This window comes from Mus musculus, chromosome 5, assembly GCF_000001635.26.
Source record: "Mus musculus strain C57BL/6J chromosome 5, GRCm38.p6 C57BL/6J".
Taxonomy (NCBI): Eukaryota; Metazoa; Chordata; class Mammalia; order Rodentia; family Muridae; genus Mus; species Mus musculus.
The window spans coordinates 119,793,634-119,935,308 of NC_000071.6; the positions used below are offsets into that span (position 1 = coordinate 119,793,634).

General features: G+C 47.7%; 1 protein-coding gene and 1 long non-coding RNA gene across 10 annotated transcripts; one reads left to right on the forward strand and one right to left on the reverse strand.

Moving 5' to 3' along the window:
* The first annotated feature begins 2,880 nt into the window (after positions 1-2,880).
* Positions 2,881-91,587, forward strand: Tbx5 (T-box 5). 7 transcript variants are annotated; one of them, XM_006530281.3, is made up of 10 exons: positions 38,543-38,650; positions 38,847-39,013; positions 43,243-43,427; positions 45,063-45,157; positions 47,134-47,253; positions 48,120-48,267; positions 51,332-51,484; positions 59,896-59,987; positions 77,550-77,776; positions 89,280-91,587. In XM_006530281.3, exons 3-10 carry the CDS (start codon positions 43,281-43,283, stop codon positions 89,852-89,854), a joined length of 1,557 nt encoding a protein of 518 aa, XP_006530344.1. In that variant the 5' UTR covers positions 38,543-38,650; positions 38,847-39,013; positions 43,243-43,280; the 3' UTR covers positions 89,855-91,587. The 7 variants fall into 7 exon arrangements, with proteins under 7 accessions (XP_006530346.1, XP_006530345.1, XP_006530344.1 ...); XM_006530283.2 differs by lacking the exons at positions 38,543-38,650; positions 38,847-39,013 and adding an exon at positions 2,881-2,966; XM_006530282.4 differs by lacking the exons at positions 38,543-38,650; positions 38,847-39,013 and adding an exon at positions 3,014-3,239.
* Positions 11,694-38,353, reverse strand: Gm5563 (predicted gene 5563). 3 transcript variants are annotated; one of them, NR_169213.1, is made up of 3 exons: positions 38,106-38,353; positions 35,613-35,686; positions 34,815-34,896 (listed from the first exon to the last, which is right to left on the reverse strand). It is a non-coding gene; the product is annotated as a predicted gene 5563 (long non-coding RNA). The 3 variants fall into 3 exon arrangements; NR_169214.1 differs by lacking the exons at positions 34,815-34,896; positions 35,613-35,686; positions 38,106-38,353 and adding exons at positions 11,694-11,979; positions 13,955-14,023; NR_169050.1 differs by lacking the exons at positions 34,815-34,896; positions 35,613-35,686 and adding an exon at positions 37,294-37,994.
* Positions 91,588-141,675: the final 50,088 nt, after the last annotated feature.

A 141,675-nucleotide genomic window follows, 5' to 3' on the forward strand; every position in this document is an offset into this window, starting at 1 on the left:
AGAGACAGATGGACAGACAGACAGAGGGAGGGAGGGAAGGGGAGATGGGGAGGGGGACAGAAGAAGGCAGAAAGAAATGCAGGTGATCTGCATGATGGGAAATGGGCAATCACTGAGGGGAGTTGTTCTTCCTGCTGGAATCTGGGCAGCGGGGCACCGAGAGCCTCTCTGAAGGGGCTTAGGTTTCTGAAGGTCACAGTGGTTTCCTCCTCCTTGAACCCACAGGTTTTGCCATTCTGTTCCATCCACTCCAATTGCTCCACAGTGATTCTGAAGTTCCCCTGAAAAGCCCCCATGCCACCTGCACAGCCCCGGGGGACGGGGGATGGGGGGGAGCTTCTACCTGGTACCTGGAGCATCCCAGATTTAAAAAAAACATCCTGTTTAGCATTTGAGAAAAAAATTTCTCCACCATTGTTGGAAGTAAAACACCTCAGAGGGAACCACTCAGAACTGTGAAGTCACAAGGTGTGGGGGGCAAGGAGGGACGTGCACAGGGGTGAGGCACGCTCTCTGACACTCTCCTGTATCCTGGCAAAGGAGCACACACAAGGACCAAAATAGGCAAGGCTGTCTGTGTCCTGTCCTGCTGTTGAGGGCCCAAAGGCTTTCCTGCCCCTCCATGCTAAACTCACAGTGAATTTGGCTCTGCCCCTCACCGAGGGAGACCATTTAAGGCTTTAAAAGTGTGCCCTGAAATACAAGCTGGTGTCACCCGTGCCAAGAGAAGATGAGCCACTCTGTCCCTGGAACATCCACTATCTCCCATAGGAATGCGACAGATGTCTGGGTTCTCTGATATCTCTGCGCCTCTCTCCCTCTTTCTCTCCCTCTCTCTCTCCCCCACTCTCTCTCCCACCCTCCTCCCCTCCTTCCTCCCCTCCCTACGTCCTCGCTGTTCTCACCTTCTGTTGCTAAGCCCCTACTATGTGCAAACCTGCCCCTCCCCGCACTGTCCCCAGCAAAACAGCTTTACCAAGCCCCTTGCTTCTCTGTACATTTTCAAAAAACACCTATCCTGCCGAGTGTCCGAAATAAAAACGCAAAGAACAGGGTTCCTCCTGGGTTCCTTTGTAAATGAGAAGAACACAGACTCACAAACCCCATACACTGTTGGTTATGGGGACTTGTGAGGGCAGTAGAGATTGGGGGTCACTGCAGCTTCCCTTGCCTGCTCCATCTCTCCTGTTTTGGGGGACAGGGCTTCTGCCTGTAGCCGAAGCTGGCCTTAGAGTGGTGGCTCCCTGGGGTTCCAGGCCTATGCCACCTCGCTTAGCTTTCTGGGTTTTGTTTGTTTAATTGTTTGTTTGTTTTTTTAACCAATCATGTACATTAAAATTTTGTTTTCAATCCGATTATAGTATTGTTTTAAAAGCCTGGTGGATCTGGGTCAGAACTCACTTTACCATAACTAGCTCCAAAGGTATAGATATTTGACTTTAGCCGTGCTTGGTCTTAAAAGGAGGTTGCCAAATGGTTGCCCCATCCCTGGACTTTGCAAAGAAGGGGTGAATTCGTGCCTATAAAGCTCCCTAGCTTAGAACCTGACAACTGGTGTTAAAAAAAGAATAACACCATCATCATTACCATCATCAGCATCACCATAACCACCACCACCATCATCACTACAATCACCATAGTCACCTCTAACCCCCCCTCCCCACTACCAGCATCAGCATCATCAGTATTATCATCATCACCACCATCACCAACACCATCATCATCATCATCATTAGTGCGATTGTCTGTGGTTGTTATCATCTAAATAACCGGGCTGATTGCTTGTTTGTTTCCTGCAAGCCAGGAAGCCCTGAATGGCACCAACCCTCTGTGCTTTGAAGTCCGTCTGCCTGGCGACCTGAGGAGGGGGGCAGCCATGTGTTAGGGCCCTGAAGCATATAGATCTTCCCCTACGGATCATTAGGCTCACGTCTGTCACATTTATTTAAGGAAACTGGTAAGGAGAGGGTGGGTGAGGTTAATTGCTCTGAAGATCCTGGGCCCTGCTCTCCAGATGAGGGGAGGACCCACACAGCCTCCATGACCCCAGAGCCCGGCTCCAGCCCAGGGCTCCTGAGAGGGAAATAGACTCACTTAGAGAGAGAGAGAGAGAGAGAGAGAGAGAGAGAGAGAGAGAGAGAGAGAGAGAGAGAGAAGGAGGAACAAGGTGACCCCTCTGGGTCTCCAGGCCGGCAGAGAAATACAGTCTGATAGCAGTTACTGCAGAATATTTTGGGTATCATCATAGCTAGAGCCTCCCTCCAGGGCCAGACAAGAAAATGCCTTTCCAGGGTTGCATTTGCAGTTCTTGCTTGGCACAAAGCTTGCCCCAAACACGGAGGAAATGAGGTCATTTGAAGAGGGTCCAGTGTGTGTTACCCTCTGGGTGACAGACTACTTGCCAGGACAAGCTAGTGGGGGCTCCCCACCCTCTCTGATCAGGGTCAGACTTCTGCTCACCTTTTACCACAGACCCACCTTGAACCTGGGTAAAAATATAGAGTCCCACTTAAGACAAGTGTCGCACCAACTATTGACCAAGAACAGGACACAAATCTGTGACTATTTGTGTGTAAAATAAGGCACCACCTCCAAAGACTTTGAAAAAAAATGATTAAAACTCCCAGTTCTGAAACTTTTAATGCAATGGGTAAAAAATTTCCAAACAGATGAAATTAACCTTTTTTCTTCCTCTTAATTACATCTAAGAGAGAAAAGCCCTTGTGGAAAATAATGAAAAACACAACCGTCCCCGTTAATTGAGCAGAAAAATTAATTCCTGGTCGATAAGGGAGGGGCAGTGGACCTACTCAAGATTGGTGGGTGTTACCCCCACCCCACCCCCATCAAAAATATTCCTTTGTAGGGACCTGCCTGCGCGCTGCGGATTAACAACCTCGCCTTCACTCATCGCCCCCAAGCCGGCGAAGCTCCACGGCCTGAGAAGGTGTGACTTCAGACTCTGGGTAAGGATGGGGTGGGGGCGGAATGCTGCGGTGTGTGAGGTGATTGTAACCAGAACGGCCTGGCCAGGCATCTCGTCGCTGTCCTGAGCACCGCTGGCAGGCAGCCGGCCCCCGGGAGCTCGGACCAACTGGCCCCAGCTGCCCAGGCAGGCCGCTGCCCTCCCCTCCTGCTTATCAGCCGAAGTCGGTCTGATGGAGGGGTTCGAGCCCCGGTGCGTGCTCGTCAACGCTTAGGCTCTGAGCGCAGTCCAGTGTTCATCCGGTCACCACCAGGTAAGTCGCCAGGTGGGTGGGGAGCCTTGGACAGCCCGGGTCAATTTGTTCCTTTCTTACCCACGCTGGCAGGCACACATCTATTATTTCAGGGACACCCTAGGGCAGGGAGGTGGGAGTGGGAGCAACGACAGGTATACCCAGAATGGGTACCATTCCACAGGGACTTCATAGGGTGGGAGGATGCTCTCTCAGTTTCAGAGAAGAGGGCACCGGCTTGTGCACTCTAAGTTGCAAGAAAGGAGAAACGGTATGAGATGCAGGCACCTCACCTGTCAGGAGCTTATGTGTCTCAGCCTCTGCGCTGACATGGTGTGCACTCCTGTCTCACCGTGAAACTACAGTGTTTATCGGGGTGTCTCCTGTCCAAAGGGGTGCTCTTGTAAAGACCTGCTCTGTGGTGCAGCAGTCCCGTGATAAGAGTTTTGAATCTAATGCCCGTGGATTGGGGTTCGTGGTTTCTCCTTCTAGCTACTGGGTAGATTGCCTTAAGTCTCTGGTCCTAGCCTCCTCGACAGGGAGACTGGAATTTTCAGAGAAAATAGATTGTCATTAGTTTAATGTGATGCGAAATTGAGTGATCATTATGAAATAGAGCCTTCTTTTGGGTGACTAATTATCTTTAAAGAAAGCGTTGATACTGTCTAGAGAGACTGAACAGAGTGCGTGCATGTTTCCCTGGGAGGAATCCCAGGTAGGTTCCAACTGGTGAGTGACGCGGCTGGCTCAGGCTCTGAGCAGGTGTCCTGACAGTGGGAGGGGGGCGCGGTGGGGGGGGGGAGACATTCAGGAAGCTGGAGCTTGTGGGTTCGCAGAAGTCCCCAAACACTCCCCTCCCGCGAGGCCTTTCATAGTTTCATCCTACTTGAGGCTTGAACGGACCAAGACCTCCGCCAGGTCCCGCCAGAGAGTGGCCGGCACTGCATTCCCGTGCCTGAGCCCTGGGGTCTGCTTTCTGCTTTGCGTTGGGCCCCCGCACAGAGTTCACTGGGGGCAGAGGGACCCGGGAGCAGATGCGCAGACAGACAGACGCCACGGAGCCGGACAGTCTGTGCCCACAATCAAAGGGAACTCTCCTCTCTCGCCCTCTCACCCCGCTCTGCTCACGGGGGAAACACCAGGCGGCCCTGACCAGTGTGACTGCCAAGACAGCCTCCTGGCTCGCTGGGGTCCTTTTCTGGGACACTCAGAGCCCAGAGTTTAAGCTCCGTCTGTTTGCTTTAAACCGGATGCCTTCACCTGTCCAGGACCTCCAGGTTGCTGCAAAAATCACCTTAGAATTTAAATTGTTTTTCAAGGAAAATCATTTAAAAAAAGAAAAAAGAAAAGAAAAAGGCATCCATCCGATGCAAAGAGGAATCATTATGGACAGTGTACAGGTCCCTGGGCACTCCAAGGCAGTCATCTGTGACAGCCATCTATGTGACCTTAAACACATCCTTCTAAGAGTTTGCTGGTGTCATCTCCCATGTTCCAAACGCTCCCGCTAATGCAGAAAGATGTCAAGTTGGAGGCCACTGTGAACTCCTAAGATGACACCCCGTCTCCAAACAAAGGTCTGAAGGAAACTGAGTCCCTGAGAGATCCATCCAAGGGTTCAAGATCAGAAGGCCAGCCCCAGACTCAAAGTCACATCACGGCCCTTTGCTTCTTGAGTGGGTATCCCTGATAACCCTCTCACTTGAGTCTAAAATGTGTCCAGAACTGGTTACAGAGAGCTCTAGAGTGCAGGACTGGAGTGTCAGACCCAGCAAAAGGTCAAAAGCTTAGGTGAGTGTATACCCCTCTCCAAAGATTTGGGTCAGCCAAAGGAGCCAGTTTTACATTTCGTTCCATTAGTGGGCTCCATGGGAAACTGTGGATTTTGTTTACAGGAACAAACCAATGTAAACAATTTGTGCACATAGTGTGTCTACACCCACCCTCCACTTGGCCCAAAGATCATAGTCAGTTGGGGAGGGGGAGGTTATATCAGTCCCTGGCTCCCGGACATTGAAGAGGCTTGTCCTCTGGTATACACACACACACACACACACACACACACACCATCGACAGTCCCACACAGCACATTTTGGCTTAGTCCCTCCGACTCTTGGCCCAGCCAAGCATAACCAAGAGAAAAGTTCAAACCCTCAGCAGGAATCTTGAACAGCACCCCAAAACCAAGCCCTCTGAGCCACTAAGTTCCTTCCCTTCCTTGACTCATTCCCACCCCCCACCTTTAGAAGGTCAGCTATAAAAATAAACCATTTTTCCTTGTTAATAAATCTCTGCACTGTGCCCTCTTTAAAGACCCCCCCCTCCAGAAAAAAAAATCACTGCCCCCAGAGCAATCGAGCAGGGAGATTAATCTGGAAGCAGGATTTATGTGGCCCAGACCCCCTCAAACAATTGCAGTTCTGATGCAAAATGAGTTGGAGAAGGGGTGGGGGAGGGGAAGGGTCCCCGGGAACCACAAACACTTTTGTGTAGCTAAACAATGTGGAAACTCTTAAAGACCCTTTTCCAATGACTCTTGCAGCCCTGATGCTTCCCTGTCAGCCTTCTGGAAAGGGAGAGAGATATATTAACTGAAGACAGGATCTAAAATTACTTAGGGGTTTTAAACAGGCATGCAGCGAGGGCTGGGGGTGCAGATAAACTGTCCTGTTTCCTCCTCTTGGTGTATTATTTCCAAGATATTTTACCCTCACCCCAAGTTCTTTCTTTACACCCCCCCCTTCTTTTCTCTCTCTATTTGTTACATTGACTGGTGGTGTAGTGGCCAAAGGCTGGCGGGGAACCAGATATCATCCTTCTAAGATCCCAGTTTGCAGCCTAACCAAGGGCAATTGTCTCTCTGTAATGACACCAAAGCTATGACTTGTCTGGCATGGTTTCTGCCTCTGGTGTGGCCTTTCTTCGGTGTTTTTACATCCCACCTAACTTCTTAGTGATGCTAAGGTCTTAAGTAGGATTACAAGCAAATCCCTTTCCCCCAGGTCCCAGAGTAAACTGACATGGGTGCGGGATGCCCCAGTGGGTGCCAATTACCTGCCTGGGTGCAAATATTCCTATTGGTCTCGCTTTAGATTCCTGACTAGGGAGGAGATGAGGGGACTAACTTCTTCTGGCTGTTGGGAGAACACAGATCTTGGTGAAATTGGGGCCTTGCACGCAGCAGGCATCCTGCTCCACAACAGCTCCATTCAGCCCATCCCAGCATGCACTAGTGCAGTTCCCAAAGCCATATCTGTAAACCGGGTGGGTGGGGGTTGGTACAATGTCAAGCTCAGGAACCTAAGGATTTCGGAGATGTTAGATGTCTCCTGGTTATCATTTAGGGCTGAGTTGAGACACCTGGCAGGTACTGAAAGATTGGCCTGGCCGGCCAGGAAAGAAAGCACCGCTAAAGACTAATTCTTTGGTTGTAAAATTTCAGGTCCTGCCAGGGGCCCTGCAGACCCAGGAGTGACTGGGACAACTCTCTACTACCGGGAGTCCCCAGGATTGGTGGGAGAGACCCCTGGTGACTCTTCCTGCCAGATTCTTGATTTTTCGCCCTGCGCAGTTCTTTAACTTGTCTGTGGTCACAGCTGCAGGCTGGCTCCTGTCCCCAGGAGTCACACAAACTGCTGTTGGGAAGAAAAGCAAAAACAAGGCCAAGCAGGGAGGGGTGGGGGTGGGGGGCTCTGTGGCCAGTCTCTCAGCTTCGCCAAGGCTGCTGTCGCCATCACGGGGAGGGCGCTCAGTAAAACATTTCTGAAGGTGTCTGGGCCTGACTCGGAGCGTGTGAGGCATTCCCTGCGGCCCACGCTGCCGGGCGGACCCCTTGATGGAGTGGGCAGCTTTCATCAGCGCCACTTACGTCACCTTGCAGGGTGCTTACCGCCCCATTTGCGCTCCCCAGACCCTCTCCCTTCCACTGTGGGGACCCCGCTGAACACCCAGGGATTTGCTTCTGGGGACTTGGCTGAGACAAGGGACCACCAGCGCCCACTGGAAATTCCATCTTAAACTCACCGCATTTTTGAATTAAAACAAAAGGAAAAATCCAACTTCTTTAGAATCAACTCCTTTAGAATGGCATGAACTGGCCTCAAGGGCAGGATGGTTTCCCCCTCAGGTATCACTTGAACTCTCTGCCTGAATTTGCCAATTAGCCAATTATCTATAAGTAACGAGGAATTTTCTAAATATTCTGGATTTGCCCCATAGTAAAAATCTAATCTTATGGAAACCTGGGTCTAGATTCTGTTAAGTAGCTCCTTCCTTCAAGACCTTAAAAGTTCCACTCTCTCTTGAAATTTCCAGTTACTTTTTGGTCCTCTGCTCTTTCATCCCAACCCTGGAGCTGGAATGAAGCAGAGATGAGAGGGGAGAAGATGTAGGATGGTGGTACTGGTGGTGGTGAGCATGAAGGTCCTCGGTCACCTTGGTCTCTTCTCAGAACTCTGCAGGATTCAGGGTCCTTTGGTGGCCTGGGGTAGAGACTCTAAGATCACCTAGTGAGAGTTCCCAAGTGGAATTGTCCACAATAGCCCCCAAGATCCAGCGGCTGATCTGTAAATTTAGCTTGGTCCACCCCAACTAAGCCAGGAGGCCTAGGATGATGGAGTGAAGAACCTTCTTGGGTGACACCCTTGCCATCCTCTGATGACAAGTCTAATGCGTACTTTTTCTCTGGAAAGGCCAAAAAAAATTTCTTAAAGAAAAAAAATAAAAGAAAGGTTTAAAAAGCATAAAGGAAGAAGAAATCTCTTCACCCACACTTAGCCATTGTAGGAACCCCAGGCCCAGCTTGACAAACCTGCAATAGCTGAACAAGGGACTGTGGGGATGGGGTTGTTCATTCCTCCCAGTTGAGGGTAGGATTGGATGCTTTTATCTCCAGAGATGCGATTTGTAACCTTTGGGGCCGGGTTATTATTTTTATATTTTTTTATATTATTTTTATTTTTTCTCTTGGACTTTTGGGTCTGTGGTACACTTGTGACACAGACACAAAGTACATTTGTTTGGGGAGTTCCCCCACAAATTGGATACATGGACAGAAAATCTTCAAGCGTCCAGGATAAGGGCTGAAAATACCCCCCACAGGGCTGAGCACTGGTTCTGCTCCCTGTTTTCTGCTGTAAAGCTCTTTTTGGAAATGGGAGAGCTGGAGGGAAGGTTCCAAATCTTCCCTGAAACCACTGGGAACGTTTGAGGCTGGTGGTTTGCATAGGGCATCCTCTGAGGGCAACCGTGACCCCTGGCTTCTGCAGCTGAAGAGCTGATTAAACAAGGGTCCTGGGGTAGCATCTGAGGGTACCACCCTCTGCCTCCTTTAAGATATACAAAGATGGGATGAGGTCAGGAGAGAGGTGAAGGACCCAGTCCTGGGCTCTGTAGCTGTTACAGTTGGGAACCTGGAATACAGTCCAAGTGGCACAAGCTGCATTTATTTGTATGAGCCCTTCTCCTTGGGAAAAGAGATACAGGGCTTTATTGCACCCCAAGGATGCTCCTAACTTTCCAAAGATGAGTCCCTTATTTAGAACCTGTTGCTCAGACATGGATGGAACCTTAGAATTCCTAACTGATCAGATCGGGGCTCTGGAGTCTGAATGTTGGATCTGAACCCTTTGCTTGTTGAGTGACTTTGGGTAAGCAATTTAACACAGTGGTTCTCAGACTGTGGGTCGCAACCCTGTGGGGGGAGGTTTCGAATGACCCTTTCACAGGGTTCACCTAAGACTGTCGGAAAACGCAGATATTTACGATTCATAACAGTAGCAAAATTACAGTTATGAAGTACCAATGAAAATAATTTTATGGAGGGGGTGCTGGTCACCACAACGTGAGGGACTGTATTCAGGGGGCGCAGCCTTAGGAAGGTTGAGAACCACTGCTTTAACCTCTCTGTTCCTATCCAGTGAAGGTGACTTTTAGGAGAAGCTGTGGGGGAGGGCAGGAGGAGTGGAAGGCAGACCAGTTGAATCTTTTCCCTGAGAGCTGGAGATCGGTCCAGGCTGATTTCCCAGCCAGACAGTTGTAGAATGCCGGCTGGCTCTCTCTCTCTTCAACCAGATGGTGAGAATGTAATAAAATAAATCTATATTGCAAGGCGATTCCAGAGCCTGCGGTGTGTGGTACAGGGATATATTCCCCTCTGGGCTGTGTGGGTGGACACCTCCCTTTTATTCGTAGGCTAGTCTCTAGGCTATGAGTTCTAATCCAAGCTATGCCCCATGTTTCTTGCTGGGCGACTTTAGGAAAGAGCCTCCCCATCTCTGTGCACAGCTTAAGAAATGGATACTGCCGCTTGCTTGTTCTTTCGTTGTTAGACTTGAGGTCGACTAAGCGCATAGGTGCGGGGCACATGGGCCAGGGAATGCTATATCGTCCCAGCACGTCGTAACAAACACATAAGCACACCCTAACACAACATACAAATCCTAAAGGAAGGTAAACGCGGTGCGTATAATACCCGATATTACGACGTGTTATATTGTATTATAATTCTGGGCGCACGTGCGCGCTGAGAGACCTGCGGTAGCCAGGATTTGCTTTGCCTCTGTAAGGCCACTCTCTTCCCCAGAGCCTGCGGACTGGAGTGCCCCAGCTTGAGGTTCCCCGCGGTCGAACTTTCTCTTTCACGGGGGGCGGTGGCTCTGCCTCAGGTCTGTTAAAGCCATCGAGGGGAGGTATTTGAAGGCTCTAAACTTTGGAGACGCCCGCCGGGTCCTACCACTTTGGAGAGACTGCTCACAGCCGACCGGACAAGGAAGAAGGCCGTGCATCGTGTGGGAATAAGCTATTTAGCGCGGCTGGCTGACGCGGTGGCAGCCACAATGTGTTGATCTTAACCAAGAGGAAGCTAGAAGGGGCAGAAGATGGGGACCTTAAAGCAACGCTCTTCCACCCTTCCCTTTCGGTTCCGCGTGGAGGGACTGGGATGCCTTCCGCCCGGGAACCTCACAGAGGCTTTGTTTGTTCAGTAAGCGACCGGCAGCGAATAAAAGACTCAGAGCACTTTTCAACGCATCTACCCGTTTGGTAGCAGCGTGGGAGATGCGCGCCGCACCGAATTCAGCGTATGCTGCAAGCAATTCGCCCCGAAGGTCGTGCTCACTGAGGGACTCGCAAACCCCGGAGCCTGGGGCGCACGAGCACGGGATCTTTCCCACGCAGATCACCTCTGGCGCGTGCTGTTTGTACTTTCCAGGCTGTGGATAATTCACACGTGATTGTCTGCGGACAGATCCTTGTTTGCGCGCGCACAGCGATTCGCATGGGTCTCGTCGCTTTCCTATGGGAAGCGCGGTAAAGGCGCCCTTGCGGTTAATGAGTCGGCTCACACCTACTCGCGAGGATCTAGGCTGTGAAAAGCGTTGGGTCTCTACTCGGGAACTCTCTGTAGTTTAAAAGTTCGCCTTTGCTTTTTGCTGTTATTAGGGATTGGGATCTCTCTCTCTCTCTCTCTCTCTCTCTCACACACACACACACACACACACATACACACACTTTTTCTTGCTAGAAAAGAGAGCAGGGCCCCAAGGCAAGCAGCCCACCGTGTTTTGAGCCCTGGGTGCGTGCAGAGTACAGCAAGCGGATTTTCCGCGGTGCGGCATCCCGTTGTCCCTTGGCTCGGGAGGGACTGGTGATTGGGAAGGCAAGAGTGCTGTGTTTGGTTTCTAATTCTTGGCGGCTTTCCACACAGTTATTTGTAGCAGATAAGGAACTTCGGGAGACCCGGAGCCTCGGGGGGCATGAAGTGGGGGGTCCCTCTGCCAGACCCCATGGGTTTTACGGCCTAGGACCTCGGAGGACCGAATCACAGGCAGAATCAAAAATGTGTAAATTATAGATTTGCCTTATAAAACAAACCCTATGTCCGGCGGCTAGAGAACTGATGGCGGGCGTGGAGGGTTGGGGTTTGGAGCTGCCGACCACGAGTTGGTGCGCGGCTGGTTCCCCGGGCTTGGGAAGCTGCCGAACTATAGTGCAGGGAAGCCCAGGCCTGGGGCTCCGTCCCTGACCCGGTGGGCTTGGCGGCTAGACAAAAAGAGGACCTAGCCAAGCGTATCGGCCTAAGACACCCGGACCCTTGGCCCCCAGCCTGCAGCCAAGCCGGCCTTTTAGCTCCGGCTGGCTAATTAAATTTAATCGAAAAATATTGTTTATAAGGATAGCCGGGAGCAAAAATGGTGTTTAAGAGGTCGGGTGTGCGCGCCTCCGATGCCAGGGTTCCCTGAGAAGAATTTAACCAAGGGTTCGGAATGCTTTTCTGATTACCTCTCTCTTTAGCCTTTTGGGAGCCTCTGGTTTTCTGCTGCTGGTTTTGCTCCTGGATCTTTCTCTCTTTCTCTTTTCTTTACCCCCCACCCCAGCCTCCATTTTCTTTCTCATCCCCTTCCTTTCGTGTTTTTTTTTTCTCTCCCCCTTCCCACCCTGCTCGGTTCTTTCCCAGTCTGTGCTCGCTTTTATTTCTTCCTTGTACATACATATTTTAATTTAAACTTCTCCAGTACTGGGAATTAAACCTCACAAATACCAGGCATTTCTGGACTGTCGAGCTGGTATTCTCATTTTTTTCTTTCTTTCCTTGCTCCTTGCTCGTTGTTCGAAGGCACTTCCTCTGCCTCATTTTTTCTTGTCTCCTGTAGGATAGTTCACACTCCTTTTCATTTTCCCATTCAACTGTCTGGTCTTCACTTTGTTGAGCTTAAACTTTCTTGGTTGTGGCAAACCGGACTAGAAGACAGATCCCATTGGCCTGGTGAAATTCAAAAAGAGGAGAAGGCTTTGTAAACTATATCAAGGAGTCTTGTTTTGGGATTACTTCCGTTCTCCCCAGGACAGGAAGTACAAGAGAAAAGAGGGGTACAAAAGTTGACTAAGCAGGCTTTTCCCCCCACCTTTCCCTGCTCCCTGCTTTCCACAGTCGTCTTGGTTGCCCACTTGGAGCCAGGGAAGCTGCCCTTATCAGCTTTGGTCCACCCTGTGAGTGTGCATACCAGCATCCTCGGATACCATCTATCTGCTCCGAGTCCGGGGTTTGCATGAGAAGTTTCAAAGTCAACAAACCACTCAGGATTAAGCTCCTTCTCAGACTGCCTAGTTCCCTTCCTGGATGACAGATTTCTATAATTTTTTTTTTGCCTTTGAATCCAGGGTCTCCCCTTCTCAACAGCTGTCCATCTATTGTCATATTTATTAGGCAAATATAAACCCATAAATACCCGTGAATGAAAAGCCCCGTGATCCGTAATGCGCTGCCGACATTTGTCTAACAGCCTCACTCCTTTAAATTTTGACAAAGAACGTGGGAATGCCACACTGTTGGCCTTTCCCTGTAAGTGATGAGAATATTAACATTTGACCACCGTGCCCCCCAGGAGTAGCCTCCGCCCCATCACCTTTCCTAACCTTCTGTCTTTTACCGGACTCCTTTTCTTCCCAGGGCTCTAATCGCAGCCAGCCATTCAAATGATACTGGGAGAAAAATCTAGGCATATCTGTGGCACGGTGACCCTTCAAAGCACACTCATTGAGGGTGAACGTCAGTGTGCAGAAGCTTCCTGGAGATCCTTAGGGTACTATGCTTTCATTTATGGGGGAGGGGGTTGTGTTTCACCAGGTGCTCCTGTATATGACCATCCAGGGGTAAATTAAGGAGAGAATTCTTGGTAGCAGCCCCAAGGCTCAGTTTCAAGCTTCCAGGAAAAGCTTACAGCCACAAGCTACTGAGCCCTGTTTCAACCCATGGTCACCCAGTGCTTTTGAAGTATGCATCTGGTAAGAAGATTGGTGTAGAGGGTATTTGAAGTTCACATTCAGTGCTGTTGAGGGTGTAGAGGGAAGGTGGTTCTGGGTAATGGTTACAGCCACTATTGGGGGCAAGTAGGATTCAGCCATCCAGACTTTATCCTGCTGGTGTTTATCCTGCTATGGCCTCTCATTTGTAAGTGACTCATGTTAATCCAGAAAGTTTGGATTAACAGGAGACTGACTAACCTAATTATGCAAACTAGGCAGTGGCATATTATTATGCAGATAGAAGAATACTTAAGAACATCCTCAATGTGAGGATGTGGCCAGAAGGAGTAAAAAATAATATTGGACTGAAGGCAAGGGAGCAGAATGGTTTTGGATATCATGAAGCAGTCAGTGTATGTGTGTGTATGTGTGTGTGTGTGTGTGTGTGTGTGTGTGTGTGTGTGTGTGTTGTGATGGAGACCTCCAAGAAGATGTTCAAGACACACAGCTACCACTATGATCCCCCCCTCTAAATGGTCTGGGAGGGAAGCTCATATTTGGAGGATTGCTTGCTTTGTTTGTTTCATGCTTGTCTTACCTACACTGTAAATAATTGTGTGTGTATGTGGGTGTGTATATATGCATACATACATACATACATATATACATACACATATATAATAGCAGCAAGTGGTTGCTGCTGCCCTCTTGGCCTTTCCTTGGCCTTCCTGTATCTTCACCTTCCATCCCTTTTCCTCTCCCTTTCAAAATAATAGCCACAGACTCAGGGACACTCATCATGAACCCAGGCTGTATCAATTGCTTAAAAGACAATTCATCCATCCTCATACGGGCACCCGCAAGCAAGATGTCCTTAGCCCCATCTTACAGGTGTGCACACGGAGGCCCTTTGGGCAAGTCTCCTGACCATGTTCACGTACTTAGTACAGACGTTTTAAAACTCAAATTATATGTTCAAACCAAATAATTACAAGCGAAGTCTCTTCATGTCCCCCATTGCTTCTTTTCCGCCCACTGCTCCAACCCCTCCGCCAGCCGTTAATCTCCACCCCATCTCCCGCCACTCACAACTGAAGCAACGGAAGAAAATTCTGGAAACAGAAAAGCTAAGCCCAGTTCGATGTGGGCCAACGGCCCCCCTAGAAAGCCAAAGGCAAAAAGTGCAGAGACACACGGTGGATTGAAAGGTGGGATTGATGGAGTCAAACACATCCGTCCCTCGATTGTTCACAGGAAGCCCTCCTGTGGACCCCACGAGTTCCCAGTCCTGTCTCTTTCTCCAGTTTCCCTAACAGTTCCCATAAATCCTGGCGGGTCTTCCTTCTCAGCTCAGCCAGCGCTAAACCTTGATTGGGGTGAGAGAGTTTGGCTTTGGAAAACTTCTTGCTTAAGATCCGGGTGTGGAGCCAAGATTCCTGCAGGGAGCCCTGAGGCACGGGCTCGCAGCTCTCACCAAATTTCCCCTTATCTCAGGATTTCTCTTCTGTGGGTGATACCTCCAAACTTCAAATGCATTCCTTTGCTGCCTCACCAACACCCCAGGAAAATGCTAGCAATCTTGGTTTTGTATTTTGCAGAGGGAAGCCGAGTAACCCATGGCGCTGAGAATCCAGGGTACCCAGTGTGCGTTAGTTTCCTACGCATTTCTTTATTGCCAAATTAAAATTATTTTCTAAAGCTCTGTTCGATGAACTCATTTCTAGCCCAGCTCCCCGCCCCCAGCCCCCAGTTTACTTCTTCCAAGATCATTTCCATGATAGCTCCGTTGGGGTGCGTTTTCCAGATCTGATCAGGGTTAACCTCATCTTCTTTGAACCCCGAGCCTTCAGCTTCATTGTGCAGTCACGGCAGTGTGAGTACCAACAGCCAGCCCCCAAGCCCGCACCCATCCCCTCTAGTTTAGTTCTATGATCCTGGTGAAGACTTCAACCTTTTTTTTTTAATCTGTAAAATGGGCTTTCTTTCTTGGTACTCACCTTAAAGTTTTACTTTGAAGAGTGTCAAGCAAGCAGGGTTTTACCTAGCCCAGAGAAGGACACCCGATGACCCTTAGCTGCTTTAAGAGTCTAGTCTCTGTATGTTGCTTTTCAGCCTCCTTGATATAAAGTAGGTACCAGTGTTACTGAAAATTAACCAAAGAAGCAGGCTTCCTTTATCAGCAGAGGTGTCTCAGAGTGTGCACTGTTGGAAAACCGGTTAGGTTTCTGCTCTCTCACCCTGTCTCCCCACAAACAGAAAAGTTGGGGGTGGCACTGTGCTGGACGATAGACCTCAAATCGCTGCTAGTGCTCCATTCTGTATGTGTCACCTGAGCGGCTAGAAGCAGTATCCGAACCTGACTACCTTGTATGTGGGTAAACTTCAGTATAGAAGGAGAGGCTGCAGAGACAACTCAGTGGCCCAGGGCACCCACTGCCTTTGCAGAATTCATTTTCCAGGACCCACACGACAGATCCCAACTGCCTGTAATTCCAGTTCTGGGGGATTCCATGCTTCCTTCTGGCCTCCCTGGTGCCAGGCACTCACACACATTAAAAAAAAATACATATTTTACTTTTTTTTTTTATAAAAAGACGTGAAGTTCATATTAAGCTCGAGAATGTGTGTGGTCACATTTAAAAAGTTGATGATATTCATCTGCAAATGTAATGCTGCCCCATGGACTATAATCAATCGACATCTTAAATGAGTATTTGGGCATAGAAGTGTCTTCCCAGGGAGTCTGGAGAGATGGCTTAGCAGTTAAGAGCACTAGGTGCTTTTCCAAAGGACCAGAGTTCAATTCCCAGCACCCACATAGCAGCTTACAACTGCCTATAACTCCAGTTCCAGGGGATCTGACACCCTTGCACAGATAGACATGGGGCAAAACACCAATTTATAAAAATAAATCATTAGAAAAGGAAGTAGTGTATTCACTTTTTTCTAGCACCATGTACTTAGCTAGATTTTGTTAACACTGCATAGAACAAAGATAAGGCCATTGAGTGATAAGCCTTCCTGGAATTCTTCCCTGATTTGGTTGGTGTGTTCTCCTGGCTGACTCCCTTGGTCTGCAGGGTGGGGTGGGGCTCCTCTCTCCAGGTAGACCAGATGGACGGAGCAAATGACTAAGTAGTTCTTTGTAAGTCACCACACAGTTGGATAGAACACAACACTCTTTTGTATGTGATAATTAGCAACTAAAATTGCTCCTTCCTCTAAAATTAAGAAATGAAGAGACCACAAGTATGCCTCTCGTAGCAACATTAACACAAACTCTGTGGACTCTTTTTTTTTAATTGCCAAAAAAATGTTTAAATACAGAAAAGTACACAGATATCACATACCTACATTCTTGCACCTAGATAGAAAAAAAAAGCACAATGTATGTTCAAATATGGTTTTTTACACCTATTCATTTATTTAGTGTGTGTGTGTGTGTGTGTGTGTGGAGAGAGAGAGAGATAGATAGATAGATAGAGAGAGAGAGAGAGAGAGCGCATGTGTATGGAGGTCAAAAGAGAACTCAAAGAAATCTGGTCTCTCTCTACCACGTAGGTCCCAGGGATTGAACTCAGAATGTCAGGGTTGGTGACAAGCATGTTTACTGGCTGACCGTCCCCTGTATTTCCAATGCTAGTATTGGCATGTGTGCACTTGAGCAGTCCCCACCTTGCTGGGTCTCAGTGTTTTCCCCTACAGAATGGGAGCAGTCGGGGTTAAGCTGGTAATGACCAAAATAGAGGGAGGAGGCTTCCCTTCACCCTGAGAGATTCTATGGAGTACAGAGAGAGACCATTTCTGGTGCTTTATGCTGGGACACCATGAACTGGCCTTAGTCAATGGTAACACACCCCAGCCTTTTGTACTGAGAGGAGTGACTCTTGGCTATTGCCCCATTTCTCAGACTCAAAACCAGCAATGGGCCCTTTGGTTATTTCTCCTATCGAAGCCCCGGTCAGCTCAGAAGAGACAAAAAAGAACAGAGACTTGAATGGCATGACTGGACTGTTCTGGAGTTGATATGGCAGCTGGCTACAGGTGCCTCAGAAGTTTTGGCTATCTCAGGAAATCCTAAAGGAAAAATATCAATAGTTCCTGCCTTGCAAAAGCAGTCTGTAAGGAAAAAACACACAGGACATAGGTGGAGGCAAGAGTCTGGGTGAATCCCTCCCAAATTACTTAAAAGACAAGACCTTGGGACCAATGGCTGGTGGTGTGGTTCAGTGGTCAAGCCCATACACACACACACACACACACACACACACACACACACACACACAAATAATGATTTATATTTTAAAAAAGTAAAATAAAATTCCAGTTTCAAGGCATTGTTTTCTGAATGTTTAACTTCCCCAGACATGCAGTCGCTATTTTCCTGTCACAGATGTACCCAAAGCAGCTCAGAGGGCTTTATCTTAACTTTCCAAACCAGTTTACTTAACTTGGGGGCGGGGGACATACTCTGCTCCTGTTAATGGGATTTTATTCCTTGCTGTGCCAACTTCTGGGGGTGTGAAGCCCTGAAAATTGGAGGGCTTTGTTCCCGTCTATAAACGGATGTGGTTCGAAGAAAGAAAGAAACGAAGAAAAGAAACACTATGCAGACAGTTGTTTTCGAAAACAGCTGGCTCCAACCTCCGAAGCAATTAGCTGTTTTCTGAATAATTCGCTCGGACTGGCTTCGGTGTCTTTCTTTGTCTATTGGCCACTAAGGCCAAGATAGTAAAACCTCAACTAGCTGTGTTTAAAGTCTCTTTAATCAGTTATCAGCGTCTTTTTATGTCAAAAATAGCTTGCTTGGTAGCTCCAGTCAAGCCAACTGGCTTCTCTTCAAACTGGTTTGTCTGAGGCTGGGGTTCCACAGGAAATGCTTGGCTCTTACTCCTAGATGGGACCCCATTGATGTCAGCTGGAGTCCAGCCATTTCCTTGGGCTAATAAAGCCCCCAGAATCCATGCTGAAGACCTGATGAAAGATGCTGGCTGCTTTTCGGTGGCAATGGAACAATACAACATGTCCTGGGTGTGTGTGTTGGGGGGGGGGGGGGGAGAGGGCTAGTGATTCAAACTTGCTTCCAGACAAGTCCTAAGGGTATAATGGGTGGTTTGCATTTCCAGAGCTGGGGTGATGGGGTGATGGGGGCAGGGGGAGGATAAATGAGAAAATCTGGGGAATGATAAAGGCAGGAGGAATGGGTATATTTTTCACTATAAATGATAGAAGTATACTTTGGGTAGAAGTGTGACTTTTTTTTTTTCGATGGGATTTCTCTATGTAACAGCCCTGGCTGTCTCAGAGCTTGCTCCATAGACCATGCTGACCTCGAACTCATAGAGATCTGCCTCTGCCTCTGAGTGCTGGGATGAAAGGCTTGCACCTAGCTGTTCATGTCTCTTTTACCTTTTTTTTATTCTTTCGGTTTGTAAGGGACAGTGTCTTCCTGCCTCGGCCTTCTGAGTGCTGGGGTCACAGAGGGATACCACCACCATACCTGGTTCTATTACTGACTTTATTGAGGTGAAGATTAAGTAAAGGGTGAGACTCAGGAGCTGGCTCAGTGGTGAAGAGCACTCTTGCTACTTTTGCAGAGAATCTGTGTTTGGTTCCCAGCACCTACATGGGATGGCTCATGTCTTCCTATAACTCCAGCCCCAGGAGATCAACTCCCTCTTCCGGCCTCCTAGGGCACTGCGAGCACGTGGTGCACAGACATACACTCAGGCACACAGCCATATACAGATAAAATACAGGGAGGGGTACTCTGAAGCTAAGGTGTCCCAAGACAAACTGTGATGGTTTCCTTGAGCATTCGTGAGCATTTCTATGTCAGAGAAACCACTGTTCTTCAGAACCCCCATCAATGGTTCTTTTCTTTTTCTTTCTTTTTTTCTTTTTTTCAGATAGGACCTCTTTTAGCCCAGGCTAACTTTGAGCTTTGTATGTAGCCTAGGTTAACCTTGAATTCTTGCTTCTACTTCCTAAGTGCTGAAGTGTCGATGTTACAGGTGTGTGTCATGACACCTACACCTCACTCTGTCTTAGTTTTTATTCTTTATTTTTTTTTCTGAAACTGAACATCCTCTTGGAATTCTTCTGAGGTCATGTTTCACTTGGCAGCTCAATGCCCCCGCCACCGTGCTTGTGTGTATAATTATGTATATGTGTGTGTGTGTGTGTATATATATATATATATATATATATATATACATTATATACATATAATGTATAATATACACACACATATATATATACACACATATATATAATTTCTAATGAAATAGATACAAAGTAAATATACTGTTAACATCTTCTCTGAACAGTTATCTGATTATTGCTGAAATCCTATGTGACCACCTGAAGGCCATGATTTAAAAGCACAGGGCTGACTCTGATGAGACCTGACTGAGACCTTGGTCTCCATAACAACAGTGTGACTGTCTCCAGGTGATCTCATTAACCTGAGTGAGCTTTAGAAAGTAGGGGTTGATACCTCCGAAATGGAACTGTAAGATTTAAAAGAAGTCTGGCCATGTCAAGATCTGTAAGGTCCCTGGAAGGTAAGGAATGCTTCTGGGCTGGGTGTTGGGTGGCTCAGCTGTAGAGTCTGCCTGAAATCTCCCCAGTGAGGGGCTGGGAGCACAGGCTCAGTGCGAGCAAAGCCCTGGTCTCTATCCCCAGTGCTTCTAATGATAAATAAACAGACCCTGAGGGTTGTAAGGAAACACGTAGGGCGAGCATCCCCAGGAGGCCTGACCCCGGCGCACGTACATGGTGGTCAGTCCCATACACATAAGGGGTCAGTGTAAACCTAGATCTAAGTTTCAGACTGTGACAGAGACCATGGAGGTGACAGCAGGGCCTGAGCAAGAGCAGCGCCAGAGTCATACGGGTGAGCTTACAGAAATTCTGTCACCCAGGACTACGAACACACCTCCCACCGTCATCGTGCTAACCCTCAGCCCACATGCAGTCAGATTTTCATAAAACGAAAAGTGTTCTAAGGAGTTTCTGGCCCGTGTTCATGGGGTGGTGGATGCTGTCAGACGGTTATAATGAGAATCGAGTGCTCATCTATGATTCTGTTCTCAGCCACTCTCTCTTGGAAAATGTCATTATTCCCCCACATGGCCATCGAGTGCCCACCCACAACTTTCATTATGTCGCTAGGAGGCTATTTATAAGGTTTAATGAGCCCCATGCACATGTCTCAATGATCATCATTTCACAGCAGCCTTTGCACACAGCTTCCCCCAAAGCGATGGAGGTTGCCGACAGGGTACGGGAGATGGAGCCACTCCGTGTTCTTTGTGTCAAAAGAGGAATAACTGTCCTCTTACTGTGGAAACGTCACTTCCTAATAGCCATGATGCTACCACTCCCCAAGGGAGGGGAGTTTGCAGAGGCTGGGAAGACAGGCAACTTCAGAGCCAGAGAGCCTGGTCTTGTGTTAGTGGGATCATCAAGAGGACCAGGCTTGGGGCTGGTGAGATGGCTCAGTGGGTAAGAGCACCCGACTGCTCTTCCAAAGGTCCGGAGTTCAAATCCCAGCAACCACATGGTGGCTCACAACCATCCGTAATGAGATCTGACTCCCTCTTCTGGAGTGTCTGAAGACAGCTACAGTGTACTTACATATAAATAAATAAATCTTAAAAAAAAAAAAAAGAGGACCAGGCTTTACTGATCTTTGCACACCGACTTCCTGAAGCAAGTAGTGGTCATTTGGTATCACACTGGTAGTTTTCAGCAAGACTCTGCTTCGTTCAGCTCTCAGAACTCCATCTGATTTACATTTTAAAAGGGCAACATATTGGGGCAGGGCTTGTAGTTCAGTGGGTAGAGTACCCGCCTGGTATGAGCAAAACCCAGAGAGATATAAACTGGGTGTGGGGGAGCACGCCTGTGATTCCTCCACTGAGGAGTCAGAGGAAGGGGGATCAGGAGTTCAAGGCCACTCTTGGCTATGTAGTGAGTCCAAAGTCAGCCTAGAGTACATGGGAACTTGCCTGAATATAAAGGAGAGAGAGAGAAAGACAGAGAGACAGAGAGAGACAGAGACAGACAGAGATAGACAGAGACAGACAGAGACAGACAGAGATAGACAGAGACAGACCACACACACACACACAGGGGTGGGGGGAGACACACAGAGAGAGACAGAGAGACAGAGAGAGAGAGCGCCAGGTGCTGGTTCAGTTGGTAAAAGCAGGGGGTTCACACTTCTCACTGCCTGAGTTCAGTTTCCAGAACTAGAATGGAGAAGAAGATAATGGAGTCCTAAGGGTTGTCCATATGCTAGCTAAGACACAAGGACACACACACACACAGTACACAATAATAATAAAATTAAAATTAAAAAAGAAAAAGAAAGACAATGAATGAAAGAGAAGCCCCCATCGGATCACGAAATTGAGGAATCTTACAAGGTGCTGGCTTCAGGCATATTTAGAGTCAAAGATACTTAACAATGCCTCTATACCGCACACTATAAGATTTATGTAATAGACCAACACAGAAGCTGATACTGTCCCTCGGTGAGTGCCGTCTGAAGGCATAAGCCTAAAAACCTGAGTTCAATCCTTAGAACCCACTTAAAAATAGATGGTGAGGACCAAAGCTGTCTCCTGGCCCACGAATGGCACCACGGAATCCCCCCCCCCATGTTATATGCACACACAGTAATAACAAGTAAAAATTTAAATGATACCTATAGGATGCTTATAATTTTTCAAATTTGTTTTTATTTATGTGTACATTCATCTATGTGTGAGTGTAGTGCCTGCAGAGGCCAGAAGAGGGAGCTAGTTATCTGGAGCTGGAGTTAGTGATGGTTGCAAGCTGCCTATGTGGATGCTGGGAATTTAATTGGAAAGAGCAGCCAGGGCTCTTACCTGCTGAGTCAGCTCTTCAGGACCATATGTACTGTTCTTAAATGGAGCACATAAACTAAAGACATTGTCTCTCTCCTCTCTGATGAGAGGGCTGCTATTTATGGAGAATTAGGATGGTATATTCCTAACTCTGAGCACTGTCACCTGGTCAGACATCTTCCTGTCTTCTGCCTTTTACAGAAACAAGTTTGCATTTCATTACTGTGGATTGTCCCATGTACAGCTTGTCAGTCTTGTCTTTCTGTGCTGGTGGAAGGCGGTCTCCTTGGCTTTGGCAATTTGGAAGAATACAGTTCAACTGTTCTGTAAAATATCTAGAGATTTGAGTTTGTACAATGTTACTATGTGAATTTGTATTTATTTATGTTTGTTTACATATTTAGTTATCTATCTATGTCTCTATCTATGTGTCTATTTATCTATGTATTAATCTATCTATCTATCTATCTATCTATCTATCTATCTATCTATCTATCTATCTAACAATCTACTGAGACAGAATCGCCTTATATAGCCACCTAAGTCTGGTCTCCCATCCATGTGATCCTCCTGCCTCCGCAGGGTGAACTGGTAGGGTTCATGTGAGTTCTCTCCAGTCAGGTGTATTTCCATGTGTCTGCTTCCAGATTTGGGTCACCTGAAAGGTCGTGTTCAGGAAGGTAGCCTTCCTGCAGAAGCAGAGATGTGCTGGTCTCCCTTCATCGCTTTATGTTCAGCACACACCCAGTATCCCAGAGTGGGACTGGCCTAAAGATATGTCATGCACCACCTGACTTTTCACTTACAAGTGCCTTTCCCCACACTGTGTGGTGGAGCTCTGAAGCAATTGTTTATTGAGCTGAGCGCACGCTGCTCTTCCAGAGGCCCCGCATTGGGTGGCTCACAAGCACCTGTACCTCCAGCTTTAGGGGATCTGATGTCTCTTGTCTCAAAGGGCTCATATACGCAAGCACATGGATGTTCACATAAATAAAAAATAATGATAGAACATCTAAAAAATATTATGAAGCCAGTTTTATCTGCTGAGCCTCCAGCATTTCCTCTCATGGTGGAGACAATAACAGGTTGCGGTGACTTTAAATTTGAGTTAAAGCAAGGTAGAATTTTGGAAAAGGGCCTGCCAGAACCCTGAAGGGTCTGTATCTCAAGTATGCTTTTGTACATATATTTTGTACATGTATACACGCAAATGTACACACAAGGGTATATTCTTTTTCCCCTCTTTTCTCTTTATTTTCTTCTCTTCTCCTCTTCCTCCTCCTTCTCCCTATTCTTTTTCTCCTTCTCCTCCTCCTCCTCCTCCTCCTCCTCCTCCTCCTCCTCCTCCTCCTCCTCCTTCTCCTCCTCCTCCTCCTCCTCCTCCTCCTCCTCCTCCTCCTCCTCCTCCTCCTCCTCCTCCTCCTCCTCCTTTTGAGATAGGGTTTCTCTGTGCAGCCCTGGCTGTCCTTAAATTCACTCTGTGGATCAGGCTGGTTTCAACCTCAGAGATCTGCCTCCTCCCTCCTCCCAAGTGCTGAGATTAAATAATGCACCCCCACCACCTGGTTACACATATGTATACTCTTGATCCCACACAGCCCGCTCCCACTTTATAATATAAGCTGCTTTTAATTTGCTTTTCTTTTGGTCCATGCTGAGGACTGAACACAGAACCTCACACATGTTGAATGTGGACTCAGAGAGGAGCTGCTCCCAGAAAATGGAAGACGTGTGAGGCGAGGCAGAACCTTCATTTGCTTCTGTCTCTGCTCTAACTTCAGTATCACTAGGTCCAGGCACGCTGTGGTCAATATTGAACTGAACCATGTATCCCTGCTTGGTAGCCTGGAGGCTGATTTTTAGACTAAGATGAGATCAGAGAATTAAATGAATTCCATGTATAGAGTTCCGATCCACATCTGCTAAATTTCTTGTGCATGTGTGTGTGCATGAGTGCATGGGTGCACGTGTATTTGTGTGCATGTATGTGCATTCATGTGTATTCGTGAATGTGTGTGCATGTACATGTTTGCACTTGTGTGCATGTGCATATCAGTGTGCATGTACATGTGTGTATGTATGTGTGTGCACATGTGTGCTTGTATATGTGTATGCGCATGTGTGTGTATGTGCATGTATGTGTGTGTATACATGGTGCTGTTTATTTCCTCTTTTACTGAAATGGGATCTTTCTCACTGGTCTGGAGCTCACTGAGTCATCAAGGCTGGGCAGCTAGCTAGTCCCAGGGATCCACCTGTCTCCACCTCCTCAGCACTAGAACTACGAGCATGTCCTGTGCTGCTCTTAAGTTCAGGGGTGTTAAATTCAGGTTCTCCTGCTCATGCAGCAAGCACTTGGCTGACCGAGCCCAGCTGTCTCTGTAGTCTGACGCTCCTGCTCAATTTCCTTCTTAAACACACAGAGTGGGCACGAGCTAAGGACCCATTTGTGCTGAGGAGGGTGCTAGGGGATGGTATGAACTAAGCTGAGCACACCAGGCTTTTCCTCTTGTGACATGGTGAGCCATCATGTCTACTGAGTGGGCTCCCTCAAGGTGCCAATCTGTCAGAAACCCTTCCTGTATGTGATGGGTCTTCACAGCTTCATGCTTTCTGATACAGTTGCAGACACTCACTAGACCAGCTGCGTCAGGTTGGTGTTTTTCCTCTCTGCCTGAAGATTCTCCTCCTATCAGATAATTTTCTTATTTTGCTCATGGGTCACTTCTGCCAGGGGTGTATTGAGTGTTACACATGAGCTTGTATGAATGAACCCTCATCTACCCAGCCCCACATGTACCAAGGTGAAAGCTACTTCATAGATGACCCAAGCCTTTGGCTCGGACCAAGCTTGAATTCCCTCCATTGCTCAGAAGAGGATGAGGTCCTCTTTGAATAGCTCCAACCGCTGTCATTGTTTAATAGTCTGGATACATAGTATCCTTGCTTGGTTTGGTTCTCTTCTTAAAGGCTTGGGGAAGGAAGAAGGATTTTGACATAAATGAGCAGAGATGGGAGGGGCTGGATTTTGGGGTCCACATGGGCTGTGCAAACATTTCCTTGATGGGAATCTTCCTTGCATGTGGATATGAGTATCTATTCACTGTGGCTTGGTCAACATCCAGGCATGGCTTCTCCAGGACCTGTGGGATGGGGAGAAACCCAACTGGGAAGGTCAGCTAACTTGTTGTCAGATACTCCCTAAGCCACCTTCATGTGTTTAGCCAGCAAGCCTCCCTTGGAAGTTTTGAACTGACAAAACCATTTTCCAGTTGGAGTTTCATTCTCAGCCATGGCACTGGCCGGATTTGGAAACAACACTGCTCAAGCTGGTGTCTAGGTGGGAAATTTCCTTTCTCCAGGAAATGCTTTCCCGGGGCTTGCAGATTTGGGTGAAAGTTATCTATGGCGAATAAATGCAAGTGATTTATCATGACCCTGCTTTGAAGACCAACACTCAAGTGAAGCCATACCTTGTTAGGCTTTAAAACTGAGATGAGAGGCCGGGCAGTGGTGGCACATAACTTTAATCACAGCACTTGGGAGGCAGAGACAGGCGAATTTCTGAGTTCAAGGCCAGCCTGGTCTACAGAGTGAGTTCCAGGACAGCCAGGGCTACATAGAAAAACCCTGTCTTAAATAAAATAAAATAAAATAAAATAAAATAAAATAAAATAAAACAAAACAAAATAAAATTGAGATGAGAGGACTAGAGAGATGCTCCAGAGGTTAGTAGAACTTACTGCTCTTCCGAATTAACTGAGTTTGATTCCTGCACCCACATCAGTCAGCTCACAACTACCTGTTACTCCAGCTTCGGAGATCTGATGCCCCTGGTCTTCCAAGGCACCTGTACTCACATGCCCAGAAGCACACACACAATTTAAACTAATATTTTTAAATTGGTGTTAAAGAGTTGAGCATGTGTCCATAGTTGTCAGCACTTGGGAGAAAGAGTATGGTGAGTTCAAGGTGAACCTTAGCTCTATAACAAGACTCTGTCTCACAAAACAAGGCAATTAGAATAATAATAATAAAACGATATCCAAAGGAAAACTAAAGAGGGGTCGTGAGTAATATTCATGGGATGCTTAGCAAGCTCGAGGCACCCTGATTGTCGCCTGAATATATCCCCAACAGATGGAGAAACCTGTAATTATCATGGCTTTAGAGAGAAAACCAAAGCCCAAGGTGCTTGTACACCAAGACCACAGGCTATGCAATTATCAGTGTTAGAATTCGAACCCAGGACCCTGGAGATTTCCCACTCTATCTTACTCATGACCAGGTACTCATGTCTCCCTTGCCTGACTTCATTTAGTTGTATGTTAAAAAAAAAAAAGCATGTGTGCATGTGAGAGACTGCCTGTGTGCAAGCACATGAGTTCATGTGGTGCAAGAGTGTGAGAGAGTCAGTGTATTTTGTGTGAGTGCATATGGTATGTGCATATATAGTGTGAATGTTTGTGGTATGTGTGAGTGTGCATATGTGTGTATGAGTATGTATGGTATGCGTGAGTGTGTATACATGTGTGTGTGTGTAAATGTGGTATGTGGTGTGTGTGTGTGAGTGAGTGTATGTGATATGAGTGAATGTGTATATGTGCGTGAGAATATATGTGGTATGCGTGAGTATGTGTGTGTGTGTGAATGTGTGTGGGGTGTGTATGTGTGTAGGTCAGAAAGTTGCTCTAGGGGAGCTGGTTCCTTCTTACACCTTGTTGGATCAGGGCATAGAATTCAGGTCATCAGACCTACATGAGAACACCTCTACCTACTTCACTCTGAACTCTTGAAACCCACCTCCTTCTCTCACCAAGCTGAGAGACAGCTGGCATCCAATAGTCGGGAAGAGAAAAGAATGGCTCAGGTTGGGAGCATCAGTTGCCTGAGGAATTCTACCATGAGGGCTAATACAGTAGCTCTGTCGGTAGAGGGCTTATCTGTTCTGTACAAAGCTCTGGCTTGATCCCCAGCACCACAGGACACTAACCATGGTGTGGTGGTACATCCGTGCAATCCCGGCACCCACACAAGGAGGCAGGAAGATGGAAGGCTGGCTGCACACTGAGTTCAAGGCCAGCTTGGACTATATCCTGTCTTTCCTATCAGCTTCACCATTGTGAGGTTCCTTTGGCCCATGGCTGTGAATGTCAACATCCCGACCTTGGAAATGGGCCCGCATGTCTGGATACTTTCCATAAGCCAGTGTGTAATGACAGGACCCTCTTGTTGGGGATTGAATACATCACCGCCCAAATTCATCTGCTGGAATGTGACCTCATGGGGGGAATACTGGCTTTATAGACGTAATTAAACTAAAATGAAGTCATTAGGGTGGTCCTGCCTCCTTGCCCTCCCCACCCCCATTAGACTGGCACCCTCGTAAAAGAGCAAGTGTTCATTCACGTAGGCACATGGGAGAATCCACAGCCTTGTGGAAGCAGCGATGAGAGCCATGCATCGGCTGGATACAGAATGCAATACGGGATGCTGGGAGTGGTCGTCGTTGCCTGGTAGAGGGAAGGTCAGCTCCTCACTACACAGAAAGAACTGACCAGCTGAAGCTGGGAGGAAACATTCCTCTCACTTAAGTTACTCAGCCACACCAGCCCCAGGAAATCCAGACAATCCTGAAGGAGAGACGTGGGCTGGGGAGGGTGCTCTGTGTGGGCGATCACCAGCAGGGAGTTTGGGGTGGTCCTTCCAAATCTATTTAGCACACCACAGGGAATGTGCTCTTTGGGAGAGCAGCCCTTGCTAGTGCTAGGCACCACGGAGTCATTGAAGGTGTCTAGTGTCTTTGATTTGGGGCTGGTCAGGGCTGGATTCACCTCAAGGCCTTGTATTTGCTGCCTTGGGTGTAATGATACCTCCTTACAAGTAACCATCCGAGGCTTAGTTTTGCTTATGAGTCTGTGGGTGGCGGACGGATCTGACCATTGGACTCACCGGGTGTATATGACAAGCTGCCAGTCAGGGGCAATGAACCTGATTGGATGGCTTTGCTGGTGTTAGCTGGGCATCTGTAGGATGGGGAGGGTCACCCAGTATACTCAATCTCTCACAGTCCATGTGATTTCCTTTGTGTCTCCCCAATGGGGAGTAACCAGGAAGGGAGAGGCAAGAAGAGACAGCAGGAACTGACCTCACTCGGCTCAGAGGTTGGTGTCTCAGTGACACTGGATCCCAGGACAGTAGGCCTGAGGTCTTGCCCAAGGCCATCTTGTTTGTTTTGTTTGTGCTTTGTCTATTTGCTGTTGAGACAGCTCTCAGACCTTATTAGGCCAGGCTGGCTAAACATTCACTGTGTAGCCTGAACTAGCCTCAAACTCCTGGTAATCCTCTTGCCTCAGCCTCTTGAGTGCTGGGATTGCAGGTGAGTCATTGGCTCTCATTATGTCTTCTCCCGTCTTTTCTCCCTCTCTCCCTCTCTTCTTCAGTGCTGGGGGCTGGAAGCCAAGGCCCCCAGCATGCTAAGCAACCACTTTACCATGGAACACACACACCCCAGAGTCTGCCATAAACATCTGATAATTTAAGATCCAGGGAACAGATTCAGAGTCCCTGCCTCCGAAGGTCTGTCCCCATAGGAAGAGGGCCTGAGTCAGTGGTTAGTTTTGGCTATTAAGTGCTGATTGGGATAGAGGCAAAGGCTGCAGCAGAGGGCAGCTGGGGCCCTGATAACAAAGTAGCAAAGATCAGTTATCCCCCCCCACCACCACCACTTTGGAGCTGGGGCCAGGGTGTCTGGGGCCTTGAGCAACTCTGGCCTTCTCCTGCTCTCAATAGCATCTCCTTCTCTAGAAGCCTGTGTCAGAGGACTCGTAACTTCTTGTCAATTTTAGTTATTGGCACTCGTTTCTTCCCCAGGGGACTAGGGGCACACTGGCCTGTGGAATTCTTCTTTCACCTCCATTTTGCCTCTGAGGTTCTGAGGTCTTTGACAATATGTTTCCAGAGCCCTGATTATGCACAAGTCTTATCCTTTTGGGGGGGGTTTGCTTTTGTTTGTTTGTTTGTTTTCTCTCCTTTTACAACTGCCCATTGAGGAGTGAGAATCATTGCACAGAGCAAGATACAGAAACGGAAAGGCTGGGCATACACAACTAGGGAAGTGGCAGAGTGGAAGTTTGAACCTACAGCCACATCCAAGAGCTTCATTCTGCAACCTGGCTTCCCACCCCAGTAACCTCTCTCCGTACCCAGGCCCACTGTGCCTTAGAGAGAGAGAGAGAGAGAGACAGGCTACAGTTGAGCTGAGCCCAGAAAAAAAAAACCTCTTTGCTCTCCAGCTTTTAAATCTCTGTGCTCAGCAAGATCCCAGCTCTCCTTCCCTACTCCCTCCACTGCTTCAAGCCCCCACCCAGTGAGACCAAAAGGTCAGAGCGTGGGTGATATGAAGGGCCCGGCCAGCAAAAGCAGCTAGAAGCTCAATATTTTCTACCAGCTACGGGGCAACACCCTGGATGTATAAATGCTTGATTTTATTTTATTGTTATTATGGCTCAGGGTCCAGTATGGGCCATAAATGAATTTAAGAGACTTCGGAGTACAGAATTTAATATAGCTGGTGTCATTAAAGAAAAATGGTACAGAGAACCTGTGGGGACAGACAGACCCCCACCCCCATCCCTGTCTCTCCCTCGCCATCTCCTGTCACCTGCCACCTTTCGGGAGTGAAGGAAGGCTGGGGGTAGGGTAAGTCCTCCATGGGGGGAGCAGGAGGGGACTGAGCCAAAGTGAGCTGAGGACTCCCAGGGACAGGGCAGGGTGGGGGCGGGGGTCACCCTTCCCAGGATGCCTGCTGCTTCAGTGAGTAAATAGTCAAGTAGGGACACTTAGGGGGCGGGCATGAGACAGAACTTTCTAGATAAGGAGAGGGCTTATCAGCCTATAAAAATACCACTTTCACCTATCAGCTGCCTTCTTCTCCTGGGAAGAGACAGAGGGTGGAAGAAAGGAGCCAGAGATGAGGGATGGAAGGGAGAGAAATACAGGACTGGTGAGAGCCACACAGGCACAGAGAAACAGAGAGAGGGATCTTTGGGTGTTCCCTCCTTCATATATATATCTTTATCTTTTGCTCCAAGCTTCCCATCATTCTGACTGCTGTTTTGTTTTGTTTATTGTAAGGAAGGAGAGAGTGTTACAACCCCGTACATTACTGATTCGTTCATTATATCTTATCTGAGAGCATCTCACATTCCCTGGTCTGAGTCCATCTGCCATATCGGCATGATATATTTGATTGCACGTGTATTTTTACCTTATGTGAAAAGTACGGTAAACAAATAAACTCAAACGGCGGGAACAGCAGCAATGAACAACAGAACAGTTGCCAGGCAGAGAGAAAGGACAGAGGCACCACCTGTGTAAAGTCCTGGGGGAAGGAAAAGAAGGTGCAGGGATGGGGAACAGAAAGGGGGCTGGGTGGGAGGTGGGACCAACAGACAGGAGCCAGCACAACCTTCAGGATGTGTGGAGGTGGAATTTCATGGAAGACCTTCAGATGCCTTTTGGAGGGCCATATGCAGGGACATGACAATCATGTGGCATCTTTTGATAGTACCTAAACAGTCAGCTCAGAGATCCCTGGAGGAGCTGGCGGGGATGATGGGTGGAGGAGTGATCAGGTGTTCCCTGAGGAGTCACTGTGGTGTGGCTTGTACAGGGGTCAGAGGATGCTGGCCTCAGCCTCAGGTAGGCTCTTAAAACCGGGTCCTCTATATGCCTATCCCTCCTTGAGCAGAATCAAGGACTCCGTCTGACCTGTGTTTGCTGAGCCCACATGGTTCCCGGGGTCAAAATGGGTTGATTTGCTTTAAGGCCCTGGAGCTTCTGTGAGGCTGGCAGAAGGCAGGGAAAGGTGGGCTGAAAGCGGAGGTACCGATGGACTCATTCTATCTGCTCCCTGTCCACATGTCCATCTTTCCTCCCCAATGGGTGGCTCTCAGGCTGGACAAGATCTATTGAGTCAACAGATTCTCTTAAGATGGATTTACCAAACCTGCCTGTGAGCATCAAGGGAGAGTGTCTGGATAAGGGAAGAGGTTAGGCCCACGTGTGGCATATGTAGATGTATAAATCATGAATGAATGGGTATGAACGGGATTCAAGGTGTGCGTGCACTTACGTGTGGGGTGTGCTAACCCCCTTGCACACTGCGTTGTAGACATTTAATATGGCCGGCGGCTGATTGGTGTCCCTCCCAGTTGTGCAGTGTGCTGGACCCCAAGGCCGGGGGGTGGGGGTTGGGTGGCGACCGGGTGTGAGGTCGGGCAAGGAGAAGTTCCTCCTGAGTGTGCACGTTTCCGAATCGCCTCTGTCCAAAAAGTCTCAGGTTTGCATCTGTGGCTGGCTAGGACTGATCACGGGCATGGCTACATTGCCCTGCGTTATGTGTTAATGTGTTCATGAGACATGCTAAGCTACATGTACCGCGTGCGCTCTAAGTGACAGTGTCCTTGGCATTTTGTTGCTTGATTCCCTTGCTGAGGAAGTGCAAGCTGGTGGCAACCAGGGTGTGTGTGTGTGGGGGGGTCCTGGCTACTGGAAGCTAGTGAGATAGCTTTCTTCTAACACCACGGAGCAGAGGAAGATAAGACCAGAGACATCTTGAAACAGTGGTTTGCCATCAGCATCTACTGGCTCCTGAGAGGTCCCTGAACATTCTCACTGGGAACAAGGCTGCCTGGAGCTGAGCACTGGAGGTAGCCAGGAGGAAGCCTGGGAAGCTATGGAAGATGGGGATTCTGTGTGTCCGTCTGGAGGATGTCACTCTGTCCCCCCATTGCAGCCACTGTGTGCTTTAACTGTTGACATCATACACCTATGTGCACCTAACACCTGGTCCTGCGCGCCTGCCAGGAGTTGGGGGCTTCCCACATGTTTGGGGCACAGGAAGAGGCACACTCGGCCATACATACTCGCCCCTTTTTTTTCTCAGGCACCTTTTGCCCAGTTCCCAGGAAGTGGCTGTGGACTTTGTTTCCAAATATAGACAGGGGAGGCCCCTGGCTGTCTGTAGACATCCCTTCTGGCCTCTAGAATGCCGTGCCTCAAGAGAACTGAGTTCCAGAGGCCAGCTTCAGCCCCACACCTGGAATGGCTGATGGCATACTAATCATAAAGGTAGATGATTAAAATGGAGAGATGGGAGGAGTCAAGGGGTAAAGGGGCTTGCTGCTAAGTCTGGTGATCTAAGTTCAATCCCCAAGACCCACATGGTGAAAAAAGAGACATGACTCCTTCAAGTTGACCTCTGATACCCACATGCATACGTCACACACCCACACTCACATCCCACCCCACTTACACACACACACAGATAAACACACACACACACATGCATATACATACATGGCCCTTCCAAGATGACAGACACATACATGATCATCCTATACCACCCGTGCCCCATGCCCCTATACACAATAGCTCACACATGTTTTCATACAATGAGGTACAAGGAAAATAATAAATATATACTCAAATGTATGTGTGCATATTATAGGTGGATGCATGTTTTAATACTCCAAGGAAGCTTACATGATGATATAGCTACACAACTCCAAATTGACACCTATTTAAATATATATATTTAAATACCTCAAGAGCCCACACAATGGCTCAGACTCCCTTGCCAAATGACATGCAATTATAAATAATGTTCAACGATAGGCTGGGCAAGGTGGTGATTCACACATTTAATCCCAGTACTTGGGAGGCAGAGGCAGACAGATTTCTGAGTGTGAGGCCAGCCTGGTCTACAGAGCGAGGCCCTGTGTCATAAAAAAACAACAACAACAAAACCAAAAAAATTAAAAAATGCCAAAAAACCAAGCACAACAGCAGAGGCTGGGAATGAGAAAGCTTGCTTATCATGAATAAAACCCTAGGGTTCCACCCCCAGTACAGCATACAAGGGCTGTGTGGGCAATGTTTACAGAAGGAGACTTGGAGGCCCCAATCCTGGAGATTTAGAAGACTTCCCAGGGAGACATTCCCTGTAGGGTGGTAAGGCAGCCTAGGTGCAGGGAATAGAGGGACAGGACCTGACAGTGGGGACCCTAGAGCCTCCATTTTAGGCACTGAGCTGGACTAAACTCTCAATTCCCTTTCTAAGGAAGTAAATCTGCTTTTGGACTCAGGCAGCCTTGAGCACAGGGTACAGATCTGAGCATGGCCTGGGACCCTTCTATGACCCCCTACCTGGGCCCCAGGATATCAGCACAGAGGAGAGGCTAATGGCGACCTGCCTTTTCTCCTGGAAATAGAGAGATTTGGAGGGGAACGTAAGGACAGTCAGGCCTTGTGATCCTCATAGCCCTATCCCACAGGCTCACTCAGCAGGCTAGCCCACAACTGGGCAGCATGCAGGGGTGGGTGGGAGGAACTTCCCCTACACAAGGGGCTCCCATTCAACTCCTACCTGGGGTGCCAGGGACTAAGATGTGGATGTGAAGTTTAACTGCTGGGTCTGTCTTCCTGTTCCCTACACCTGAGTATAGCCCTTCCTCCTGCCTCCAGGGCAGTGTGTGCTGGCCTCAAGGCTTTGATAGAGGCTGGGATATGGGCACACAACCATTAGGTTTGGAAAGCAAGATTTCATTCATCCTTCATCCTGGAACCCAGTTGCTAAGGGCCAGAAAACCAGGGTCCTCTACCCACTTCGCTGGCTGTCAATGGGAGAGGAAGAGAGAAATCGGGTACCCAAAGAAGTCTGAACTTTTCTCATGGAGGCTGACTCTTTGGCAAGTACCTAGCCCAACAGATCTGCTTGAAAGCCTTCCCCAGGTCCAACAATGAAGAGGCCAATGATGAAGGTGCTCGGGGTGGGGTGGGGGTGGCGGGACTCTGTAGTCAGAGAGCCTGACCGGGACCCAGGTCAGTGACCCCCCAGGCTCCCCCCCCCCGCCCCCAGAGAAACTGCTTCCACAAAGCAAGGGACACATGTGACTGTTTTGCTCTGGCAGAACTGTATGGAGCTGAATGAGCCAGGGGGACTCACATCAAGGCAACCCTGGCGTGCTGCAAAAGTTCATTAGTCTTGAACCTCAAGTGCTGGCAGATTCATGAGCCTAAAATATCTGCGTGTGTGTGTGTGTGTGTGTGTGTGTGTGTGTGTGTGTGTATGTGTGTGTGTGTGTGTGTGTATACAGACATCAGTCTTGAGAAAACAAGAATACAAAAATACCGAGAATGGGAGTTGGGAGTTGGGAATGTCAAGTGCTTAGTGTTCTGTTCTCAGCAACAACCCGCCCCCTCATGCTTGTAATCTCAGCCCTGGAGAGGTAGATGCTGGAGGAACAGACATTCAAGGTCATCCTGGGCAAACACGGGGAACTGAGCCAGCCTGGTCTACATGAGACCCATCTTAAAAACAAAACAAAACAAAACAAAACAAAACAAAACAAAAAACAACAAAAAAAAAACAAACCAAAAAAAACAACAACCAACCAACCAACAAACAAACAAACAACAGAACAGAACAGAAAGGAAAAGAAAAGAAACAGATGAGACCTGGAGACATAGAAGATGCTACAGTCGCCCCCACCCCCCACCCCACCCCTACCTGCCTCACCAGGCTGAGACTAGAGAAGCTGGGTAGGCCCCACAGATGGCTAGGAGATTTGCTGAGGTTAGACGTCCATTCAGAGCGATTATCTACCCTCCCTGGCCAGTTCTGAGAGAGTTGGGGTACAGCCACAGCATGTAACAAAGCTACCATCCCGCAGCTCCAAGGCCTTGATTGGCAGCAGTGGGTCTGGACCTCTCTCCCTATGGCCCTCCTGTCTCTCTGGGTTGCTTATTACCAAGCTGGGCTGTCAATGGTGGAAGGGCACTATCTCATTCTTTCCCAAAGCTTGTTCCCTCTCACAGGGACTCACAAGACATTTAGCCTGGATTGTCCACCGGCCACCGCATCCCCCCTCCCCCCCGAGAAGAACACTCTCTCTCCTCACCCTGAAAATTCAAGGAAGAGCTCAACCAGAATATTCCTTTAATGTTTTCTCTGTCACATCCAACACCAAACTCTTCTTGGCCTGTTGTTCCTAAATGAGAGAGGCTGGTGTCAGTTTCCATTAATGTCAAATGTTCTCCTTTCTGACTTCCTCCTCCCGAGAAGAGGTGGCTCCAGGCCATGGAAGGAAGGGAGGGTTAAGAGTGGAACATCTAAAGTCCCAGACCTGGCTGGTTCCACCAAGGGTTACCACTCAAAAGGGTCCCGAGTCAGGCTGATACTAAATATCATTTTTTTTCTGGCTGAAACTAAGTAGCAATTTTCTCAAAGCCAAGGGTACCAGTGGAAGCACTCTCAGGCTTCCATACTTCAGTGTCCACATCTAGACACCGAGGGATACAAGACTGGACTGCCCCCTCCATCTCCACTGTTGACAGTATTATGGGTGGCTCTTGGTCGCTACAGTGACCAGGAAACCCAGAGTCCTTCATGAAACACAGCTCTCCCACCCAAAGCAGTCCAGTCTACTTCCTAACCAGGGTTCTTCCTGTTGTGATTGGGACAGAGGGACAAGCTGTCTCTGCTTCCAGAGCCTTCTATCAGGGCTGGGTGAGGCAGGAAGGGATTGACTGGGGGGGGGGTGCAGCTAGCAGCTGATGGGGAAGAAAAATTAGAGGTCTCGACCAAACAATTGTCTTGGTGACTGATCCTTCTACTTGGGGTTTGGCTACCCTCCTCACCCTCGCCCGCACCCCCCCCCCCACCTCCCTTCACCTCTCTAAAGTCATTACCAGAGTTTTCACTTACAGCTCCAGGCAGGAGTGGCAGCTCTCTTTTCTTCCTACCTCCTCAGTGGACCCCAGCTGAGAACCTTGTACTCCCTGAGGAGAGGAAAGAAAGCTATCGAGGGCCACCCATATTATCCTCAAGGATCAGGGTGCCTGCATGTGTGTGGATAAACTGATGTTTCTTGAACAAGTGTGTAGGCCCAAGTTTAAAAGTCTGATGTGATCTTGGTAATTTCCTAAACCTGGAGCGACCACACTGCCCTGGTATACAGAAGTAACCATTCCCAATTTCTCCTTTGTTTCCCCGGCCCAAGGTGAGGTTTCATCTCTCCTCCCTACCCTACCCCACCCCTGCATCTATGCATGGCCCTTTATGAAACGGCTTGGATTCTCTCTGGTGTGATGCCTCTCTTCTTCAGGGCAGGCTGGCTGGAAAGGGCCCCCGGAGGCCTCCAGCATTGGATAGAGGTGCAGTTTCATCTCTGGTTTTGAATCTGGCCCTTTGAGCAAGCCCAGCACACACGTGTGGATTTAATTTTCCTTTCTTTCTTGCTTTCTTTCTCCCCCCCCAAAGGGAACAAGAAAAATAGTCTTTCGTGTCGACAGCGCGACACCATTCCTTCTGCCAAAGAAAATTTGTCTTTTCCAGAGCCCCAGAGAATAGTGCACTCCCAGGTTTCCTTAGCACCCTTCTGTCAGGGTATGGGGGGATCCAGATAGGTCCCTTTACGTTCAAGGGGGACCCCAGCCCTAGAGTTATTAGCCTAGGTCTCTGCCAATAAGGTCACCACATACACACATTTTGAGGCCACTGATGGTGTAGAAGCAACATCTACATCCACAGAACTTTCATCGACTTTGGGATTGCAGATAGGATTCAAATTCCCCTGGTTCAGTGCAGACCCTGCAGCCCGAGGAGGCTCCATGCCATTTCACTTCAGACCCTCACCCTTTGGGACTGATGACCACCGAAATTGGGGGGGGGGGCGGGATTTGGACAGCATGTCCTTTACCACCGAGTTCTACAGTCACCTAACTGCTACTTTGAGGGAGTGAGGACTCCTCGAACAGCTTGTTGTCTACAGAAACATATCCATGTCTTATCTCCTTGATTTGAAATACAAAACAACCTGTCCACCCACTCGGTCAAGAGCAATAATCATAACCAGAGGGATATTAGAAGGGTATATTGAATATTGAATAATTGCGAACCTAGTCAACACTTTCCCTGAAGGCCCAAAGCTGAGAGGCTGGAAGCTGAATAAAACATTGGAAAGAACCTTCCTGAAATCCTGGAAAAAAAAACCCACATAATAAAGTCAGATTTCACTGGGCAAGAGGGAAAGTGACCTCCTGAGGAAAAAAAAAACCAAGAAAACAAAAAAACCTTCCCACCCTCCCAAGGAGTCTTCCTTCTGCAATCTAAGTTGGCCAAAGTTTAGTTTTCTCGTCATTTCTATTGTCATTAGAATTCTTATTAGTTTTCCCAGGCCTGTGTGCTCTCCTCTCTACTTTCTGACCCCAGAGGAGACCCAAAGGAGGCAGGGACAGGGCCATTGGGGAGGGATACTGAACTAAGTCTGTGTTCCCGCGTGTTCTCTTTGCTTTACTCTAAAATTAAAGGGGGAAATGTAAGGAATAGCAATAATACGAATACTAATAATAGCAATAGTAATAATACAAATAACAGCAATGGCTCATTACGTTTTGTTTTGTTTTAATAGAATTCCGGGTCTTCCTATCTTTCGAGGTATTTAAGATCAAGGCGGAAATTTTGCAAAAGGGGGCAAGGAAGTATGAGAAAAACCAGCGGGGAGCAGGGTTAGGAAAGCGCAACTCTTGGAAAGAAGGAAGGTGCCAGGCGTGTATGTTGCTGCCCTCTCCCGCACAGAGGATGAGGGTGAAGCGGACAAGGAGACGCTGAGGCTGCAGTCTCTTCCCGTGGTGGTTGCTTTCTCCAGAGCACGGGGCCAGTCTCTGAAGCTGGGCTTGGCCCAGGTAGTTGCACCCGAAATTGCGGAGCAATGGGGGAAAGTGAAAGGAACTCGGCCCACTCGCGGGGCACCCTCGGTCTGGGTTTCCTGCCCCCACCTCGGTTCTCCTGGTCACCCTACTCGAATACGGGGACAAGGATTCTGGATTGCATTCTTGGGTGAAAACGTGAATTTGGGGCTCGTTCGCCTGGGAAACGAAAGCAAAGCTGGAGCACCAGGCCGGGCAGCCTGGACTCTTGGGGAAGAGAACAGGGATGCACGCTGGTGTCCTGCATCTGTGCTGCAGGCTGCTGCCCCGCTGTCCCTTGGGGCCTGACCTTGGCTCTACCGCTGCAGGGCCGCCCGTGTCACTGCCGCTCCAATCCTCGGTGGACTGCGACCAGAACCGGGTCATGCTTCTGGGAATCCTAAAGTTTCAGGGATCGCAAAACCCCAGGACAAGTTCAGATGGAATGTCTGGCTCTCCTGGGGCCCGCAACGCGGGGGTTGGGGTGGGGGCGGCGGGAGGAGAAACTTACCCTCGGGAAGGCCTGACGCTCGCTTGCTCCGTGTAGGGCAGGCCTAGCTTATTGCCCGGAGCCGCTGGGGTGGGAGAAAGTCTGTGCGGTTTCGTAACTCAAAACCCAATGGGTTTCCAAATGCGCGTAGAAGCTTACGCAGACCCACCCGACCTCTCAGAAATTATGCCCATTGATCCAACTAGAAATAATTGCCGATTTCCACAAAACAAAATAGAGCGCCTCGCCCCTCTGCAGGATCCGGCGCTGAAAAAAAAATTCCCTCTGCACAGTGCACCCGTCTCTACCCCTTCTCCCACCCCGCCCCACCACACACTCGCACCCCGCCCCCGTCTGGCCACTCTGGGACCCATTGCATCCCCGGATCTCACTGAAGGAGCGGCAGACCGAATGGCCTTTCTCTCTACAAGGAACCTTGGCAGACATCTAAGATATCTAATATCCACTAAGATAGCAACCAGTACTTATTTCAGCACTGGGCATGAGATATGGCACCCCAAATGTAACCAGCTAAAAGGGCCTCCTCGACAGAAAAATAAAACTGTGTAAGTAAGAAGCCTTTACCTTTTGCAACGAACCTTAGGAAACCTTGGTTTCCTTACAAATGGGAGCTAAAGTGGTCTCGGTCCTCACTTCTCTTGATCTCTCTAAGAGAATCGATTTTGCTTCTATTTGTGTCTCCTGTTCACACTCTCTACTCCAGGGGGCTCTGGGTTTATTTATTTCTTTATTTCCCCCAAGGTCCAGGCATGCTGGAGTTGTGTCTTCCAGTAGACCTTGATAAACGAAGATGGGGAGAGAACCCAGCCTCCCGCCACTGCCCGCCACTGCCCCCCAGTCCAGCGTGACAAGGCGCGGGCTGGTTGCGTGACTTGTGACGTCTCCACGCCCAATAGGACCAGCGGCTGGTGAGATAGTCGCTATCGCCTGGTTGCCTCTTTATTTTATTGGGGTATGCCTGGCAATAAACAGTAATATTTAATTTGTCGGAGACCACAAACCAACGGCGAGCTGGGAGGTACTTGCTTTTCTTGACAGACCCTGGAAGAAGTCTTCGTTTTAAAGGGGGGGTGTCTTTGCGGGGGGGGGGGAGGTGATGTCTTTTCAAAACTCATTGTGAGCTACCTCGCCTCAGTGAGCAAACCCTTTTGGCTTTTTGGCTGAAGAAAGAGTGAGGTTATTGGAGGTGAGTCTTGTTGGGGGAAAACTAAAGGGAGGGACAGATATCTATCTTCAGGGCGGCCTTAATTTTCCCCAGAGCCTCTGCTTCCCACCCTACCTAAGCCTGGCTGAACCCCTTCCTGACTGGATTTTTATCTTCTATCACCTGGAAGACTGGATCTCGTGTGCCAGTTTGTAAGCAAAATACAGAAAACAACATTGAGTGGTGGCTGGCTTCGTGCACCATCTAAGCCCAAGGAAGGAAGTGTTTCTGGCTGGGTTGTTGCTTGGGGAAGGCCAGCTTTTCCCTCTCGGGAAGGGCCTGCTGATTATTTATGGGGATTAATTTTATCCTCAAATCTCTGTGAATGTAAAAGGGATTGGCGAGGTCTGTCTGGATTTCCCCTATGCTTCAACCAGAGATGCAGGCTCTCAACCGGCTTTCAGCTTTCAGTCCTGCACCCAAGGTTGAGGTTGCCTCTCTGTTCAACCCCAAAGGCTTTCTAGCTGACTTTTTAGAAGCGCGTGACGAAGGTGTTTGCACAAATAAATAGCTGGCCTTGGCCAGGGTCTGTGTGAAAACAGACCTGGAAACTAGAGAGTGGGGTTGCCCCTAGCTGCCCCCACGCTTACAACTGCAAAGTCCACTGAAGTTTTTGCAAGGGCAGCCTGCAAATTTTGCAGCCACAGAGGCTACAATGTTGCCGGAGTCCTATGGGCTCTCTCTCTCTCTCTCTCTCTCTCTCTCTCTCTCTCTCTCTCTCTCTCTCTCTCTCTCTCCAGTCCTTGGCTCTAAGGATGTAGTTTCTAATTAGAGTCCCAGAAAAGACTCCCTGTACTTAGAGAATACAAGGAAGCTGAAGAGGGAAACAGAATGTGATTTGGGGCATTTGTTTCAAGCAACATTCTGTGCTTGTCCCGGCCTGGTTCTGCTTACAGCAAGAGCTACTTCCAGTGCCTCTGCTGTGGGCTGCTTTTATTCACCCTCTGAACTGCAGACTTCAGAGAGGCTAAGGGCAGGCCAAGGAGTGCTGGCAGCTGAAACCCCCAGCCAGCCCTCAGTGACTGATTATTTTAATAAAACTGGGCACTGCTCTGTGTACACTCCAGTGTGTGTCTTGAGGAGGGGGCACACACAACAATTTCTTGGCATCTTTGATCTTGGTTCCCCCATCCTAAGGCACCTTCTCCCCCAAGTCCTAGAGAGCTTGGAGTGGGGTAGGGTGGGGGACAATGAGTCTGAAGTGGAGGAGAGATGTCAAGGCAGCTAGTCCTGGCTCTGCAAGGGGCCAGGCAGGGTCACACCACTCTCTGTCTGAGGTCAGCATTGGAGACAGAAATCGGGTGAGGCTGCAGAGGCCCATGGGTGTGTGCACACGCCTAATGCATCCAGTCTTGGTTCTCTGCAGGGCTGGGCCATTGAAATTGCTGGGCTCCCAGAGTTCTGCCTTGATTACTGTAGCTTGCCTGCCTGCCTTCCTTCTTTCCTTCCTTCCTTCCTTCCTTCCTTCCTTCCTTCCTTCCTCTTCCTTCTCTTTTTTTCTTTCCTCCCTGCAACCACTGGCTCAGAGCAGTCAACAGAGATGGAAGGAGGGTAAAGAGGATGGGAAGTGGAAAGGGAGTGGGGGTGGGGAATCAGCAGGTCCTATAGTGGTTCAAGAGTTTGGGGTATATCTAGTGAGAAAGTGGGAAAGGTGGTGGGAGGAGGGAGGGAGGGGAGGAGAGGACACACACACACACACACACACACACACACACACACACACACACACACACAGAGAGAGAGAGAGAGAGAGAGAGAGAGAGAGAGAGAAGAGGGAGCCAGTTAGAGAAGCATTTTCTATACTTTGTGAGCACCCCAGCTGAGTTAGTTTGTCAGAGAGAGAGAGAGAGAGAGAGAGAGAGAGAGAGAGAGAGAGAGAGAGAAAGTCATACTTCAAATTCTGGAACTTTAACCCCTGAAAGCATCTCTCTGAAAACAGCTGGCTGATTCCCAAGTCTCTCTCAAGTCTCCCAGTTTTTCTTCTCTGGGGGTGCAAGAGCAGAGCAGGACACTGAGATCGTAGGGTTTAGGGATGCTCCCAGATCTGCTATTTAGTCTTCTGTTCCTCTAAGCCGTTCTGGAGCCCGACAACTTAAAAGTATTTGGGGCTAGCGAACAGCCAGCGAGCAGTGGAGGAGGTGTGTGCTGGAGGTGGGCAGTCGCTGGGAGGCTCTAGTGGTGGGTACTTCTTTGTAGCAACAGTAGCAGCTAGCTTGGGCAAGCAATCCCCAGCACAAACTCCAGAGACACCATGCCTGCACCCCCACCTGGCCTCCGGCTTTCCTGCTAAGAGGAAGAGGGGCGGTGGCGAATGCATCCCCCTGTACAGAGCGAGGTAACCGTACTACCATATGGCCGGGGAGGCTTGGGCGGGAGCAGGCAGCCACAGTCGGCTGGGGAAACAGAGAATGGCGGACTCCAGCCCTGTCTTGCATTCTGCAGAGTCTGGCTTGCAGAGATTTTACCCGAGCCTTTCAAGGCAAGAGGGAGCCGCCGGGAGGCTGCCGCGACTCGGGGAGCAGCGTTGAGGCTTGCAAGGCACACGGCCTGGTTCTGTCAAACCACATCTTGCTCGTCTCCGCCGGCCTCTAAGCTTCCCTGGATCCTGGCAAGGGTTCCGGAGGGTTTCTCCCTATGGCTGGCCGCGAATGGGAGAGCGTATGTGGGGCTCCAGCCCTGTTTTTCTTTGTTATGAGAAGATCATGGGGGATCCCATGGCAGTTTTCCCCAAGCTCCTAAGGCCAGAGGAAGAAAGAATTGGGCCTCAGAAACGATCTGTGGCGGTTTAGGTCTCAGGCCGCTTCAAACCAGGCTGGTATGCAGGCTTCTTTGCCTAAGAAGCTGCTAAAACTGTGGGAAGCCATCTCTTACTTGAGGTCTGCTGGTGTTTTGAGGTAGAGGCAGTGGTAGAAATCCTCCCTTGAGGAAGGGGGTTGAACTAAGAATTTCAACTGCTTGCTTCATCTTCTTCTGTTGAACACTCGGGGCTGCCCTACCAATGTACCTCCTTCCCTAGCAGTCCACTGAATGTCTGCAGCCCAGAATTTATCTGGGACTGATTTTAGGCTGTCCGACTGGGAGCCAGGCTGGCAGTTTGAGTTAGCCAGCCCCGTTGAAGCTCAAAGACATTCCCTTTAGCTTGATTACTCCACGAAAACGCCTGCACCACCGCCCCCACCCCCCACTCTCCCGCAGCCAGCCGATCTGAAAAAGATCCGTGAGGGTACAGCCCCGCCACCGGCAGTGGAGAGTCAGCCACCGAGTTGTAGGCCCCTCTCTGATTTGGATCTACCTCCAGCTCTCCCTGGCTACTTTATTTATTTATTTATTTATTTATTTATTTATTTATTTATTTATTTTCCATTGGTATTGCTTAGGCTTGGGGAGAGGCTGTTTCATTTTAATGCCTGTAACAGATGATGAGAGGGTTATTATCCTCTATCCTCCGGGTATATCTCTTTCTCCCCTGTTTTTTATTTTTGCAAGACGCGGGTTATTCTGGGCCTTTTGTCTATTGTAGAAAAATAACGTCTCTTAGGAGGTTTCATTTTTTAAAAATTGCTGGCATGGTCTCTTGGATTTGACAAAGACCATTTCTCAAAGGGGCACAAGGTTTTTGTTTTCTGTTTTGTTTTGGGTTTCTACCCGATGGCTTCCAAAAATACCGACGCCTTATCTTTATTGGCTCTTCCAGGAGTTCAGACAAATTTGACGGACAGCTCTCTTATCACCCAGAGCCTGTGCAGGGGAGATGTGGGGGGCCTTGCCGCCTCCTCCCTGTCTGAAGCGGGTCTTTCGCAAGCGGTGGTGCGTGGTCGGAAAGTATAACAATAAAAAAAGACTTTCTGAAGCCTCCTTCAGCTTGGAGTGAAGGGTCAAACAGCTTGTCCCCTATGTCGCTAGACACTCTCCAACTCCCTCTCTTGTCCTCAGAATAGAACCTCGCGCGGGCACAGGAACCCCTGCGCACCATGGCCGATACAGATGAGGGCTTTGGCCTGGCGCGCACGCCTCTGGAGCCTGATTCCAAAGACAGGTCTTGCGATTCGAAACCTGAGAGTGCTCTGGGGGCTCCCAGCAAGTCTCCATCATCCCCGCAGGCTGCCTTCACCCAGCAGGTAAGAAAAGCCGGCCCAGCGGCAGGCGTAGACCGAGGACTGAGCCCAGCTCTCTGCTAACGGTGCAGGGGGGTGGGCAGGGCCAGCTATTCCCTCTATTTCCTGGCTAGTCTCACCAAATCTCCCCCAATTCCACTCTATCCCAATCCACTTTATCGAGGCGTTTATCTTTATGGCCTGCGTATTTTAGAAACCTATTTACATTATTGGAGAGCTCTCAATTATCCGACTATTTGGGGTCAGCTAACAACGGGCCAGATAATTCTCTCCCAGCTGCCCTGGGTATGCCTTATTAAGGGTCGGGTCAGCGGCCGCTTCAGGCCGGCATGAGCGATGACTTGACCCTCCTTAGATCTTTCTTAGCCTTCGCCTCGGCTCGCCTGCTCTGCGCAACCCGCCTCGCCCCTCATACAGTACCATTTATCTTGCTCCGGGGCCTGGAGGAGCTCCCTGACCCGCCGAGGAGAGCACACAGGGGCTGGAACCAAGGCACCCAGAGCCCGGCTGACTGGAAGTTGGTCCGGAGTGGAGGGAGAGGTCTTGTGGTCTGTTATTTGAGTGGCCATCGTTTTTTGGGGGCGCTAAGTAGGTTTAAAACTAGGTGTCACTGGGAAGGCTTGACCAGAGAGATGAGTTTGATCTAGAAATCTTGTCCAATTGATGTGTGTATAGCTTTTAATAAAAGCAAAGAGGCTTAAGAATAGTTTGGGGAAATTTACATAACATTTTGAAAAGGGAAAACAAGTTCACTTTTTAGTCGGTGGTTGATAATTGTTTCACAATGAAGAGTAGTGTCTGACTGTTTTGGTATTGGTTTTTAGAAATAACTTCCAGTGGAAAGAGAAAATGTTAAAAGGCTTAATTGGTTGCCCCAAGTCAAAGAAAGGCTGGGCGGTGGTGCTAGATAAGGCAAGAGTCTGGAAAGATTGTTAATATAGACACTGAGGGGGAAAACTACTTTTTTTGGTCCTTGAGAAGAAAAACGATTTTAAAATTGAAAATTTCTACATAGTGGCTCACATGTGTTGGAATCTTAGCACTTAGGAGGGTGAGGCAGGAGGGTTGCCAAGAGTTTGAGACCACTTTTATGCGCTGCATAGTGAATTCCAGGCCTGTCTGGGCTGCAGAGCAAGACTTTGTCTCCAATATTAATAACAACAATAATATTGAAAATTTTTGTATGTTCATATTTAGACCCAGTGATGACGGACAGCGATGTATTTGCATAGCTGTGTGTTTTGCATCTGGGTGACAATACAAAAATATCCTAGTGGGGTTTTCTAGATGGATCCCCTCCCAATCATGTTTCAGCTAAAAATGGATCCAAATTAGATGGCCTGGTCCTCTAGGGGGGAGCTCTGTGGAGGGGAATAATTCCCAGGCCTCAATCTGGTGGAAGAGACAGCAGGTACTAAGGACTGAGATGCTGCTGGACGCAAGCTCCAACTCACCTAGGGAGCTGTAGGCAGATGCCATGGGTCGCCCTAGACTTTCCATCACTCCCCAGAAGTCAGAGCGCTCTTTCTTTAACCGCACAGACTTTGGTAGGTACTTGGCCTCTGCATATAGGGGGGAGTTTGAGAAAGGATTCCCCGCTAAGACCCATCACTGAAAATTTTCTCTTTGTCTATCAAGGGCATGGAAGGAATCAAGGTGTTTCTTCATGAACGTGAACTGTGGCTGAAGTTCCACGAAGTGGGCACAGAGATGATCATCACCAAGGCAGGGAGGTGAGCCAGCTCCTGCCACAGAAGGAGGACAGTCATTGGAGGGAATTTAAAACAAAACAAAACAAAACAAAAAACACGGAAGAGGCTTGGGAGAAAAAAATTAGAATAGAGCCAATATTCAATCAGGGTTCATTCTGGCTAAAGAGTCCTCCGCAGGATGGAGACCTAACCCCCCAATGCTTACCTCCGGGTAGGATGTTCGTTCCCGATTTTATAGGAGGATTAAAGAGAAAAAGGTGGAGGCGGGGAGAAAAGGTGAAGAACGGGGAGACTGTAGAAGGACTTTGAGTCCTTAGACTTGGACTTGCTCCCTGGCCTCCACCCCTATTCCCACCTTCTCTGACCTTGGAATAGTTCCAGGGTCCCCACCCGATGATTGCCAAACCCGGGATTGTTGAATGTATTCGCTACCTCGTTCATTGTTTATAGAGAGCCGGTAAAGTCTTTGAAAGCTAGTGGCGGGGGTGGGGTGGGGTAGCTCTTCAGCGCTCTGTACACAGACACGAATAAACACAGCCGATCAGCTATTGCGCTGGGCCCAAACTGCTCTTCAAGGCCGGCAGGAGTTTCAGCTAGAGAGGCTAGGCTAGGTCTGGGGTTGGAGGGTGACAGAAGAGTTCAAATTCTGTGTCTTCGGTGTGCATTTGTGTGTGCCGGCCTGGGGAACGACCTCATTTCCCCAGCGGCCTGAGCTACATGTGTCCCCACAATATAAGAGGCCACCAGTCTGCCCAGTGCAGGGGTGCGGAAGAGACAGAGGCCAGGGCAGTAGGCCCAAGCTGCCGGGTGCGTAAAGGGTGGAGTTGATTTTTCCAGATTCCGCGGGTTCTCCAGCCCAAGCCGCCCTCAATAAACTGACAACGGTGACGTTTATTATTTCTTGAAATTAAACAATGTCGGCTCCCCCGCTCAGCCTGAGGCCCTTAGTGAACCAGAAGGCGGTGGGTCTGTTTATATCAGACATCTGAGGTTCCCTTTCCCATCCTGCCCAGGAGGGAAAGTCCCAGCCGGCTGCCTTGTCGTCCTCGCTGGAGCCGAGAGGATTTAACTATAAAAGGCCTGCACTGTCTCTGGTGCCTCTTGCTGGGGCAGATAAACACGAGGAGGTCCGGGCTCCGGCCAGCGATGGAGAGGCCTTCTCTCACCTCTTCCCACGCTGCACCAACCTAAGTCCAATGACTTATCCTGGTGCGCAAATCCAGCCGGATCCCTTGCTTCCTGCAGCGCAGTCCTCACCAGACGTTAAGGAAAAAATATTCTAGTGGGGCCGAGGTATGGGGGAGCCGAGTTCTGTACTAGTTGTGTGCCTTCAGCTTTCTAGTTCCGGCTTCGGCTCGCTCTAAAAACCGATCTGTGGAAGGGGTTGGAATTTCTTTCCTGAGTGCCTTGGAGTTTAAGCTCCCCAGGGAAACCTGCCAAGCGCGTGGAGAAGTTGCAGACCATTTATGAGTGACCGCACGTTGGCCATACGGGGCTGGTCACTAACCCAGAGAACTTGGGAACCGCGTTCTGGTAGCCACGGTTAACTTGCGCCTCTGAGGGCAGAGGACTAAAGTTAGTATTCAAGGTGATGTGTCCCTAGGGTGCCACCTTGGATGGCAAACCTCGAGCTTGAGTGAACAAGTGGCTAGCTTCGTATTGAATGAACCTCCCCCTCCCCCTGATACTAGATTATCCAGCTGAAATGGAGTCTCTCTAAACTTGAAAATCTAGAGGCAACAATCCCTGGGCTACACTTTCTTCTGAGGTTCCTGCAGTTGCTGTGGCTGCCTCCCTTCTCTCTGCGCCTTCTTCTCCTCCCGGTAACTTCAGGGGAAACCCGGCCTGGATCTCACGGAGGATGGAGTGGGGCCAGTGGTTTTCAGTGGAAAATGGCTGAAGATCAGGGACCCTCTCTTCTGAGTATCTGCACGAATCTCGCCCCTTCTTTCTCTCTGCCTGTTCCTCCATTCATCTCCCTCTTTCTTTTTCCTCAGGAGAATGTTTCCTAGTTACAAAGTGAAGGTGACTGGCCTTAATCCCAAAACGAAGTATATTCTTCTCATGGATATTGTTCCCGCAGACGACCACAGATATAAATTTGCTGATAACAAATGGTAGGTTCCAGGGTTCCAAAGGGCAGGGAGGGCTGGGAGGAAACTGTGTTGCCTAGCTCACACACAGCAACCGGAACAGAAAATCTACAATAATAATAATAATAATAATAATAATAATAATAATAATAATAATAATTTCCAACTAAATCTCAAGGCTTTTGTGCCTATCTTGTTGTATAATAAAAGGACCACAGCCATTAGCTCCCATTTCATAGACCTAAAAACTGAGGCTGTGGGAAGTAAGAGGACCCCGTGTACTTCAATACTCACATGGGCTGTACTTTTTTTTTTAATTCTTTTTTTTTAAAGGGTATTTTTTTTTAAACCAAGTACTGGATATATTTCTGGGGGGCATAGAATCATTTACAGTTATTTTTTTATGAGTTACCTGCTTTGAACATGACTTTTTATATGAAACTGCAAAACTGGCCAGTGGCTTTACTGGTAAAAAAAAAAAAAAAAAAAAACGGCAGAGGAGACTCATGCCTGGGCTCCATTGCTCCTCAGGCAGTGGGCAGTGCACAGCTCAGAGGCTGCTGGCTCCTTTTAAAAAGCATTTGCGTTTTGCAAATTTGAGAGTTTTGCACGTGCATATTTTCAGATACCACCGATAATTTGCGGGCAGCCGAGACTTTGAGGCCCCACACTCTCTGGCACTAGGCTGGGGGGTGGGGGAGCAGGCAGGCATGAAAGGCGGGAAGAAGAAAGGGCCAGGCCAGGGGTTTTCTTGGACATAGTGTGGGCTGTAAATGTCTGAAGGAGACGGAATGTACCCAGAACTTTGCCTTCGGAAGCAGCTCTCTTCTGACCAGCTACCTCCAGGCAGGCCGTGGAAAACCCCCGCAACTCTTTTCTCCTTCATGTAGGTCCGTAACTGGCAAAGCAGAGCCTGCCATGCCGGGGCGCCTTTACGTGCACCCGGACTCCCCAGCAACCGGAGCCCACTGGATGCGACAACTTGTCTCCTTCCAGAAGCTCAAACTCACCAACAACCACCTGGACCCGTTTGGACACGTAAGTACCCTGTCTCCCATTAATGTGTGACACACGCTCCCCCTTACTTCTCCCCAGGTCTCTATCTTCGGCCCCCTTTTCTGCGGCTCCACAGCCCTGGAGCTCTCTCCGGCAGCCAATTACTTAGCCCCAAGCTGTTCCCCAGCTAATTGGGACCCACCCTCAAGGCTGAAGTTGTCAGCTCTTTCATCACTCTAAACGGGACTTTATCCCATCTCATCTTTTTGCCTCCGCTCCTCTCTCTGTCGCTCCGCACCTGACCTTCTTGTCCCCGCTCCTAAACATTTCTTTGCTCTCTACAGTTCTCAGACTGAGAGGACACTCTCTCCGCTGCCTGTCCTGTGTTCTATCCCAGCTTCTCCATCTGTTAAAGCTTCTCTTTGTCACTGATCTTTCCTGGTCTCATGCCTCCTCTTTTACCGGTGGCAAGTGACTTCTGGCTCCGTTGCCCCCTTGAAGCTCAGTGCTTTTAGACTTTACCCAACTCTGCAGTCTCTTTTCTCCTTTCCGTGCACAGAGAGGACAAACCTAGACCAGGATCCTGAAAGCTAGCATCACTTTGGATCTATGAGAGGGGTCCAGGGAGTCCCCCAAACTGTGTGAGGGTACAGTGAGTGTGTGCATCCCCTCTCCCAGGTGATGTGTGTAGCCATTTCAATCTGGCCTCATTCTCCTTTCCCCCAAAGAACAAGAAAACACAGGCTTTTTGGAGAAATAGCCCCAAATCTCCTGGTTACTTTGGGCTTTTGAATTCTCCATTCAAAACCCTTTGTTAGATGACCATGCTCATCCTTGGACATCTGATACTCAAGGATGCTCTTGCAAAGGGGAGTCGGGGGATGGGAGAGAGGTTAGAAGATATGCCCAAGTTCATACCTTTTGCTTGGGGATAGGGATCTTACCAGCAGGGCTCATAGTCTCCAATTTAGGGAGATGAGGGTCTAGGTAGGTTGGACTTGGGAATAAGTTCAAATGAGAACTCTGCTCTTTCTAGGTGATAGTGACAGAGGCCAGGCCAACTGGGACCTAGGGAGGGAAGAGGGTCTCAGAATGGTCCACTGAGGGGTTCTACATGTGGGAAGGGGAGAAGGCTGGATTGTTGGTAGAAAGTTTTATCTATCCTGATTACTTCTTATGGATCATTGAATTCAGTGGTCCCAGTGCGGAAATGTCCTGGGGTTCTTCTGCTCCAGGGTTAGAAGGCTTGGGGCATTCCTCTGGTTACTGATCAGAAAGTAGGTTCAAGGTCCTGGGGGTGGGGGACTCCCTGCCTGCTTCCTTCCTTGGGCTCCCTCCTCAGGGATCCTTAGTAGGGGTCTCCATGGAATCTCCAGCTGGCAACTGAGTTTGTCTCACAGTCTCCTTTCAGCTTCAAGTTGCACCTCTATGTTTTGGACAGTACTTTTTGGGGTCATTCTGGGGTAGACTTCCAGGAAAGGTCCTTGGCCCTATCAACAGATACGAGCCACTTAGCTGTCCCCCCCCCTCCCCGAGTTTCCTCTCAGCAACTCATGGACAAAGAGTGAGGTACTCTACACCGACTTTGAATCTAGAGTCACCCTGATGGAATTAGGGGCCATTAGATCACCCTCATTCTGAAGTCTCCACACTGTCCCCAGCTGTCAAAGCAATTTGGTTAAGCCGAGAGGACGAGAGGACGGCTGTGCTGGCCCAGGGGCTGTGGCAGTCAAGCTGGGGGCCCCAGTGCGTCTCTCTGTCGCCATACCACTGGTCAGCCAGCGTCATTATAAGCCCGGGAGGTGGAGAGGGTGTGTGTGTGTGTGTGTGTGTGTGTGTGTGTGTGTGTGTGTATGATTAGAGCTGGACATCCCCAAGCAGGAACTAAGAGGTCATATCTTACATCTTGGAGGCTTTGCTTCAGGATTGATTGAGCCAGGAATTCTGAAAACCAGGGTCAGCAATGCAAACAATCGCGGAAGCTGAATCCTGCTGCAGTTAGGGCTCCGGATCCTGTAGGAAGAGCAGGACTGGGGAATGGGTAAAGAGTTTGCATTAAAGAGTTTTGGGTGACTTTTAACAGCCAGCCCAACATCAAAATATGGGCATCATCTGGACAACAAACCCAGTTTTATTGCTGTGAATGCATATGCAGGAGTCCCGCCTCTTTGCTTGCTCCCCTCCTCCCTCTCCTCAGTCCAATAACAATAATAATAATAATAATAATAATAATAATAATAATAATAATAATAATGTTGTAGCAACAACCAACAGCAACTGGAGTAAGCCCTACTCAGAGTAGCTCAAATAGGGAGAAGAACAAAACCACTTTTCCAGTAGATATAGAGATCCGTCCCTAAGTCCCAAATATTGATACTCAAAGAAAGAAAACCTGTAGGTCAGCCTGTCCCTGCCACAGAGGGGCTCTCCCCTCACTCCACGGACTTAGGAAGACAGACCAGACTCTCCTATACCACTTTAACCCCCTTCCCCCCCCCCCTTACGACTCCATTTTCGTGTTTCAAAACAAAGGACGCAGGTTTGAGTTCTATTAAGAGCCACCAATCCTCAAAAAACTAAAACTGCTATGCTCAGTTGGCAGGGTCAGCTCTTGGCCTTCCTCAGAAGGTGTTTGAGGAAGGGATGTGCTGTGACTATTTGTACATATGCACATAGGTTCTTCCTGTCCCTCACTGCCACACACTGCTGGTCAGTTCTCCCAGCCCCCCGCTGGTTCCTGCCTCTAGACTTGCCAGGCTCCCGTTGGGGGCGGGAAGTGCCCTTATACACAGAGTTAATTTATTAAGCAAACTTTATTAAGAATTCTGATTTACTGCCCTGTGTGCTTTGGGTAGGTTCCTGGAATATTACCTTGACTTTCTAATGTGGAAATTGTCATTTTTGAAATGTTTCTTTTAGATGAAATCACTGGCCCTTTTTCAAAACAGAAGAGGGAAAAAAAGACTATTTTTTTTCTTTCCGAGAGCCCATATAATAAAGCTAATTGGCAGTGTAGATGGGGGAGGAGCAAGGATCTAGCTGGAAACAAAGGGAGTTTTGATTATTTTTTTTCTTCTGACAATCTCATTTTCTCTGTTATTTTTAGATTATCCTGAACTCCATGCACAAATACCAGCCCCGATTACACATCGTGAAAGCAGACGAAAATAATGGGTTCGGTTCAAAGAACACTGCGTTTTGCACCCACGTCTTCCCGGAGACAGCTTTTATCGCTGTGACTTCGTACCAGAATCACAAGGTAAGCCTGAGAGAGTCTCCACCCGCCTGCACCGCCGCGGGGCCGCCTGCTGCTTTATGTGGACGCATGCGCTGTGTCCTCACCGGAACGCAGCCCTTTAAGACGGAGGGGTGGGTCCACAGTCCTACAGCCTCTGCTGCTATTGTCCTCCAGGGGGCTGGGCAGGGGCCAAGTTGGAGCTGTTTGCGTTGTATTCATGGTGAGAAAGAATCTCTCTCACCTATGCTTTCTAGTTAGAACCAAACTAGTTATCACGCACAATTGGAGTCTACAGAAAGGGGGAGAGGAAAGGTGACATTGTGCTGCTATGGGTGGCTAGTGCCACCTTTGGCGAGGATTGGCTTTTCTGTTGAGAACAGGATCAGTTGTGGTTTTTAGAGGCACCTCAAGTGGCAATGGGGAAGGTGGCACAGTTCAGGCTAATTGGGGGCGGGAGAGCCCCCCCACCCACCCACGTAAGCTCAGTGGAGCTTGTCCCACCCACCCCGCCCCCCTCCATCTGGGTGAAGTTAGCTGTAAAGGTTCTAAGGCTGACAGGGAAGGCAAGAGAAGGGTCACAGGCAGGTTTCCTTCTGGGTCATCCAGTGCAGGTTATCCTGGTTCTGGCTGGGTGGTAGACGACGATCCCTCCACCCATCCTCTGTTAGAGCACACTGTGGGCAGTCTCTGAATTCGGATGGAAGGTGGCTGAAGTGTGATGGACGATCTCTTCCAGATCTACGGAGAGCTTCCTTCTTTGCCTCAGAAGAAATCCCTGCCCTCTCCCTAACACGATGCCCCCCCCCCCACTTTTTTTTAAAGGGAAGGAATAGAGCTGACCCCAGCAAGGGCAAAATGGCGAGGTCAGTTGCTGTGATTTAGTGAAACTGTATGTCATGCACCAAGAAATCGGGCTTCCTTACAGGCTCTGCAAGCCCTGGTTTAGCTGTGGCCTTAAAGGCTTCCAGAGCTGACACAAGAGCCATGAATACCTCCCCCCCTCCCCCCCAGGCAAGCCCAGGTTCATAGAGGATGTGTGGTGATGGTGGTGTCATATAAAATGACCTTTAAAAATGTGGGTCTGTGGATCCTTGGCATGTTCTGAGTTCTATGTCATGGTAATGTATGACACATACATAGTGGACATTCACTGTTCCTGTCCCTCCTGTCAATTTGTTTTTAGATTTATACAGTATGTTCTTTGCCACTTATTTGTTTTTTGAGCATGTTTGGGTTTGAACTCGAAGCTTCAAATATTGCTAAGAATACATCCTGCCACTGAGCTGCATTTCTGGCCCCTTAAAGACTGACTGCTATATCATATCTCTGTGTGTATGTGGGCTGTGTGTGTGTGTGTGTGTGTGTGTGTGTGGCATACGTTGTGCTAGAGTATGCTTATTGAGTTTAGATGACAACTCGTGGAAGTTGGTTCTTCCTTTCTACCTTTTTGTGAATTCTGGGAATTGAACTCGGGTCCTCAGGCTTGGTGGCAAGCACCCTTATCTGCTGAGCCATTTTGCTGAGCCTTGTATGAGTTTTGAGCACAGTCTAAAGATCTCACAGGTCTGTCAGTGTGGGTCTCCAGTCACACAATTGGGTGTGTGTTCAATGACTGCATTGAAGCTCCACAGGAATTGCTTTCTGTGTTAGTGGGGCCTGGGTCTCTAGTTGAAGTGTATATGAAGGCCTCTTTAGCCAAGTGGGCAGGCAGTTTCTGTACATGCACATCAGGAAACAAGTTTCTGCCACTTCATCTTCCACAGGATCTTCCTTATTTCTTACCTGTCGAGCCCCGAAGTCATTAATTTCCTGTTGGAAGAGCCCAAAGAGATACATTTCCCAGTCACGCTCAAGACCCTTGAAAACATTCTTCAAGTGGATGTAGGACCTGTGACCTAATTATGTGGGCCCATGGGTTCTTATGATCTGTGGACAGTATCTCTGCCTTCATTGTCCCAGCTGGAGTGGGTGGTGAGTCAGCTGAGGATGTAGGTGATCCCGCTGAGATGCTAACACCATGTGGATTAAGGGCTGTACCCCATCTGGGGATGAGTGCTCCGATTCAAAGGCAGGATCTAACTCAGTTTCCCATCTGTAAAATGGGAATTATACATCATCATCACCATTATCATCATCATCATCACCATCACCATCATCATAATGATAATAGTAGCATCCACTTCACAAATAAGAATTACCCCCAGATAATCCCTGAAGCCGTCATAGATCGATAGGGCAATGACCTGGATCTAGCCACTGGTCAGTTTGCTCACACAGGTCAGCTCTGTTCAGAACTGTGATGTTCTGGGGAAACTCCTAGCTTGTTCAGCACCACTCCTTGAGTCTACTGAAATCCGCACGACCAACATTCTAAAAATAGGTCTTATTATTGCGGTTGAAAAAATTACAACAAATACTGGTCTTTGTGGTTCCCTTGGTTCCTTGTCAACCAAGAATGAACTTGTTTTGTCTTGGATGAATGAGTTTGGGGGAAATATTCTGTGTAAGTGCACAGCCAGTAATACCTGGGGGATGCAAGGCCCTGGTTGGGAAGGGGTTCACAGAGCTCAGTGCACCCAGGATGTTTTCCAAATGCTAGGCAGGTGCCAGGTAGGGTGGGTCCGGTGGCAACGGTCCTTTCTTAGACGAAAAATCATGTACCTTCCAACACAGGACCCTTAATGGCGAGCTGTATTTCCTCAGCCCAGCTGTGACCCTAAGCTGGATTTGGGAGTTATTTCCCCAGATGTTTGACAGCCTAGGGGGAAAAAGATATTTTAAAAACTGGAATCTTCCCCCAGCTCCGACGTTCACTCGGGAAACACGTCTTTGTTTGGGTTTTTACAGCAGTTGTCAGCAGCTCCAAGCACAACGCCTAGAAATATGTAGGTGTTAAACGCAAGTCACTCGGGGCATTTCATTTCCCGGTTCTTACTACAATGGCTGTGTATGCAAGCATGCGTGTCCCTCAACGATAGCTGCCTTTTCCATCGCGAGGAGCTTTGCCCCAGCTTAAGTCCCTGTATATGGAGTTCATATTTATGAGGTACAAGCTTTCTGGTTGGGACCAGGAAATGAAGCCCCTAATACAGAGACATAATTAAGATTTTTGGCCCTCATGAGTTGTGTTTTTTTTCCCCCTCCGAAAGCAAGAATTTGCAACAATTATTTTCATTAAGTTTTACAACTGCTGTCTCACCAGTTGGAGCTGGCATTTATGTTTGCTTACCCCACTCCTCTACTCTCTCCCTTCCCCGGATATCCGGTTTTATGCTGATTTTGGAAGGGAGTGCATTTGTATGGTAAATATAAGGAGGTTTCCTTGGAGATTTTAGGTTGCTATAGGCTTCCAGGTGTGCATATTTGGGGGGCTTATAAGCTGACACGCAGCCTACAGGGGAGGGAGGTTGTTACAGAGTGGCTTATAGTGTAAGGGATTGTGTGCAAAATAAAATGTGTTTCAGCAACAGATGAGCCTGTCTAGAAGGATTTCTGAAGGATGATTCTGGTGTGTGTGTGTGTGTGCATGCCTGTGGTGTGTGTATGTATGTGTATTTATGTGTGGTATGTATGTGTGTGGCATGTGTATGTGTGCATATCTATGTGTGAGTATGTGTGCACATGTGTGTGTGTTTGTGATATGTGTGTATATACATGTATATGCCTGCATGGGGTGTATATGTGTGTGATGTATGTATGTGTACATATGTATGTGTGTACATACATGTATGTATGTCTTTATGGTATGTGTACACATGTATATGCCTGTGTGTGCCTGTGTGGGGTGTGTATATGTGTGTGTACATGTGCATGTGTGGGATGTGTGTATGTGTACATGTGTGCACATGTGTGTGTGTGTTTGTGGTATATGTGTATACATATGTATATGCCTGTGTGTGCCTGTGTGGAGTGTGTATGTGTGTGTATGTGTGGGGTGTATGTGAGCATGCACATATGTGTGTGTTTGTGGTATGTGTGTATACACACGTACATGCCTCTCTCTCTCTCTCTTTCTCTGTGTACATTCATACCATACCCACAAGTAGAAGTCAGATGACAACTTGAGGGAGCCAGTTCTCACCTTCCCTCCTATTGGTCTTGGAGATGGAGCACAGGAGTCCAGGCTTCATGGCAATCACCAGCTGTACCATCTCACTGGCTCTGCCTCACTTTTGAGACAGTGTCTCTCACTGAACCCAGAGCTCTCCAATTGGCTAGAGTGGCTAGCCAGTGAGTTCCTGGGAATCCTCCTGTCTCTGAACTTCCAGAACCAGCGTTCAGTGGGATCTGAACTCAGGTCTTCATGCCTGTGTTAGGGGCACTTTACCCCCTGACCCATCACCCCCACCCTCCCCAGCAACGCTTTATGCTTATATCCTGGAGGGGGTCTATGAGGTCCCTGAAAGAAGTAAGGTGGGTGTGGCATAGAGCCCAGCAGTGGAGCAGTGTGTGCAAAGTCCTGGATTCTCTTTCCAGCACTGCCTAAAAGGAGACATATTTAAAAATCAATGTTTAAGTGTATCTATAACTAATTATTTTTTATTCTATGCAATGAGGTTTTGCTTTGTTTCATTTTCTGAGACAGAGTCTCAGTAGGGGACCTCAGTCCCTTGGTTTTGCTGCCTCAGGAGCATGGTGGAATTACACGTATGAACCACCACACCTGCCTGCCCTCACGGCTTTGTATGAATTAAGCAATGATGAGCTTATGAGTGACCTCAAAAGACATAGAAACAATCACTGTGAGAAAACAAAAACTTGTTTGAGTGTTTTGTCTGCATGTATGTCCGTGCATGTATGTATGTTCGTGCATGTATGTCCGTGCATGTGTGTTTGCCCGGTGCCCATGAGGTTCAGAGCAAGGCATCTGATCCCCTGGAACAGGAGTTACAGACAACTGTGAGCCACCATGTGGATGCTGGAAACTGAACCTGGGTCCTCTCAGAGAGCAGCCACTGCTTGTAATTGATGAGCCATTTTTTTTTCAGTCTGCAAAAAGGTCTCCCCCACCCCCAACAAAATAAAGCCCATGTTTTTCATTTTTTTCCCTTGGACCAATTTTGGGTCCTAAGTTCTTAAAGGGACAGTGATGTTCTGGGCTGGGCCCTGGATTCACAGCCTCATCGTCCCCAGTATTTATTGCAAGGACTGGTAGGGATCCACTTCAGTGGCTGGGATGGGGGAGGGGATGAGGGACAGGACTCTGGTTCCACCCTGTTGAAATGATCTAGCAATTATTGTGTTTCTCTGTAATAGGGTCTCATGCAGCCCTGGCTGGCTTTCAACTCAGTATATAGTCAATGACCTTGAACTTTTTAATCCTTCTGCCTCTGCTGCCTGAGTTCTGGGATCACGGGTGTCTGCCACCATGTCTCATTTATGCCTTGCTTCTGCAATTGAACCCAGGACATCTCTGTGTGCTAGGCAGGCACTCTGTCAACTGAGCTGCATACCCAGTCCAAATTATTTACTACTACTACTACTACTACTACTACTACTACTACTACTGCTATTACTACTATTATTACTACACTATGGGGTCTTGCTATATAGCCCAGACTGATCCCAAACTCTTTATTCTCCTGCTTCAGCTTTCAGAATGCTGAGATTACAGGCATACCTGATCTCCAGCATACATGATAGTATACACAATCTCCAGCATAATGATTTATAGCATACATGATCTCCAACATATGTGATCTCCAGCATACAGGATCTCCAGCACACATGATCTCCAGCATACATGATCTCCAGCATACATGATTTACAGCATACACAATCTCCAGCATACATGATCTCCAGCATATACAATCTCCAGCACACATGATCTATAGCACACATGATCTACAGCATACATGATCTACAGCATACACACTAGCTTGATGTGATCTAGTGATACAGTCAATTTTTGAAATTTTTTACAGGATGATCTTCCATTGGATTGTGCCTTTTGACAGAATCTCAGGAGCACAGGCAGGTCTTCGAATTCAGACGTGCACATTTCCAAGATAGCTTTCAGAAATGATTTACAGACTCCGACTTATACAAAGAGTCCAGACACAATCAGAAAGCAACAGGCATGGCCAGGCAGGCCTTTGATGTCAGCACAGCATCCGGGATGCTGAGGCAGGTGGATCAAGAGTTGGAAGCTAGGGTCCATAGGAAGTTCTGAAAGCAAAGCCCACCTTCTCGTTGGAAAGAGGAAGTAGGCGCTGTTAGAGAAGGTTCTAGCACAAACTTTCCCAGAACAAAAACTCCATCACAGAAAACTAGAAAGTTCGTCGATGGTATCGATCAGGGTGGGGCAGAAGAGTAAAGGAGCTGTCATAATGGACCTCATTAGTAAGGAAAGAGGGAGGGGGATGTGTGCGCACATATTTAAAATATTTTAAAATAACCACTTTAAAAAAAAGATCTACTCCACTTTAAATTACTGTGTATTTGCATGTGTCCATGTGTGGCTGTAGGTGCCCACAGAGGCCACTGGATCTCTGGGAATAAAGTTATAGGTAGCTGTAAGGGGCTGGGAACCAAACTGGGGTACCCTGCAAGAGCAATTTGTTCTCTTAAGACCAGGATACCTGTTTATTATTGTCATTAATGTGTGTGTGTGTGTGTGTGTGTGTGTGTGTTGGGTGTCGCATGTCCCAGGGCAGAGGACATCTTGTGGGAGTCAGTTCTCTCCTCCTACTCATGTGGGGCCTGGGGGTTGAACTTGGCTTCTCAGGTTTGAGGCAAAGCTCATTTTCTGAAGTGGGCGTACTACTGCTGGATGGACACGTGATGAATAAGATGCAACCACAGAGAGAAACTCAGCCCAATCCATGAGCCCTCTGGTTTTCCATCAGAGAGTTTTAGCTCAGAAGTAGCTTGTTCTAGAAACTTCTCTGGCAGCATCACACCAACTTTCTCCTTCCAACCAGAAGGCAGGCTCAGAACTTCCCATGGATACCAAAACAAAAAAGAGTTTGTCATCATTTCTTGAATACCGAGTGACTCTGGCACACTTGGATTCTACTTTGGTCATATAGAGTCATATAGAGTCGTGAACAATATTTAAGGTTAAAATAATTTTGAATAAAAAGGGGGAAATTGATTTAAATAAGACTCGAAGCTGGGCATGGGGGCTCACACCTGTAACTCTAGCAGTTAGAATGACCTCTGCTGGAGGCCAGCCTGGGCTACACAGTGAGATCCTGTCTCAGAAGAACAAAAGTGGGGGTGTGGCTGTCTCAGCAGAGGTTCAGAGTTTGGATCACTGACACCCACATAAATGCTGAGCTACCATGGCTGGGGTCCCTTTAATCTTCCTCTGGAGGTGGAGACCGGTGTATCAGGGAAGGTGGATAGCTAGGCTAGTTGAATCTGCAAGTTCCTGAGAAAGATCCTGCCACAGCATGTAAGGTGGAGGGACCCAGGAAGATACCTAGTGTCAACTTTGGGCCTCCACAAGCATGCTCCTAAACATGTGAACATGCATGCACACGGGATAGCATACATACACACATATACACGTAAGGCAAAACAAAACAGACCTCAATGAAAGCCAAGCAGCATTCAAACCCTCTTAGAAGGGCCAGAGGCTCTGAAGGGAAGAAGTCATGTGGTACTTGTCATGTGATTCTATACGTGACAGTTCAACTCACACACAACTTTTAGGAAACATGTCTAGCAAATTCCACATGGGTGCAGCCCAAAGCCTGGATCTGCTATTACATTCAAGCTAATATAATACGTGTTGATGGCTTAAATTAGAGCGTTGGGCCTTGAACCAAAACACGAAGAAACACACAGTTCTGCTGCAGGGTTGTGACACAGAGTTTAAAGACAGAATTCCCACCTCCTTGCTTAGAAAACCACAGAGGGTCATTGCCACAGGGTGGCTACCATCTGTGGGAGCCTCAGACGTTGCTGGCGTTTATTATACTGGGCAGTGTTTTACACCTGGTCCAGTCAATGCTGTCTGCAAAATGGTGAAATGGGGGCATGGCTGGACCTTTGAAAGCTTCGATCAAGATGTGTTCTCTGCTATCGGGAGATTACCACATTGTGTGGGATATGCAGTCGCTATGTCAACACTCACAGCTTCCTAAGGAAGAGGGGCCAAATGTTGAGGCTTCCATTTCCCTTTGAAATGCAAAATGCCTAACACACACACACATACACACAGAGAGATGATAATGTAGAATATGACTTCAATTAATAAGTAAACCAAATCCAGGTTTCCCCTTCCTTTCAACATCGATCTGATCCAAGACATTTTCAAAGCCTCAGCTACGGTGGTGTGTGTCCTGTCACTGTGATGGCTGCGTTGTGTTCCCTGGGTTGTCCTGGGGTCTCTTTCCCCATGACATTTATTCTGCACACTTGTCCCAAGGCCCTCTTTGGGCAATCAAGTGTGAACCAACTTGTTCTCCCTCCTTCTCTCTCAGATCACACAGCTGAAAATTGAGAACAACCCCTTCGCCAAAGGCTTTCGGGGCAGTGATGACCTGGAGTTACACAGGATGTCTCGGATGCAAAGGTAAGAAATCGGGGCAGGATGCACCCCCACAAATCCCCCTACCAGCATCCCCGCCATCCAACAGAGAAAGATCTCTCATTCCCATCTCGGTCTCTTGTTTCTATGTCTCTGTGTCTCTGTGTCTCTGTGTCACTCAGTCTCTCTCTCTCTCTCTCTCTCTCTCTCTCTCTCTCTCTCTCTCTGTGTGTGTGTGTGTGTGTGTGTAGGTCAAAGGTCAACACAGGTACCTCCCTCAATCACTTCTCCACCTTATTTTTGAGACAGAGTCTCTCACTGAACCTGGGTTCTCTGATTCAGCCAGGCTGGCTGACCATTGAGCTCCAGGGATACTCCGATGTCCACCTCCCTACAACTGGTATTGCAAGCAAGTCTCACCATGCCCGGATGTGCCACGGGTGCTTGGGATTTGAACTCATGTCTTCATGTACACGCAGCTGGCATTTTATGGAATGAGCTGTCTTCCTAGCCCCAAGCCCCTCTTCTCATAACCCTTAGGATCTGGAAAGATGATTTTTGAGCAGCCTGTAGTATGAATGTCTGGGTAGGAGTCTGTGGAGTCTAGCCTGACAGGGACCCATAGCTTTATGCCTCCTCTTCCTTTATTGTACCCCATCACCCCTCCTCCTCCTGAGACCTTTTCCCCCTTCTCCTTCCCATCCATCTCAGCCGATGAAGGCTGTTCTTTCGGCAACATCGCTCCATAAACAAGAGAGAAGTTAACAACTCCATTTCCTGGGGGTGAAACACAGACCAACTTGATACCAGGTGGTGTCCATGGCACCCTGGGGCTGGGGCTGGGGGTGCGAGTTGGGAGCCAGTGCTAAAAGTCATTTGCTAGTTTGACACATCCTGTGGTTGCAGCTGCTGATTTGACAAATAAAAGGGGGGGTGGTTGGAAGAGAGACTTGGGTCTGACTGAGAGGACTGAACAAGTTTAGTCAGGTTGTCAGTTGCTCTCTCAACTCCCAGTGTGACCCGCTACATGGCAAGAGAATTGGAAATCACATCTCCATCCCCTTAGCCAAATGTGCACATGTGCAGACACACACACACACACACACACACACACACACACACACAGAGGTACATACACAGGTACACATCACACATACACAAAAGTACACAGATACACACACATGCACACACACACAGAGGCACAGACACAGGTACACACAGATACACATAGATACACACACATGCACACAGACACACATATGCACACACAGAGAATACATACACATGCACACAGGCACACACATGCACACACAGAGAATACACACACTTGCACACAGGCACACACACAGAGGCATATACACACACATGCACACAGGCACATACACACACATAGAGGCACACACAGGCACACAAGTACACACATATACAAAGGTATGCACACAGATATATACAGATATACATGAGAACACAGAGGTTCTCTCTCTTTCTCTCTCTCTCTCTTACTCTGTGTCTCTTTTTTTCCCTCTTTCTGGGTTTAAAGATTCAAAATCAAACCAAATCATTGATGATGTTCTGGAAGACAGGAAAAGGGAGAGTCAGTCAGATACAGGACACAGTCATCAAAGAAAGGTAAAAGACCACACAAGAGAAAGGGATGGAGGCCCATAGTCTCGGGGTCTAAACACTGCCCTGAGAACTGTGTGTTGTGAAATTAATTCAATTAAAAATATTCTTCTATCGGGCAGTGGTGGCACACTCTTTTAATCCCAGCACTTGGGAGGAAGAGGCAGGAGGATTTCTGAATTCGAGACCAGCCTGGGTCTACAGAGTGAGTTCCAGGACAGCCAGGGCTACACAGAGAAACCCTGTCTTAAAAAAAAAACAATATATGTGATATATTGGAACTGGAGTTATAAGTGATTCTGAGTCCCCATATGGGTGCTGTCAATCTAGTCCAGGTCCTCTCCAAAGAGCAACGAGTGCTCTTCACTGCCAAGCTTCTCTCCAGCCCCAGGACTATTTAACCTCAGTATTTTCAAAATGCATCTGGAAATTGCCAGTTGCTATAGCTCTAGGGTCAGAGGAGTCAATGCCCACAGAAACCCTGTCTAATTAGAGACAGATACAACTGTTTGAGGTCCCCCGAGAGCCAAGTTCAGGGTCACATTCCACAGTGATGGTGACTTTGCTGCAGAGGTAGCCCCAGCCATTGCTGAAGCTTTGTCTGAGAACTATAGGTGAAGGTCCAAACTGGGATAATTTATAGACGCACGGGTCACCAAAGGGCCTAGCATCTCCCACTAGCTCCATCCTTCTTGCAGGGGCAGGGTGGGCTGAAGAGGTCAGGAGACACCTTCCTCTCCAGCTTCACCAGGTCTACTGAGTGTATCTTTTTTTGTGTGCTAAGGAAAGAACTCAGGGCCTCGGACATAAAATAAAGGCCAGTTCTACTGCTGAGTTCCCCTTCCAGGAAGGTTCTTCTTACTGCATCCTCCTTGACAGCAGGAGCTCCTTGACTTAATGCAGCCTTCTTCTCCTCTGGAGTCTTCTCCAGGCAACCTCACTGAGATGCTTGGAAAACCCAAGCGCACAAGATCACTGTACACTTGGGAACTCTCCAGGTTCTTATCGCTGTGGATGGAGGTCCAGACCACTCACCGTGACTGACCACACCCTTCCTATCAGGCTCTGTTCCCCGCTGTCTCTGTCTGCTCTGAATCTGTTGGCTTTTTCTTGTTTGTAGCCCTGGGACCTGGGTTCAGTTTGTGTCTGATCTTTCCCCTCCCTCCCCTGGACAGCACTCAACATCAGTGGGTTTCTTGGGGCTCTTCCTCTCTTTAAGGAACTTCCCCTGCTGGCCCCTGCTCTTCGGAAGCTCACAGGAACAGGTGTCAGCCGAGAAGGGAGACTGGTGGTGGAAAGGGCAGGCGTTTGAGAGCTAGGACACATCGATATATTAACCAATCCTAATCACCACTCCTATTCCTGTTTGACTGGGTCTCTGTCCGTCCAGGTGTCATGTGGAAAAGGGGGAAAGAGAGGGGGTGAGAAGAGAAAGTGAGGGGGCAAGGAAAGAAAGGGAGGGGCTGGTCACCACTGCTTAGCCTGTTGGAAACAGTCTCTCAGCCTAAGAGACACAGGTCTTTGTGGCCACATGAGGAGTTTGTGTTGGGAAACTGAGAGAAGGCTAGACCTTTCTGGGGGATTAGATAGGGTGTTTTTTGCAGGTGGCCTTAGGGACTATGAAGGAGAAAGCAAAATGGCTGAAGTGACAGTTTCAAGGTCAGTCAAAGCTAGGGGGCTATCCCTGGCCCCATGTCAGTCATTGTACGACTCTGGGGAAGCGAGCTAACCTTCCAGAGACTCGATGTTCCCACCTGTGAAATGGGCCCAAATAATTATAACCTGAAAGTTTTAAGGGTCTTGCAAAAATTACTTGAGAAAATGCAGGCAAGGAATCTGGATCCTAGTCTATTCTCAGGACACTTTCCCTGATCCAGGGGAAAATCTCCCTGGGACTATCAGTTCTAAGTTTGTTCAGAATTTATTTTGGGCTGTTGTTCCAGCCCCTGGGTTGCAGTAGGTAGTGACAAGCAAGGACTGTGGCTCTTGGAGTCAACTGTGATAAAGGGCGGCTCACTGTAATCTTGTAATTCTGTTTCCTGTCCTCCACACACCCGGTGACAGCTGACTCGAAGAGGAGGAGGGATGAAATCTGGAAGAAGGGAGAGAGAGGCAGGGCTCTGGAGGGCTGCACAGCTCTTCCACAAAGCTCTCTTCTGGACTGGCTCGTCCAAGGCCTGGACAGTCATCTCTCTCTCTCTCTCTCTCTCTCTCTCTCTCTCTCTCTCTCTCTCTCTCTCTCTCTCTCTTTCTCTCTCTCCCGATTCTGTGTTCGGAAAAACATGACAGTGACTTAGCTGTTGCTCAGTATTCGTTTATGATGTCCAGTGACAGGAGCCATCACCACTTAAGGGAAGACTGAGAAAATATATATATATATATAACCACTTATACTGCCTGCTTCCAGCTTTCTGTGACAGTGCGCACAACACCCAGGTGGTTTAGAAAGGGGCTGCCCCTGCAGTAAAACAAAAACAAAAACAAAATAAAAAACAAACAGCTCCACACAGTCAGTGTTCAAGTCCTAAGAAGTGAGCGACTGGGGAGCTGATCTTAGAGGGTTCACGGACCCCGAGTATCCGAGTGTCGGTGCTGTGATCTCAGAGATGTTACTGAGGTGCTGGAGAATGAGATTAAGTTAATAGGAGGGGGAGAAGGGAAGGGAAGAGGAGGGAAGGAAGAGGAGGGAAGGAAGGAAGGAAGGAAGGGAGGGAGGGAGGGAGGGAGGGAGGGAGGGAGAAGGGAAGAGGAGGGAGGGAAGGAAGGAAGGAAGGAAGGAAGGAAGGAAGGAAGGAAGGAAGGAAGGAAGGAAGGAAGAAGACTGGTTAACTCCTAGGTGACTGAAGGGAAATGATTGACACATAGCAGATGGGTGGGCCTCCGGAAGAAGTGACGCAGTGATAATAACACACAGACAGCAGATATTCTGCGCCTGTGCCTGTGCCTGCCAGCTCAGCCTCTAGAAGGGTTAGGACTCTGTTGCTGCCAGAGACAACCCTAAGCCCTGCTTTTTGCTGTGGTTCCAGCCTTGAACTTGGCCTCTGTGACCATGGTCTGTTCCGACAGTTTGAGAACTTCTGGGACTTGAAGGGTCCAGGGCTGTGACGACAGGGGTCGGGGAAGGTTTTATGGAGGGGGCCACAGTAGCTTCCAGAAGGACGGGGGTCTAATGTGTTGAGAAGAGAAGCGGTAGGTAGGGTCGGAAGAGTAGGGTGTAGATTCTGAAGGTCTTGAGCTGAGGGAGCATAGGCAGTGACGTCATGAGAACTGCTCCTGGAGCCTGGATAGTGACATGGAAGAGACAGCTGGAGACAGCTTCTAGTCCATGCCTATCCCCATTGCAAAAGAGGAAACTTAGGTCCTGGGACTCTTTCTGGAAAGGTTTTGATCTGTTCTTTAATTCATCTTCCGCCTTTATTAAATGCCTGCTGTATGCACTGGACAATGCAAAGATGAGCCAACATAGAGGAATCAGGGCTCAAGTACAGACAACAGGCACTGAAACTGGAGGAGCCCTGGATAGTTCTAGCTCACGGTATATCTGTCTTGACTTTGAAAAGGAGGATATTTTCAGACCACCAGGGCCCAGTGCAACAGTGAAATGTTGTAACTCAGCTTTGTGGTATTGCAACAAAACACCTTAGGAAGGAGAAAAATTATTTCAAGTCACAATTTCAGACCTGTCAATCCACAGTCAGTTAAAGAACTCCCTTTGGGCCTGTGGCAAGGCAGAATCCCCTGCAGTGTCTCACCTTGTAGCAAGTGGAAAAGGGTAGTGGTGATGTGTGTATGTGGAGGGGGGAGCAAAGGGGGAATTCCCAAGATCCCAGTGAAGGGCAGACCTTTGAAACCCAGGTTCCACTTGTTATTTTTTTAGAAACATTTATTATATCTTATTTTATGTGTATGAGGATTTGCCTACATGCATATCTATAGAGCTTGCAGAAGCCAGACAAGGGCACCAGAACTGAAGTTGCAGATAGTCATGAGCTGCCATGTGGGTGCTAGGAATGGAACCCGGGTCCCCTGGAAGAGCAGCCAATGCTCTTAGCTGCAGAGCCACCTCTCCAGCTCCCGGTCCCTCCCATGGGTCTTTGGTTAGAGACTTCCCTAAATTAGTAATTCCCGCTGTCAAACAAATGAATCCCAAACTGTCCCAGACTGGCTAGGCAGTCCTGTTCTTGGTTTATCTTATTCGTTCTTTGTATGTTAACAACCCAAGCCAGATAAAGGGGAACACAGGGTCACCCCCATTTCCTGAAATGCATTTGTAGGCTTTATAAAGGAGAAAAGGGTGCAGGGTTACCCCAGTTATCTCACAGAGGACTCCACGGCTGTTGAAGAACCCCCAGTGCCAGTTCAGGGAAACTCATGGGATGTTACATACATGCAATGTATAGTGGCAAGAGCAAGCATTGCCTGGGAGTCTTAGGTCAGATCTGGGCGGGGCCTGACGTTGAGGCATGTGACTGAAGAAAGGAAGAGCAGGCTCCCAGTGTGTATACACTCTTTTGAGGATCTGCCTGCCAGCTTTCTGCAGGCTCCGGACTGCCTATACCTGCACGCAGCTTCTCCAACACGGGTTCTGTCTATACTGGAAGATTCTTAACGTCCTTCACTGGCCTAGATGGAAAGACAGCATAGCACAGAGCTACAGTGATGTCCCAGGTTGACTGTACTCTGGGTGATGAGACAGTGTTTATCTTAGTGTGGCCTCTTTGCAGGTGCAGCTGTTAGGGTGACAGAAATGACTGAGAGACAGAGTCCTTACTGTGACCAAGGATTCCCCTAGGGGAGACCCCTTATACAAGGTGACAGAGGTGGAGAGGAATTCCCTTGCGCGCGCGCACACACACACACACACACACACACACACACACACACACACACACACCCCACCCCCATGCTTCTTGCTTCTCTTCTGCAGAATGGCCTTGAGCACTGGTGGCCTTTCTGCCATAGAGGTCTAGATTGAATATCCCTCACCCAAAATGTTTGAGCCCAGAAGCCTTTTGGGACTTGGAAGTTTTGTGCATTTTGGACTACTGCACACGTTTAAGAGATTTCAACTCCATGCCTAAGATTCATTTGTGTCTCAATGCCTTGTACACATAGCCTGAAGGGAATATTTACACAGTATTTTCATAGTGCCTATGGGTTCTTTGGATTACTTAATGCACATACTTAATTATGTAACTGGTCTTGTTTGTTTCCCGGGGACTGACCCCAGGGCCTTTGCACATGCTAAGCCAGTGCTCTATCACTGAGACACATCCCAAGCTGTACCTACTTTAAAACATTATAATAATAATTAGTGTGTGTGTGTGTGTGTGTGTGTGTGTGTGTGTGTGCACATGTGCGTGCCCATGGGGACAACTTCGTGAAGCCAGTGGTTCTTTATGTGGGATCCAGGGATGGAACTCCTGTTTCTAGGCTCGACAGGCACCTTTCCCTGCTAAGCCATCTTGCTGGCCTCGTAGCTTGTACATTTAATTGCAACAAGTGTGTGACTTTCCACTCAGGGTGTCGTCTTGTCAGCTCTCAGAAGGCTTCAGGCTGTGGAGCATTTTGGATTTGGGAATTCAGGACACGCAGCTCGTGTTGACGGAGTCTTACCAGGAGCTAGCCAATTGCTCTTTTAATAGGAAGTAATTCCCAAGGTTGACATTTGAAGATTTTTGAGTTGTCCTTAGTCAGACAGAGTGGGAAAGTTTGGAGCTTAGGATTCGGTAGTCAGATGAGAACCTTCTCCATACCACCCCAGGGACAGTCTTGGGGACACTCAGCCTGGTCACATTATATGTCACCATTGTCTTCCACCTCTGCTTGGTCATGTTTCAGCCTTTCCATGGTGTCCCTTCCCCTTCTTAAAGTCCAATGAAAGTGGACCTTTAATCCCAGCACTTGGGAGGTAGAAGCAGGCAAATCTCTGAGTTTGAGGCCAGCCTGGTCTACATAGCAAGTTCCAGGACAGCAAAGGCTACATAGGGAAACCTTGTCTCAAACACACACACACACACACACACACACACACACACACACACACACACACACACTAAATCAAATGAAACCAAGAAAGAACTGAAATACTAGCAGTATATACATACATAGAGGAAAAAAAAATCCAACAATTTTAAGGGATGCATGGAGCTGGGCCCTTCCAAATTTCATTTCTTCTGTTGGAGAGTTCTTGCCTCTGTTGTAAATCAATTTTCAGCCTCTGACCACACATGCCTGGCTTTTCACATGGAAGGCTTAGCGCCCTCGCTTTCTCTGGCTTGTGGCTAGAGGCCAACCGAGTGCCCGGTTACAGAGAGGTGACCTGAGACTTTTTTTTTGTGTGTGGCAGTCCAGACTCCTCCACCCTCCTGTGATTCTGGCTGCCCCAGGGGAAGCACGTTTATCTCAAACAAGAGTGAGGTTGTGAATGGAAAGCTGAGCAATGAGCTATGTTGTAAAACTGAGGTTGTCTGCAGAGACTCCATCTGGGATTTTGGGGAGCAGGTGAGAGGCTTGGATAGCTCCCCTCTTTCTTACCTGCAGTTTCACCCCTCCTGTCTCTCTACCTTTGGGCACTTGCCTTCGAGAGGGGGCACTGTGAGCTGCTCATTCGTTCATCTATGTTTTTACCATCTCTACTTGTGATGGACAAGATGTTCATATATAGTATAACACAAAACTTTGATGCATAGAACGTGAAACAGGCCATTAAGACAATCGACACATAGCCTGGGATAACTACTGTTTTCTTCTCTCTTTTTCTCTTCCCCCCTCACCTTCTGTCTCTTACCTTTCCTCTCATCTCTCTGCCCCTCTCCCCTCCCCTTCCTTCCCCCCTTCCCCTCCCCTGCCAGCTCTTCCCTCCCCTAGGAACACCTAGTTCTTATCCTCTGCGTATCTATATCACCCTGGGCAGCCCCCACCAACTCTATATCATGCTACTCTGTGTCTTTCTAGAGCTCATTTCTCTTGCATGTCCAGAATGCTTATTCATTGATCAATGTCTCCCCACGCCCTTTCCTCCAGCCCATGGCAGCCACCAGTCTGCTCTTCCTATTGGAAGTTGGACCATTTTAGACTACACCTAGGAAGTGAGGTCTTACAGCCTATCTTCCTATGTCTGGCTTCTTCCCCTTAGCATGACACCCTCCAGGTTCTTTTATGGTGTCTCAAATGAAAGGATTTCTTCTTTTTGAAGGGTGAATAGTACTCCATGATACACACACTCCACATTCTCTTTATCCATTCACCCACAGGCTTAGGTCATTTCAATTTCTTGGCTCTGGTGACCAGGACAGCAATGGACATAGGGATCCAGTCACCAATTCCATTCTTTTTGGATACAGACCCAGCAAGGGACTGCTGGACCACACAGTGCTTCTATTTTTAGCTTTCGAAGGAACTCTGCGATGTTTCCCAGGGTGACTGTGCCAAACCATATCCCCACCAGAGGCAGAGAGGGTTCCCCTTTCTCCACCTCCTCGCCAACACCTGTTATCTCATGTCATTTCGATAGTGGCCATCCTAGCAGGTGTGAGGTGACAGCCCCTGGGGGTGCAATTGCCTTGCATTTCCCCAGAAAATGAAGTTGATTCTTTCCTCATGGACCTGTTGACTGTTCGTGTGTCTTCTTTGGAGAAATCTCTGCTTAGATCCTTCATTGAATTTATATTTTTATTTAGCCAATTATTTTGGAGTGCTACTGTTGGTTGATCTCAATGCTCTGATCTCACCAAGTTTGTGCCTTACTACTGTTATATACTGATAATATATGTGTGTGTGTGTGTGTGTATATATATATATATACATACATATATGTGTGTATGTATGTATGTGTATATATGTATATATGTATGTATGTATGTATATATATGTGTGTATATATATATATATAAATATATCTATATCTATACATACATACTCAGGTGTCCATATTTTTATCACCATCACCACCACCACCACCACCATCATCATGGAGCTCCCTATCTACTTTCCAGCAGTATTTATCATACTTATAAGGGAGCTTGTTAGAAAGCAGATTTCTACATGTCCCCAACAGTCTGTCCTTCTAGGATGGGACAAAAGCTTCCTTGGGACAAGTTCTTTCAAATGACCAAGGGAGGGATTCATTGGCCAGCCCTGCTTTATTCTTTGGCCTTAAGAAATGAGCAGACAGGTAGATGTGTAACCCTGATTTCTGAAGACCGAGTCCCTGTGTGGGTTTCCTATAGGAAAGACTCCCCTCTTTCTCTGTTTTGTGCTCAGATCTGGCTAAGTAAGCATCAAAGTCACCCACAAGCCCTGTGCAGCATTTTATCATCAAACACTTAAGATGTGAAGAAAACACAGAATTAGACCAAAATGTCTGCCTGTAAGTCTGCTCGGTCACACGTGTGTTCATCTGTCGGTCTGTCTGTCCATTATTCCAGGCCATGTAGCCATCATCCTTCTTACTGTAACAGATCAAATTTAATCTACATCACAGAAATGAGCCATTTCAATCTAAACTGTTCAGTGTGTGCACCGTCAACCAAGATTCGATTTTTTTTGTTCACATTTCTTCCCTTTAGCTAAGATTTCCAGAGCGAGAGGCACACATCATGAGTTTACCTTTTGCTTCTTGACAAATGTACGCACTTGTGAAACCTAAATCTCTGTCAAAATCCAGAACCTTCCATAAAATCCGCTTATTCCTCTTATTGGCACATATAGGTGTGTGTGTATGTGTGTGTGTCTGTGCGTGTCTGTATATAGGTGTGTGTGTATGTGTGTGTGTCTGTGCGTGTCTGTATATGTATGTGTGTGTATCTGTGTATGTGTGTGTATGTATGCATATGTGTATGTATATGTGTGTTTATGTGTGTACATATATGTGTATGTGTGTGTATGTTTGTATGTGTGTGTATGTATGTATATATGTACATTTGTATGTGTATGTATGTGTATGCATGTGTATGTATATGTGTGTATGTATGTGTTTATCTGTGTGCATATATGTATATTTGTGTGCATGTGTATGTTTTTTATGTGTATGTATGTGTGTGCATGTGTATGCATATGTGTGTATGTGTGTGCATATATGTGTATTTGTGTATGTATGTATGTTTGTGTGTGTCTTGTGTATGTATGTGTATGCACGTGTATGTATATGTGTGTATGTGTTTATGTGTGAGAGTATATGTGTATTTGTATGTATATGTATGTTTGTATGTGTATGTATGTGTGTGCATGTGTATGCATGTATATGTGTGTGCATATGTGTGTTTGTGTGTTTGAGTGTGTGTATGTGTATATGTATATGTGTGTGTATATGTGAATGTGTGTGTGTGTGTGTGTGTGTGTGTAGGCTCAAGGTTAAAGTCAAGTGTCTTTCTCAATCACTCACCACCCATTGGCTCAGCCAGTCTAGGCACCCAGTTTGTTCCTGGGATCCCCTGTGTCTGCCCCTCTCACACTGGGGTCACAGATGGGATGCCACATCCTCTCAGCATTACGTGGATGCTGGGAATCCAAAGTCTGGTCCTTAGGCTTGTTCAGTGAGTGGGTTGCCCACCGAATCATCTCTTCCTGCCGGCAAGCTTGTCAGGTTTGAGAACTGACTAAGTCTGTTCTGTGTAGTGCAGTGTGTCAGATGGAAGGAAAAACTGTTTGGGGGACAGCCAGCCAGAGCTCACTAAGGCTGAGCCACATTCACACCCCACATTGATGCTCTCTCCATGGAGTTGCTTCCATTTGACTCCCAGATGTCCTGCAGGATGGACCTCCTTCCTCCAGTCCTGTAAATGGAAGAAATACAGCAAAGGACCAAGAGACAAGGGAAGCTATCCTGTGAGGGCCCAGGTTCCCCATGATTCGGAGCTGTCTCAGTAGCATTTGCTAAGACCTCTTTTGGACCATTGGATCTCTTTCAGATAGTGGGCATGAGTGCACACCTCTCCCTAGAAAACTGGCAAGCCCAGACTGCTTGCTTGATCTTTGAGATGGGGCTGCAGCTCAGAGCCCTTTTGGAGCCTGCTCGGTGCAAAGCTCTGCTTCCACATGTGCTATCCAGGATGGGGTGATGCACACCCATCCTCCTAACACTCAGAAGGCTGAGACAGGAGGATCAGAAGTTGGAAGCCAACTTGGCTATATAATGAGATGCCCTAACCTATTGCACCCCCCACAAAGTGAGACTTGGGGTGTAGTTCAGTTGGTAGAGTACTTGCATAGGATTCAGAAAGCCCTGGTTTCCATGCCCAGCACTACATTAGCCAGGCCTTCTGAGCATGTCTATCATCCTAGAGCTTAGATGCAGAGGAAGGAGTATCAGAAGATGGAGGTTTCAGGGAGGGGTGGCTTAGCCGCTAAGAGCACCTGCTGCTCAATTGGAGGACCTGGGTTTAGGCCCTAGCACCTACATATCTGCTTACAACTGTCTGTAACTCCAGTTCCAGGGGATCTGGTGCCCTCTTCCGAATTCCTTGCACACCAGGAACACATGTGGTACACACACACACACACACACACACACACACACACACACATACACACACACACACACACACACACACACACACACACACACAGAAGAAGAGCTTCCATACACACAAAATAAATAGATCTAATTGTTAAATATAAATTTAAAATATGGAATGGGGCTGGAGAGACAGCTCAGTGGTTAAGAGCACTTGCTGCTCTCTCAGGAGACCTGGGTTTAATTCCCAGAACCAACATAGTCCAGTCCTTAGGGGATCCAATGCTCTTTTCTGGCCTCCGTAGATCTCTCTCTCTCTCTCTCTCTCTCTCTCTCTCTCTCTCTCTCTCTCACACACACACACACACACACACACAGCGTGTGCGCGTGTGCACGTGTGCGCGATACACAGTCAGTCATGCAAAACACCCATACACATTCAAAACCAAACCAAACCAAAACTAAAACAAATGTTGAGGGTCATCCTTGGCTATCTATTGAGTTTGAGGACAGCCTGGGCTTCCTTCCTCCTCTCTTCTCCTTTACTGAGCTCTGTGTCCCCACATGTGATAAGTCTGCCCATCTACCAACCATCTCAGAACTCCTAGAGGCCACTGCCATTATGATCCCATTTTATAGAAGGAGATAGAAGCAAGCAAGGAGGAAAGAGAAACCAGGAAGCCACCCACCATGTCTGTGGCTGGCTGCTTGATTACAGAGCATCCACTCAACCAGGCTAGCATCAGAACCAGAAACTGGTTGCTGCTACTCTTCCTAGAGTTGTACAGCTCCACGGTCCCAGAGCTGCAAAGCAAGGGCTATTAGCAGAGAGGGAAGTCCTTCAGAGAGTCTTGGCCCCTCCCTTTCAACCACACAGCCCTAGTGGGAAATTTATGTAAACTATTTGTGCCCATTTTCCACAGTGAGATGATTTCCTGCCCTTCTATCATGAGAAATGAAAACCAAATGGATTTGTTAGCTGCACTGAGCTTCGTGTCACCCCGGGTGTGCCCTCCTGGTTCCCGCGGTGCCCACGTATGTCAGATCAAAATAACTTCCCCCGGTGGTTGAACATACCAGGAAAGTTCCCTGGGGGAATGAATTTGCCCGGCACGGCCCGATTTAATTTAGGTCTCAGAGGAAAATGCGGAGCCAATGAAAGAGGGATTTACCGCACAAGAACGGGGCTTTAACAGTTTTCACCCCACTTTGGTTGTTTTAAAAATGCTGCCAGAAATTGGGTAAAGCATCTGCCGGGAGAAAACAAAAGCGTCTCCGCCAACACCAGCTCCCTGCCACCTGCTTTCGTGAAAAGGCCGATTCAGCCCGCTGCAGTGTAGAGGGAAGGTTCATTAGATGGCGGGCGGCGGCTGATGGTGCAGTTTGGCCCTCGGTTTCAATATTCCCTTGTAACGTTTTACAACCCAGACCCGTGGACAATGGCGTCATTCAGTACACTCCCGCGCTCGCTCGCAGGGAACAGAATGTCAGGGAGCCTGAGTCAGGGAGGGGTCTGGTTTGTGGGTTATGGCACCCAGGGAGAGTCGAGGAACTCAAGATCTGGCTTGTGTCTGGTGCCTCGGATCAGCCTGCTTGGTGGGGTGGGGGCTGGAAATGGCGGACCGATGGACGGAGGGATTGAAGGTAAAAGCAGCAGACTGTTGGAGCAGTGCGCCTTGTCCAGTGCCCCCGACCCTGCCCTCTTGTAGCCAATCCACAGTTCTGTCTTTTCAGCCCAGCCCCTTCATTCGTGAGTTTTCTTACCTGTATGGCAATTCTTACATAGTCACGTGAAACAAGGGACGATCTGGGGCTCAAGAGCCGGAAGACATTGAAGGCAGTCAGTACGGTGGCTGGAACACGGATCGTGGAGGTGATGATGGTGGGAATGGGAGTGCAGCTGCTGCTGAAGGTGGTGGTGACAGTGGTGGATGATGAAGGTGGTGGTGCTGATGGTTGATGAGGACCGTTGTGATGCTGATGATGGTGCTGGTGGTGATTATTATAGTGATGGTGGTGGTGGTAATTAGGGTGAAAACCTGTGCGCACCTTTCAACCGTCACTATAGTTCTACAATGCTTTGGTTTCTTTGTGGACATTTTTAAGCTGTAGGTGAAAACAACCCACCTTCCCATCCAAGGCACCATGGTGATGCCACCAGACAGGGCTAACAGTCTCTGACTGATCTATCCTTTGATTGGTCCACGAGGAGCTCCATGGAGACCACCCTGCTGTGGTGCACTTCCCACATCTCTCTCTCTCTCTCTCTCTCTCTCTCTCTCTCTCTCTCTCTCTCATCTCACTGGATGGAGGAGGCAGGATGACTTCCCTCACCCACAGCCTGACACCTGTCAGATGGCCTCAGGACACAGCATCTCAGGCACTAAACGAGATGTTCTTGATACATGCCGGGAATGATGTTTGAAGCTCCTTAGAGAGAAACAAGCTGTGAGGGACATGTGGTTATTGGGGATAATATCACTTTTCCACTTCTGGAAGTGTTTATAAAACAGGGTTTGGCCTTTCTTGGGGTGAGTAATTCTGCAGTTTGGCAAGGTTGGATGGGAGAATTCCACGGAGCACGCTGGTCTGCTCCCTTGTAAATTCCCTCCGCCAATATTTTTGGAGGCTTATTTTCTTTAATTAAAAAAAATAACCATTGCCGTTAAACATATAAAACCCCAAATGATTTCTCCCTTCCTCCTGGAGTGCTGATGGGCCAGCATTTGACCTCAGCAGACTCAGGCTGAGTTGCCGGTGAGATCTGATGGCTTTGGTACCGTTTTATTATTGTGCTTTTTTTCTTTTATTCTTCTTGGTTTTTCCATTACACGGTTTGAACCACAAAGCCAGTGATCTTAAGCTAATGCCATTTCACTTAGCCTCCTGGCTGACTGGTGGCTGTGTGGCTCACATCCCAGCTGGGATCCAAGATGGCATAGACCCCCAGGGGAAGCTTAGCTGAGAGACTCTTGGGTGTCATGAGTGGTGGATATGAGTGTCACGGAAATTTGGCAGCTCCTGAGTTCCTTGCCTGGCTACAGTGATATGTTTCCTCATAACAGAAGCAGAGGCAGAGAGTAGAGGAGGGTATATCCCTGGTGTATAAAAAGGGGTTTTCATTCCAGGCCTCTGCTTTAGACATTGGAAGGAGTGCTTACATAATAGGTGAGCTTGAATTCTTTCTGGCTGCATCTTGACCAGTTCTGGATCTTTGGGCAAGTTGACTAATCTCTGGGATTCAGTTTCCTAATCTGTACAATGGGCACAATAACTATAACCTCATCATAGCATCATGGGAAGGGTGCCATGGGCTCTTGCTGGTGGCTGTGCATATGGGACTTGTGTCCCCATATGCTTTGTATTTTATTCTATTTGTTGGCATTCAGGTATTAAAACTCAGGGCCTTGTATGTCCCATGGGAATACTCTACTACTAAGATACACCCCTAGCCTGTTATTAACTAGCTAACAAATTGGGGCACCGGGAGTTGAACCCAGATCCTTAAGCTTGCCAGGCAAGTACTCTGCTACTGAGCCACATCCATATCTACCTATCTATCTATCTATCTATCTATCTATCTATCTATCTATCTATCTATCCCCTCCCCTTCTCCTCCCTGCCCCTCTGTGCTGGAAACTGAACCGAGAGCCTCATGCACGCTAGGTGAGTGCTCTACCTCTGAGCTACACCTCCACTCCCAGTTGCACACTTCAATTTCCACAGGTAAACATCTATTTTAGTTGCACAAGAGGAGCTGAGTGAATACCTCAAGCACCTCGTCTAACGCATGTGATCGCTCAGAGTGAGACTAAAACTATTTGGATCAAAAAATCACCGTAAAAATGCCCCAAAAGATACTTGATTCCAGGTCATGAGTAAACAAATAAATAATATATGAACAAACTCTGACGCTTGGAGTTTCCTGATCCCAATGTGCCTTGGGTCAGAATATGTCCCTAGCCTGTCTAGTACCAGGGTTCTCTGGCTGAGCATTGAAACCTATACATTTCTCAGAATACTGTGATTAAATTCATGAAGCACATACTCTAGACAGGAGACTAATAGTGTTGAAATGGTTATCAAATTATTGTCATTGTTATTATTATTTTGGGCTCCTGATCCTCCTGCCTCTGCCTCCCAAGTGTTGGGATTAGACGTGTGATCCACCACACCAGGCTTATCTGGTGCTGGGGATCAAATGCTGGCCATCATGCATACTAGAACACTCTACTGAACGGTTACATTCTCAGCTACATCATCAGAGAACCAGATTCTGAGAATCTGGTAGGATGGAGGCTCAGTGGGCTATGTGAGCAATGCATTTGGATCCGTGGCTTCCATCTTCTTTACCCTCCCTTCCCCCTCCCCCTTTCCTGTCTCTCTTCTTCCTACTTAACACAATCGCAGCAGCGACGATGACAGGCTCCTGCCAATCTCCTCACTCACTCACTCGCTCAACATTATAGTCTCTTGAAAATTATCTAATTTTTAAATTTCATTTTTAATTATGTGTATGTGTGTAGGGAGGGGATTGTGTGCACATGAATACAGATACTTACAAACTCCACAAGACGGTGTCGGCTGCCCGGGAGCTCGAGTTATCATTGGTTGTGATGTGGGTGCTGGGAACCAAACTTAACTCCTGAGCCATCTCTCCAACCCCTGAGGATTCCTTCCTTTTATTGTTGTTCTTATGATGAGGATGAGGAGGAGGAGGAGGCGGAGGAGGAGGATTCGTGTATGTGTGACTGTAAATGTGATATGTATGTGGGGTATGCTAGTACCATGGTGTGCATGTGTGTAGGTCAGGGCAGCACAACTTTGTGGAGTTGGTTCTCTCCTTTCACCTTTATGTGGGTTCCAGGGATTGAACTCAGGTCTCCAAGTTTGTGCAGCAAGCCCCTTTACCCACTAAGCCATCTTGCCTGCTCATGAACTAGAGATGTTTATTTCCCTCAACTCACGGAAGGGAGAAACCAAGCCATAGACTAGTTAGATATTTAGATATCTCAACGTGACAAAGACATCACTTAAAAGGAAGTAGAGGTTACAATCAGGGATGTGTCTGGATTAGAATGACCTAAGGCTGCACCTGACCAGAGCAGTCTTTTACTTGGGCAAAGATACGGCCTTAAAAAAAAAGTGGTCAGAGGTCAGAGGTTAAGTCTAAGTATCTAGGCAGTGCATCCGGCTTTGAACTTAGTTCAAAGATATTGCAGATGAGGGGAAATAATTTCACGTGTGGCAGTGGTGGACAGGGATTCTGAAGTGCTTTGCTTTCCTGACTGTAAGAAGTCTGTTTTCAGACCTACTCGCCTCATGTACAAGACGTGAGAAGTGTGTGTTGGACATACATTCATGGCATGGGATGTCAGGGGTCACTGGCCTCTGGATTATCAAAGACTCTCTAGTTTCTTATTTTGTTGACTTTTCTGTTGGACTCATTGACACGAGGCTCAGCAAGGAGGTGAAGTTCCATCAAAGCACCGGGGAACTTATTTTTCTCTTTGTCTTCTTCCTTTCAGTAAAGAGTATCCTGTGGTTCCCAGGAGCACAGTGAGGCACAAAGTCACCTCCAACCACAGCCCCTTCAGCAGCGAGACCCGAGCTCTCTCCACCTCATCCAATTTAGGGTCCCAGTACCAGTGTGAGAATGGTGTCTCTGGCCCCTCCCAGGACCTTCTGCCCCCACCTAACCCATACCCACTGGCCCAGGAGCACAGCCAAATTTACCACTGTACCAAGAGGAAAGGTGAGTGTGGCAGGCCTGCTGGGGCTCTGCCCTTACTGCTCGCTGCCATGGCGGGGCAGGGGTGCTCGCCACTATGGGGGGGTGGGTGGACGCAGAGCGACATCTGTTTGCTTATTATTTATTTAAAAGTAAGTGGCACAGAAATATAGAGGTAATAGGAAATTCAAACCATGTCAGTAAAAGTAAGAGGTTCATTTAGTATGTCTCTCAGTTCAGCTTCTCCCTGGATAGGATGTAAAATGTCCAGATTGGCTTTATTCATTTATAAAGCATGCATGTATGTAGCATATGTACACATATATACACACATACATATACATACATACATGCACACATTCCTATACACAAACGTATTAATATATACATACACATTTACAAACATACATATACACATAATGTACACAAACATATACATAATACATATACATGTATACATGCACACATATATGCACATACATACATATTCACATATATACACACATAACACATACTTTACACACATATATGTATACATACATGCATGCGCATACATAACACACATATATACACATATGTACACACATATATAATACATATACACACATGCATAACACACACATATACACACATACATGCACACATACATTCACACATAAATACACATACACACAGAGACATACATCACACACGAATAACACACACATACATACACATGTACATAGACACATACATATACATATACACAGAGACACAAACATCACACTCATTACACATGCATAACACAAACATACATACACACATAAATAGACACATACATATACAGACACACAGAGACACACACATCCCACACATTACACATGCATAGCACACACACACCATACATACAGCACACACTCCTTTATCAAATGAGAAATCAATGATTTTCCCTAAGCTATCTGAGCCAAAGGGTCTGTGTCAGGAGAAGAAATATCTGCCAGGCCTTTTGGGAGCCAGAACCACCATAGTTAGCATGTACAGTGTGGTTGAGTTTAGTTTATCTGAACATTTGCTTGTGTTTGTGTGTTTTGACAGAAGATCTTTCTGTAGATCAGGTCAGCCTCCCTTCTGCCTCAGACTCCCGAGTGCTTATCTTCCCTGGGTTTCTCCCTTTGTAAATGAGGACAGGTTGTCTCGGAGCACATGATGCCCGTCAACACTCAGCAGGTTGAAGCTATCCCAAATAGATGGCATGTAGTCACTGTGAATACTGAGTCCCTGGAAGATACGAAGAAACAGTTATTGTGAGGCACTTCCAAGGTGGAGATAGCTTTCACACCATGACCTTCAGGGTCAGACAGCAGGGGTGCAGCTCACCTTTGGGAGTTGGAGCTTTCTTTCTGAATATGGGCTCGTTATTTAACCTCTGTCTTCTCTGTTTTAAATGAGATTGTCGTTCAAGCTCAGGGTGGGAAATGTCTTGTGGCTTGATTTGATGGTGCAGGCCCATGCATATGCTGTGTGCTTGTCTGGTATGGGCTCAGTCAGTGGCCACTGTGTTATTCTCAAACACCTAAGTCATAGTCTGGCCCCTCACTCCCCAAGCACCAGTTCTGCGCCTTCAGAAGTCCAGCGACCTGATTCTGGACTTTTGGTTAAGCTCTTCACCAGCAGGCGACACCAGCAAAACTGTTGTAGTAGAAATCTCAGGAGCCGGGCTTCCCAGAGGAAGGAAGCCAGATCTGACTGACTAACACAAATGCCCCATCCTTGTGTTTGGAAGGAGAGACACTCTGGCATTGGTCCTTGCCTGGGGATGATGTCTGACTTCCAGATGGACCCAAACCCATTCAAACTCCTTGGATCTCCAAGGCCTGAACAATGTCACCCCAACAAGCCCCCAGCCCGGCTCCCCCCAACATCCGCCCCAGGGTGGGCTGGATACCAGATGCGGCAAGCTCATCTGTTCCCTCAACTCTCAGAGAGGGAAAGAGTATCCAAGGAGGAGTTCCTGTTTAGATATCCTGCCTAGTGTGACAGCTAAAAGGGTTGGTCTCTGAGTAAGTCTTCTCCCAATGGAGGCATTCTGACAGCTGGTAAACTGAGGCACGGCAGTAAAGGGCTCGTGAGTTTTTCCTTCTAAGACAGGGTCTTACCATTAATCTCAGACAGGCATCAGACTTTCTGTGTAGCCCAGGCTGGTCTGAAACTTGTTGTGTAGCTCAGGTTGGCCTCAGACTCCCTGCATAGCCTGGGCTGGTTTTGAATTCCAGTCATCTGCTTGAACTTCCCAAGGACTGAGGTTGCAGGCACACAACACCGTATCCATTCGGCCGGTGGTTCGTGAAGGTGGAATTAGTAGGTGAAAGCTCTGTCTGCGCACTCTGTACCCTGCGTTGCTCACTGCCACACTTTCTTGTCTGCAACACCGTCACTACATTCAACATGTCATCTCCTGCGGGGGATCGTGGCAGGGATGGGTCCTACATGGTCATAAAGAGCTCAGCAGGTTTGCATTAGGGAGCTCTGTCGATTAAATTAATGCCAGACTCGGGGGGGGGGGAGAGAGAGAGAGAGAGAGAGAGAGAGAGAGAGAGAGAGAGAGAGAGAGAGAGAGAAAGAGAGAGAGAGTTTTGAAAAGAACCAAACCCATTTCGGGTCAGTAGTCACAGCACTGTCCTCAGCCACAGCCTCTGTACAGAAGTGGTGGGACGGCCACAAATACCAATCAAGGCAAACCTCCTTGGTTAGCCAACCTTCAGACTCCTAGGTGAATTCAGAATCAGCACAGCAGGGCTGGAGAAAGGGTCCGCCTGCCTGTGACCCCTGGCTGCTTGCCGTCAGGTGACCCTGGGAAATCGCCTTACCTTTCTGGGTCTGGAGTACTTCTGATACAGGTCGAGGATAATTGTAAGCCCTACCTGTTGCATTGAGGATGAGGAGAGGAGAGACTACATGGGAAGTACCTGGTCTGCTACTGGGTATGGCTGAACAGCCCCAACATATCTGTGATCACCTCCCTATCCTTTACAGAAGACCTGCTGTCCCAAGTAGCCTGCTGTCCCAAGCAGGCTGAGCATTGTGTAAGTGATGATAGAACTATGTAGTTAAAACTGGAATAGGGTCTGGACTGAGATCTCAGTCAGCAAATGTTCTCTTTACAAGCCTGAGTCCCCCAGAATCCATGTATAAAAGAAGCCAGGTGTATGGGCACCCATTAGTAAGCCCAGGGTTAGAGAGGACAAGGTTCGCTGGTCAGCTAGCCTTGCCTAGTTAGCAACTTCCAGGTTCATGAGGGACCCTGTCTTATAAACCAAGATGGATGGTACCTGAGGAGTGACAGCTCAGGCTGTCCCCTGATCTCCATGGACAAGACACATGCTAACATGAACACACACACACACACACACACACACACACACACACACACACACACAGCCGCAAATTGCTAATGAGTATCAGATTGTAAGAACAGACTGGGTTGGAGTCATAGAAAGTGGGAGGCAGCTAGGAGAAGGATAAGAGACAGATGGGTATGTACCCTTTCTGGGGAAGGGTTAGCATGTGGGTGCCCAGATCAGAGGGCAAAGGGTGGAGATAGAAGACTGGAGAGAAAGGTGGGGCCAGCTAGACGCCCCTAAGCCATTTCCATTAGAGCCTCCAGTGTTATCTGAACAGCGATGGGAGACCATCAGGGGGTCAGCAGCCTGCAAGTATCACTGCTAGCAGTTGCTAGCGCCACTTTGCTGCGATAGGAGGGGACAGAAATGACACCAGACACCTGTTGAGAGGAAGAGGGCAACCTAGGTTGTAAGGCCTGCCACGGTGGCTCAGAACTGCAGAAGTGAGAGGAACCAGGATTTGGGGACAGGCTGGAGATAAGAATGTGAAAAAAAATGTTCCCCTCTGTCCTTTCAGATTGGATGCTAGAACTCAGACAGATGGAGGTATTTCCCCAAAGTCCCTTAGCAACTGAGTGGCCTGGCTCGAGATCTTCAGTGAAGTCAGTGGACTTGGGGCGTGTGTGTGTGTGTGTGTGTGTGTGTGTGTGTGTGTGCATGTGCTCTGAAGAAAACCTCTCCTCTTCCCAGAAACCTCTGCCTTCCTCACCACTTTCCACACTTCCACCCCCCAAGGGGAGCTTGGATGACAGAGAAGCCAATGGGGTCACAAGGCAATTCATCATTAGTCCCCACGGTGTGAGGAGATAACAAATCAGGAGGCTTCCTTCCAGTTTGGGACTCGCTAGGAGTGATAACTCTGTGGGTGGTTTCCCCCCCTGGCCCCAGCCTGGCCCTGCTATCTGACTTCCTCTCATTGTCTGTCTGCCTTCCAGCCAGCCTAGGAGCCAGGCCCCATGCAATGTCAAAGGGCCCAGCAGGCCAATGGCCTCCTCTCCTGTTTGGACCAGGCTGTCTCCAGCCTATCTCTCCCTCTGGATGGAGTCAAAAAAGCTGGGCAGGTCTTTTATCAATGCCACTCAATCAAACCCAGGATCCGAGGACCAGGAGGGAGCACTTGTCTGTCTTTCCTCCGACTATCCTGACTCTCTCACCATCCTTTCATTAGCAAACAAACTGACCCAAATAAAGATGTAGCAAAGACATTACAGCGCTGGCTATCAGAGGGAAGTCAGCGATGGAGAGGGGGAGGTGGGGGAAACTGGAAATGGTTCCACAGTGAGCTTTTCTCCCCAGACTGTGAGGTTTGTTTCTAGTACTTTATATGTAGTGTGTGCGTGTATGTGTATGTGCATGTGCACGTGCACATATGTCATGGTAAAGCTAAGCCCGCAGAGTTCAAGGGACAACTGGCAGGAGGGGACCCAAGCCTTCCACTGTGAAGGTCTCAGAGATAGAACTCAGGTTGCTTGGCTTGTCAGTGGTGTCTTTACTGACCTGACCCGATGCTGTGTGTTTTTAAAAGCAACCTCAGGGTCTTCCCTTATTGAATTTTTCAGGGCAGCTTGAGTTGGAGAATGCCCACTCCTCACCCTGCAGGGGACAAAGAGTGCACTAATATCAGATTCTAAGGTTAGAGTGATGACTGACAGAGTCGTGTGAAGTCATCAAACACTAAGAGTACTTATACCCCGGGCCCTGTAAGGAGAACGCAAGCAGGAGAGAGACCTGCTCTTATGAAACATGCATTCTCATGGGGGAAGCAAGTCTGAGAGCAGCAGATAAACTCTCGGTGGTCATGGGGTCTGAGCCAGGGTGCTTTCATTTTAATTCCCCATGATGCCATTCCAGTGTCTCCATTTTAACCCAAGTTCTGAGAGTTTGGAGTGTATAATTTCAAAATCTATCATCCAATCATTTATCTCTCTATCCAACCATTCATCTGTCCAAGCATCCATCTATTTATTTGTTCATCCATTCACCTACCCACCCATCCATCCATCCATCCATCCATCCATCCATCCATCCATCCATCCATCCATCCACTCACCCATCCATCCATTTGTCTGTCTATCCATTCATACATGCATCCACCTATTTATCCACTCACCAACCTCTTTATTCTTTCATTCACCCAACTATCCTATCCATCCACCAATCCATCCACTCACCCATTTATCCATCCATTCACCCATCCATTCACTTCTCCATTTATCTACCTGCCCATCCATTTATGTATCCATCCACCCTTTTATCCATCTATCCATCCGCCCATCCATCCATCCATCCATCCATCCATCCATCCATCCATCCATCCATCCATCTGTGTCAAGTGTTACAACCCTCCATGTTGGTTGAGCCTGTTGAGTTACAGTAACAGCAGAAAGCACAGGTTTACAGCAGAAAGCCCAGCGCCACCCATCTTTGCTGTTTTGCGACTCAGTAGGTCTGAATTACAGCCATCTCCTGACTTCCTGCTGACCCCTTAGCTGACTTCCAGAGTCTCTTGTCTGTAAAAACACCACATTTCCCCATGTGAACTCAGCCGGCAAGGGATGTGACCCACTTGGTAACTATGACCATATTTGCTCAATGGGATCAGTGACTTAAAAAGTGGCTCTGGGAAGCTTCCAGCTCTGGAATCCACCCAAATACCTCAGAGCGTTGGATGACCTTCAGAGAGCCATCTGCCTAGTCTGCCGAGGGAGAAAACTGCTGGGGAGAGGGAGTAGACATGGGTTATGCCGAGAGATAAGATTTGAAGACAGAGATTCCAAGTGCTGGGCTGACTCGCTGGGCATGGCAGGCATACTTGGTAATTCCTTAATTAAGCCTAAGGAGGAGTTTGGGGATTATCCTCATGCGCAGTTAGGGACTGTGCTTGGAGCAGTTCAGGCCTTTAGCCACAGCTACTTGGAGCATAAGCATTGGAGCTATGATGCTGTGTGCCTTAAAGCTGTGTTCTGAGCTCATCACTAAATGATTTTTATCCAGAGTTAAAACAAAACAAAACAAACAGACAACACACACATACTTCTAGAAGATTCCAAAGGAGCAGGTTTTTCTACAGGGATTGGGTGGCCAGACTCAGGAAGAACTTTCCTGTTACTCAAGAGACTTAGCGGAGTTGCAAGCATCGCCGACCACTTTTTCTACACACCCTTCACACTCTCTGAAGCAGAATCGTCAGGTCCCTGGCTAGTTCCACTGGAACGCTTGACACCCAGTTATGGCTCTTCGCACAACCAGGGAAGCTAAACCACACCCAGACTACTCAAAGACTAAGACCATATCTTCCCCCCAGACAAACTCAGCGATTACACGCTGTGCATTGATCGTGCCTGACCTGAAGTTCAGATCCTGAGATGATGCCTGGGAAGGATCTGAGAGTCCTCAGGTTTATCTTCCAGCAGAAAACCAGCTTTGGAGTTTCCCTGCACACTCTGGGCCAGATATTTCTGGGTATTACAGACTGGAATGCGTAATTTTATGATTTTCTAAACTGCATTCCGACCTTTTTCTTATTATTCTCCCTACACCCCCTGTTTAAACTTGTAATGAATCTGGAAGGGATCAGAAACTAAAAAAAAAAAAGTTTCCTTTTTTTTTTTTTTTCCTCCTGCCAAGGGTACCCTGCAGCTGTACTTTCTGTTGTTGAAAAGGGGAACGCCCTAGTTAATAATAATAATAATAATAACAATAATAATCATAATGATAAAAAGTCCAAAGCTGTGAGTCTAGCAGTAGTATAAGGGCATAAGGTCCAGTGGGCAGAAGGAAATCGGAAGGAAGGAATCAAGGTGTCAGATGTGGACATAAGCTGAGGGTTGCACTATCAAGAGTCCAGAAACCCTAACTAGCTGTAAGGCGGCGGAAAAAAATATTAACACTGTAAAACATCTGGATGTCTTCAAACATCTGTATGGTTGGCACTGTGTGCCCAGGACACCTGCAGGAATGACTGCAGTTTTCTTGGGCAGTGGTGTTTTGATTTATTTATTTTTTGGTATAAATGTTTGGGGGTACCCCATAGGGTTCCCAGATGTGTTGCAGAATGTCCGGCTAAAAACAAACGTGCAGAGTGTTAGGCAGGTACAACCCATGCTGTGTGGGGAGGAATCTGAGCTGTCCACTGGTGTCACCTGGGGGACACGGTTACCCGTGTCACTGTGTGGCAGGAGCCAGGTTTACACTTATCTATCCAGTTGAGGGTCTGCTTTATGAGCCAGCCCAAAGGCGTCACCAGTGTGTGAAAGTTCACTCAAAGCCATATGTTCCAGTACTTTCTCTGAGTGACAAGATACTTAGCTTTCTTCACGTGCTGCTATAGTTGGATGGAGTGGGGCTAGGGGGACGTGCATCTGCCTGGCTCACAGCTCCATCCAAAGCACCTGGCACCCTGCCTGGCACTAGGCAGAACTCAGGGGATGCCAGTGGGGTAGCCAGGTGAGGGACATTGGCCAGTGGAAGGAAGGCTGGCACCATAGGCTCAGGAAGTTAGCTCCCACTTGGCTTCCCATCTCTGTCACTCTCTGAGGTTAACTCCCTGCTTCTGGGAAATGGGAGCAGAGACAGACACTTTGAGGAGTTGCTGTAAGACCAAGCAGGGGTCACACCATAAGTTTCTATTAAGTACTTCATTCCTCAGGTATGGTCCAACATCAAGCTTCGTGACTCCTGGCCATCCTTGAAAGTCACACAGGAGAGACAACTTCCTTTGTATTTATACTCCTCAAAGACAGCCATAGTTTCCTCCCATCCCTATCCTTCCCTTTCCCCTTGCTCTTTCTTCCCTCCTTTCTTCCTTTCCCTCCTTCCCTCCCCTCCTTCTCTTCCTCCTTCCCTCTCTCCCTCCCTCCTTTCCTCCTCTCCCTCCCTCCCTCTTTCCTTTCTTCTCTTCCTCCTTACTTCCTTCCCTCCCTTGTTCTCCCTCCCTCCTCCATTCCCCCTCCTTCCCTTCCTCCCTCCTCTCCCTCCCTCTCTCCTTCCTTCTCTACCTCCCTCTCTCCTCTTCTTCCCTCCCTTTCTCCCTTCCTCTTTTCCTTCTCCCTTCTTTTTAGGTCTTCTAAAGCAAAACAGTTTCCTTTCACTGAGCCCAGACAAGCACACAGCATACACACAGGCCTACACCTTCACATCAAGCCACAAGACACATCCCACCCTGAGCTTGAACTACAGTCTCATTTAAAACAGTGAAGACAGAGGTTAAATAACCAGCCCATATTGACAAAGCTTCCAACTCCCAAAGGCCACCCCTGGAGTCTGACTCTGAGGGCCATGAGATGTGAGCTATCTCCACCCTGGGAGTGCCTCACAACAACGGTCTCTTCATATCTTCCAGGGACTCAGTATCCATAGTGACTACATGTCATCTATTTGGGAAAGCTGCAGCCTGCTGGGTGTTGATGGGCATCATGTGCTCTGAGACACCTGTTTCCATTTACAAAGTGAGAAACCCAGGGAGGATAAGCACTTGGAAGGCTGAGGCAGGGGGATTGCAAATTATAGGCCAGTCTGGCCTACCGAATGAGATCTTGCATCAAAACACACAGACACAAGCAAATGTTCAGATAAGCTAAACTCAACCACACTGTACAATCTAATTATGGTGTTTCTGGCTCCCAAAGGGGGCTGGCGGATGTTTCTTTTCCTGACATAGATCCTTTGACTCCTCCTCGCCTTTCTTTCCCTCCCTTTCTCATTTCTACACACACACACACACACACACACACACACACACACACACACACACACACACGATCAAATCTAGAGTATATCCCCAGATGCAAATGTAATTTTTCTACATGTGTTGATTAAAAAGAGATCTGAAAATGAGAAAAGATGACCTTCAACCCCTGGGGAGGTCAAAGTCCCTTTGAGGGATGGATGTGTCTGAGATGACGCCTTGGCAGACATATCCAAGTATGGCCTCCCTGAAGGAAGCAGCTGGAGATGGCAGTTAGAGACAAGGTCTTCCATGAGAACGATGTACCATGTTTTCCCAGCAATGAGAGATGTTCTGAAAGTTATCAGAGGACTTTCTGACACCAATCTTTCTTCTCTCTTTTTCCTTCTTTACATGCATGCACGTGATGTGTTTTGACCACGTCTACTCCCTGACAATCTCCTGAGTTTAATTTTATCATGGAATGACGTCCACATTGCTAACATGCATCCGTGGCTATGACTTGGGAGGGTGGATTCCTCACAGGCAACACACTAACAGAAGAATCAGATCCTTGTCCAAATGTCTCCAGAGCTCTTAGCCTGGGTGCTGGGTCTTAGGAAGTTTCTGCCCCCCCCCCACCGCCCCCTTAAGAGTGATAGAAAACTGTGTGTACATACTTTTCAAAACATCCCATTCTGGGGAATTAGTCTAGGAAATGGCTGCCCACAGCACAGTGGTTAGCTCCCAAGAGGGTCAATGGCCCCAGAGCGCCTAAGGGAGACTCTTCTGGGGATGAAGTTATCTCTATTACGCTGTACCAGGATGAATGAATGGGCAGAGGAGTAGTGTAATCCAATTCACAGGAAACAGTGACACAGGGATTGGTATTGACTCAACAGCTAGTGAAGGGGATTTGCTCCAAATTCCATCCATCCACCCACCCATCCAGTCTACAACCATCCATCCACACATCCATCTGTCTGTTCATCTATCTCTCACCTCTCTATCCACTCATTACCCAACCACCGTCCAACTACCCATCCAGCATTCACCCACCCACCCACCCATCCATCCATTATCCAGCCACCTATCCGTCATCCATCCATCCATTCATTCATGCAGTTATCCATATATCCATCTACTCATCATGTATCCATCCACACATTTATTCATCTATCCCATCATTTATCCAGCCAGTCATCCATCATTTATCCAGCCAGTCATCCATCATCTATCCATACACCCCACCCATCCATCTAACCATCCATCTATCCATCTATCCATGAATATATCCCTCCATCCACCTACCAATCCACCCATCCATACACCAATCCATCCATCCACCCATCCACCCATCCATCATCTATCTACCCACCAACCCACCTAACCATCCACCATTCATCTACCCACCCACTGCATGAGTATCTAATGCTGGCTTCATATATTGTGACATTGATGAGCAGACACTTCATAATGAGACAGCTAGATCACCAGCCACATATCCACCATTATCAGCCACCGTGGGAGTCCCTGGGCAAGCTTCTTAACCTCTGTGTTCCTTTCCTCTCATGTATAAAATGGGACTAACTCACTTGGAACAGTTGCTTTGAGGACTGTTGGGTCACCTTGTGGGAAGTGGTTAGAACACAGGCAGGTATCACCAGCACTCTCTCTCTCTCTCTCTCTCTCTCTCTCTCTCTCTCTCTGTGTGTGTGTGTGTGTGTGTGTGTGTGTGTGTGTGTGTGTGTTTTACTGTTGTTCCTGGTCTCTTATTGCTGCCTAAATGCCAGGTTTGGGAGGATAGATGGATGGATGGGGTAATGTATTACCAATCATTATCATTAATAATAACACTGGAATGTAGTCGCTTAGTAGAGTGCTTGCCTAGTATAGCCAAAAGTCCTGAGTTCAATTTCCAGAACCACATAAAACCAGGTATGGTGGTGAGTGCTTTTAATCCTGGCTCAGGGAAAGGAAAAGCAGAAAGTTAGATGATCAAGGTCCTCCTCGGCTACATACGGACATTGAAGCTAGCTTGAACTACATAAGAACATACTGATGATGGTGGTGGTGGTGGTAGTGGTGGTGGTGATGATGGTGATTGTGTTGGTGGTGGTGGTGATGATGGTGGTGGTGGTGACAGTCATGATGAAAGGATGTTTTATAGCATTTTTTGATGCCAGACTCTGACTCAATTGATTATTGGATGTATTTTCCCATTTAATTTTCAATGTTTCCCTCTGTGGGAAGCACTGCAGAGGACTTTGTTACATTTTACAGATGGTGAAACTGAATTAATCAAAAGTCAAGACTGTGGCTTAAAACTCACAGCCCGAGGGTGTGCCTATGACACATTTTTGTTTTGTCTTGTTCCATCAGAATGAAGGTTGGAGCTGATAGCCTCTATTCTCAGGCCTAGTGGCTATCTTCTGGTCCTGTCTGTGGTATAGGGTGACTAATATCTTTCCTGTCTTTGCAGATGAGGAATGTTCCAGCACGGAGCACCCCTATAAGAAGCCGTACATGGAGACATCCCCCAGCGAGGAAGACACCTTCTATCGCTCGGGCTACCCCCAGCAGCAGGGCCTGAGTACCTCTTACAGGACAGAGTCGGCCCAGCGGCAGGCCTGCATGTATGCCAGCTCCGCTCCCCCCAGCGAGCCCGTGCCTAGCCTGGAGGACATCAGCTGTAACACATGGCCCAGCATGCCCTCCTATAGCAGCTGTACCGTCACCACCGTGCAGCCCATGGACCGTCTTCCCTACCAGCACTTCTCCGCTCATTTCACCTCGGGGCCCCTGGTCCCTCGGTTGGCTGGCATGGCCAACCATGGTTCTCCCCAGCTCGGCGAAGGGATGTTTCAGCACCAGACCTCAGTGGCCCATCAGCCTGTGGTCAGGCAGTGCGGGCCTCAGACTGGCCTTCAGTCTCCGGGCGGCCTCCAGCCCCCAGAGTTTCTCTACACTCACGGCGTGCCCAGGACCCTGTCCCCCCATCAGTATCACTCGGTACACGGCGTCGGCATGGTGCCAGAGTGGAGTGAGAATAGCTAAAGGCTGACCTGTGCCAGAGAGGGTGTGGGGAGAGAGAGAGAGAGAGAGAGAGAGAGAGAGAGAGAGAGAGAGAGAGAGAAGTGAGGGACAGTAGTGATGAGAACCCCGCAGATGCGAAGCTCTAGATCGCCCGTTGTAACCTCCATATCTGGAGCTCCACAGCCACTGATAAGATCAGTGCCCCGAAGCCACCATTCCAAAATTGTGACTCGATGTCTCAGAACCGATAGGAGAAACAGAAAGAGTGTCGAGTCCCATCCTACCCCGCGCCCACTCTCATCCAACCAGGAACACATACACAGCGCCCCAGACATGTTCCCCGATTGTTTCTCTTGGGTTCGAGACCATATTGCCTCGCTGAGTGTTGGACCCCGACCGCACGGTGAGAGGCACTCTGTGTCTCAGTGTTAATGTTGACTTTGTTATATAATAAATAATAATATATTTTTTTCCTTTGGAATTTTCTTACTGGGACCCAGTCCCTTGAATGGAGGGAGAGCAGAGACAGAGATGTCTCAAAACACGTACTTTCGGGGCTTCCCTCCGATAAATGAGCTAAAATGTACATCGGCCACCCTCCTCTAACAAAAAAATACCTACCTCCGTCATGTGAGATGTCTACGAACGTCGCAGGGGCTACCTGCTAGTTTTTGGATTGGGTTTTGCTTTTTCTCCTTCTGGTTTGGTTCTGCCTTCCCCAGCGTCGTGGAATTCAGAGTTGCCTTCTACTGAGCGTATGGAGCTAGGATGTCGGGCTCAGTCTGACACCCTCACTCCTCAGCACCTATCGTCCCAGCTCCAGTCTCTCCAGCCGTCTGTGGCTAAAACGGGGCCTAGAACTCCTCAGCCTGGAAACCTTGCTTCGATAAACTGAAAGAGCCCTGGGTGACACAGGAACAGAACTGTGACACACAGCAAGGGCGCAAGCTCCCGGCTTACACGTTGTAGGGGAGAAGAAAGTGAAAATAAATATACTTTGTATTAAAAAGAAAAAAAAATGAACAGTGACGTCAGCGTCAGCCCCAGGCTGGCTCAAACCTCCTCTGTGACCCTCCGGATACAGAGCAAAACAGCTCCAGGTGCCTCAGGAGAGGAACTGTTACCTGTGCCTCAGCCTCCAAGAAATCCCCACCCCCATCCCCACCCCCATCCCCACCCCCACCCCAGCGCCAATCACCTGGGACACAAAACCACACGCATCAAAAGCAGAAAAACAGTATTAAAAAAAAAGTGTGTAAGTACGACATTATTGTAGGGTTTCTCAGATGTAATATTTTACTGGTACTATTTATTTATAAATAGGAATTCTAATTAAGTAGTAACATGAAACCCAGCCTGGGGGCTGACCAAGACCTTTTAATTTTATTTGGTACTCAAAACTGTGTTTGTGCGCTCTCTCTCTCTCTCTCTCTCTCTTTCCTTTCTTGATTTAAAAAAAAGGTTTTGTGTTTCTTTTCTTTCTCCTTCCTTCCTTCCTCCTTCCCTTCTTCTTTTTTTTTTTTTTTTAAACTGACCCTAATAAACAGAACAGGGTAATCTATGTGGCTGAGAACGTGGAAGTCTGTGAGTGAGTGAGTGAGTGAGTGAGTGAGTGAGTGAGTTTGTGCATGAGCATTCTATGTGATCTTGTCTTTTTATGTTGTTAAAGGGGGGGGTTGGGTGAAAAATCAAGTACTCCTTTCTTACATTTGTGCACCCATTAATGCCTAATAAATACCATGTGCTTAAAAGAGTATGCGAGACATGGATATCCTTTGTTTGCTTGTTTGTCTGTGTCTCTGGTTTTTGTTTTGTTTTGTTTTGTTTTGTTTTGTTTTGTTTTGTTTTTCATGTCTTTTCTTTGCTGACTGGATAGAGGGGATGGCTATAGGGAAGAGGAAACAAGGAGGCTTGTGGCTGTCTTTTTCCTGCCATGAGTTCTGTGCTGCTGACCCTTAGGTATTTCAGACCCGCCACTCCCAAGCAGAGTGGAGCAGGAAATGTGTTGTCCGTAGGATTAGAATCTTGGGACACAAAATCTTAGAACTGGATTTATGTGCGCATTAGGATCAAAGACCTTATGAAGGAAGGGTTTGATTTCCGTTCAGGGTTCTATCCATGCTTGCTTGCGTGCCCCCCCCCCCCCCCCCCCCCGCCATGCTGGAGCAGAATATAGCCGTGATGGGAGTCTGGGATGGAGAGGCTTCGTTCAGTTCATGGTGGACAGGAAGAGAGATGTGAGAGACCTGAGCACCCTGTTTACCCTTTCAAGGCCCTACTTCCTCCAGCTAGCCCCACCCATTATCCTGTCCCATAGCCTCTCAGGATAGCAAGCCCGCCAAAACACGGGTTCAAAGGAAGCCTGTGGGTGACGTTTCCTTCATAACCAAACCACAACACAAGCTGGTCTAAGAGTGGGTTCTATCTCACTGTAGACACCGTCTTGGCCTGGGTTCTCTGAGATATATAGACCAGGCTGGGCTTAAACTCAGAGATCCACCTGCCTCTCCCTCCTGACCACCACATCCAGATGGACCAGTATTTAAACAACAACAACAACAAAACCAAGAATTTAGTTTTATGCATCTGTCACACACACAAGATAGATGGAGCAGCAGATTAGCTAGGAAGCTGCCTTAATTGAGGTTTTAAGGCTGTGACAAGACAGCGTGACCATGACAGCTCCTATAAAGGAAACCATTTAATTGAGGCTGACTTACAATTTCAGAGGTCTGGTTCGATGTCAGTATGACAGAAAGCATGGTAGCAGGGAGGCAGACATGGTGCTGGAGAGGTAGCTGAGAGTTCTACATATGGATCATCAGGAAGAGAGTGAGACACTGGGCTTGTGTGTCTGAAACCTCAAAGCCCAGCCCCAGCAACACACCCACTCCACCAAGGCCACACTTCCTAATAGTACCACTCTTATGGGGTGCCATTGTCTTTCAAACCACTACAGAGGCTTGATGCTGGCAGGGGGCTGGGAGCTGCCTCAGCAGGGAAAGTGGCTGCTACAAATGTGAGGACCAGCCACCATCCCCAGCCAGCATCTATATCAGAAGTCAAGATAGGAGGATGCTGGGAGCTGGTTGGCCAGCCCCACTGAATCAGTGAACTCCAGGTTCAGTGAGAGACCCTGCCTCAAAAAAGTATGGTGAAGATATCGAATGCTGACCTCTGGCCTTCACAGGCACATGTGTGCATGCATGCCCCCAAACACAGGGACACATGTTACACGAACATACACACACACACACACACACACACACACACACACACACACAGGAACAAAAGAAAGTGTTGCTTTTTGTTTGTTTGTTTTTGATGCTGGGGCGGAAACCTAGGACCTCATAAATATTGGGCACATGTTCACTGTGGCAATGAGCCATGCCTCAAGCCTACTGCTGAAACAAGCAAGCAAGCAAACAAGCAAGCAAGCAACAAACAAAAAACCAAGTTTTGATTCCCATACCCTTCAAATGACCAAAAACATCCATGTGTGTCTCATCTACCCAGGAAAAAGGAGCAATTGTCATGCCAATTAGACATGATTCGTTTGATCTGGTCTATCGGGTCCTTTTCCTGAGCACAGAGTTCTTGAAGTGTGAATTAATCATGAGGAAACAACAAACAAAATCCCACTTCCCCCACCTACAATAGAGAAAACAGGTCCATGGCTTTCTTGGCCCCAAGGGTCTGAGTCAGGAAGGTCACACAATAAATACTGACCGGCGATACATATTTAATCTTACGCATTAATTTGAAACAAAGCTTGCCTTTTGAAGAGATGAGCCCCTAATTCATTCAACCAATTGGGCCATCCAAACACAGGAGGAGCATTGTTTATCTGAAGTGCTTGGGACCATGTTTGGGGAATTTGGTTTTCGGGGCAGTTGCCTTTGCATAATGGGGTACTGCGGGCCTCTGTACCAGAGGCTTTCCACAGAGATCTCTAGCCCAACCTGGTGCAAGAGTTCTGGCGAAGGGAAGCAAGTGCCAGCAGGGAGGGGAAGTCACTTCCTCTGCTTCTGCTGCTACAGTTGGTTCCACCTCCATCTCTGCCGTGCCTTCCAAGTTACTTGGTTACTCCACATCACCCGCATCACCCGACACTGAGTCATGTCGGGCTAGGCTGATGAGAGGCCGAGTAGCCAGTGAGGAGTGCTGCAGAGCTTCAGGCAGTGCTTTGGGAGAGCAGACCTCTTCCCAAGTATTACAGCTCTTAGAACAGAAGGCTCAGACGATGGAGTAGTTCTTGCACACCTTTAATCCTTCTGGATAGGATTCTTATATCCAGTTTTGGTGTGGGTAAGGGTCTGACAACAGATCCTTCTCATTGGTTTGGCCTGAGAGCTTTGGAGGAACCTTATTTGCATGTGGGAGGGCTTGGTGCTGCTCCCGTGTGACTGATGGCCACATACCTCTCTGCAGGGGGCTGTGGGAGGCTGTAGAAGAAGCCAGGGACTCAGGAGGCGTGGCCAAACACCTGCTGTCCCATGCTCGACCAGGGACCTGGCTGTCTGTGCACAGCCCACTGCCCCACAGGGTACCTTGGGATGTCAGGGTGGGACCCAGGTATAAACATGAAATTAATTCAAGCTTCATGTACGCTTTATGTACATAATGTGGAGGTAATTTTGTGTGTTGTTTTCAACATGTTTGGGCTTTGATTTTAAGCATTTCCTGAGCACATGAAGTAGAATCTGCTACTCAGGTTGGTGCTCCTGATGTGTCTTAGTTAGGGTTTTACTGCTGTGAACAGACACCATGACCAAGGCAAGTCTTATAAAGAACAACATTTAATTGGGGCTGGCTTACAGGTTCAGAGGTTCAGTCCATTATCATCAAGGCAGGAGCATGGCAGCATCCAGACAGGCATGGTGCAGGAGGAGCTGAGAGTTCTACATCTTCATCTGAAGGCTGCTAGCAGAATATTGGCTTCCAGACAGATAGGAGGAGGGTCTTAAAGCCCACACCCACAGTGACACACCTTCTCCAACAGGACCACACCTACTCCATCAGGGCCATACCCTCTAATAGTGCCACTCTCTGGACAGAGTCTACATAAACCATCACATGATGTTTTGGGTCTCGGAACATTTTAGGTGACAGACATTCAGGTTAGGGATGCCCATCGTGGAGAAATTTAATTTCCATCTCTACCCCTCAAACACTTGGTGACATCCTAAAATCATTAAGAATCTTAACTAAGAGCATATTCACAAGCTTTGTAAATCTAAAATATTAAAATCTCTGTCTTTGTACATCAACGATGTACCATGGAGCTTTTCATCGAAACAACAGATTTGTGAGATTTGGGGTAGAATACTCAGATTTCACATCTTCTCACTGTGTGGCTGTCAAGGGTACAACAGACATTGATAGATTCAAAATCTGCCTAGTGAGTTCTCGCTCTGATCTGGACTCACCGGAAGTGTTGGGAGCATTGGAACAAATAAGGTGATAGGAACTCAGTGCTCCCCAGTGCTTATAACTTAGTGAAGTAAAGGGTTTTTAGTCTTGTGGTGGCTCACAGGGAATGGCACTACTTGAGAAGGATTAGGGGTGTGTGGCCTTGTTGGAGGAAGTGTGTCACTGGGGGTGGGCTTTGGGATGTCGGAAGCTCCAGCCAGGTTCAGAGGCTCGCTCTTTTCCTGCTGCCTGCTGGTCCAGATGTAAAACTCTCAATTATCTCTCCAGCTTCACTTCTGCCTGCCTGCTGCCATGATACCCACCACAGTGCTATTGGATGAAACCTCTGAACTATAAACCAGCCCCCAATTAAATATACTTTCTGCTATAAGAGTTGCTGTGGTCATGGTGTTTCTTCACAGCAGTAGAAACGCTAAGAAAGATCAGTCTGCTTCATGGATGGACTGCAGTGCTGGGGAATTATGAAGACAGAGTTCACAAACCTGGTCTGTGGTGATGGGTGTGCATGGGTGTGAGAAATTATGTGTATATGTGTGTGCATATGTGTAATAAAGTATATGTGCATGTGTGTGAGAATGTGGGTGTGCATGTATGTGAGTGTGTATTAATGTGTGTAATAAAGTATATGTGCATATGTGTGAGAATGTGTGTGTGCATGTGTGTGAGAATGTGTGTGTGTGCATGTGTGTGAGTGTGTGTGCTTGTGTGTAATAAAGTGTGTACATATGTATAAGTGAGTGTGTGCATGTATGTGTGAATGTGAATGTATGTGTGGTGTATGTGTGAGGAAGTGTGTGTATGTGAGTTTGCATGCAAGAATTTGAGTGTATATATGTGTGTGAATGACCATGTATGTGTATTATGTGGGGGCGGGGAACTTGACCCATGTCTAGTAATGAATGGGAACTAAGCAGGCAAACAATTGTCAGGATTAGCATTTCAAGCAGAAAGGCAGATGCGGGCGGGAGGCTGAGACCCGGGTGGACAGTGGGAGGCAGTGACTGTGTTCATTTATCCCATCAACAGACCTGTGTCAAGACTGTGTCATGTGTGGCAGAGACGCTCACAGTGGCAGTGCTGTCCTGTCAGCAGCAGAGCTGGAGCCAACACCAGCTGTTAGTGTTCTGATTCAGAGACAGAGATGCCTGGATACGCGTGTCTCAAATATCTGGTGCGACTGCTCAGTCCTCTTGGGTCAGGGAAGCTGTTGTCCTGGGCTGAGCTATATTTTCCTTGTTAACAACAATACTCACACTCTCTCACACACCCCTCACACACACACACACACACACACACACACACACACACACACTCACACATACATCCCTTTACAAATGTTCACACACTCACACAAACTCACACACTCACACAAACTCACATTCACACACACACTCCTTCATACATGCTCAACTCATACACTCACATTAACACACACACACATCTCTTCATAATGCTCTCACACACTCACATATTCACACACTCATACTCACCCACTCACACACACGTTCACACACACATCCCTTCAAACACACACATTCACAAGTCACTCACACATACTCATACCCCTTCATATGTGCTTATACACTCATACTCACACAGTTGCACACTCACATATGCACACACTCATACACTCACACACACACTCTCTTAAACACTCACATTCACACACATCTCTTCACATATGCTCACACTCTTAAACACTCGCACACACTCACAATCACACATATCCCTTCACCATCTCCCTCTGTATTGGGCACTTCCGTTTCTTTTGTGGCCTAGATTATTAAATTCACCCCACCCCTTACTGCCCCTTGGGTAAGACACTTAACCTCTCTGACCTTCCAGCTATTCATTCTTGGGATGTGCTGTCCCAGGTATTTATCACAGACAGTGTTGGTTGTAGCGAGGAGTCAGTGAGACCATGAGCATGGATGGTTTGGCATAGAAGCCCAGCAAAAGGAAACGCCAGAGAGCCCTTGGGTGATAAAGAAGCAATCGGTTTCTGCTACTGTTGCTTCTTATTCTCCTCCTCTTCCTCATCTTCTTTGTTCTCAGAAAAAGATGTGTGTGCATGCATTGTGTATGTGCGTGCAAGTGTGCATGAGTGTGCGCATGTGCATGCATGTTTATGTGTGCATGTGTGTGTACATGAGTGTGTATACATGCATGTGAATACATGTGTGTACATGTGTGTGCGAGTGTGCCTGAGTGTGTGTGTATGAGTGTGCACAAGTGTGTGCACGTGTGCATGTGTATACAGGCATGTATGTTTATGTGTGCATGTGTGTGCATGCATGTATACATGTGTGTGCATGTGTACATTCATGTGCATGCATATGTGTACATGTGTGTGCAAGTGTGCATGAGTGTGTGTATGTAAACATGTCTGCACACCAGATAGGGCACCCCCAGTAAGAATGATCCCATGTGTGTCTGGAACTACCCACAGAAACACGAATGACTCTAGTCATTATCTACCTATTATGAGGAGCTACAAAGGCAAAGCCTGCCATACACATGTGAGGACTTGAGTTCAGGTCCTCAGCACCCACATAACAGCCTAGTGTGTTGGTGCATGCCTGTGACCTGGTGCTGGTGGCCAAGGCAGGTAGCTCTTAGAGGCTCATAGGATGTTTTTGTTTGTTTGTTTGTTTTTTTTTTGCGTCATTGCTTCCTTTGAGATGAACATCTGGAAGTCCAGCTGTGAGTCATACCCTCCTCCAACTTTCTCTGCTGCCCATCTCTTTTCCTTGAATAAGAAAGAGGAGAAGAGAGGTACATAGGTATTGGGGGACAGTGCTTGAGGCAAGGTAGCAGCTCCTACTGTATTCTAACTTCTGACATAGAGGCTGTTCTTGACAGGTAATTCCCCACCCCTACTCCACTCCGCTCTGCCAGTAATCCCTGGGGCATTAAGGGTGAGAATCTCCTAGGAAACCATTTTTCAAGTCCTGCCTGATCAAAGGTCCATGTAAAGGCTTTCCCCTCTTTTTTTGTGTGTGTCCTCTAAAGAAAAAGAAAGAAAACCCCAGCCCCCGCCAGAGCTGCAAATGAACCGGCGATACATTTGCAGACTGTCAGCTAAACCAGGGCCATCCCCATCACATCCTTCGCTGGTTCTGGATAGAACCAGAAGGAAGCAATTCTGTGCCCACTGAGCGTCCAAGCTGGGGGTATGTTAGTGATTAAGGGGATCTTGGCCTGGGGGAGGCAGAGAGATATGGCTCAGATTCACGAAAGCACCATAAATCTCCCGTTTTATTCAAAATGTGTGTTTTATAGTCATTTCCTGGCCAATGGCTGCCTTGGATAAATATATGACATATCTGGATTTAGCTTTTGGGCTCCAAGCTGGGGGCTTGAGTGGAAGGGCCAGGCATTCTGAGTATTTCCAAGAGCAGTGAAGGAGCCAGTAACGAGGCTCTTTGTCTCCTGGAGTCACCCACATCCTACATCAAAAGCAGAAACAGAAGTCCGTGCCAATTAGACCGAGGGAGATAGAAGTCCACCTGCTCAGGAATCCTCTCATCCCTGCCACCCTCACCATCTACAGCATCCATTTGTAAGGGATGACTCCCACGGTTTCAGCCTCTGCGTTCCATCGGCTGCATTTTGATAGATCTGCCAACTCCAACATTTGGCCGAAAGACCTTGGCTTGGAGGATCAAAGTTTGGCAAAAATAGATTTTGAAAGGGAGGTGTGTGTGTGTGTGTGTGTGTGTGTGTGTGTGTGTGTGTGTGCATGTGTGCATGTGTGCATGCGTGCATGCGTGTGTGCATGTGTACACTGGGGATTAAACCCAGGGGCCTGTACAGGCCAGGCAAGTGCTCTACCATTGGGCAACACCTCCAACCCTCTTTCTATTTTTTAATTTTGAGACAGAGTCTTCCTATATAGCCAAGGTTAACCTCAAACTTGTGATTTTCCTGCCTTAGCCTCCTGAGTAGCTGGAGTTACTCAGGTATGGAGTCTGGCACCATACCTGGTTTATATGGTAGGGCTGGGATTTGAACCCAGGGCTTCACACATGCTAGGTAGGTTATTGACCAACTGAGCCATGTTCTCAGCCCCAGTTTCTTCATCCTTGATATGATGAGCTGTAGAGCCAAAGCCCACAGTCCTGTCCATGGAGAGTTCTCAGTCCAGCATGGCATTGGGTATCATGTGCTTGGATGCCTGTCTCTTGCTTCAGGAATCCTAGATTGCTCACAAAAATACATGCAGCCACACCAGGTGTGCTGGCACAATCCTTTAATCCTAGCACTGTTGGGGGTGGGGGGAACTTGAGGTCAAGGTCAGCTGGAGGCACAAAGGGGTAGTACACTTTTACACTTTCCCAGAGATTCCCTGGTGTGGGGTTCCATTGTTTCCTTAACTGTGCTGTTGGATGCAGAGACTTACTTCCCAAGTGTAGCTGAGCACCCAGCACCAAGGGATCAGCAGAAAGCAGTTCCCGCCGAGGTCACAGCCAGGAGATTAGCTAGGTTATGATGATGCGTTTTATTTATTTATTTTTAAATGGAGGCTTCTTTTTAGTGTATTATTCTCTATGGAATGGACTAATGTATTTAAGCCATGATCTCTTTTATTCAAGATTTAATTTTATTTATATAGGTATGTGTATCTCTATTTGGGTATGTGCATCTGAGGACAGTTATCTGCAGAGGTCAGAAGAGACCACCAGACACCCCAGAGCTGATGTTGCAGGGACACATGAGCCACTATGTGGGTGCTGGGAACTGAACTAGGGTCTTCTGTAAGAACAGCAAGCACTTTTGACCACTGAGTCATCTCTCTAGCACTGCCCCCCCCCCCAAATGCTTGATACCCAGCCCCCCATGCTGGGATGCAGCATATCCCTGCCCTGTGAGTTGAGAGTTGAGCCCCCAGCCTAGTGCCAGCATCCTCCATTGGTCTCAGGAGCCACGAGCTTCCACTTTGCTAAGGAACTTCTCCCAACATTTTGACACCAAATCAAGCTGCCCCTGTTCTGCTCTGTCCCCATCCAGACACTGGAATCAAGGAACACCATAAGTGGTGGTTTTATGGCTCTGCATTTTAGGAACACTGGCTTCTTAGTCCCCTTCTGTCTGGAACACCCTGTGTAAGTGAGAGAAATCCATCTGTCCAGAGCCTTCTGCCTAAACAAGGAGAGGTAGAGTTAGCTGAGAGTCTGCATGTTGACCAGAGATAGACAAATGGAGCAGTTTGCTAAAGGTCAGGGGTGGGTATCTCTTGGGTGTCTTGGAAAGATGATGTAGAGTCTTGCAGAGCTGGAGAGATGGCTCAGTGTTCAGAGCACTTACCACTCTTTCAGAAGACCAGAGTTTGGTTCCCAGCCCCCACATCAGACAGCTTATAACAGCATATAACTCTAGTTCCAGGGGAATCTACACTGTTGTCTGGTCTCCCCCCCCAGGCACCTGCACTCACAGGAAAATACTCCCACTCAGGTACACACAAGTACACTTAATTTAATATTCAGAAATAAACAAACAAAAGAGAAACATCCATTTGTTTTACGAATTCTTTTTCAATGTCATTCTGCAGCCCAGGCTTCTGTCCAAATTTGCTGTCTTCTGGCCTTAGCTTTCCACATGCAAGGATGAAAGGCACAAAGACCCACACTTAGCCTTGTCATTCAGTTGATGACATCAGTGTGGTGAACCCAAAAACCAACACTGCAGTACAGTGTCTTCAGGGGCTCCTCACTGCAGGACAGTGTCTCCTAGGGCCCCTCACTGTAGGACAGAGTCTCCTAGGACCCCTCACTGCAGATCAGTGTCTCCTAGGGCCCCTCACTGCAGGACAGTGTCTCCTAGGACCCCTCACTGCAGGACAGTGTCTCCTAGGACCCCTCACTGCAGGACTGTCTCCTAGGGCCCCTCACTGCAGGACAGTGTCTCCTAGGACCCCTCACTGTAGGACAGTGCATCCTAGGACCCCTCACTGTAGGACAGTGTCTCCTAGGACCCCTCACTGTAGGACAGTGTCTCCTAGGACCCCTCACTGTAGGACAGTGCATCCTAGGACCCCTCACTGTAGGACAGTGTCTCCTAGGACCCCTCACTGTAGGACAGTGCATCCTAGGACCCCTCAATGTAGGACAGTGTCTCCTAGGACCCCTCACTGTAGGACAGTGCATCCTAGGACTCCTCACTGCAGGACAGTGTCTCCCAGGGCCCCTCACTGTAGGACAGTGTCTCCTAGGACCCCTCACTGTAGGACCATGCATCTTAGGGGTCCCCACAGCAGGACAGTGTCTTCAAGGACACCCCACTGTACTAAAAAGACTGAAGTGAAGATCTAGAGATTTCAAACTCACATGGTGATGCTAAGCTACTGCAGACCTCACAGGTTTGGAATGGCTCTAGGGAGACATTTCCCAGACACTACAGAAAGCAGTTTAGTGAGGTCCCAGTCCCCAGCATCCAGGGCAGAGTAGATGCAAGGTCCAGAACTCATTATGGCACCAATAAATGACATATAGTTCCATGTCACTTAAAATTGATCCATGGGTAACAGTGTGGCTCATTTGTTGAGGGCTTGCCTTGCAAGTGTGAGGATCTGAATTCAATCCCAGGACCCTTGCTTTTTTAAAAAAGAGTATGATTATGGTAGTGTGTGCTGGAAAGGCAGTGTGGTGGGTGGTTTGAGGTCACTGGTTAGTTGGTCTAGCTGAATTGGTGAGTCCCAGGTTTCAGTGAGAGAGCCTGGAATAAAAAAAAAAAAAAGCAACAATTAACACAGAGGATGGCTTCTGAAGAATGATAGCTGACGTTGTGCTCTGACCTAAAGACACACACACACACACATGCTCAACCAGAAACATACAGACATATGCAAGCACACACTCACACAGAAACATATAGACACATCCATGTACACACACACACTCACATAGAAACATACAGACATGTGCATGCACACACTCACAGAGAAACATATAGACACATGCATACACACACACATATGCTTACCCAGAAACATACAGACACATGCATGCACACACTCACACAGAAACATATAGACACATGCATGCACGCACACACACACACACACACACAGAAACATGCATGCACACACATACATACTCACACAGAAACATATGCAGACACATGTGCACACACTCACATAGAAACATACAGACACATGCATGCACACACACATACACTTACACAGAAACATACAGACACACGCATGTGCACACACAGAGGGAGGGAGGAAGGGAGGGAGGGAGGGAGGGTGCTTTAAAAGGCTAGTTTTGCAGGCTCTATTCAAGGTGGAAGCAAAAGTGATAGCCCAGGAAGCTTGTGATTGGTTTAGGCAGTGGGGAATGACAGATCAAACCTACCTTTTCTGGGCTCAGTATGGGCTGGGGCGGGGGGGGCAGGTAATCAGCCCAGGGGTGGCAGCATCTATGGACAGACATGGCTAAAATGGAACCTGAAGGGCCACTGGACACACCCACCTGCCAGGATGCCTGCCGAAGGCTACCAGTGTCTGGACATCCCCCAGAGAAAAGGAAGGATCACAAGTGATGATTGGAGGGCGGGGATATGTAGACAGGTGAATGTCACTCATGGGACTTAGCAGGGAGAAGCTTCAGGAAGCCAACTCCAGTCTGGTGCAGGGCCTCATTTTATGAACTCAGCCCTTCTCCAGAGTGATCTCTTCCAAGAGATGTATTAAGGTCATCAGAAGTTCCTTCTGGCTTTGTGAAGTCTCCAGAACAGCTGTGTGACCCCAAACAAGTTACCTAACTTCTCTGAATCTCTACTTTGCTATTGCCGAGACAGGGAGAATAGCTTACCCACTTCACAGCAATAAGAATGGCCTCAGTGCTTGTTGGAAGATCTAGAGATCACTAGAGTGGCTGCCTGCACCGTAACTTCCCTTTCCTTCACTTTCTCTTTCTGGGTCTCACCACTTCCCTCCCACTTGAGAGAAACAAGCTGCAGTTTCAAGTGCTTCCAGTTGCTTAGAAGGAGGTTTAGAGAAAGGCCTAGAAAAGTCTGCATCTCCAGCACCCAGCACCTAGCACCCAGCACTCAGGCCAAGGAGGGCTGAGTGACCGATATGGCCTTCTCAGTATGGAAATCCCATTCTTTGGAGGAATCTGGCTAGCCAGGGCATCCTGCTTCTAAAGCTCCACTTCTCCCCTCCCCCAGGAGGAGACAGTGAGTCCTGCAGATAGTGTCAGGAAAGATGGATGGGGTGAGCTTATCTTGCTGAAAGAGATTTGGCTTTTCCCCTCTTCTGTCCCAGCCTGAGAATTGGGTTTTCCTAGAGGCTCACAGCGGTGTGTGTTCTTCACACACGCACCCTAGGAAGTTTCTTCATGTCTGGCAGGGTGGCTTACCTGCCTTCCTCTCCACTGCTCATAAAACACACACCATCCTGATCTCAAAGAGACTGAGAGTCAATTATGGAAACTTGAATAAAGAAGGAGGTGAGCGAGAAGACAAGGGGGAGGGGAGGGGACCAAGAGAAGAAGGAACAGGAAGAGGATAGAGGAGAGAAAGAGAGGGGGAAGTAGAAAAAGAGATGCTTTAAGGAGGAAAGAGGAGGAGGAAGAGGAGGAAGAGGAAGAGGAAGAGGAAAAGGAGGATGGGGAAGAGGAAGGGGAGGAGAAAGAGGAAGAGGAAGAAGAAGAGGAGGAGGAGGAGAAAGCAGAGGGGAGGTGACAGCCCCTCTCCTTGCTGGCCAGCCCCTCCCTTCCACCACTGAGAAAGTGACTCTAGACTCTAGAACTGCATTTCAGGGCAGGGCACCCTTCCTGAATTTGGTGCAGGAGACAGTCGGAGAAGTGGAGGGACACTGAGAGTTTCAGACTGAATCCTAAATCCAGAGCCATGGGGACTAAGAGACAGAATGTTTGCCAACAGGACAACCCCTCTTATAAAATTCTTATGGCTTTGATGTGTTAGAATGTTAGTAATGGTGACTTCCTAGGTGGATTGAGGGGACCAAGATGAGGTGGAGGTCTGTGGCTTTATCTAGAAATCCAATTTTGACTTCCTTCCCTCCCTCCTTTCCTCTCTCTCTTCTTTTCTTCTGTCCTTTCTTCTTCCTCCAGTGTCTCCCCCGTTTCTCCTGTCTCCCTTCATGCCTGTCATTTTCTTATTTGTATAACACTTGGGATAAAATTGTCAATGACAGTGTGAATGGGAACTCAGTGATTAATTAATTCAATGTCCACATTTGAAAGAAAAAGCTAAGGCTCAGAGAAGGAAAGGAGCTGACTTGACCAAAACCACACAGCAAGTCCATGGCAGACGAAAAAGGCATCCTAGCCTGGTAGTTGCATTTGTGCTCCCAGGGAAGGGTGGCCACAAGTGAGAGGCTTGCTCAGGGGCTGTGTGCTGTTCCTCTACTCCCCTTCAACAGGGACATCATATGCATTACAGAAATAGCCAGAGCAATCATGTGCCCAAAGCACACAACATATCCAAGTGAGCTAAAGTGTGTTAGCTAAAGTCTGCAGACCGGGGCCAGAGAGTCACATGGTGGGTGTCTGGAGGACAGTAAAAAGCAAGGAGGGAATTGCTGCCACTCATCCACTCTTACTCGCGTTCTCACGCCCGGCCAGGAAGAACACAACAGACCAGAATCTTCTGCGGCAAAACTTTATTGCTTACATCTTCAGGAGCTAGGAGCGCAAACCCCCAGCCCCAAAAGCGAAAGCCACCCCTATAATGAAACCGAAACCCCTTTCCTATTTAGGAGAGTTATATTTCGCCTAGGACGCATCACTCCCTGATTGGCTGCAGCCCATGGCCGAGCTGACGTTCACGGGAAAGGCAGAGTACAAGTAGTCGTAAAATACCCTTGGCACATGCGCAGATTATTTGTTTACCACTTAGAACACAGGATGTCAGCGCCATCTTGTGACGGCGAATGTGGGGGCGGCTCCCAACATCTCCCCCTTTTCTTTTAATAAGAGCAAATAGGCCACCCATATTAATGAGAGTGGAGATAGAGGTCAAATCCCCAGTGTGTAGGTAAAGGAGCCGTACACATAACCTCCTCCCAGGCTCATCACCCAGAGGGGTCCTGGTCTGGTCCCGTGTTGTTTTTCCTGGGGGAAGGACACTTGAACACTCAACCTTCTTGAAAGATGACATGTCTCCCTAGAATAGGCTCATTTTATGCCGCAGAGCCCTTCTATTGCAGTGCTTAGCCGTGCAACTCTCTCGGGCTGCTGAAGCACACTCACTCTATCCCGTGCAATGAGACTAGCCTCATGGGATATAAGAGCTGAGTGGCCAGCGACCTATTGCCTAAGCATAGATATATCAGGGGAAGCTCCATGTTCTAGTCCTGCAAGCGCCTGGGCAATAACCACCTTGTCTCTCCTAGTTTGGGCCTTAAGCTTACAGACCAATCAAAGAAGCAACACTAATCCACAGCAAAGTGTATCTCCAAATAATATCAATCCCACCCATTCTTTAAAGAAGGAAAATGCTGAGGAGATCCAATTGGGTAATCCTTTGGTCAGGGACAGGTCCAAGCGCGTGGAGTTGACCTGAAGTCTCAATTCCCGAAGGATCTGTTCAAATTCAGCCGTCCAATTCTGTAACATATACTGAAAAAGACTTTTTGACAAATTAGCTGCCCTAGTAAAATTCTCATACTGAATGGAAGTAACACACAATCTCGGAAACTTTTGTTTACACCCCAGCTGAGCTATTTGCCATAATACATCTAGTTGTTTCTGGACAAGATCTATGCGTTGATTAACCAGCATGAGACCTCCCTGTATCTTGACATTAGCTGAGGCCTGTTTATCTATGACTGTAGTCACTGAGGCTGACAAAGTGTTAATGGTGTCAGTCGTCTGGACCTGTCCAGACAGAGCCAAGGCTGTCTGAATCAAGGCTAAACCCAGTTCCTAGTTAGTGGTAAAAAAGCAGGGGAATACTTGAGCATTATACATCACCGTCATTGGGAGTGGAAATGTCGACATTATCCCCCAACGCTGCTCTCTCTTTATTATTGACGCCCTGGACATCACCAAGACGAGGGACATCAGTATTCCCTTGGTCAGTCTGGATTTTTCGGGTGAGTCTTTCTGGTATCCAAAATGGGTTGTCTTCATTCTGTGGGAAAACACAGACCGCTCCCCTGGATCTTATCAAAATAGGATCCGGGCCATACCATTTATTATCAAGGACATTTTTCCATTTAACCATCTCATTGGGCCTATCTGGCTCTGAACAATGACGTTCAGCCGCAGTATGGCCATGAGCATCAATATTTAAAAAATTGAGTGTAAAGAGTGCCATAGACACAGACACTCTTGGTGCTCAGGGTAAAATCTCTTCAATTCCCCTCTTTTGCTTTATAAGATAGGCTTTGAGGGTGCGATGCGCACGCTCAACAATACCCTGTCCTTGAGGGTTGTATGGAAGTCCAGTCAGGTGGGTTACGTCCATCTGACGGCAGAACTGCTGGAATTTTTGAGACGTATAAGCTGGTCCATTATCAGTCTTAAGGAGTTTGGGTTTCCCCCAAGCACTCCATGCCTCAAGGCAATGTTGAATCACATGTGAGGCTTTTTCTCCGGTTAACGGAGAAGCAAACATGATGCCAGAACATGTGTCAATGGACACATGGAGATATTGAAGTTTTCCAAAGGAAGAAACATGTGTAACATCCATTTGCCAGACCTGTAGAGGTCGAATACCGCGTGGGTTAATTCCCACATGAGGAACTGGCAAGAACTCACAGCAGCTTTGACATTGAGTAACAATGTCACGGGCTTCTTTTCTTGTCAAGGAGAAACGACTGCGTAATGTTTCAGCCGTCACATGAAAATTGTTATGAAAATTTTTTGCAGCCTCTACCGGGGATGATAGGGCAGCAGCCACCACTTTAGTGGCCTTATCTGCCAAATCATTTCCCAGAGCCATGGGGCCAGGTAGGCCTGAATGGGCTCTAACATGAGTAATATAAACAGGAAATCTTCTAGATAACAAAACTAATTGTATCTGCTGAAAAATATTGGCAACTCTACTGGAAGGCTTAATCACTCCAGCCACTTCTAAAAGATTTACTGCATTAACCACATAACAGGAATCTGACACAATATTAAGGGGTTCTAAAAAGGTTTTTAAAACTTCTAAAACCACTAAACATTCTACCACTTGAGGTGAATTTTCATTATATTGTTTGGATACCACTTTACCATTAGCCACATAGGCACCTATGCCAGTTTTTGATCCATCAGTATATACCACAATCCCATTTTTAAGTGGGTTTCTTACTGTTATTTGTGGAAAAACAACAGATTGATTTTGGGCAAACTGTAAAATTGGATGTTTTGGATAATGGTTATCTATTTGTCCTGAAAAGGAGGTAACTAAAACTGCCCAATCATTAGATGTGGCTGCCAAGGTTTGAACCTGTGCAGTGGTATAAGGTACAATTAAAAGATATGGACTTCGCCCAAAGTGGGTGATTGCTGCTTTTAGGCCTTTAAGGGCAAGCTGTGCAATTGCATCAGGATACCAATCTATTATTTTAGCTGGGGATACGTTTGGATGGATCCACAACAATGGCCCATTCTGCCACAAAACTGCGGTTGGCAATTGTGCTGTCTTAAAGACACACAAACTGAAAGGCTGCGAATCCTCAATACGTTGTAATTGTGCATTCTGTAAGGCTTTTTCCACCTTTTGTAAGGCCTGGTTAGCAGCTAGAGTAAGAGTCCTAGGGGAGGAGATATGAGGATCTCCTTCTAAAATACCAAACAAAGGCCTTAACTCAGCGGAAGGAATCTTTAAAAAAGGTCTGAGCCAATTAATATCTCCCAACAGCTTTTGAAAATCATTTAAGGTATGGAGGTGATCTCTTCTTATCTCTACCTTTTGGGGCACAATCTTATCTGGGGACACCACAGAGCCCAAGAATTGTCCTGTATCAGAAATTTGGACCTTTTCTGTGGCTATCTGTAAACCCCACTGACTTAAAGTTTTAAGTAGAAAAGGATATGCCTTTTGTAGCATGGTAAGGTCTTTATGGCACAGGAGGATGTCATCCATGTAAAGGAGCAAAATTAAAGAGGGGAATTGTTCCCTCACTGGCAAAAGAGCTTCTTGCACGTAAAGTTGACACATAGTAGGACTATTGGACATTCCCTGTGGTAAGACCTTCCATTGATACCTCTTATCAGGTTCCATGTGATTAATAGAGGGGATGGTAAAGGCAAATCTGGACCTATCTCTTGGACACAAAGGTATAGAAAAGAAACAATCTTTAATATCTATAATAATTAAATTCCAGCCACGTGGTAAGGCGGAAAGTACAGGGAGACCCCTCTGTACTGGGCCAAATAAGTTCATTTGCTCATTAATGGCTCTGAGGTCATGGAGCAGTCTCCACTTTCCTGACTTTTTCTTAATTACAAAAATTGGAGTATTCCAAGGTGAGGTAGAGGGTTCAATATGGCCTAGTTTTAATTGTTCCTCTACCAGTTGAATCACAGCTTCTAGTTTTTCAGAGGATAGGGGCCATTGAGGAACCCACACTGGGTCCCCTGTTTTCCATGGTATGGGTCGTGCTGCCCCAATGGCCACTAAGGAAAACCCAGACCCTGTCTGTCTTGGTTTCCATTAGGTGAGATGGGCTCTATCCTTCCCTGTTCTTGATGTCCTAACCCTTTTCCTTCTTTATAACCCATCTTTGCCATGATATTTTTTGCTTTAGCTGAATACCCTCCCGATGGGGCGTTTTCATTGGACAAAATAAGGCCCAAATGCTGCATAATATCCCTTCCCCAGAGGTTAACCGGGAGTGGGAGCACATAAGGTATGAATTTCCCTTGCTGCCCTTCAGAGGATTCCCACGTCAAGGCAATGGAGCTTATAGTGGGACATGATTGATAACCTAGGCCCTGTAATGAATGAGATGACTCTGTGGTGGGCCATGCTTTGGGCCACCAATGTGTAGAAATTATACTTTTATCTGCTCCGGTATCAAGGATGCCTTCAAACTCTTTTCCGTTGATCTTAAGGCGGAGCTTAGGTCTATCATTTAAAGATACAACCAAATAGGCAGAATCATTTCCTGAGGAGCCCATTTTCTTTATCTCAGGTCCTGCAAATTTCTCCCTGGTATTATCAGGGAGGAGCAGCAGCTGAGCTATCCTATCTCCTTTACTAATAGAAAAAACGCCTTTAGGGCTTGAGCACAGGACCTGTATTTCAGGGGAATGTTGACAATCCATAACTCCAGGGTGGACTACTAAGCCCTGTAAGGTGAGTGAACCCCGGCCGAGAATAAGGCCCATGGTTCCCGGGGGCAAGGATGGTATAGGCTCCACTGGCACCGGCTGAATACTCATTTGAGGCATTAATAGGAAGTCGGAGGCGGCACGCAGGTCCACCCTTGTGGGTCTTCCTGGGTCGCCTCTCTGACTGCTTCCTGGGTCCTGACAAACCGGTTCCCATATCTTTGAGGGCCCTGGGACCGAGGGCCCGATGACCCGTTTTTTGGCACATAAGCTGATTGACTATCAGGTGGGGGAAGGATTCTGCCCTTTATATCCCTCACAGAGCGACACTGGTCGGCTCTATGATAACCCTTGCCACACTTAGAGCAAAGAGTGAGAGTCCCTCCCTGTTTATCTGGAGCTCTGCAATCTTTCTTAAAATGCCCAGGCTTTCCGCAGTTAAAACATGTCCTCTGATTATTTCTGCCCATGGAGCGGTTTTGGGATTGAAGGATGGCAGCCGCTAAACCTGCATTGCTGAGAGGTCCCCCAAGCTCTCGACAAACCCTGAGCCAGTCTTGTAAGCCTTTGTTCTTTCTTGGGGCTATGGCCGCTCGGCACTCCTTTGTGGCTTGCTCATAGATGAGCTGTTCTACCAGAGGCGCGGCTTGCTCTGACTCTCCAAAAATACGCTCTGCTGCCTCTGTCATTCTGGCCACAAAATCTGAGAAGGACTCCTGAGGTCCCTGGATTATCTTTGTTAACTGCCCAGTGGCTTCACCTGCTCGGGAGAGCGCCTTCCAGGCCCTAATAGCCGTGGAGGAAATTTGGGCATAAGCTCCCCAATGGTAGTTTGTCTGATCAGCAGAATAAGCTCCCTGACCCGTTAACAAGTCAAAAGTCCAATCTCTCTGCTCTGGAGTCAAAGCAGCTGCGTTTGCTCAGGCCTGCGCTTGTGCAGCCTCGTGCCAAAGCGCTCTCCATTCCATATATTTGCCCATACTAGGGAGAGCGGCTTTTACAATCGTTTGCCAGTCAGCAGGAGTTAGTGCCATGCCGGCGAGCCTGTCTAACTGCACCAAGGTAAAATTAGCATTGGTTCCGTATTTACGGACCGACTCGGCAAGTTCTTTAATTTGTAAGTATTCTACCGGAGCGTGGACACGCCCACCCTCGGCTCCTTCAAAGACTGGAAATGCCTGTTGTATTTTCCTTTGTTCCTCTCTGGGAATGAATGAGTCTGCGCACTGCCTCTCTGCGCACTGCCTCTCTGCGCACTGCCTCTCTGCGCACTGCCTCTCTGCGCATTGTCTCTCTGCGCATTGCTGACGCACTACGCAGGGCGGGGGCTCCGCATAGGGCGGACCTTGAAACCGACTGCCCGGAGGTTGAACAGTACGCTGGCTTTCGCCAGCCGCTTTTGGCTTTTTTCTTGACCAATTAGCTGGCTGGTAATGGGCTGCTTCTTCCTCCCAGTCTGTTTCCTCAGAGGAGAATTCTTCATCTGCTTCAGAGCTACTAAGAGCTGGCTTCCTGAGCTCATCTAGTGACGAGTATCTCCTAGAGACCTCCGCTAATCGATCTTTTTTCTTTTCTTTTTTCTTTTCCTTCCTTCTAATCTCTCCCCAGGTATTCTTACCTGACCTAAACTTTTCCTTGGGTTCAAGACCCTTGGAAAGGCCTGTATACTTATTTTGTGTACCATATTTTCTCTTTGCTCCTACTCTCTCTCCCCGCTTTACTTCTGATAGATTGCCCTGAATTTCATCCAGAATTTTCAGCCCTATCTTAATCACCTGATAACATGTGAAAAGGAACAAAAGGGCTCCTAACACTAGAAAAAATTCAAGGCCAAACATTTTCCACTTTACTTCTGATAGACTGTCTTGAATTTCCTTAGAAAGTTCAAGACCAGACTTACCTCGTAAAGCTGTACTCACTGGTACTCTCGTTCCCCAGCTGAAAAGTTCTGAATTCATGCAGTTGAATCCTTCTTAACAGTCTGCTTTACGGGAACCTTTATTACCGCGACCCGCAGTTCTGGTTCTGGAATGAGGGATCTTCCTTGCGCCGGTCCCGAGTTTTCTTGTATTTTTTCGTCCCGGATTTTTTCTCGTCCCGGAATTTCTCGTCCCGGAATTTCTCGTCCCGGAATTCGGCACCAATTCTTAATAGCGTTCTCACGCCCGGCCAGGAAGAACACAACAGACCAGAATCTTCTGCGGCAAAACTTTATTGCTTACATCTTCAGGAGCTAGGAGCGCAAACCCCCAGCCCCAAAAGCGAAAGCCACCCCTATAATGAAACCGAAACCCCTTTCCTATTTAGGAGAGTTATATTTCGCCTAGGACGCATCACTCCCTGATTGGCTGCAGCCCATGGCCGAGCTGACGTTCACGGGAAAGGCAGAGTACAAGTAGTCGTAAAATACCCTTGGCACATGCGCAGATTATTTGTTTACCACTTAGAACACAGGATGTCAGCGCCATCTTGTGACGGCGAATGTGGGGGCGGCTCCCAACAATCCACCCATGTACTCATTTCCTATATTTCCATTCATCCATCTATCCATCCATCCATCATCCATTTGTCCATCCATCTGTCCATCCATCCATCCATCCATCCATCCTCCATTGACCTATCTGCCCATCCATTCCAATCTCTCATCCATTCATTTATCTACCATCAATTCACATATCCCTCATTAACTTGTCTACCCATCTACTCATCCATTTCTATCATTCATCTACCCATCCATCATTCATCCTTCTATCCATCTATCTGCCCATCCATCCATCCATCCATCTGTCCATTCATCTGTCCATCCATCTATCCACCCATCATCCATCATTCCATCAATCCATCCATTTGTCCCTCCATCCGTCCATCCATCCATGCATCCATCCATCCATTCTTTGCTCACCTATTTACACACCCACCCTCCTACCAACCATTTAATCATTTATCCATCTACTCTTCAACACATCCAGGTATCCATCCATCCATTCACTCACCCACCCTATCCAAAGGCCAGGATCTACCTGTTGGGAAGAATAAGGTCAAATAATCAGGACTAGTGGTTTATCTTCAAAAACAGAAAAGGGAATATATAAGTAGTGGCTATGTCTGAATTTGGCTTCTCCAGGAAGTAGACCCTGAGATAATTCGGCATTGAGAGGTTTATTAGGGGGTGTTCTTGGGATACATCCGGGGTACAAAAGAGAGAAAGAAGAAGGAAATGGGAGGAGGAGTGGCATGTGGCAAAACTTTCCTGGAGCAGGCCTCACAGTCAGCTCTGGATGAGCTCTCTATCTCTGTACCTTGTTATAAATTTGGCATGTAGTCATCGTCTTGCAGCTTGTGAGGGTCAGATGTCCAGATATCACCCTGTGATTCATGGTCCTATGCTTCAGGAACTCACAATTTTCAGGTCCAAATGTGGGTCCCACATTAAGAATGAGCCATGGAAAGGCACTCTTCTCAAACCCCAGTGCTGTTGGGAGAATTAAATTTCCTTCAGGCTACAGAACTATGGACTACAGTTTCTTGTTGGCTGTTGCTGGAAGTCACACTTAGTTTCCTGTCCATGGGTGTCCCAACATGGTCACTGGCTTCATCAAAGCCAATAAGACACCCCAAGAAAGCTTGCTGTCCCAGTCTTATAAGACAAAAATGCTAGAGTGACAGTTGTATTATTCTGTATTCTCTGTTTTAATGCATGTGTGCGTGCACACACGATGCATGTGGGAGCCAAAGCTGATCTTGATTCTCATCTCTCAGGTACCGTCCACCTTGGCTTTTTGTTTGTTTGAGACAGGGTCTTTTGCTGGCCTGGAGCTCCAGTAGGCTCAGACAACTGGCAGGCAACCCCAGGGATCTTTGAGTCCTAGCCTCCCCAGCACTGGGATCACAAAAATGTGTCAGCATCTCTGGTTTGTTTGCTTACATGGCTCCTGGGTATCACTTCAGGCACTTTACTGACTGAGTTCTCTTCTAAGCCCCTCTTCTACATTCCAAGAGTAGTCATAGGTTCTGCCTACATTTGCAAGAAGGGGAGCCTACAAAGGCACGAGAGAAAGAGCTCAGGGATAATGGGTGGCCCCCATGGGATCACTCGACCACCATCTTTGAGTCTGGGGTGGCTATTCTAAGCTGATACAATGTTGGAGACAGGTCCAGAGTTGCCTTCCTATCTCCCCTTAAAACCATCACTGGATGTGAGCCACTGCATGAAAAGATGGTGGCCTTGGCAGAGGTGACTTTCCACCAGTGAGGCCATTTCCGACAGATGCACAGCTGAGGGCTACGAGCTGGCGATGTTTTTAGTAGTCACTCATTCCTTCATTCCTCTTCCTGAAGGGGACATTCCCATACAGTTACTCAGCACTATGCAGCCGGCATTAGACAGAAGCCAGCCCTCTGTGAGTGAGAAAGTGGAACGTGAAATCTCATCCATGTCCACAGGAGCGAGTGATTCAATCACCTTCCCGCCCAGGTTCCAGAACCTAAGCTATGTCTATGTCCTCTGATTTCCCAGTGGGAATTAAAACTCTTGATGCAGTGAACAGGTGGCTTGATAAAACTGATTACAATTTATCTAATTCATGAATAAATGGATGGGAGAATGAACAAATTCAATGCATGGATGGAGAGGAAGATGGTTAGGTAGGTGAATGGATGGTTGGATAGATAGATGATAGATGGATAGATAACAGATGGATTACATGTATATAGAGGATTGATGGATAGATAATAGATAAATAAATGATTGGATAGATAATAGAAAGATGGATAGGTGGGTGGATGGATGGTTGGATAGATAGATGATAGATAGATAGATAGATAGATAGATAGATAGATAGATAGATAATAGGCAAATTGATGGTTGAATAACAGGATGATAGATAGATATGTAGATAGATAGATAGATAGATAGATAGATAGATAGATAGATAGGCAGACTATCTATAGAGGGTTGATGGATAGATGATAGATAGATAGGTAGATAGATAGATAGATAGATAGATAGATAGATAGATAGATGACTAGATGAATGGAGTGGAGAGATAGATAGATGAGTAGATAAATGGGATGTGGAGGGGTAGGTGGATTTAGCCTATGACTGAGTTGAAGAAGTTCTTGCCAGCAGACAGACAGACATGCTGCTCCTGACACTGCCATGACTCTATGAGTAACGATGGATTCTACGCACAGCACACAAAATCAGGTGGTAGTCTGTCCTCTCTTAGGGTGGGTGAGGTGGCATTAGATTGATGTCCCTAAAACTCAGGAGTTTAAGCCTCTTGCTTTCATCACAGGCCAGCTGAAGTCAGGCAGTCCTGACTGGTAGTACCACACCAGGAATAGAATAACCTAGACTCTTTCTATCCAGAGGACATAGTCCCCTGTGTGACCAAGGAAAGGTCACAGAGGTCATGGTCAGTCTGTAACCCCATGCAAGGATGAAGAAAAAGACTTTGGGGTCTAGCTGTTAAGAACTGGTTTGTTTCAGGAGTGATGCTGCTGCCTGCTTCCCAATGAATTCCAGATTTATCTCTGCCACCAAAGCGTCCCAGCAATACTACAGATGATAGCACACATGAAATGGCTCTCTGAAATGAATCTATCCACAGATGGGTTAGACCCAATACCTTCACTACATGCTCCTTTTGGGAGTTAAATTGTCCATGGGAAGTATGTGCTGTGGAGGCCAGGGGAATCAAATGTTGGTTGTGTTTATCAAGTTTTGGGGTTGGGCTAGCCTGATCATCTACAGTCCTAGAATCTATTCAGTCACATCAGGAGATTTTTCTAAAGCTCACTGGGATTTGAAGAGTCTTGGCAGGGGGCAGGGCCGTGTTGGGTTTGAACCCAGAGATTCAGAGAGCGGACAGGATCTGGCTTTAAACCACTCCCAGACAGCAGGCTCTTAGCGCCTAAGCCTCGAGGGGCGAGATGCTCTTCGTGAGAGACATCGGAGCCAACACCTGGAAGAGATTGATTACGAGACAGCTAACGCGGCTGCGTGATTTATGAACTAGAGCTATTGTGACCAAGGTGTGCGGGCTGCTGGGGAGGAGCGGGTAAAGCTAGGGACTCACTCAGGGTTCCACTCTGGAAGGAGGGGGAGCCCACAGAGAGGAGTGGGAGCTGGCTCCAAGACTGTGGGAGCTCTTCTCTAGGGATCCCGGAGCCCACACCTCACATTCATCATGGCAGATGATCGGTCTCCTGTGTGATGTCACGTGTCAGGAGGCCTCCAAGCTCGCCCCAGTTCATCCCTTTGGCCCCAGCAAATCTAGCTTCAAATCCATGCCAAAGGCTTAATTCACACATGCGCTGCTGAGAGATCATGACTCCCCAGACTCCCGGGCTTGGGGCTCTTTGCATCCCACTATCTTTTCCAAGTGCCTTTTTTTTTTGTTTTTTGTTTTTTTTTTTTTTTGTTTTGCTTTTTGTTTGCTTTCTTTTTTTTTTTTTTTTTTTTTCAGACAAGGTTTCGCTATTTAGCTCAGGCTGGCCTTGGACCCAGGAGACTCTCTTGCTTTAACCTCCCAAGCGCTAGGATCACAGACATGAGCGACCCAATTCTTTCGTGGGAACTTTGAAGTTTTTTTTCAATCTTTGGGGCATACTGGCAACTTTCGGTAAATGTCCTCTGTCTTTGAAGTCCAGTGTGCCGGAAGCCAGAAATAACTGAGGTCTTGGTCTCGCAGGCCTTCGCAACAATGAGAAGCATGACGTCTCGGGGTCTCGAATCTGACACATGACAATCAAAACTACAATAAGACTCTTCCTCACCAGGAAGTTTGTAAAAGTCTGAAGTCTGAGGGGATGCATCACGCCAAGGAACAGAGTCACCTTCCAGATGCAGCAGGACTGACGCATGTACAGACTCACAGAGGCTGTGGTAACACACACAAGGCTGCACAGGTACAAGCCAGATGGGGGTCCCAGCACTGAGAGCGAGTAGTGGACATGAGGTAACCAAGAAGCTATCTGTATCTGACATCCATTGACAAGAGGAAGACTAGTTTTCTTCAATGGAGTCTCACTAGGTATACAAACCACTCTCAAGGGCAGGAGTGGTTGGTCAAGACAGAGGCGATTCGGTGGTATTTTTGTAAGCGATTTGCATTATTTGGGCATTTTTTTCTCTTATTAGTCTTTTGCTTGTGTGTTTTGGTTTCTTTCTTTCTTTTTTTAATGTATTTCTTGTTTGTTTTCTAGAGAGAGAAGGGGGTGGAGAGATGGGGAGGATCTGGGAGAAGCTGAGAGAAGCGAAAAGCAGAACCAAAATACATTGCATGAAAACTTTCAATGAAAGAAAAGACAAAGAAAGAAAGGAAAGAAGGAAGGAAGAAATGTCATAGAAAATCTTTAATCTCAATCCAGGGTTTCTACCCTGCCTTCAATCATTCCATTCCCGAATAAAAGACACACACAGACTTTATATTTATAACAAGTCTTAAAATCAGCACTAATGCTGGGTAGATATCTACCCTCTATGCTATTAAAATCTATTTGCTATTGATAACTCTAAGATATCCTGTTGATGACTCTAAGATATTACTTAATATGTTTCATCTGGACAGCTCTTAACTCCATTGGCCAGCCCTCATGACTATGCCTTCTTGACTCCAAACCCATCCCCCTCCTTCCTCCTCCTCCTCCTCCTTCTCCTTCTCCCCTCCCCCTTCCCCTTTCTTCTTCTCCTCCTTCTCCTCCTTCTCCTCCTCCTCCTCCTCCTCCTCCTCCTCCTCCTTTTCTCTCCTCCTGGCCTTCTCTGACCCCAAGCCTGAGAACTCCAAACCCCACCTATGTCTCTTCTGCCCAGCTATTGGCTGTTGGCACCTTTATTTAACCATCAGTTTTAAATGAAGGAGCAATGTCATATGGTACAGGTGGTTTCTCTCATTCCTGGGAGCAACCAGACCTTGGAGGCCAGTACTTATCATTATAATACCTATCAAGAGATCAAATCTGGACAAAGAAAAGAAGAATCTGACTTACCCTAGTAGGGATGGTTGTCAGGAAGAAAGTGAACAGAATGGTGCAGGAGAAAGAAGCCAATCACTGCTGGTGAGTGTGCAAATTAGCCCATACTCTGGAAATAATCACAGAATTCTCTAAAAAAAAAACAAACAAAAAAACAAAAACAAAAAACTAGCATGTGGTTCATCTGTCCTGCCCCTGAGCATATACCCGAATGGTGCTACATTGCCATTCCAGAGACACCTGCACATTTATGTACCATGTATCACTGTTTACAATAGCGCAGACACAGAACCAGCCCCAGTACCCATCAGTAGATGCTTGGGCAAAGCGAACTTGACACAGATGCACAACAGAATATTACTTAGCCCTAAAGAAGAACAAAATCATGCAGTTTGATGGAAAGGGGTGGAGCTGCAGGCCAGGTTAAGTGAGACATGCCACATTCAGAAAGGCAAATGCTGCATGCTTTCTCTGGAGAGCAGGATCTAGGTTGGGAATCCTGGAAGAATAAATATGCTGATGTAGAAAACAATCAGGGGTCTTTGAACCCAAGAGATAGGGTCTGCATTCTGGCTGTGCAGCCTTGAGCCTTGACCTCTCTGAGAGTCTCTTTTTACTCATCCATGACATGAATGACAGCTCTGTGTTTAGTTCATAACAGATATGGTGAAAATGGTGATGGTACTTACCTCAAGGGGCAGTATGTCACAAGAACTTAATACAGGAGACATAAGAAAAAGAGAGAGAGAAATCTACCCATCCCAAGCCATTGCTACTACTGACTACATACTTATAGATCATGGATGTCTTAGTGTTTTAGTGCTGTGAACAGACACCATGACCAAGGCAACTCTTATAAGAACAACATTTAATTGGAGCTGGTTTACAGGTTCAGAGGTTCAGTCCATTATCATCAAGGTAGGGAGCATGGCAGCAACCAGGCAGGCATGGTGCAGGAGGAGCTGAGAGTTCTACATCTTCATCTGAAGACTGCTAGGAGAAGACTGACTTCCAGGCAGCTTGGATGAGGGTCTTAAAGCCCACACCCACAGTGACACACCTACTCCAACAAGGTCACACCTCCTAATAGTGCCACTCCCTAGGCCAAGCATATTCAAACCTCCACAATGGATATTTCCAGTAGAGAAAGAAGCTCTGTAATCTACTAGCTTATAAAACTGTGTTCACATGCATATAGATGTATGCATGCTATACATGCTCTCACACATGTGTGGTGGCCACAGGAAGTCAACCGAGAGTCCTGCTCTATCCAACTTCATCTTATTCCCTTAAGACAGGGTCTCTTGCGGAACCTGGAGCTTGCCAGCATTTCCTCGCCACGGTAATTGGTGGGTTTAGGCATGCTCCTGTGACTTCAAACCTAGCCAGTGACAGTCAGCATGGAAGCTTTTGTTGGTGCTGCTGAGAAAGGAAACCCTGACTCTCTACAGGCCTTAGTTCTGAGTGAAGAAGGTCACATGATGACTCCCTGTGGCCTGTATCCTTGAAAACATCTTACAGAGCAGATGCTCAGAGTGCTTTCTATAAAAGGAGGTGTACAAGACAATGTGGGTACCATTGGTACTCAAGGTAGCCATTTACTATATGTGTGTAGTGTATGCGTGTATGTGTGAACACATGGAAGTCAGAGGATCCCAACAGGATGAATTTCCTTGACCTCTCTCCACTCTATTTATCTATTATTTATCTATTTATCTATTTATCTATTTATCTATTTATCTATTTATCTATCTATCTATCTATCTATCTATCTATCTATCTATCTATCTATCTATCTATCTCTGTTTTGAGATATGTAGCCCCACTGTCCTGGAACTCACCATGTAGACCGAGCTGGTCTGGAACTCACAAAGACCCACTTGCCTCTGCCTCCTGGGTTCTGGGATGAAAGTTGAGAGCCACCGGGCCCCATTCCACCTTACTTTAACCCCAAGTCTGTCATCCAGCCTGCAAGCCCTAGGCATCCTCCTGTCTCCACCTCCCAGTTCTGGGGTTATAAGTATGCATCACCGTACTTGGCTTTTATGTGGGTGTTAAGGATAAGAACACAAGTCCTGAGAGCCTTGGTGTGGTTTTAATTTGCATTTCCCTGGTGGAAATTCTTCATTTAAAAATTGTATTTAATCAGCAAACATGAAAAATAAAACCCCCAAAGCCTCAAGCCATTTCCTTCTAAGATTTCAGAGTTTTGTTTTGTTTTGTTTTGGGTTGGTTTTGTTTTTGTTTTTTCAAGACAGGGTTTCTCTGTATAGCCCTGGCTGTCCTGGAACTCACTCTGTAGACCAGGCTGGCCTTGAACTCAGAAATCTGCCTGTCTCTGCCTCCCAAGTGCTAGGATTAAAGGCATGCACCACCACTGCCCAGCTAAGATTTCAGAATATTTTTTTCAGACATGAAAATATTTAATAAAAATAAATGGGCAGTATCAATGGTACTTTTAACAGTGAGCCACGTGGAAACACATTTAAAACATTAACATCACATGTCTACATATTAAACTACTCAGTAGTCATGCATTCAGGGCATGAAAGCACTTAGTGGAAGCTCTCCCACTAGTTTCTTTTCCAAGACAGGATCTCATATGTAGCTCTGACTGGCCTGTAACTCATTATGTAGACCAGGCTGGCCTTAAACCCACAGAGATCCACCTGACTCTGCTTCCTGAGAGCTGGGATTAAAGGTATGTGCCATTATGCCTGGCTTTTACCCATGATTGCAGTGACCCATCTGTTCCTAGATTGCCCATGGCTGTCACATTTAATCTGCACTTGACTCTATGAAGGAAGGTCTAACCTGATCTCCATTTATCAACAAAGAAGCTGAGCTTTAGAAAGTGCATTCACATGTATATCACACTCAAGTAAGTGGGGCTTATATTCAGAGCCTTGTGCTCCCAGCCTGTCCATGATTGGCTCTGTACTTGACTTAGGGACTTACAAAGAACACACATGGCTGAGGAGATGGCTCAGTAGATAAAGTGTTTGCTGTGCAAGCATGAGGACCCAAGCTTGGATCTCTAGAGTGCTGGGGAGGTAGAGTCAAAGGGCCAGCCAGGCTTACCAATCAATAAGCTCTGTTGGCCCATCCATTGCTCTGGCATCATCATCACTAGTGCCCTGGTGGAAGTAGGTGCTTCTCATCCATCTTCCACCCTCTCAGTCTTTCATTTGTTGAATCAGTTCATTCAAAGGATCTAGTCTGTAAGTCTAGCTTGGTTTGGGACTCTGAAAACACAGGTGAAGGTAGGAGATAAGGATTATATCTAGTGCAGAATACACTGTGCACGAGCCACCAGAGGTCCAAACAAGTGGAGTCATCCTGATGGCACAGAGGAAATAAATGGGGAGAGGTGAATGATGGCGAATCCCCAGGTTGGTGATGGTTGAGTTCCTGGGTCACGTGACTCCAAGGAAAGCTTGAAGGAGATGCTGACCAAACTGAGGTTGGTAGCTGTGAAGAAGGTCACTTAGGGAGCCTGCTGGCTTGGGCCAGTTCACTTGCCATGTCTTCTTTATAGAGGAGAAAGAAGAAGGAGCCCAGCCCATGAGGACTGGAGAGGCTCAGTAATACGACAAGAGCAGAGGAAGTGAACCAGATAGTCTTACCTTAACTCAACACAAGCTAGAGTCATCTGAAAGGAGGGAACCTCAATTGATGAAATGCCGCCAGAAGATCCAGCTGTAGGGTGTTTTCTTAATTAGTGATTGAGCGGGGAGGGCCCAGCCCATTGTGGGTGGGGCCATCCCTGGGCTGGTGGTCTTGGAGTATATAAGAAAGCAGGCTGAGCAAGTCATGGGAGCAAGTCAGTAAGCAGCACCCCTCCATGGCTTCTGCCTCAGCTCCTGCCTCCAGGTTCTTGCCCTGCTTGAGTTCCTGTTCTGACTTCCTTCAGTGATGAACAGTGACGTGGAATTGTGCCAAATAAATCAATTTGCTTTTGGTCATGGCATTTCATCCCAGCAATGGTAACCCTAACAAAGACAGGATCCATCTTCCCAGGTCAGTTGCTGTGAAGGGGTGGGAGCCTCTTACTGGTGGGGACAGTTGGGGACCTTCAGATGGGTGCTTCAGACTTCCCCATTGCCTCTTCCTGAGGTCTGCTTGTGGAGCTTTCTAGGAGACAGTGAGGACAGGTCGTGGAACAAAGTTCAGGAGGCAGCCATACCCCTTCTCCCTAGAGTTACAGAATTAAAGTAACAATTAGTTAAGAATTGGTTAGCAAGTCAGGCTGGGCATCCCAGCCTGCATCCCACGTGAGCAGAAATGAGGTATGACGGACTCCTTTTCTTTCTTTAAATTTAACCTACCCCGACTAGATTTTTTTCCCTCCATTTGTCACTCCAGGCTTCTGGTCCCCATTGCTTGAACCATGCTAGCTAAGCAGTCTTGCATTCAGAATAAGGAACCATTTCCACCCACTTCCTTCACAGTACTATGGATGTCTGAGCATGCAGTGAATGAGACTGCAGCACTATGCTTTATTAGGACCTCCGAGCTGGAGTTCATGCAGCCCAGCTCTGTTGGTGAAGTGAGGGAGCCCAGGGCATCCTGATCCCAGCATCCCCTCATCCTGTCAAAGCGCTGGCTCCTTCGTCAGTAAATAAGGGCAGTAGTAGCAGCCTCTTGAGGTATTGAAGGCTGAATTAAAGTTGGGCATGGTGGTACATGCCTGTCATGAGAGGTGCCAGGAGGCTGAGACAGGAAGATTATAACTTTGAGAACAGCCTTGGTAACTTAGTGAGACATTGTTTCAAAAAAAAAAAAGGCACTTGCTTAGGATGCTTGAGGGCCTGTGTTCCAATCCTCAGTAAAAGGAGAAGGAGAAGGAGGGGAAGGAGGATGGGGAGGAGGAGGAGGGGAGGAGGAAGAAGAGGAGGGGGAAGAAGAAAAGGGGGAGCAGGAGAGGGAGGAGGGAGAAGAGGAGGGGAGGAGGGACAGGAGGGGGAGGCGAAGGAGGAGGGGGAGAAGAAAGAGAAGGAGGAGGGGGAAGGAGGAGATGGAAGAGGGGGAGGAGGAAGGAGAGGGAGGAGGGGAGGGGGAAGGAGGAAAGGAAGGAGGGGGAAGAAGAGGGGGAAGAGAGGGAGGAGGAGGGGGAGGAAAAGAAGGGGAGGAGGGGGAAGAAGAGGGGGAGGAGCAGAGAGAGGAGGAGTGGAAGGAGGGGAGGAGGGAGAGGAGAAGGAAGGGAGGAGGAGAGGGAGGAGGGGGAAGAGAAGGAGGAGTGGGAGGAGGAAGGGGAGGAGGAGGGGAGGAGGAAGGTAATCATGATGAGGAGCTGTGGCTTTGTGTGGGTTCTGGGTTCTTGAACTATAAGTTCTTTACCCATCTTCTGAGCTGGACCCCTCAATGGCAGGTCTTTTTACCCATCCTCTGTCCCTCCTCCTTGCTCACAGGTGGATTTTCTTCTCCTTGTGTTAAATCTATCCAGCACACTGGGAGTTAGCTGGACCCATCTGGCTCAGCACCAGCCTCTGCAGAGCCTGCCCTGGCACGGCCCACCTCACGCAGAATTCAATGAGTATTTCCATTCAGCCTTCCCACAACAGTGCCAGCCAGTTTGCAGATGTTGTCATTGAATGGGTTCCCGGTCCCTGTGACTTGAAGCAGCAGTTCCATCAAGCTGCTACAGAAAGACTTTTTTTTTTTAAGCTAACAAAACTAAACCCATGGCTGTTCTTGAAGTGGACTCATTTGGAAATAAAATCTCTCCACAAAGTGAGCTTTGGCCGTACTTCTTCATTTTGGGTCCAAAAACGACTTTGTGCGAGCATGTTAGCCAAACTCTGGCAGACCCAAAGTCGGAGGAGGAGTTGCTCCATCTCTAGGGATGCAGGCTCATAGCCGGGCGAGCAAACACTTGCTTCTAATTCTGAGAGTGCAGGCATCTCATTAGACGATTCATCAGTCTCCACACAGGAAAAGGGACTTGGTTTCAGCGGCCCTGGCACTGCCTGAAGCTCAGCCCAGGCTCGGAGCCTCTAGTGATTTGGGTCAGAGCCAAGCTAGGCCTTCCAGTTAGCAGCAGACCTGGAGGATTTAGAGTTTGGGTGGGAGGCTGGGGAGGGGTTTTTGTCAGCCTGGCTATTGGCCTAGGCTGAATACTGTAAATGGGTCTTGTGGGCTCAGGTGGGTAGCTAGCTCTGTTGATAACAGACAAGCTATGCAAGTTAGGAAGACCAGTAGAGTTTGATTTCCTGGTATTCACATAAAATGCCACACACAGTGGGTATGCCTGTAACCCCAGCACTGTAGGGGAGACAGGTGGATGCCTGGGGATTGCTGGCCATCCAGTCTCAATAATCAATAATACCCAAGTTCTAGCAATTGGGTCTCTATGTCAAAAAAACCAAGATGGTCTATACCTGGACAATCACATCTAGGGCTAACTGCTGGTCTCCACAGATGTGTGCACGCACACACACACACACACACACACACACACACACACACACACACTCACACTCACACACATGCATACATACCAGGGGGTGGCATGGACTTCCAGCCCTTAGTGCTTGGCTGGTGGTCTTGGGTTCAATGGGGAACAAGCCAGTAAGCAGAACTCCTCTATGGCCTCTGTTCCTGCCTCCAGGTTCCTGCCCTGCTTGAGTTCCTGCTCTGACTTCCTTCGATGATAGATTACAATGTGGAAGTGTAAAGCCAAATAATGCCCTCCCCCCCCACACCCCCCCAAGTTTCTTTCTTTGGTCATGGCGTTCCATCACAGCAACAGTAACCCTGACTAAGACAGGGAGTAACAGGGACATTCAAGGGCAGCCTCTCTAAGATGGCATTAGATATAAGACTCTGCGATGTGACTGGGCCATGCAGACAAACGTCAACAAGCGAACAGCAAACTCAGAGGTCCTGATACAGGACTGGGAAGGTGCGAGGGATATCGGGTTGGAGGGAAGAACATCAGATGCTAAGGGAAGAGTGGATGCTAAGAGTCAAGGGCTGGATGGACCCCCATCGATTCGACAAAATGCTGGCACCTGTGGCACACCGTCCCAATTCCCCACCCGTCCCCTGTGTATAAGCACTGGTGGGAGCACAGCCCCTCAGGGCTGCTTCCTTTCAAGCCCTTGTTTCTCTTATGTAGCATCCTGTGCAGGTGGATGGCGAGTGGCTGACCCTGGAGATTTTCACCAAATTCTTCCCAAGAAGACATTACTCAGTCTGACCAATGGATGACGTTCAGTGACCCGAGTTGATCCCCATGGGTAGAGTTCTGTTTCCCTTCCAGGCTCATCCAGCAGAGTGCTTGCTTGATGTGTGCAAAGCCCTGGGTTCAGTCCTCATCCAGCACTATGTCAACCAGGCATGGATGCACATGCCTCCTGTAAACCGTGAACCTGGGAGGTGGAGGCAGGAGGGTCAGAAGTTAGGGTTATCCTTGCTAAATAGTGAGCCAAGGCCAGCCTGGGCTACATGAGACCTTATCTCCTCCACCTCCCCCCCCAAAAAAAAAAGAAAGAAAAAGAAGAGGAAGGAAGGAAAAAAGGAAGGAAGGAAGGAAGGAAGGAAGGAAGGAAGGAAGGAAGGAAGGGGAAGGAAGGAGGGAGAGAGGAAAGAACAACTCAGTTTGCTTAAAAACAGGCAGATCTACCTGGATGAGCCTTTTGTATCCCAAGGATCTTTCTCATCCAGACACGTTTACTGGAGCCATTGGCTCATTTGTACCTCAGTCATCCAATTGGATCTGCTTGATTTCAAAACCTTCATGGTGTTATTTGATACCAAAGAAACCACACAATCCTTATACTCACCCCTGCCTGGGCTGGTGGGGTTAGCCAGTTCTAACCAGGCTCCAGTAGGACTTGGAGCCCAGCATGAAGAACCTTGTCCATGATGGTGGCTGCATTCTTTATTTTTTATTTCATGTTCGGTCTCTGCTCTTCCAGTTTCAGTGACAGGGGTGATTGCTCATTCACTCAACAGGCAACTAAGTACTTCCTGTGTTCTGGGTGCTGCATTAAGTACTTCCTTTGTTCTAGGTGCTGCACTAAGTACTTCCTTGTTCTGGGTGCTGTGCTAAGTACTTCCTTGTTCTGGGTGCTGCACTAAGTACAGCAAGGATGTCATTTCTGGCTCTGTCCTTGGTGAAATCCTTCAGTGGAATGTGCAGCCTAGTGAGGAAGGGAGATCATCAACTGCAATGGTTCAAAGTCATTTAATCATCCATGAGATGGTTTTTAAGAAGGCAGCAAGTATTTAGTGAGCAACTATTTGATGCTATCCTGGATAAAGGACTTGGCTATAGCAAAACTGATATGCCCAAACTGTATATTTATATTTCTTTGCATTGATTGGTTGAGTGAGTGTCAGGGGTGGATGCTATGGCACATGTGTGGGGGTCAGAGGACACCTTGGAGGAGTCGCAGGTCCTAGGGCTTGAACTCATATCCTCAGGCTTGGTGGCAAGCACCTATACCCACTAAGCCATCTTGCTGGCCCCCATATGAGATATTGATGGTATTGAGGGTGCAACAAGATACTGTCCCTCCAACCCTCAGCCCAGCCCTGTTATCATGACCTTACCCACTGCTGTTGTGAGCCTTCTATGGCTTCCCAATGCTTAAGAAGGGTAAGTGTCAGTACAAATGCCCAGGTCTTGCTATTGCCAGCTGTGTAACTGTGGGGCACGGGTGCTTCCCTGAGCCTCAGTTTCCCCTGTAGAATGGAGACAACAACGGTTTATATCCCAGAGGAGTCTGATGAGTATTAATCATTATTTCTTGTTGAGAGGCAGCCCCATTCCCTGAATGTCTGAATGGAGTTTCACTGTGTAGCTCAGGCTGGTCTTAAACTCATGATTCCCCCAGCTTCAGTCTCTTGAACGCTATGATGTCAGGCTCAACAGATGTCAGTAATGGAATGTTAAGCTTTATTCATAGCTACCAGCATAAAAATATATCCCCAGACTCCCTGTAACTATAGCCATGACATTTAAGCAGAAGTGAGGTGTATCGTTTTCTGTTTGTACCTCTAAGGGGGACTGATGCACACACTACTTTTTTTTCTTCCTTCCCTCTGGGATATAGACACAATGGCAGGATCTGTAGCAGCCATCATGGACCACGAGGCAGAAGCTGTGTGTTGGCCATGGCAGAGCAACGACTGCTCTGTTGCCCTCTTCCCAGGCTTCTGGGGTTTTAATAAATCAGACACCTACTTTACCAGGGAGGGCTTGGGTTGGAAATCCAATGTGAAGACTCTGGCTCTTCCCTGGAGGAACTCAAGGTCATGGGGTTCCCTTCGGAAGCCTCGTGATCTGACTTTACCCTCTCATTCAACAACCATTAACTTAGCACTGACTGGTTGGATGCAAGGCAACTTTGTAAGTTCTCTGGATTCTAATGAGACCATCCACAATTCCCATAATTCCCTGGGACTCTCACACGTTCTCTTATATTTTGACTAACCACGGCCCTACAGTGTAGATTTTACTATTTTTCTTATATTTATGATTTTTTTTTTAAGTTATAGTTATCCGTGTGTAGTGTTTGTAGGGGAGCAGGCATGCATGTGTCATGGCGTACTCTCAGAGGTCAGAGGACAACTTGGGAGAGTCAGTCCTTCGCCTCCACCATGTGGATCCAGAGGATCAAAGCCATACTTTAAGGCTTGGCAGCAATGTTTTTTAACCACCGAGCCATCTTGCCCTGCCTCCGATTTTTTGGTTGGCAATACCTAATAGTGGGGTTCACGATGACATCTTCATAAATGTCAGTCACTAAACTTCAGCCATGTTGCTCGCCTCCGTGGCCTTCCCTGACCCCCCTCCCCCTTCTGCTGCCCTCCCTCTCCCCAGGTAGCTGCCTACAATGTCTTCCTTCCCAGTAGCCTTTGCTTCCCGCCTCCCCTCAGGCTCCTTCCAGCCCCACTTCCGCTCTCCTGTGGACCTGAGCCCTACTGGAGCCCACATCCCCGTGTAGATCCTGCACGTGTGAGGAAGCGCGTGACAATGGTCTTTCCAAGCGGAACTCCCCGGCTCCATCCACTTCCCTGCATCCAGCTCAGTTCCAGCCATCTTTTTACAGCTCAGCGGGAGTCCATTGTGTTTGTGTGCCACATTTTCTTCATCAGTTCGTCTGCTGTGAGCCCCTTGACTGGTTCCCTTTTGTGACTGTGAATAGAATCACAGTCAAGGTGGACAGGCAGATGTCTCTGCCATGGGTCTTTGCATGTGTGCCTAGTGGTGTGGAGCGGGCTCAACTCTTCCCAGAGCTTTGGACTCTTGATAACCTGACCAGAGGCATCAGTGCAGGGCACTCAGACAAACGAATGATGACCCTCACCCCCCAGTCATGGTTTCCTTGGCTTTTGGTTTTGCTGTTTTAGAGAAAGGGTCTCATGTAGCCCAGGGTGGCTTGGAACTCACAATGTTGTTGAACATGACCTTGAGCTTTGGATCCTCCTGAGTACAGAGATTGCAGGTGTGCATGGCTACACCTAGGGAAGTTCTCTGTCAATTGCGACACCCTCCTTTGGTTTTGTTTTAAGGAAGGAGTTTGCACCTACCCGAGGAGACCTATTTCTGGTAGGGAATACTCTAGAACATATCTTCTAAATACCTCTTGGTAAAGCCACGTGCTATTTCTAACTTTAGCCATTGGCCCAATGGAAGCTCTAGTGAGACAGGTGAAGTTGCCTCAGTGGGGACCACTGAGCAGATGCTCCGGCCTGGGGGTTCAGGGTGAGACTTCCAGGCTGCACTCCAGCAGAGTTAGAGACCACAGTGGCAGTTGTTCCTGGCGGCATCTGTCTGGGACGTGACTGGCTCCCGAAGCGCTCATCCATCCTAATTAGCCCCACCTCTCGTCATGCCAGGATTCTTGTGAGCTCCAGAGGTAGCCTGAGCTCTGGACATCATGAGGGGGTGGTGGTGTTGGTCCCCTGTGAGTTCTGGGTAAGGCTGAATAGATCAAGCTCAAGTCCACCACACTGAGGCTGGTTAGAGAGTTCGCAAGCTGAGTCTCCTCCGGAGTTGGGTCAAATGTTTCTCTTCTCAGAGGCCTGCAATGATTCTCCCAGATAGTAAACAGTACTCACTTCCACGAGGCTCTAGGGGTATTGATTTTCTATGCGTGTGCATGGCCAGGCCCTCCTCTCCTGCCCTGAGAGTAACCCTGAGATCTGGCTCATAGCTCTGAGGCCCTTGCCGAATCCAGGCTAGCCTCATCTCCTCTGTTCTCTGATCTTTACAATGAACCCACATGTAGCAGGAACAGCGGCCCGCTCTATGTAAACACTGCGGGCCACGCAGCCGCAGCTGCATCTCCTGTCGCAGGACCTAATTGAGGACTGCCAGAGAGGCCAAGGAATGCTGGTGCAGACAATGCCAGCCAATCAGGAACTTCTGTTTAGAAGAGACGCTTTCTTGGGACCAATGGGGGTGCGAGTGGCGGGTATTTAAGGAGCCTGCAGTACTGTTCAGAGGAGCTTGCTGCAGTGTCTCACCTGCTCCCGGAGAAGCCTGTGAGGTTGACTCACTGCCACCTCACCTCCAACCCTCAAGGGCAGGTAGGGTTGGCAGCGAGCAGTCCGGTGCACAGGCGACACCCAGGTCTCTGTGTGTCCCTACAGGCTCTTATTGGCAAAAGAATGCCCGAGTTTTCTTAGAATGGAGGAATATTCATTCCAGGTCGGATCAGTAGGGACAGGCAGGAGTCCACACGAGCCATGGCAGTGTCCCTGAGGGTGGCCTCTCGAGCTGGGACTGGCTCAGGTGGGTGTCTCTTGGTGAAGGTAAGCCACAATGACCCCAACCTGTCAACTTGTTCTCCCTGCCGTGCGTGGCCCTCGGCCAAGTTGGAAAGCCTAGCTTCCTTCCACCCGACTTGTATTTCACAGAGATGAGATTCCTGCTCACTTAACTGGGTTTAGAGTCTTGTAAAAAGCATCTCTGCTGAAGTCACAAATCCTTCCCAGGCCATCCCGGTGCAGAGAGCATCATGGCTCGCTTTCAATGTGGGCCCTGGGTGGGCAGTAAATCAGATCCCCCATTCCCTCCACCAGAGCGCCATAGCAGGGCCCCAGCACTTACACTATGTGTAGTCACCCCATAGAAGAGGCGTGGCACATGGGGAGCATCCTGGGAAACTCACCAGACTCTACTTGGTTCAAGGATCCAGAGGGGGGTGACTCTGGTTCTCAAAAACATTCAAGGGTGATAAGGAAATAAAGCAGGTTAGAATCTGCACCCCCATGCCTCCTTGGCAGAGGAGGCATCTCCAGGGCTCAGAACAGCGCAGATAAGGGGGTAACTAAGGAACCTTGGGTCACTCCCCTGAAACAGAGGTCATGCTTACATATTCATGAGTACTGCATGCTTTTCAAATCAAATATACATATATATATTTACATGCACAAGAACACCGAGGCAAGAAATCAAATGTGTCTGTTCATATTTTGTCTCCCACTGTCTAGTTGTAAGGATTAAAGGCATGTGCCACCATGGCTGGCTGTGTGATTTTTAAAATAAATAAATAAATTAGGGTCTGGAGAGATGGCTCAGCGGTTGGGAGTGCTGGCTGCTCTTCCAAAGGTCCTGAGTTCAAATCCCAGCAACCACATGGTGGCTCACAACCACCTGTAATGGAATCCGGAATGGGATCTGATGCCCTCTTCTGGTGTGTCTGAAGACAGCTACAGTGTACTCACATACATAAAGTAAATACATCTTTTAAAAAAATAATAAGCCGGGCGTGGTGGCGCATGCCTTTAATTCCAGCACTCGGGAGGCAGAGGCAGGCGGATTTCTGAGTTCGAGGCCACCCTGGTCTACGGAGTGAGTGCCAGGACAGCCAGGGCTACACAGAGAAACCCTGTCTCGAAAAACCAAAAAAAAAAAAAAAAATAATAATAAATTAGGTAGAATGTCTGGATCTAAGAGAATGAACACTTTTAAGGTTATAAAACACACACATTGTCCAAAATGCCTCTCTGAAAATGTGTATCAATTAAATTTTCATGAAAAAAAATGCCTTAAGCTTTAGAGCTGGAGGTCTGGTTCAGTGGGTAGAGAGCCTGCCTAGGGCACATGAAGACCCAGATCCCTACCCTGGGATCGTACTAATCCAGCATAGTGGCACATGGCTGTAATCTCAGCATTTCAGAAGTGAATGCAGGAAGATCAGGAGTTCAAGGTCACTCTTAGTTACATGGAAACTCTGAAGTTAACCTGAGTGTGTGTGTCGCAGAGAGAGAAGTGGAAAACGCACGTGCGCGTGTGCACACACACACACACACACACACATACATACACGCATAGAGGCACATACATACACACAGTGACAATCACACACACACAGAGGATCCTATGCCAAAACCTATTTTTAAGAAGAAAATGAGAACACAGAAATACAAAGTATTTTTAATCTAGTGACTGCACACATGGCCCTGATTACACTAAATTGGTCATAAAACAAAATGCAAAATCATGAACCTTTGAGATAGAGTGGTAGAGGTTGGGGGGCATTGATAGGAATAGGAGAAAGATAAGAGAGAGGGAGGGAGAGAGGGAGATTAATCAGAATCTGAGTACACATGCCATTAAGCAATGAAATGAACAAGTAGAAAATAGTTTTAAAATATTTGTTTTTACTTTTACTTCCTGAGAAGTTTGTATTTTTCCTTCTGTTTTATTTCATCTTCACTACCATGCTGAAGTACCTGAAGCAGGATAATTTTATAAAGAAAAGAGGTTTGTTTTGGCATGGAAGTCTAGAGAGTTGAGGTTGACTAATCATTATCTGGTGATCAGCATTAGACACCAGAGAGCTTCTAATAAGAGGAAGGGGATGTGTGTGTGTGTTTGTGTGTGTGTCTGTCTGTATGTCTGTCTGTCTGTGTCTGTATGCGTCTCTGTATGTCTCCGTGTATGTATGTATGTGTGTCTCTGGGTATATGTCTCTCTGTGTGTATTGTGTATGTGTGTATGTGTCTCTGTGTGTCTCTGTCCTTGTGTGTGCGTGTGTGTGTATGTGTGTGTGTCTCTGTGTGTCTCTGTGTGTATGTATGTATCTGTGTGTGTATATATGTGTATGTCTCTGTGTGTCTGTATGTCTCTGTGTATGTGTCTCTCTGTGTGTATATATATGTGTGTGTGTGTGTGTGTGTGTGTGTCTGTTTGTGTATGTAAGTATGTATATGTATGTGTGTATGTGTCTCTCTGTGTGTATGTCTGTCCGTGTGTCTGTCTGTGTGTCTTTCTGTGTGTCTCTGTGTGTGTATGTGTCTGCATGTGTGTCTGTGTGTCTCTCTGTTTCTGTGTATGCCTGTGTGTCCCTGTGTATGTGTCTCTCTGTGTGTATGTACATATGTGTGTATGTGTCTTTATGTGTGTGTGTATGTATGTATGTATGTGTCTGTGTGTATGTCTCTGTGTATGTGTGTGTGTGTGTGTCTGTTTTCCACTTCTCCCTCTGTGACATAACCAGTAATTTTGGCTCCACTCTGATGTCCACATTCAATCCAAATCATTTTTCAGCTTTCTTCCCAACACCATAGCAGGGTCAAGTCTCCACCTTCTCAATGACTCACAGTGGGGATGGAAGACCAGGGTGAGTTATGGGGGTTCACACCACATTGATGATCTATTCCAGTTTCCATCAGATCTCAACCCCACAGATTCCCTTGTCCTTCCCACCAGACTAAACTCTGGGGGCCAGTGTTCTCAGTATTGATTACTTGTTGAGGTTTGCTTGCTGGTGCTTACTCCAGGGCCTGGCACACAGGAGTGTTCACAGTATCAGCTAGCCGTGGCTGCATAACAAATAAGCCCTGCATTTGGTCAATAAAGCAATGAAGATTGATGCACTCAATTGCTACAGGAAAGATCTGTGACTGACTTGACTGTGTGGCTCTGGCTTGGAGTCTCCTATGAGCTCACTGTCAGGGCTCTGGGGCAATGGTCTCATCTGAAGACTTGCCTGGCCAGAGGCCCCAACTCCTGATCTACGGGATTGCTAGAGTATTGTCATGGCATGGTAGCTGGTGTATCTAGGAGAAGTGACCCAAAGGAGAGAAAGGAATGGTAGCTGTGGTCTCATTTGTGACACTGTCATTTCTTTTTTTTTTTTTAAGATTTATTTTACGTTATGTATATGAGTACACTGTAGCTGTACAGATGGTTGTGAGCCTTCATGTGGTTGTTGGGAATTGAATTTTTAGAACCTCTGCATGCTCCGGTCAACCCTGCTCACTCAGTCCCTGCTCGCTCTGGCCCAAAGATTTATTTAGTATTATAATTAAGTACATTGTAGCTGTCTTCAGACACACCAGAAGAGGGCATCAGATCTCATTACAGATGGTTGTGAGCCACCATGTGGATGCTAGGAATTGAACACAAGACCTCTGAAAGAGCAGTCAGTGATCTTACCTGCTGAGCCTTCTCTTCAGCTCCGACTCTGTTATATTTCTTTGGTATCTTGTTACATAAATCAGAAGCAGGGAAGGGTCCCATGCAGAGGCATTGATTCAGAGCTGGGCCTGAACTCCTTGCATTGAGGAGGTTGAAGCAGGAGGATCACAAGTTCAAGGCTAGCCTGGGCTGGGCTGGGCTGTGAAGTAAGATGCTGCTTCTACCAAAGCACACAGAATAAAATGTAGCCATTGATTCTAGGCAGTGGGCTCAGCACAGGCCACCTGTAAGACTATGTGAATGGGCTGGATAAACAGTGGAGTGACAAGCAACAGCCTGGGTCCAGAAGCTGCTAACTCTGCTTCCCGGCCTTCTGAGCTGCTCCACGTAGAGAAGGGAGCCATTATCTGATTCTTGAGTTTGGACTAAGCTGTGTGCTTGCTAGAGATGTTACCTGTCTGGGGTACTTTTGCCTTGAGTCAGAATGGGTGAGCAGGGTCTGCCAGCTCCCACGGGCATCTGGGAAGTTCCCAGGGAAGGTATGGTCTTGTGGTTCAGATCGTACACCCAGAGCAAAGCTGTTTCTCACCATTCTCCAGAATGCTGGGTTGATGTGTCAGTCAAGTCACCTTAGGTCACTGGGCCAAGGGAGGCCACTCTCATTATTGAGATGTGCAGTAGTTTATGACCTCCATAAAGCCATTAGCCCAGGGAGAGGATGGGAAAGCAACCGGCTCCCTGTGCCTCCCTGGGTCACAGGCTGAGGGTAACTGGCTTTATTATCAATCAATTAGCCACACCTGTCAGTAAGTTGCCAGCATCCCACAGGCCAGATATAGGAAAGCCACTCAGTGCCGTATCTGAGCCTCAGTTTCTCCAGCTGTAGAGTAAGAGGTTGGAAAAAAGTTCAGAGGTTCCCAACATTTCTCACCAAAGCCAAGTTCTGTAAACTTCGGTCACCTTTCTCTTGTCATGTGTGTGTCTTGTTTTGAATTTGAGGAAGACACTGACATTTACAGAGAACTCAACCTCCCCTATTTGCATCAGATATTCCCATCATTAAACCTTGCAGGGATATCAGCTGAGTATTCTGGCTGTTGACAGTGACTGAACACTCCAAGGTATATATATTGTTTGGACGCCTCACTACGTATCCCAATAACCATTCATGGAAGCTGTCAGGATCGTGCCCAAAATACAGATGGGAAAACTGAGTTTCTGAGAAAGGATCACACTGGCTATGTTCTTGGAAGCTATAAGCTATGAGCCAGCTGCAACCATCAACAGGCTCAGCATGACCTTGCTTGTAAGAGGTCAAACTCTGGAGCCAAGTTCACCAGCTATCTTAGCTGTGTGACCATGAGAAAATCACTTAACCACTGTGTTTGGTTTCTCCTCTCTAAAACAGGAATGGCACTAAGTGTGTACCACACAAAGGCAGATGCATACATGTAGTATTGCATAAATGGCCCCACCTCTTTGAGACAGGGCTTTATAACTTAAGTGGACCTAGCACAGTAATTAACTTGTGTTGTCCCCGAGAAGAGAGATCAGAGAAGGGGTATTAGAAGCTAGTTTACAATCAGGGAGTCTGGTGTCTAAGTCTGCCTCTTTCTATTTTTTCCCTTTTCTTTTGTCTCTCTTGAGTGGATTTTGACAGCCAAAGCCCAGAGCAGACAGTCTGAGAGTACCAGACGCCATGTTGTGAAGCTCACCTCAGATGACAGAAAGGGATATCTGGGCAGAACAGCTCGTGCCTGGAGACACTCCAGCCCAGCTCTAGATTTGAGGTATGTCCTTATGGGAGCTTGGGTCAGAAACACAAGGCCGAAGACTTCTTCCATCCTGTCCCCTCCACTCAGCCCAGAAGATGTCATGTGAAATTCTAGACTCACCTCAATCTGCTCACTACCATCTGTCTTAGTCAGTGTTTCTATTCCTGCACAAAACATCATGACCAAGAAGCAAGTTTGGGAAGAAAGGGTTTATTCAGCTTGCACTTCCACACTGCTGTTCATCACTAAAGGAAGTCAGGGCAGGAACTCAAGCAGGGCAGGAGCTGATGCAGAGGCCATGGAGGAATTTTACTTACTGGCTTGCTTCCCCTGGCTTCTTATAGAACCCAGGACTACCAGCCTAGGGATGACTCCATCCACAATGGGCCCTCCCACCCTTGATCACTAATTGAGAATATGCCTTACAGTTGGAAGCATTTCCTCAAGAGAGGCTCCTTTCTCTGTGATTACTCCAGCTGTGTCAAGTTGACATACAAAACCAGCCAGTCACCATCCTAAGCTTGGACTGGAAGCAAATATCTCCTCTTGGACAATACTATCTATAAGGATGCGAGACAGATAAGAAAGGCTGGAGGTTCTGTGTTGGAAGTCATAGCTTTTGATTGGCTGAATATGCTTTTTCCAAACCCTTCTCTTCTGGCAGGTGGGCTGGGTAGTCCTAGCTCTCCATTGGATGGAAAACCAAGATCACAAAGTTGCCTCTTGTGGACCAGTACTAAGTCTAGCTAATGCTTGTTCCTTCTGTCTCCACGAAACTGATGAGTTCGCTGAAGCCCAGAGAGGTGAAGACACGCGCTGGAGGCCACACAGCTGTGAACAGCAAGGGGAGTGTGTGAGCCAATTACTCACGGCTGTAAGCGCCTGTCCTTCATCCAATGCAGTGATGGTTCCAATTAACACATGAGATTCTATCCCATCCCCACCCCAAGTTCGATGACATAGCCATATGCCTTAGACCAGCGTGGCCTCCAGATTTTTCCACAAAAGTTTCCAGTTATAGCCATAGCAGCCCGAAGAATACCCTCCCATGTTTAGTCAGGCTAAACCATCATTTCTTACAGTTATGAGTTATGGGTCTGGTTCAGGGTGCCGCTGGAGGGGGCATGCCAGTTATTGACAAAAGTAACTTAAGAAAGAACAACATTTGGGTTCACAGTTCAAGGCAGGAGAAAAAAGAGTAGAGGGGTAGGTGTGTTCAACAAAATGAAAGATTCGTGGAAAAAGCCTTATACAAACTTGCCATTTAGTAAGCTAATTTCAAACTACAAATTAAAGACAAAAAGTTTATACAGAACTCTTATGCACGGGTGAGCATTGTCCTCACTGGCAGACATGAATTATTAAATGACTATTGCAATGCTCAGTGTTAGGAGGGTATGACACCTCCCTGCGACTTAGTCAGGGAGACCCCAGAAGTCTCCAAAACAACACAGGCTGTTGTCATGGTTTCTGGATATCCCCCTCCCCCACAACTACATGGCAAGGCCCTGCCTGCCAATGATGCTGTACACTTATGCTGAAGGTCACAGAGAAGTTTCAAACTGATTGAGAAACTTCCTCCCTGCTTCCTTCCATAGTGCTAGAAGGTGAGAGACAAGGGCCACCAATGGACCCTGCAGGCTGCAGCATAGATCTGCCAGGCAAGCTGTAGCCACTGGTTACAATGGATACATTGTATATATTGTCATTAGTGCTATGGTGTCACTGATTTCTGATTGGATTTGAAACCCAGGTAGAGTAATCCAGGCCAAAACCCCATGGTTGGGGGGGGGGGGTTACAGAAGGATCAGGAAACACAGTGGAAGACAGAGCGGAAGGAGGGGGCAAATGGGTTAGAGGAAGAGGAAGAGAGAGAAGAGACATACATAGGAGGGTAAGGGGGAGAGAGAGAGAGAGAGAGAGAGAGAGAGAGAGAGAGAGAGAGAGAGAGAGAGAGAGAGAGAGAGAATGAACTCACTTTGAGTTGGTGGCAGATGCCCCTCATCTTATTTAGTTTTGGGTTTTTTGTTGTTGTTTGTTTATTTTGTCTATTTTAAAGATGTATTTATTTTATGTATACAAGTACACTGTCTTAAGACACACCAGAAGAGGGAGTCAGATCCCATTACAGATGGTTGTGAGCCACCTTGTGGTTGCTGGGAATTGAACTCAGGACCTGTTGGAAGAGCAGTCAGTGCTCTTAACCACTGAGCCATCTCTCCAGTCCCCACCCTCATCTTACTTAGTTTAAACTGTCAACTTGAACACAGTCTAGAATCACCTAGAAATTGAGGCATTTACTAGATTAGATTGACCTGTGGGCATATCTGTGGGGAAATCTTGTTTATTAATGTAGAAGAACTCATCCCACTGTGGGCAGCACCATTCCCTAAGCTATACAAAAAAGCTAGGTGTGCATGATCCCAGAAGCAAGCCAGTGAACAGAGTTCTTCCTCTGTGATCTCTGCTTCTTGTTCCTGTTTGATTTCCTGCCCTGTTTTCTCTCAGTGATGGACTGTGACCTCAAAGTGTCAAGCCTTCAGTATACAAAGCAACCCTTTTCCAGTTGCTTTTGGTCACAGCATTTCTCACAGAGAAAGAAAAATTATGCAGAGCCCTTTCTTTGCCAGAGACTCTTCCTGATCCTCCCCCAACCTTTTCATTTGTTTTGTCTGAGACAGTCTCTCTATATACCCCAAGCTGGCCTGGAACTTATGATCCTCTTGCCTCAGGCTCGAGTGCTGGATCACTCTCTCACTTGCTACATCCAGACATGGCTCCAACTTCAAATAGCAGAAAGTATTTTGATCTGATTTTAAATTTATGTCTGAAAGTAGCCCGTGTGGAGAATGAGAGTGGTCCTTCATCTCCACAGCATTCTACCCTGCAGATAGGCCCTGGATCTTCATCCATTCTAGGACTGTGTGAGAGGCATGTTTTACTGATCATGTATCCATCATTATTGTAAATGTTTGAGCATCTATCCTACACATGTGGGTACACACACATATTGTGTATGCTCACCATTGAAACAGTAGACACAATTCATATGTTATAAAACACACAAAGAGAAGCCTGGCATGATGGCTCACAACTGTGACCCCAGCACTCAGGATCAGGCCCCTGCTTCTGGCTTGGGAAACAGAATGCTCATGAACACACATGTCTTATTTAGAGGCCATGTGGTATTGGAACAACTATGACCATGGAAGTCAGACAGACAAGGCTTCGTCTCTGTGTTCCAGAAGTGTGTGAGCCTAAGGATATGATGCATATAGACAGACTGACAGACAGGCAGGCAGGCAGACAAACACACACACAGACAGATAGATATACCAATAGACAGACAGACAGATAGGTACACAGATAGACTGATAGGCAGATAGAGAGACTGGCAGATAGCAAGACAGAATAGGTAAGCTAGCAGAATGCAGAGTTCAGCTCTCTGTTTCCCATCCACGGATGAGATGATGAACCAGCCAATTCAAGCTTGTGATGTCATCGTGTCTCCATCAAGATGGACAGCAGCCCTGAACTACAAACCCAGACGCATGCTTTTTCTCCTGAGTTGCTTTAGGTGGAGCGTTTTATACCAACAGGAAAAGGAAAGAGAAGCCTGGCGTGATGGCTCACAACTGTGACCCCAGCACTCGGGATCAGGCCCCTGCTTCTGACTTGGGAAACAGAATGCTTATGAACACACATAATATAAGCACCCACTGTGTGCCAGGCCTGGTACTAGGCTCTGGGAATATGGCCCAGTTGGGCAAGTTCTCACATAGTGTGAATTCCATCCCAAGGACCACCATGTACTTGGTGTGTGGTGCATGTCTGTAACTCCATCATGCAGGGGATTTAGGCAGGAGGATCAGAAGTTCAAGGCCATCCTTGGCTGTGTAACAAGTTCAAGGCCAGCCTGAACTACATGAGACCCTGTCTTAAAAAATAAAATGGAGCCAATGACCACCGAGTCTCTGTTGCATGGGCCCAGGTGGTTGTGACTAGCCCTGTAGGGCCCTGTATTGGATGCAACACAGCACAGAGATGTCCTTCAGACCATACTCCCTGCTCTGGCCCATGTCACTGGACATTGCTCCCCCAGGGTGCCCCCAAAACACTCCCCAAGGCTCTCTTCTCTATGTGGTGGTGGTTGGTAGGATGTCTGTTGACATCCTCAGGGAGGACGTGAGAAGAGATGAACAAGGTGGGAATGGAGGGCAGAGGGTAGAGATTTCTGAGGGTGAGGTTTTCCTGTCAGCTCCCTCCTCGGCATGCCCACACCAAAAGCGCCTGGCCCTCCTTCCCCAGGTTATCTAGACAGAGCGTCTAATTGAAATAGAAGACCTGTTTGCCTGCCGCCTGCTCGGTCTGATGGAGAATGTGGGTTTACCACAAAGTCTATGCCTTGGCTTTATGTTCCCAGAAACCTGACAAAGTGAGTAATGCCCTACATGGCTCTGCCTTCTGAGGGCTGTAGCTAGGCTCTGGGTGAAGCCCTGCCATTGAACTTGATCCAGAAGCCATCCGTACTAACCAAGCCACAGGAACCCGCTGCCTGCGCTACCCAGAGGCACACCCTGAGGTTGGCATTTCAGCTTGGATGGGTGCTAGAAGTCTGCTTGGCAGGGCTTTAGGAGTCTCTACCTGGCTGTGGAACCAGAAAGAGAAATGGCATGTGCTCACAACACACTGGCTGCATAGAGCACCCACACCTGAGTAACAGTATTGTTGCCAGTCAGCCAAGAACAGTCTCAAAAGAGAAAAGCCTCCTTTGCCATCCCCAATCCCTTGGAAATTTTTGCAAAAAGGCATAGGACTTCTGAACAGGACAGACACACACACACCATGAAATTTGCATGTTATTTAAAATATGATGGTGATGAACCCCTAGGGCTATACAAATATCCTGAGTTCTTGAGTTGACCTACTTAATTCTTGGTAAGCTCAGACATTGCTCACATTATTACTGACACAAGACCCAACAGACATTAGTCAGGGGGCTTAGCTGGAATGGCCATAAACCCAGAAGACTGAGACTGTCTTTGTCCCTAACCACTGCCCTACACTGCCTGTGGTCACTCTAATGGCAGTGACCCAATTGGAGTTTGCTGTGGATCTTGATGGCAGGTAACACTTGGGCCAAAGTTTGAACACTCCAGCTCAGGGGATGACTTGGTCCAGGCTGCTTGATATCCTTCCTTTGGAGACCTTCCCCCACCCCAACTCCACCTTTTCAATTCCTCTCAGTAGTTAAAAATGCAGAGTTCTGGCCTCTGTTTCTGTCCTGAATATGGTTGATAAGCGTCTCAAATCCCTGGCCGTAAGGATGGGTCTCAGGGAAGGATGTGATCCAGGATGGACCAGTTTCTGCATGGAGAGTTAACACAGCTTTTGTTGGAGCTTCTGGGGTGAGGAGTGGGAGATTTCAGAGGAAGAAACGTTCACATGTTGAAGACATACGAGGGAGATACTTTCTGGAAAATAGAGGCTCAGAGGAAACAGTTGGAAATCAGACTCTCCCTGCCTTGGTTGCCTCGTTCCCTGATGCCTGTTTTCCTCTCAGATGATGTATTAATTCAGGTTTCTCTAGAGCGGGGATTCTCAACCTGTGAGTCTTGACCCCTTCGGGAGTCGCAGATCAGATATTTATGATTGGTAACAGTAGCGACATTACCGTTATAAAGTAGCAGCAAAATAATGGTTACGGTTGTGGGGGAGGGAGTGGTCACTGCAACATGAGAAACTGTATTAAAGTGTTGCACCATTGGGAGAGTTGAGAATTAATGCTCTAAAGGAACAGACCAGACAGAATGAATCTATATTAAAGGGGAGCTTATTTCATTGGTTTATGCACTATGGTTTGGGTTAATCTGACAACAGCTGCCTCACACTAGGGAGGATGAGAACCTGGTAGCCATCTCTGTAGTCCCAGGCTGGCACTGAAGGCCTGAGGGGATCCTGGAGAAGTAGTACCTGTCTTTAGTCCATGCTGGAAAGCAGAATAAGCCTTGCTCTGAAGTTGGCAAAGAGCAGCAGCAGCAGCAGCAGCAGCAGCAGCAGCAGCAGCAGCAGCAGCAGGTCTAGGTTTAGGAGTGAAATCTCAGGTTTGCAAGCTTCTGCTGTGCAAACCTTGTTCCTTGACTTAAAACTATTGGTTAAATAAAATTGTCTACAGCCCATTACTGGAGGGATTAGAGGTAGGTGGGTTTTGAGTTATCTGCTTGGGGGTGGAGAAGAGAAAGGAATTAGGAGAGATCAGGAAGAGAGTTGGAAGAATGAGAGGAGAAGAGGAAGCCATCATGAGGGGAGATGGACCATGAGCACATGGCCAGGAGAAACAGCAAGTATCTGGGGTACAGTGCTGGGGAGGTAGCCAGGGTAGCAGTTAGGGTAGAGTAGGGGTTATTCTCTTACCCCCCCCCCCCCCAGTAATTGTCAAAGCCGAATAAAATAACCATAGTCTGAATCTCATTTATTTGTAAGCTAGTCGGGGATAAGCTTTAATTGGTTGTACCACACTCCCCAAACCTATCGAGACACAGTGTAAGGGTGGGACCAATCATCTGTCACTCAGCAAGCCTTCCAGACACTTCTGCTAGGCATGATAGAGCCCTGCTCAGTCCTTAGTAGGTCTGCCTAGAATTGTCTGAGCATGCTGGTATTAGCTTCTGTTTTCATATCTGTTTTAAAAAATTACGTGTATTCATTTGCCTGTGTATGTACCTGGGCATGGATGTGCCAAGGTACTGTCCAGGTCAGAGGACAACTTTCAGGAGTCAGTTCTCTCTTTCTACCATGTCAGTCCTGGGAATCGAACTCAGGTCATCGGGTTTAGTGGCAAGCATCTTTTCCAGCTGAGCCATCTTGCCTGTCCCCAGTTTTTACATCCTTAAAAATATGTTATTCCCGTGCTGAATCCTCGTTCATCCGCACCAAGGCTGCTAGTCCAGCAGAGCTGGACTTCAGAGCCTTCTCTGACGATTGAAAACCAGACTCTGTCTGTCTCAGAATGTCTTAAACATATTAACTTTGTCA

Bases quoted from the DNA above. Each gene is read 5' to 3' on its own strand.
- Tbx5 (XM_006530279.4), top strand. From the start codon at position 41,621: ATGCATCCCCCTGTACAGAGCGAG. The intron at 41,645-43,247 runs GTAACCGTACTA...TCCTCAGAATAG, and splicing joins ATCCCCCTGTACAGAGCGAG to AACCTCGCGCGGGCACAGGA. The intron at 43,428-45,062 runs GTAAGAAAAGCC...TTGTCTATCAAG, and splicing joins AGGCTGCCTTCACCCAGCAG to GGCATGGAAGGAATCAAGGT.